Below are 144,179 nucleotides of genomic sequence, written 5' to 3'. Positions count from 1 at the left end.
TTTGATCTTAAGTTCATGGAATTTAATGAAAACCTGTAAAAATGAGATGGAATGAGCCTGCAAGTAGTGTTAAGCCACAATTTTTTCATTTTACTAGCAAAAATATAATTTTTTATATTATTCTTTGGCAAGGATCTCATGAGTTCCCTTGAATAACAAGATTTTATGGTGAATTTCAGTGAGATAGTGAATTTAATATTTTTAACTACCTGAACCTTGCGACACTAATCTTTTCCCAAAGGAAGAAAAAAACAAAACAAAAAAACAAACAAACAAACAAAAAAAACCACCTCACAAACCTCCTCATTTTCCTGTGAATCTTTTTTTTCCCCATTCAAATATTGGTTTCTGATCAGAAATGTTGCTTTCTGATAAAAACTGACGGAACATTTGAGAAAGAAGTCTGCCCTTGCAAGGTGTATTTTGATAAACAGAAATCACTGTCAACCAGATAGCAATAGGCACAGCCCTTGTTCCCATTAGTGCCTTAAAGATGGCTTCTGATGAGGAGAATGATTTTCCTGATTACCAGTTTGTCAGTAAAATGAAGCAACCCTTGTTCCATTGGAGTGACTGCAGAACCAAGTGGCTGTGCCTTGTGCGGTTGGGTATTTCATGCTTCCCCCAAAAGGGAGGGGGTCTGGTACTTCATCCTGATGACCAGCCCCAAGGCTGGAAGATATAGATCATAGAAGAACGGTGAGGAAGCTGTCCAAGTGTTACACTGAACCCATGTTGATCTTCTGAATGGGTGCTGTGTCCATTCACCAGACTTTGGTAGGCACAGATGCAGGACTCACAAAAAGGGAGGACAAATCAGCAAAGCATATCACCTGAGCAGCCATTTCTTGACAGGGGTGAAATAAAATAGTTGCCTGGGCCTTGAGTGGAGAAGAAAACCTCAAGCAGAGAAATACAGGAGTTGTAGCTGCTGGGTTGCTATTCTAGTTTGGCTTAGACCAAACTAGAATGCTAGAGGTGGATGTTAGTGGTTCATGCTGTGCTGTTGAATTAGGTTGTGGACTCACATCTCTCCTAATGGACAGGTATCCCCATACCATAAATTTAAATCTCATTTGGCCTCAAATGACACTCTTTCTGGTGTTCTTAGACTTAGCACTAACATTAGAAAATTGAGGAAATCTAACTGCATATTTAAAGAAAGACCACTAGTAGAGGTCCACCAGTTGCTTATGTGCAGTTTTGTGTATGCGATGTCACTCTCCAGATTCATCAGTTCAGAGTCATCCTTTCATGTAGAAAAGCAATCCATAATCTTGTTTAATTATTATAATGTCTGAAAAATTCATATATATCATAAATAATGAAACTGAAGCCCTGGCTGCTACAAAGGTAAAATACTGTTTTTCCTTTTTTTTTTTTTTTTGTTATTAGAAAAATTTGTTCTGTTATTTTGATGTATATCTAAATAAGCAATGAGTCCTAAGTGGCCCTTTTCAGAACAGGAATGTCCAATTGCCAGGATTTGTGACTTGTTCCTCTTCCTGTCCTATATGCACACCTGTTTCTTCAGCTGTAATGGCTCTTTCATGTCTGTAGCATTCACAGTAACAAACATGCAGAATTAATAACAGTTAAGGTCCATTAATTTCAAACTACAGTTACAATTTGCGGGCTACGCAGTACATATTTTAAAGTAGTTTAAGTAATTTCTTATAAAAGGGATGTGATGAATTATTACAGACTTACATGCTGGACAAACAGCAGCAGCTAGGTTTGTTATCTGTTATAAAGTTAATCAGTTTTATAAACAGGTATTTTTATCACAGAATCACAGAATTACAGAATGGTTGAGGTTGAAAGAGACCTCTAGAGATCTTCTAGTCCAACCCCCCTGCTCAAGTACAGACACCTCATAGCATTATGGTGATAAACAGCAGAAAATGTATGAAACCCTTTAACAAAACCAATGCAACCAAAAGAACTTTCTCTTAGTTGTTGTAGCCTAATGAATTCAGAATTGCTTAGATTTACTTTACATCACAATAAAAGATGTATGGAGAAAAATTTCCTTCCCATCCTCTCCTCCAAAGGAAAAAAACAAAAAAGAACAAACGAACCTTGTCTGCAAAGTCTACCCTATGTAAAGAAATGTGACAGCAAGATCTGGTCAACATGGTCCTGGCAGCACAACTCCACTTGAAGTTTCTTGACTACTTTGTCATGGTGGGAGAGTCCTAATGAAAATGGGACTGTCACAGGAGCTCTAAAACAGATGGTGATTGCTCTCTAAGGAACCTTGCCCATTATCAAGTGTGCCCTCATAGCTAAGACTTTGCAGTGCAGCTCTTGCCAACAGTTTAAACAATACCAAAACCCCAAAGTTTGAACGGAAAAATATTTTGAAGTGAAATATTTTAAAGCCAGCTAAAATTCCTTGTTGACTTTCATTCTGCCAAAAAATCTCTGAAATAACAACAACAACAACCAATAATAATAATAATAAAACACTTCCAGCTCTTGCAAAAGAAGTCAAATTTCATTGTTCAAATTTTTGTTCTTAGCTTGTAGGTTTTTGCAGTTTAATACATTTCCTTCTCTTTTTGATTATACTTAAGGCATCTCTAGACTCAGCCGTCAGCCTCAGAGGCTGACAGCATATGAAGGCAGAAAGTATCCTTTGATAAGAGAATGCAAATCTCAAACAAAACATTTGCAGAACCACTGATCACCATTTCTATACAATTGAAGAATGATATGGTATTTGTTACAGAATGACTCTAAGGTAAGGTTGACTCTTTATAAGAAATACAACAAATATAACATCGTATACACACCCTATTTATTTCTGCACCAGAGGCTAAATTTTATCTCATTCAAATTAGTGTCAGAACTTTCCCTTCTTTCCATGGAACCAAGTTTTGATCTTTTTGGTCTAAATACTGTTTTGTTAGTAGTGTAAGAGATGTAGCAAAAGTAGATGTTGCCAAAATCACTGACCATTTTTGAAACTGTTCTTATTTTTACCTCTAGTTCTTTGAGTTTGCTGTAATAATTATATCCACTTCATTAATATTTGCAATGCCATTGGATTAAAACATATCCATATATTTATATATACCCATTAGCTTGTTTGTTTGTTTGATAATTTTATATGCTTTCCTTCAACTTCTACCATGCCACCTACAGGGAAAAATAATTTAATTTAACAGAAGCTGTTTTCACTCTGAGCAAACCTTGATTTAAAGCTGTGGGGGTTGTAATTATGGTTAATTACAATGAGTTTGGGTTTTGGAAAAACCTTGTCAGTCAGGTTTGTATTTTGAAAATCCACATCAAATCATGGTGGGCCTGAAGACTGTTACACCATTGCTTTAGTCGCTGTTTTATTTCTGCCAGCAGAATGTGGCTGGAAGAATGAATCCAATACAAGATTAGGCATGTGACATTTCTCTGTGTTTAATAAAAATTGTGATTTCCAGACACTCAGCAGCAAATGACTTAGATGCACTTCCTTTTTGTTTTGGATTCCCTAGAAGCATGGAAAATAACAAAGCTAAAAATCCTTTCTTTCCTCTACATTACAGAAATCATAGCAGGTGCTATGGCAGAAAAAGCCAAAGATCTGGTTTGCCAGAGGAAGCCAAAATAAGGTAGGAGTTTTATGCCTTCCTTAGGGGGTATAATTGCAGTGTCAGATGAAGAAGAATTTAGGCATATTGAGAAAAATAACTTACACGGGTTATTTTCAATCCGATCCAATCTGCATTGTCAGCAGACAATTTGTTTTGTGTTGTGTATTCAAAACATGGTATTTATATGAGTATACATAGGTGTGTCTGAGCTTATCACTATGCTTTGTTGTTCAGGTCAGATGGGTTGAATCATTACAGTCAAAAACCTAAAGGTGTGATCACCCTCATCCAAATGTAGATCAACGAAAGTAGGTCATATTAATCACCTTAAAATGCTTATTTTTTCTTTCTGAACTATAAAGAAAGTCTATATTAACTATCTTGGGTATAGATATCTACACTGACGGTGCTCAAAGTCAGATGAGATGAAGCCCACCCAAAATATGTGCAGCTTAGAAATAATAGCTGATCCTGTATTGATGAATATGCATCAATATATAGTGTGTATATCAGTATATCAGTACAATACAGTGTGTCTGGTCTGTTGCAACTCAGTCTCAGGCTTTCCAGGCCACATGACTGAGAGATTCATCAGTACTGAAAAAAAAATCACCCTCTTTATGAAAAAAGCTTAAGATTTTGGGGATAAATTAATGTGTAATTGCATGCCTGAAAGTAAGCAATGTGTTTAATTTGGGCTTAAATGTTGGCATAGACCTACCCAAAAGAAAACAAGGGAAAAGAAACAGTGTCTATCTCCAGAATCTGCCTCCATTCTGCTCCTTCTTGGACATTGGGCCAAGTTTCTCAAAGGCTTTGCAGCCAGTAGAAGGAGATGGTGCTTATTAGAAATTAAATCTAAGAAGGTATATGAGACAGAACTGTCACAAAGCAAAACATTCCAAGAGGAGATTGTTTAATCTGGGAAGCTTTAGTTTTAAGTTTCCAGTGTAAGAGAACAATGTGGAAAGTAATATTGGATAGGGGGCAGAAGGGGTACCTGCTAAAAGTCACCTCTGTTAAAGATACGTTTCATCTGTTACCATGCCAATTATGTAAGAAGCTTGTTCTTTAGGTAAAGTTCCACTCCAGAGAACATGTACTTAGAAAAAGCCAAATACAGAGAGTATTAACAAAGGTTAGGTGTATGTTTTTTATTAGGAAGAGAAAAGGCCATCAGAAACTGTGTGTATGTGTGGAAAGGATTATCGGGATTTGTATTCTCTTAGACTTTGTGTTCTGCTAGTTCATTCCTTCTGACTTCAGATTTTTTTAACTTGATTTCCAGGCTAACCCTTTCATGTAATCTTCAGTTTTGTAATGTCTCATAATTGAAATTGGTCCTGTCTTCTTCCAGCTCCTTCCTCTTTCTAGCTTTATTTTCATAATTAAACTTGGGATTCCCCAGTAGTTAATTCTTTTTGACCAAGGTGTATAGCCACACTTTCTGCAGTGTTCTAAACTTGCTACTGCTGCTTTGACTATGTATTATATAAGAAAGTGGATCTTGGAAAAAAAGCTTGTTCTTGATTTCATCAATATTAAGTCTCAATTACACTGCACTTAATAAACTCAGAGTATAGCTAGTGTTTATCTTTTGAGAAGAGATTTCCATCTGTCACCATAAACGTACATCTCAAAGATGTCCTTGAGGTTGTGAATTCACTTTTAATTTGCTCCCAAAGTTATTGCATAATTATTTCAGTGTTTTCAGTAAGCTGGTCTCTCCAAGGAACTGATGGTGGAAGTTGCGTCCTAGCACTGCTGTAGTCGAGCTATAGCAATTTCTTCAGTCTCCTGTAGCTTTTCTGCAAAAACATATAGTCTATTCCCTCTTTGGTTCACTTCCAGTGTCTACTGCACTGTTAAGATCAGAAGTTGGCGGGTCTCTAGTCACTTCTGATGTAGATGTCTTTCTTGTGATTTGTTTATCACAAAGTACCAGCGCTGGCTCCTTTGAAGACTCCGTTAAAGCTGCACAGAGTTCCTCATCCACACTTTTGTGATGGGGTATCTCATAAGATGAAGAGAACATTCTCTAGGCATTTGGGGATTTCCCACTGTAACTCCCTCAGGTACTTTTCTGATCATCTGTTCTCTGAATCCTTTGCCAAAGGTGCTTTTTCTGTGTTTCTTCTTGACTCCATGCCGCTCACCCGTTTTGACTTCCTGCTATCCAGCATTGTGCTATTTCACTAGTGCTGCATTCAGCTCTCTCATTCTCCCCATTAACCTTCCTTTCCTTGGTCAATAGGTAGGGGAGAGGAAATACAAAATTATTTATATTGATATTTCTAAGTCTATCTTCTCCTCCTCTTATTTGGGGGCCTAACTGAAGCTTTACAAGTTAAAATCAGGGTTCTACAACCTAGCTGCGTTATTCATAGTTTGAAGTCAATTAAAAGGAACTGGATTTTAATTTCTTCAGTGGTGGAGGTGTTCAGAGGATCATAAATGCTGATATATTTCAAATTTAAAGGCATCAGGTTAAAGTGGAGCCAGTGTTGTGCTAAAATTTAAAGTCACCATATCGGTGCTTTCTATTTTCAGGGTAGAAACTTGACAAGTTTTCTGAAATATTTAGCTAAAATAGCTAGATTGCTACTGAATACTAGACAATTATTTACAAGGAATTAGTTTTCATTCTTCCTGTCTTCCTGTCTAATTGAGTTGTTTCTTTCTGTTTTTTTTTTTTTTTCAGAGAACTTAATTGCACTTTTTTTTTGTTTCAAAAACAAGCATATCAACTGTCATTATATCAGCATAATCATAAAAATGTCAAGCATCCAGTGCCTTTGTGATATGTCACAGCTCACTGGAGAACATATTTTTTTCATATGATTAACATTAGTCTCTGAAGCATGCCTTTAAATGGGCAACTCTTGAAAATGTAACAACTGATTGCTGCAAATTATTTCAGTTGGAATAGTTTGTCCCCAGAGTAGGATAGTGCTGGTCCTTAAAAGCAGTATATCCTAAAGAGTTATACAGATATAAAAGATTATTTAAAAAGAAGAGAGATTCTTGATCCTGCAGCAGGTATATTCTCTGCAGCTTTGTGTTGTGTCTAGCTTACCCCATTGATCTCCACAGGCAGGAACTTGGAAGCTGGGACTATAAATTTTGGTGCCTGTCATAATCCAGATTCTCCCATTTTTGTCATGAGTAGTAGAATATTCTTATATAGGTGGTCATGGACTAAGATTGTTTATTTAGAATGACTAGACAAGTTAAAAACTTTTGGGTACATATTAATAAAAAACTTTTTTTTTGTTCTTTTTATCTGTAGATAATTTCTGTCCAAAGGATCTGTCTGTGACAGAGCCACCTATTTCAATATGATGAAATACTATGGAGATGTAATACAAATTTTGAGGTGGAATCCCAGCTTCTCATCAGTGCAGCAATTTGCTACCCAACTTCCTGATTTGAATCCTGTCCAGAATTCTCTCACTTGAATCATGAAAACTGATCTTCACTAAGCTCACAAGTGTAATGATAAGAGAGATTGAACATATTCCTTGACTTAGTATTTTCTGTGTAAGAAAGGGCAATCAGTGCACGAAAGTGTAGACACAGACTGTGGAGGTCTGCACTGGCCATGGGGGAAGTAAGCAAGTGGGTGGCTGATCCTTTTGGCCTTTGAGTTCTGCCAAGGATTATCTTGGAGTATCACAGAAAAGCTCTTTCTCGCTTTCATTATTTAGATGTGCCTTTTGCACATTTACACTTGAGGAAATACAGTGGAGTATAAATAGGGCACACAGCTGGGAAATGTGCTGGAGAAGGGGTAGCTTTCTCCCTTTAAATGCTGTGTTTATAGAAAGTGGTAGACTTGCAAGGCCCTCCATTTGTGCCGAAGACAGACGCTTTGCAAATAGCCTTTATTTTCTGCTCCTCTAATGCATCCTTAGTTCTTTCCATTTCAGAAATAGAAATTAAATCTCCCTGCCTGTTGGTTCATTGGCCTGTCTTACTGAACAGATGAAACCGTGACAGCTGATACCAGTGTCGTGGTAATGTAGCATTGACGGATGTGCAATGGCTATGCAACAGTTTACTTCACCTAGGCTGTCAAAGTGTCTTCAGGTAGTAATGATCACTGATTGTCACTGCATGAGCACTGACAACTCTGAGTCTACATCCTGTGACTAGTCTTCTGACCCGTTCAGTCCCTGGGGGTTAAGTCTGACCTGCCTTTTCCTTCTGTTTTCTGCAGCTAACTGTTTGAGCCCTACAGCATGCACCTCTGCATGGGCAGAACAAGGGAGATAAGGAAGGCTGAAGCCTGAGAACTGAAAGTAAATGCATGAACTTGCTCCAGTGCAGCGAAGAGGACAGTGTTCTGCTTGTTCACTCTCCTTCAGCTCTCCTTATCCTCTTCTCTGCCCTATGACAGGTTTGATTTCCTCCCGTTATATTTTGAACACCTCCACCCTTTTCTAGTCCGCTGTGTATCACTTCATATTCCCTGAAGTGCTGATGGGATTATGTCAGAGATATCAAAGGAAATGACTTTGGCAGCAGTAAGCAGTGATAATAAAACAGTTGCAAGTCAGATTTTGTAATCCATCTGCTGTACATCCAGGCCCCAAGGATGGCTTCAGATATATATGTGAATATTTCAGAAAGCATTCCACATAGCTGTGCCATGGAAACATTCTCCTTCGAAATCCCAAGCATCAAACTGTTTTTAACTGCCTGTGTAATATGTATTTTTCTGATCATTAAGTTCTGCTCTGTGCTTTGAGACAACAGAGTCGTTTTCAACAAGTAAGAGCAGATCCTGCCCTTACCTCAGGCATGTGAAGAGCTAGCAGGTAGCAGTTTCCTTCCTAGCAGTAAGGCCAATGGAAATAAGCAGAATTCTGGTATTGAAAAACATACACAAAAAAAATCATTTCTTGCACATTAAAAAAACACACACACAAAAGCAGGCAGCTTTCTAAATTATTTGCAGGTGTCTTTATTCCATCTGTAAAGATAAAAATGATGGCAGATTTTTCGGTAGTCTGCCTTTAGAACGAGTTTTGAGTTCAGTTTCCAGGTAATGTGCATTTTCTGTTCAGCAAGTCATCTGACATATACCATGTCAGCCTCCTGCCCTGTGCCCACTGATGGCGATTTTAGATTTGACGCTGACATTGTGAAGAGAGGAGCACAGTGCTGCATCTGCAGTGTGTGCTCAGACCGGCTGCCCGCGCTGGGCTCGGGCCTCCTGTCCCCGGGGAACATGGTCCCCAGGCCACTTCCACAGGCAGTGGAGGGAAAAGGAGGGAAAAGAGGGATCTCAGGATGTGCAAACACTAATCTGCAGGACGTCAGCTGCTGCTCCATTCTGCTGGATGCGGCAGCTTCCGAGTTGCTCTTCCTTATTCCTCTTCCCTTGCCCTGGGATCACAAAGGATGCGTGTGTTGCATTGGCAAATAGTCAGATATTTTGGCTGAATTTGTAGCCTTACACATTACAACCTAGATATCCCCAGCCCACACCCTGATGTGTTAGCTAAAATGGAGGTTATCACACCTGTATCTGCAGATGACTCATACCGCTGCCGTCTGCCTTCCCCGTGGGAGACTGTTGGATTTGATCCTTTGCTTTGCACATGCTGTGCACCCTCAGACAGCGCGAATAACCTTGCATTCTGGCCTCATATGAAGTTAGACACTTTTGTATGTCAAGAATAAAGAGGAAATGTATAAACAGAATGGAAAGCATGGTAAGATGTCAAGGAAAGGAAAACAAAAGTCTATGATCTAATACATTACATCTCTTTGGAGGTGACTTCACCAAGATACAAACTGAAGGGAGAGACTTTTTTGCTATTACTTCTCAGAATCCAAAAAATAAAAAACTGTTTTGTTGAAGGCCAGTTCTTCCTGTCACCCATTTGTATCCAGATGATTTGTCCCAGTGCACAGGGGTGTATCCCTCAGTACTGACATCCATAGGCATTTCCCTTGTGTCTCTCTTAATTGGCATCACTTTGCAGCGGTTTTATTATGAAAATCTTATGAAAATCTTGTCTCATATTTTATTCTTGATGCCTAGTACCTCTGTGGGGAGTGACATTTTGCTTGGCCTGCAGCCCAGGATGCTGCCCCTTCTGAACTCGGAGAGAAAGCTACGTGTTGGAAGGACGTATGAAACCAGTACTGGGGGTAAGGTAGGTAATGAAGACTGTTGAGTAGAGAAGGACACATCAGAAATAACAATTTAACAAAGTAGGTGGAACAAGAAATCAGATCTGGGGAGGAAGGGTTTCAGGTGCAGTCCTAACTAGGAACAGCCATGTTATACTGGATCCTCAACTTCTTGCACTCGGGGCTGCTCCTTCCTCTCTGGCATCTTTCCAGGGCAGATGGTGCAGCTCAAGCTGTGTGGCCTGAGGCAGAGTGTTGCAGTAGCATGCTGCTAGCTGGCCTGGCAAAACTAGTGCGTTTTTTTTTTCTTTTTCCTTCTACCCACATAGTCTAAGGTCTAACTTGGGACTTGCTGACTGGTAAACATTTGGGCTGGAATAATGGCAATGAGCTGTATCTTTTGTTGTCTGTGGATGTCTGTCTGGCAGTGGGTCAGTGTTTCCAATGATTCTCAGAGCAGTAAGGATTACCTACCTGCCTGTAATAGCCTCCTTTTCTCCTTATTGCCCATCCCAGCCCAAACAGAGAATCTCTCAAAAAAAAAAAATGTTATTCTCTCTCTCTCTCTTTTTTTTTTGTTAAGTCATGCTTGTGCAAATCTGCATTCTGCGTGATCCACTGGAGCACCAGGGAGCCCATGCAGAACAGCAGTTTTCTAGTGGTGTTAGGATTTTCTTCTGCCCTAAGCAAGCTTAATCTCTTCTCAGAGAGTCTGGTACTCAAGAAATGTTTTGAAACACCGTCAGTAAATAGAACATCCTGAAGACCACTAGTAGTAGCTCTAATTTAATAGGTGATGGTTGAACAGTTCTAAAGCAGGGAAGAGATTTATGGAACCATTTTCCAAACACTGTCTTTTTTTTTGTATTTAAATTTTTCATAGTTCTGTTATATTTACATGTCACTCTGAGGCTTCTACATCTTTTCTAAAGATGTTTTTAGTTAGGTCTTAAGTTGGTTTTAGGTATGATTATGTCTACTAAATAGACAAAAAAGACATTTCTTCAGGATATTATTCTAATTTGGATTCCACCTCTTTTCTCTGGAATAATTTTAGGAGTGTTAAAATGATGTCACAGAATTTGAGCGATAGCAAAGCTGAGCCCCAAACAGAGAAATATGCAGTCTTTCTCAGGACATGTTGAGACTTCCCCCTGCAGCTGCGATGGGCTTTCAGCACATCTCCACCCTTTCACCAGAGGCAACCTCTTAGAGGAAACTCTGTCTTCAGACTTTAGTTATATATCATCTATTCTCAGCTAGTGTCAAAAGACCCAGGAGCTTTCTGCCTGTCTGCTGGGAACATTGATCCACTCACCACAACTAAGTACAAGACGTGAAGTCTTTCCTTCTCTTGTGCTCGCTCATTCTCCCTCTTAAAAAAAAAGCTGTCAGTATTTCAGAAACTGTGAGCAGCAGATCTTTGTGTACTTTAATCCATAAATAAACATTTCTTCTTTTGAACTTCATTAAAATTGGATGTGTTTTCACTGTAAAACACTCCAGCAACCCTATCATTTAGACATATATGGTGATGAATATAGCAATTAATTTTTGTCTGTAGGAATACTTGTGGTCTAGAAATACTGAATATATGCCAAAAAAAGTAAATAAGAGTCAAACAACAAGATATATTGCTTATAACAATGATTTTAAAGCAAGATGTTAAGATCTGTTCCTGCTGCTTAAACAGGCTGGGCCAAATGCATCTGTGTTGTTATGACCTGGCTTGCAGGGAAGTTGTAGAGGGTGTGTTTGGTCTGCCTTCTGCAAGATCATATCCGACTTGCTTTGGTAATACCTGTTGATGTATTACATTCAAATCTCCAGCTTTTCCTTTTGTGACTTTGACCCAAAGAAAGGAATTCCTGCTCTTAAATGCTCATCAGTCACTGCTGTATGCTTAAATTGATGAAAAGGCTCAGGCTAAGCCAGTGTTAGTGTAGCCAACTGTAACAGTACTGACAATATTCGTCAGCAGATGATTTTAATTAGAGCGGCATAATGAGATCAATAGATTAAGATTAAGCAAATGACTAAAACCAAAGAGTGATCCTGATGACAAACAAATGCTGATGAGAGTAAAGGTGAAGTTTTTTGCCACTGGTGTTTGACTAGAATGTGGGAAAGAAGAGACAATTGTAATCACATGAGAAATCACTTACTGTTGGTGCTCAGGAATGCTTTGTTGATCCCTCTGATGCCAGAAAGGCTTGCAAGTGCGTTACAAACTCCCTGTGTAGCCCTGCAGGTCGGGAATGCCACTCCCTCGGCACTGGGAGGGCTGTTCCTGCACTTGCCTGATGTGTTATTCCAGAAACTAGTGCTGGGAGGGTGGCGAAGGGTTAAATCGAAGAGGCAACAAGTAGGTGTGTAGGGCAGGTTCACTTGAGCCTGTTTAAGTTTGTGGCTGTAACCAAGAACCTGCAGAGGGAAAAATAGGTGGAGAAGGTGACAGAGAAATTTGCAGGTTTTTTTTTTTTAAAGGAAATAGGAATGGAGAGGCAAAAAGAAAAGAATCATCTGTTTTAAGCTGGCAGTTGTGTTTGAGAATGGAAATGCCTGGGTTAAATAACACACCACTGTATTTTTTCCTCTTTTTCTCTACACAGCTTCTTTGTCCTCATTTCTGATGAAGTATTCTGGCCCTTGTTTTATTTCCCCATGCCTCCCTCATGGTCTTCCTGAGACTTGCTGGGAGAGATCGGATTTCACACCCTGCAGTGTTAATTTGGAGAGGTGTGAAGGAACCTGAATCACACTGGAAGATGTGACTCACCTTAGAGGAGTTGCTGTTTTCTGGCTGAGTGAAGGTGGAAAGTTTCAGCTTTGCTAGTCCAGATATTTTAATGGACATTGCTACAGTGGAGGAACCCTTGCTTGCGCATCCTGCTCAGCAGTGAATGAGAGACTAACAAGTTACATAGCAGTATAAATGTTTAATGATTTGTGATAAAAAAAAATATATATGATAAGCAAAATGCTAAGTTAATTGACTATGGAGTCCTAAATTCAGCCAAAAGTAGTATTCCAGCCAAATATGGCTCAAATATCAGCTGTCATCTGATGAATATTTTAAAGAAGATTCTATTATACACCTAGGGGTTCATTCGCTTCAGTAATGAGGACAGTTACCTCTAGGGAAAGGAAGCTATATTATGCTTGCCACTTAACCAGGGGCTGGTTTGACAGGCATCAACTCAGAATATATGTGTATATATAGGGAATCGCAGCTGCTTGTCTCTATCTCACTGAGCAGGCAGTGTTGTGCTGTACAATACCTTGGATTTCTGTCTATGGATCTGTGCATGGCACTGAGTGGAATTCAGACTATTTTTATTCCTGAGCCTGATTGTTGAGGTGGAATCCATCACCTACTAAATATTAAATCAGCAGTTTTTTTTTAAAGAGCAACACAGTCTCTGCTGACTTGAACATCCTTATGTGGCCCAGAGGAAAAGAGAAACAAAGACAAGATGAGAAAACTATCATCCTTTGCATTCTTCTTAATATTAATGACTTCTCTAAAGTTTTCGAACTGCTGAAGACAAAAAGTGAGACAGAACTTTCACATGGGTAAGAAATGACCCAGGTGAAAAAGCATAAATTCTAAAAACAGCAGCGAAGCTTCTAGAGTTTAGTTCTTTGTTGGAAAGAATTGAGAAAATGCATCAACTAGTCTTTTAAAACCATTTTGTTTAATTGTTCTCAACCAAATATGGTTAGAAATTATTATGAATGTGTCTATTCAAAATTATTTGAAGAGTTCCACGCAAACATCTTTTATGATAGATTTTGACTGAGTACTGTTCTTGAAACATGATGCCTTTATCTGTTCAAATTGTATGGTATTGTCCATCTTTTAGGACTGAATGGAATAGTTAATTCTTTTTTTTTTTTTTTAATTAATGACTGTACCTCATGGCCAACAACACCCAAAGGCAGCAGTATGGGGAGTTTCTGAAAAAAAGCATTTCTAATATCCCTCTACGTTCCTATATGAGCACTCACCATGCACCACTGCATAAATAAAAGCTCATCTCTGTCACTCCCAAAGAATCTGCATAAAAATCACTTTTATGAAAAAGGGCAGTCAGTCTCACCTCGGTCCTTGGGTATATGAGGGAGCAGCTAATCGTGCGTACTATTTCCAGACACGTGAAGGACAGAGAGGTGACTGGAAGTAGTCAGCATGGATTTATGAAGGGGAAATCATGCATAACCAACCTGATGATAGCCTTCTGTGATGAGATGAGTGGCTTTGTGGATGAAGAGAGAGCAATGAATTTAGTAGGGCTTTTGACACTGTTTTCCAAAACACCCTTGTAGACAAGCTGATGAAATACAGGCTAGATAAGTAGTCAGTGAGGTGGATTGAAAGCAGGATGAACTGCCAGGCTCAGGATTGTGATTAATGACACGAAGTCTAGCTGGAGTCCAGTCACTAGTATAGTATGCCAGGGTTGATACTCGAGCTAATACTGTTTAATGTCTTCATTGATGTCCTGGATGATAGGACTGAGCGCACTCTCGTCTGTTTTGCAGATCATACAAAACTGAGGGAGGAGTAACCCCATGCACCAATACAGACTGGGGGTTGACCTGCTGGAGAGCAGCATTGCAGAATGGGTCCTGGAGGTCCTCTTCAACATCAGTTGAACATGAGCCAGCAAAGCACCTGTGTGACAAAGAAGGCCACCAATATCCTGGGCCACATTAGGTATCCCCTCTATTCAGCACCGTTGAGGCCACAACAGGAGTGCTGTGACAAATATTGGGCTCTTTAGTACAAGGAAGACATGGACCAGTCCAGCAAAGGGCCACAAAGATGATTGATGACTGGGCAGGGAAATTAAGGAAAATAATATGAGAAAGTAGATGGAGTAAGTAAGATTAGGATTTAAAAGACTTTAGTGTTCCCAGTATATATATATCTATATAGATATATATGTAATATATGTGATATAGTATGATATATATGTATAATATAATACTGATTCTTTAGGAGCTATAGGGCTTTCTCAACTGTATAACTCATCATATTCACTGGGTGTTTTAATCACTGAGGGTTTGCAGTTACTCTTTTGCACTTTGTGATTAAGGTTAAATAATCTTAAATAGACCAGAGAACTCATGGAAGGGTAAAACAGCGTAATCCTTGCTGCTCTGGCAGAGATCATGCAAAACAGAGTGTGGCTGATATGGTCAAGGGTCAATGGATTCAGAGGCATGTGGTGACAAAAGCAATAAACAGATGATGTAGAGGAAGGCAAAAACACTGCATGGTGCTGAGAGCAGAGTTGCAGTTCCTGTCTTAAACTGCTGGTAGCCCAGTGGTACTGCTGCCATTTCTAGCCTCAAGTGTGAACATATTCCAGTGCAAGGTAAAGAAGAGAATATGTATTATGTACAGTTTTTTGTGATCCTAACTGTTCATCTGTTACGTACATTATTGTTTATTTTGTGGATAAAAAAAATTAAATAAAATACTGCCTTTGTTTGAATGAATTTTTGGGTTTCTGTTTTTTTTTTTTTTTGTCTTGTGTGATGTGCTATTCTATTATATTAGGAATGTGAGACCTTCATAGAAGGATAAATGAAGCCTTGAGGAGTTTGGGAAAGCTGAGTGAGGTTATTTCCTTTCACTTTAAAGATAGCATTGATCAAAAATAGATGAACATTTCCGACGTATTAATGAACATCATTCAGCATAGAAACTATTAATTCCTTCCATAACATTCCTTAAATCCTATTCCATGATAAGCATCATTCCCTATATATGTGCTCTGTAATCACTTGAACAGACAGGTCTAGGGAGTACTACATTTTATGTGGGCTATTTCATGGGTGTATCTTGGAACAAATATCACAAGCAATGTCTATGTCTTGGAAATGTCTTGGGAATTCTTTTATTTGAGAAGCAGAGACAGCATTATGTAACTCAGAAGTCTGTTTCCATTGTAGTAATGGTGAATTAGGAGAATGGAAATTTGGAGTGGTAAGCAAATATTTGAACAAAACAAATAATGATATCCCTCAAATCTGTAAAGATTATGGTGCATATTAATTAGTACATTAAAAAATAAGGCTAAATGCCCAGAGAGTGAAAATTGATGGTAACATTGGAAATGCCAGCCCAGAGAGCTCATCTTTTAACTTTAAAAAAATTATACTGTCCTTTTCAAACATATTTCTTAGCCCTCGTGTGCATCTTAGGTTTGGTTCACTACAACGCAGTAAAGCAATAATTCCTATTTGTGAAAAAACAGCCAGAAACTGGATCTAGACCTAGAAATAATTAGTTATCTTTAGCTAAGGTTTAGCAACTTGACAGTTGCTTCCAGTGGCCAAAACGGAACTGTGAAACTTCTAGAAAGAATCACAGCCTCGAGCTGTTGATGGTGGCACCTTTGGGGGAGCTCGAGATTTTTGCTTTATGTGTATAGTTAGACATGCTGCCTTACACTGATGATTGGTTTGGGTATATTTACATATGCTGCAATGAGCAAGAATGAGTGACCGTTAATAATTGTATCTAATCTCTGAAAGATCCTCTGGAAGGAAAAAAGCAAGTGGTAGGAACATGCTGCTGCTGGTCATAATGAAGATTTCTTGACACAATAGGAAATCTGGGGAAGTGAGTCACTGGCATGACAGTCTGCACATGATAACATCAAAAGAAGGGTGGTTGAGCATAAACTCATCCGCTTTTCTCCTAAAGGGCTCGGCATGAACCTTGCACTGCTATGGGTCTTGCTTATGGACCGTATGACTAATATACTGTCTGCCTGAGATTTGTAGAAAGCTTATTTAATTGTCATGTGTACCTATTCCCCTTTTTGTTCTTAACTGCTTGCTCATTTTTCTTTCTGTTACAACAGATTTTACCCAGGAGCAGCTAGAATGACAGAATCCTATAAACAGTGTTCAGGATTGGAAGTAGAGCACTGCACGGTGAGTGGTGCCTGCCAGCATTTTACTTGGATTTTAAATGTGTGTAAAGTCCTCATCTTTGTTTTTAATTAATGCAGACACCGTTTTCATTCTGAAGTGTCACATACTGGAAATCAAAGGAGCGTTGTATAAATAATAAGCAAAAAAGGTTCTCTCGATTAGTAATGGAAAACATTTTCAAATAAGATCTACAGCATTACGATAGGGCTGGCACTTCCTCAAGGTGGAAGTCTCTCAAAATCATAACATAAATTATTGATTTGTCCAAGTCTTTTCTCCATAGGAGGTTTACAATCTCATTTTCATAGTTGTCTTAAGGAGGGCGGGGGAAGAGATTCTTATCTAGGTCACAATGAAAGCCTCTTATTTTTACATAATAATAATAATAAATACCCATTTTAGCTAAAATTAGCAACTATGCTATGAAATTATAGGGCTGACTACTCTGACATTTGTATACTGGCAGGAATAACTCCATTTAAGTAAGCAGATTTACAGCTGCACAAGTGCAGTTAGAGTCATGTTAGTATCAGAGCTTAGATGCAAAAGAAAGATAGTTGTGAACAGGAACATGTCTGGTCTTCTCTGAATATTCTCCAAATATTCTCTGAATACTTATGTTGATAATTTGCTTCAATAAAAGAAAACCCACAAAGAAAGCAGTAGAAATGATGAGCTTGTGATAAATTGAAAGAGAGTAAGATAAAAAACTGTCCCTTTTAAAAACCTTAGTTTTTAAACAGCAGTGTATGGGTCCAGCAGATTAAAAACAGGGAAATTAAATAAAAGGATAAGGAAGGTAGTGTGGGATATCGATGATAGCAAAGAGCTCTTGGAAAGCTTCCTATGAGTGACAACACTTCTCTGGACCCAGGAGGGGCCTGGCTGCTAAGGGACCAACATGAGGGAAAACCAGAACATGAGTAGTCAACTGGGAAGCACCCAAGGCAGGAGAAGGGGCCATAACTGTGTGCATGGCAGGAGGAGGCAGAAGACAACGAGCAGAGATGTGCTACCTAAGTGATGTTTGCGCGCAGAGATGTGCTAACCTAGGTGGTGTTTGCGCAGTGTGGTTCAACCTTCGAGTGTGAGGGAAAACAAAAGATTGCAGGTGTTTCCCATCTCTGGAAAAACACATTTGCATGATGGAGAGGGGTAAAATTTATTATCAAAACAAATTTAGAAAGGATCAGCTAAGGAAAAAAACCTAAACAAAACAGAACAAAGATTAGTGCTGTATGTAAAAGAAAAAGAAGGTATACATGCCTCCAAAGGACTCACAAATGGAAGCTAGTATTTGTTGATCAGAGTCCAAAGAAAAAGAAAATCACAATGACTAATGTGATTGGCATCTATCTACTGTGATAGTTAACAAAGGACGAGGTATGCTGCACCTCAGAAGGACCTTTTTAGGCAGGAAAATATAGTATATTATTACAGCAGACTTTCATCTGAGCAATGTGCTGGAAATATTGTAGTACAAGAGTACTATATCTTTGGATTTTTCAAAAAACTTTAATCATGAGTTCTTAATCTAAAAATGCTGAAGCATCTTCTAACCCTAAAAGATAATGAGGGATTCTGATTACTTAAGTTCATGTGATTGTGTCAGCTGCATTTATTGTATAAAGAAAGAATGACATTTTAATACTGTATTAAGTATATCTTAATTGAGTAAAAATATATATATTGACACATGCATATTGTACATATCCTTCATGTGTAAAAAGTGCCACTAATCAGCTAATAGAGAAAATAACTGTAAGAGATTTAGTAAAACCTTATAGATACTCCAAAGTCGTTTCTTTAGTTCAGTAAGAAGACTATGTTTCTTAAATGAAAAGGAAAGAAAGTATACAGCTTTAAATATGGCATATTATATGCTAAAGAAGAAGGTGATAGCAATGAATACAAATTAGATGTTCAAATATATAGAAGACAGATAATTGAAGCAGAAATTAGAAAAGGAAAAAAAGTGACTGGTGGAGTTAAAGACCACATGAAAATATTTTAATTTAATAATAAAAAGAATTCTAAAAAATATTTTTGGTCTGTTATTAGGTGAGATGGTATCAATGACAGAAAAGTGTCCAAAGAGAGAAAAAAGTATTTATTCCATACTGTGAAAACACAGATTAATGAATTAATATCATGTAGCAATATTTTTTTTTCCATTTCCTTTGCAATTTTGGAGATGATAAGGCAGGGTAGTTACTAAGTTTAGCTTTTATAAACTTATGACTCCACATACTTACATCTGAGGTTTTGGAAAGACCTAGCTAAGGAACTTTTTCAGTCATGTTTATAACTATGCCTTTCTCTGCTGGGAAAGTTTCAAAGGGTTGCAAGATTTAAAATATTTTAAAATGATATTTAAGTGCCATTTCTCTGTATTTGAAAATCGAGGTTACTAGGCCTGGCTTTGGTCCCAAGTGGCTTGTTAGAATGCATCGATTAACAAATAAACAGAGATAATTATATCATTCATGCAAACAGCATGGATAGGAGGCAAGGAAATCCTTTCAAACTCAATGAACGTTCATTCTTAACAAGATTATTTTGATTGATAATGTTTTGAAATGAATGTTACTGAATACCCTATGACATTTTGATTAAAAAACAGAAAGATGGACCATTATTACAGTTGCATAAGAGGTTTCAAGTTACAACTGTAAGTGAAAAACTATTATCTTCTGCAGAGATTAATTCATGCCCCATTCTACTTACTTTTTTTTAATGCATCCTGAAAGAAAAAAATTAAATGATCACTAATAAAGTTTGAAGATAGCTCAAAGACCGAGGAAATACCAAGGAAGAGAATACAAATGGATATCAAAAAGTTGGAGACAATTATATCTCAGAACAAAGAACAGGAGCCAAAGGCACTAGATCAGAGGCTGTCCCAGCAAATGTTACTGTAAAAACAAATAATCTGGCTGATTATAAACTACATATTAACTCCCAGGATAATTCTTTGGTAAACAGGACTAACGGGATCCTAATGTAAGCAGGGAAATAGACCCTATAGCCTGTATTTGCACAATCATTCCAGGATATTACGTCCAGTTGTGTCACAGTGCAGTGAGGATATGGTCAAATTGTTTTTGGGAAAAAGAAACAAACAAGAAAATCAAAATGCTTAAAGAATTGAAAAATTCACTTTCTCACTCAAGGGGAGAAATCTGGAGTTCTTGTCTCCATCCACAGCTCGGTGCTGGGACTGCTTCTGTGACAGTTATTCCATATCTGCTTTAGGAGAACTAGGGGAGCATCCAAGCAACAAAACATCTAAAAATCACCTTTAAGCCCCATTGTATTCCATTATGTGATGTAGCGCTCTAGGTCCATCACAACTCATGTGTCATGACAGACCCAAGCTGCATATAAAGGTTCACCAAGGACGTGGCTGGGAATGTCTTTCAGATTAGGCTCAAAAGACCGGTTTATAGCTCACTAATAAAAAAGCCTTCCTTTTGCTTGTAAAATAAGTTTAAAAAAATCAGTAAAATAAGCAGATCTGCTTCAGGTGTAGAGGAGATGCTTAGGATGAAAAAGGAGGAGCTGTTTATGTCAGATCACTTTTCTAACCATGACTACTCAATAGCCCCTCCCCAAATACTGTCTTTATATGAGGACATATAAATGTCCTCATATGTCCTTTATATGAGGACATATAAAGAGAGAAATGCTCTTACTCATGGCTGTGAGGGGTTCCAAGCTACCAGGCTGCAGTTTTGCCAGGGAACTTGCAACAGTCATGCAGCAAGCAGCTCAAACTGGGAATCCCCTTGGGCTGGTGGGTTTGTCTAGTGCGGAGCACTTTCCTTCCCACCCCAAGCAAGCCCCGGCATGGGCTATAGCACAGCTTTCATAGAATCATTATGGTTGGAAAAGACCTTCAAGATGATTAAGTCCAACCGTAAACCCTTCAACGCCATGTCCCTAAGTGCCTCATCTACGCTTTTCTTGAACACTGCCAAGTACGGTGACTCTTTCACAGCTTTAGCTCTGATCTTGTTTATGTTAGTGCAAATCACGAGTAACTCAGCTTCCATCCATGCATTTCAGGCAAATGAGATCAGACTCCAGCATGTGGTATTCAGCCACTCTAATCGTTTTAAATGAGCTGCAAATGGGTATTCATCCAACTAAGATCTGCATAGATCCTCTCCTTTTGTAGTTTTCCTATACATTGTTTCATGAGATGTTCTTGCATTCTCTACTACTAATGTGTAGATTTCGCTTAAAATAAAACAGCTTTCACTGAAGGTTTGAGATACTTTTATAAATTGCAGTTCACTAAGCTTTGCAACATTCCTGTAACAGTGAGCTTTGGTTAATCAGTATTAATGTAGAACTGCTGCTTCCCATCAAATATAGTTCCCGGACTAGAAGAAAAAAACCTAAATCAAAAAAAATTAAGATTAAATATGCAGTAATTAATTTTAAATGCCTTTAGAATACAGAGTAAGATGCCTTATCATGGTTACGAGAAACTTTTTGGGGAAAAGAAACACAAACAAGCAAATATATTTCCTTGATATGGAATGTACAGAAAAAAAATTCAGATAAGAAGCAGACTTTATGAGCAGATTGTAGTGTGATTCAAAATTCAAGCCTGTGTAGTTACAGTCCAGTTGTAGAGTTACTGCATTTTAAAATCCTCCCTGAGGGAATTTTCTAAGCTATTTAGGAATCTACCAGAAAACCATGGGGCTTAGCCTCCTAATGAGCATTGTGAATCTGTGTCTAAAGCACACAACAGCTCTGCTGCAAAGTGCACAGTGCTTCTGCATTTCCTATCTTATCGGTCACCTTTTCTACTGACAAGTAGTGCCTGTATGCCTGCCATCTGCTCTTGTGCTCAGGCTGTAGGGTGCTGTGAAGGGTTCATTTTTCTCAGAAATAGGTATGTCTTCCACAGACAATTCCCAGTTTGGGGCAGAGACTCTCTTGCCTGCAGTGTGTGAGTTCCTAGGCAGGGTGCAAGTGAATCTGTCTAGGCATCCTGGCCTAGGGAAACAAATGAGATCATTAGATGAGCACAAGACAATGTCCAAGTGCATTGAAATGTAAATAACTCTATTTTTATATATAAAAATTGAGCTTTCAGACCTTTTTTTTTTTTTTTTTTTCCCTCTCCTGAAGGGTAGCAAACACATGTATTGAATGTATTCAATACATTCTTTTCAATATATTTTTTTTCTTTTTTGCTGTGAACTGTTTTTATGATGCAAAGGTGTAGAGGGAAATATTTTCAGGAATCTCTAATTGCTAGTCGACATGCTCTACTAGCACCATCTCTGCTGTAGCAATAAGGAGACCCTGGGACCAAGCTCTTAATTATTGGTTCCTGCCAGCTCAGCTGGGGGTCTTGGACCTTGCTAAATGCCCTGCAGCTTGTGCTCATACTCTTATTTGCTTGAGCTCAACTGTGTAACTTCTTTCACTGCATGTTGATTCTTAATAAATTTTGCTAAATGTTAAGATTCAAGGTTGGCTCATCGCTAATATTAAGTCTTTCAGCATAGTCATTTGTGTTGTATTTAGCTTGATTTGCTCTGCTTACGGCTTTCTGAACAATTGGTTTGTGTGCCGCTGTTGCTAAACTCGAAGTAGCCCTGTGATGACCTTTCTCCAGCCCCGATTATTTATGTGTATCCTGCAGTTCACTGGGGAAGTGTGTGCTGCCTTCCAAACAAAGATTACTGTCTATTATAAATGACCTAAAAATAATACTCTGCCCATGTGTTGGAGGTAAGAGCATGATTTTTTTTTTCCTGGAGTTTATTAACATCCTGTTGTATTTGTTTCAAATTCTATAACATAGGCATTATTGGAGGTTTATTTTGCAAAAGTGGTTGTAACTATAACAACTGACAAACTGACTGCTGCAAACATTGGTCGATTACATTTATGGGTAATATAAAACAGTTTAAGTTATTGCTTTTATATATTGAGATCCTCACTGGAAATGGGAAATGCTTGAGCATTGGTAGTGATGTGCATATGTAGTGTAATGGTTTAAAAAAAAAAATACAGAGGTACAGGTAGTGAAAATGTCCAGTTGCCCAAATAACATAAAGTGTCCCAAACCTATTTGTTCTTACAAGTGTCCTAAACCCATTTCTTCATTTAAAGACAAGTGACTGTCAAATTACCAAACACACCTTTTTGCACCAATTCTTTGCTTTATTTCAAGCCAGACTTCCTAAAAGGGCTTATATAATTTTCTCATATATTATCTGTGTGTATGTGCACTTCTGCCTTAGCCTACTCCTGCCATACTGGTAGCCAATTTCAGCTGAGTTTAGCAATAGAATAGATAAGTAAAAAACAAACATTTTTTGATGGTTTTTGTGGAAGTAGGTGAGAAGAGAAAATGGACAGAATGTGGTAGTGTCTTAGCTCACCAATCTCACCTTTCACAGAACACAACAGAAATGAAAGAGAGTAAATGTCTCTATCATGCAGAAAAACAACTGATGCTAATGCCTACTCCAACATACAGCATCAGTCACACTCACTGAGACACCCGGGTTCACCTGGCAGCATTAGTTTGGGAGATCATGGAACTACTTCCTTATCTTTCACATAGTAGAGAGCCAATTCCACAGATACAGAGTTTGATGTAGAGTAATCAATCATCTATGTGTTCTTTCTCTTTTATTTAAAAATGAAAACAAAATGCTGAGATCAACCATAGTGATATTTAGGGGAAGGATGAAATAATAATGGGGGAAGAATGAAAAAACCTTGTGTGTCTGTGCCTGTCCTCCTGCAGCTTGCAGAGGGGAGAGTTTTTCTCATTCCTGTGCGAGCTGATGTGCTTCTCTGCTGCTTGGTGCTGACAGGCAGCAGCGGAGGGGCAGCAGGAGGTCATGCTCAGAGGAAGGATGACATGTTTGGAAATACAAATGCGTCTCACTGCTCTTACTCCTTCATGGATTGTTGTCTGCCCCTGGTAATTCTTGCAGTTTTCCAATTCACCGTCTCCTCCCACCCCTCAGATATTCAGAGTGCTGTTATGAAATTCCTGTTACCATATGGTATAAATTTGTATGCACCACACCCATTCTCATGAGTATCTGAACACCTGGTTTGATACAATATCCAAAAAGACAAGGCAAAACAATGCAGAAAGTGGCAGCATGAATGAAAGGAAAGAACGTGACGTGAAATCCCTAAAAATGGCACGTGAGTGTTCTCCCAGGCTGGCTGAGCTGAAGAGGGTGTGGATGTAATAGTAACAGCAGAGCAAAGTGAACTGAGATGTGAATCTAAAGCTGGTTACACAGGAAGGATGGAGGGAGGTGAGGGGGAGTTCAGAGGGCAGTCAGGCAATGTGAGGGAAAGAACAACTTCCAGCCGCAGAGAATTGCAGGGAGGAGACCAAAGAGAAGCAGTTCCCACAGACAGTAAACACTTATGCTATTATAGTAACTTCAATTAATAAATATTTATATTCTAAAGCTGTCCAAAGGATTTGTACCTTACTGGGCTGCACTTGAACTAAATGTGAGGACAATCTCATTCTAGATTGCCAGTGAAATTCAGTGAATTTATTGAACAACTCTTGTGATTGCAGAGCAGGCTCCAAGAATGCAGGTTGCTTCTGAGCAAACTGCTCCACTGGCCTTCTCTCCTCTTCCCTCTGGAGGATGCCAGGCTTTTCTGGTCTTTCCACAAACTTGAATGAGCAAAGTTCATTGCTGTTCAGACACTGTGGTGGATGGAGAGATGTGGAAGCACACTAGCTCTGCTGACTCTCCAGAGAGTGTTGCTGCGGCTGCCCCTGCTCTTGTGAGGACTGACATGACGCAGGAATCATGCTTCATCTCTATCATTTTGGGTTAGCTGTGCCCTTTTGCATGGGTTAGGTTTAAACAGATGTAGCAAGCTGTAGAATCATAGAATAATTTAAGTTGGGAGAGATCTTTGGAGGTCGTCTAGTCCAACTCAATGCAAACATAGCTTCAGATTTAAATCAGTTTGGTCAGGACTTTGTCCAGTCAGGGTTTGATAATCTCCCATGATGAAGATTCCACAGCCTTTCTATGCAACTTTTTCTGATGCTTAATCATGCTCAGTCTGAATTTTTCTCCTATTACGTCCAGTTACAGCTTGTCTTGCCACAGCCTGTAACTGTTGCCTCTTGTTGAGCACCTCTGAGAACAGTTTGTCTCTAATTTTGCTATGACTTCTCTTTATGTAGGAGGAGATTGCAATTAGGTTCCTCCATGCCCTTTCTCCAAGCTGAAGAACAGTATGAGCTCCAGCCCATGGCTAAATGGCTTTTATTTGGATTTTCTGTATGTTAAAAATATAACATATCTCTTCAGCTGTTAAGCCCCAAGCTGGACCCAGTACTCCAGAGAGCCCCAGAAGCACTGAGCAGGAGCAAACATTTGCCCTTTCTTGCCATCTGCGCTCCTCCTGGAGCTGCCCCGTATGCTGTTACCCTGCACCCCTGCAAGGCCATAATGTTCAGCTTCTTTCCCACGATCCCCAGTCCCTTCTACAGTGCGGTCTAACCAGTCAGTTCCCAGTCTGTGTTGCTGTTGTTGCTCTTGCATCCTCCCTGGCACACACTTGGCACTTGTCTTGGCTGAACTAATGAATTTCCTACTGGCCCATCCCTTTGGTTTGCTGAGGTCCCTCTACATGGCAAGGCTGCTCCTTTGTGCACCTGCTCTTCCCCACAGCCCAGTGGTGTTTGTAAGGCTGCTAAGGTTGCCCTCCATTCCTTTTTCTTAGCTTCTTGATGAAGATGCCTAACAGTATCAACCCTGTACTGACTCCTCAGAAGAACCACTCATCTAGTTCCCTTAGGCTTTGAACCATTGACTATTGCCTTTGAGGGGACAATCTAGGTAATTTTTTATCTAGAGTGTTGTCGGTCACCATACAACAACTCTAGCTAGAGTACATTGGTTAATCTTTTTGAAAAGCCTTACAGCCAGCTGAGAAAGAGAGAGGCCTGGAATGTCAAATATTTTAGCTAACATTTCCCTTCATCATAGTGGAAAATTCTTGTAGAGGTGACTAGGGATCAGGTTAATAAAATCTCACTGAAATTACTCTAATACCTTAAAAAAAAAGTTGCCTTAAGAAAAGTCTCTTAAGAAAAGACCGGTAGCAATAGTTTTTGCATGAGTATGTTTCTGTCCTTTAATCTGAAGAATACTTCAAAATAACCCGAGGGACAGTTTACATTTAACAAGAAATTTCCTAGTCTGTATTGGATGCAGTAACTTACTTATGCATATTTGTTTTTTCAGTGGAGGGAAATTAATAAAGGACAATGTCTGTTTTCATTCTTTTTGTCCCTTTGGCCCCTGAAATATCAAACTGCCCAAAGCTGTTGCTTCTCTGCAGCCTCTGGGGTGCAAAGGCCATCAAACAGTTCATACTCTGAAAGACTACAAAATTTGCTGAATTTAAAATTCAGCACAGTGTTTTCCCTATTGGACAAGAAGTTGAATGCAGTGGTCAATGTGTAATTTAGTTTTTTTCTACCTCTGCAAAATGAATGTTTCATAGCCACAGTAGAGGCTGTGGGCTTGGAGAGTCCTTGTGCAGTAAAGGAGAGGGAAGTACATCCTGGTTCTGTCTGTTATAAAATATACCTTAGCCTTCCATTTCCAGCATTTGTCTCTCTTATACATGCAAAATAAAGGAGATAAGAATGATTTTTATTTATGGAAATGTTATGTCCTTCATTTTTTTAGCGGCAGGAATGCATGGGGTGTCAGAAAGGCAGAGTATCTGGAGTCTCTTCAAATTTTCCCTGAGAAATTTTCCATTAGCAATAACTATGTTTTTAGCTGACCCTTTTTATGGATAAAGAAGTGAATTTCAGCAGACACATAACAGAGAAATTTTTAGCAGAAAAGTTCTGCAAAAGCTCAAGGCAAATCAACTTACCTAGCTAGCTAATGGCTTAAGAGAGGGCTGTTGGCATGCTGCACAGAAATGGTTAGCAGGGACAGCCTGGGTTATCAATCAGTGTCTGGCATCTTCAACCACAGATGATGTAATCTAATGGTCAAATCCTCTCACATAAATAGTTTTGCTAATCTCAAGAATTCTACTAACTTCAGGAAAAGGTAGGAGAATAAACATTCCATGTATTTGTAGTTAGCAGTGCAAACTAATGGGAAATTTTGTGTTGAACTAGGTTCTGTTTTCAAATGCTACTTTGCAAGCTGATTAAGCCAATAACATTCTGATCTCGTTATTGTTAATTAGCCCAAGGATGTGAAAACATTCTGCATATCTGGTCTCCCCTTCACCAGACATCTCCCAGTCACAGCAAGTTCATCCATCACCAAGCAATCAGGAGACTGTCAGGCTACAAAATTTGGTAGTTCTTAGCATACCATTTGAAACACAGAACACTATATAACTGCTGGAAAGGCAAATTAAAAGAGATGTATTCCACAGGATAATTAGGCCTTGTTTTGCACTAGATTTTCATTAACTTTTCCTTAATGATATGGGCTGTTTCTCTTCTGTTCACTTGGACAGCTTTCAGTGAGGCTTACGAATGAGGGCAATTGCTGTAAATGATATCTGGTGAACGTATATAAATACCTAGAGGACGAAAAAATACTGTTTATGTTGTTAATGTCAGAAAAATTTATCAAACAGAAGAGTATTTTAACTTGTAATGTTTTTGAATGTAGAGGATTTATTTAAATTAATTTCCATGGCCAATTTTGATAGTTTTAAAAAATAAACATTTTGTTTATGTGAAAGCTCAATAAAGGCTTCTGTCCATTTGAATATGGGTTAAAAATTCCTGTGCATGGGACCTCACTGAACTCTCTATTCTGTGACTTTTATGTTGTTGACTTTGCCTTTTTCTGGTAATGTCAGGTTTACTTGTCCAGGTTTAGCTGTCTGAGTGAGGCACTCATCATTATCCATTGATTGACTGAGGTCTTGTTACATGCACTGACTGTTTGCTCTCAATAAACAAAGACTTGGACTCAAGGTCTTTGAAACAATTTTGCTCTGCTAGTCCACTGTTATGTATAGAAGCCAACTGTCCCTCTTTAAATCTATGATAGTTTTGTGGTTACCTCTTTAATCTGACCTCATAGCAATAATGCATTAATGAACTCCATTTATTCTGAAATAGGAAAAAGTAATTCTGCTAATGCCAGAAGAGATGTAGCACTGAACAACACTGTAGCTCCATTCAAGGAGGGGCAGCTCATACTTGTTGGTATTAGTAAGGGGTGGCCGTCAGCTCACAGCTTTGACTGAGATTAGTATCAAATGTGAATATAAGACCTTTGCAGGTATATTCTTTCTCCTTTATTGACATTACTAATTAACATAAGCAGTTTTTAAAAAAGTTAATATGCTAATAAGTGTCAGAATGACAATTCAGTCTGATTTCCTGTCATTAAGAAAGTTCTATTACTTTAAATTGTTTTTTAGTCAGTCTTACTGCTTAATATCTTGAACACATGATAGATAACAGCTGAGTAAAACTTTAATTGTCTAATTCCATGGAAATATGTAAGCCAGTTGTGCAAATCTGATCATCATCTTGTTATGAGTGGGAAGGAGCATCTCTTGAATGTTACTGACATTTTGCGAAGTATTTGTGAACCCACAGTGCTGTAGAGACAAAAACTAACACAATTGTCTCTGCCTTCTCCTACATGCACTGACCACATATACAGTGCTCTGATGTGAGGAGGAAAATGCCTTAGAAAGGCAGCAGTCAGCGAAACTCCTCAAAATAAATTTCATGATGTCACTCTAAAGGGGGTCTTTTTGTGTCTTGTGCAAGTGTTGCTGACAAGTTTTATGGCATTTCTATAGTAAAAGCCAACCATATTAAAAAATATGTATCCCAGTGTATTTGAATAAGGGTCTCCACCCTTTCCCATTTACTACCTTTATTGGGATTGGATTGGGGTGGGAAGGGAGAAATGGTATTTTATTGACTCTATTTTTTTACCCTGTGTGGCCATAAGAAGAGTTTATTGTTTACCAGACTGTCAAGGTCAATTCACACCTGTAATGCTATGTACGTAAAAATATATATGAAAGTTCCCTAGTACTCCTTAATTCTTTTACTGCATAATGGTGAATAACTAAAGTTTATTCTACATTTACATGAGTTAAATCATTTATTCTGTTGAAATACTACACTACAAACATCATTTCATCATTTTTCATGTTCTGCATGTCATTAGTATTTACAGGAAAATCTGTGTCTTGAATAGTTTATTGAATACAATATGTTGGAGTCTGTTCCCACTTAAGTAAAGGTAGATCACATACAGTGAGACACTAGACAACATTTATCCAGAATCAGTGTAAATATGAGAGAAGAATCAAGTTCCATCTCCCCTGTGTGAAAGTAAGGACTGATACAGATAATTCTAGTTTAGCAGGAATTTTCAATCATGGCTTCCTGTAACTGGGCCACTATCTGAAACACATAAATCAGCCATTGTAGATAAAAGTGCACTGGAAAACTGGGGGCGTTCTGATAGGAATGGACTCCCTAACTCTTTGACTTTGAGAAATGAATAGTAGTTCTTACGTAATTCTTTCTCCTTTAAATCCTTCCCTGTCAGGGTTAAATCATATTTTGATCAGTATAAAAAGGTTGTGACTGATCAATAACACTCCAATCCTACTGCCCATAAATCTGGAGGCAGCATTTATTGTTCTGTTCCTGTCAGAAGTTTCCCAAGTTTTCTACATGAGTCTGTTTGTCTTTCTGCATTCTTATGCCCTGTCCATTCCCAGCAGATTTGACCTTCAGTAATTCTCAGCATCTGGTAAATAGGTAATTCAAGTTTATGTGAGTGGTATATGAGGCTCTCTCCCCTTCCATGCTTATTTATTAATATTTAAACAATGCATGCTATCTGCCTATGACCCTTGCTCCATCTTTTTTTTTCTTTATCAGAGACTCTACTCCTTTTGAATAATCATTCTGACTGAATAATCACTTTGCCTCTAGAGACAGGCCCTACTAATCTCATTTCCATTTAGTCTTTGCATCCTATGCAAAGGCACAGTCTCCTGCCTTCCAGATCTACATTAACCAATATAGCTAACATCTGCTGCATCTGGATTCATTTTCTCCCAAGTAGGATAAGCAAGTGCAATAAAGAGTTTTGGAAATCCTTTTTGGGGAGTGTGTGAACATTGCACACACATACACATGCATTGTTAACTATTTGCATGAGAAGGCAAGGTGGACAAAGGCCAACAGGCTTGAGAGAATTTTATCGTCCAGTCTTGCATTAGCCTTCAAACATTGCCCTTATGTTAGAAGTCCCAATGTGCCAGTCAATATGTTTTGACTATAATTTTCATCCAGAAGTATTAATCTATCTTCTAGATATTAGCCATCAGTTACGTTCAACATAAGATTCAATATTTTCATCTTAGTTCAGTATTCTGTGGAATGCTATCATAGAACGCAGGGAAATCTGATGTGTATGTGTAGCATTTCTTGTTACATAGAACAAAGTGCAGTGCAAATTCCTGTGGAAATTCCTGATGACAAAGGATAATACTAGCACATAAAATTGAGGACAGTTCATGTTTGGTCAAGGTTAAAATAGTCTTTTTCCTATGAAGTTGTTAAATTAGAGCTTAATGACACTGAAGGATTCAGGGCAAAATCATTCAGCAGTGGAATAGGATTTATTATGGCTAATGGGCCATAGGATTTATTATGGGGAATGCGCTAGGGCTAAAATCTCTTTTTATGATCACAATCTTCTTCAGGTTCACCTTCATTTGGGTGTTCTTTAGGTATGAGTTACTGAGAGAGGGAGAATTCAGATAAGCAGGAACTGCACAATAACTGGGAAGGAAATAGGTCAAATTATAGGAGGTTTTAGTGAATTGAAATAAAACCAATGTAGAACCTTGACATTTGTTTGAATACTTCCTAAATTTATGATTTCAGTTACAAACAGTGAAGTTAGTTAACAGATGTATCAGTCTTCATGAGACACTGTGAAAATGCTACCAGGCTTTAAGGGTTAATGAGTCTGAACAGGTGTGAGAGATTAGATGTAGTCGAGAAAAACATGTGGGTAGAAGAAAACACCAGCTTTTATTATACTCAGTCTTTCCTTGGGAGATAAGAGAAGAAATCACCTTTCCCGGGAGAGGAGTTTAAATTTTTTTTTTTTTTTTGGTATAATTTATTCTTCTTATAATTAGTAGTCCTTGGATGATTACATGAGAAGCAGGCTGGTTGCACCAGCTGATTAACTGAGTACCTTTGTATCAGACAACGAAGTTCAGCATCCTCTGCTCTTTACAATGTCATGGAAGGTTAAAAATCAGCCTTTTTGGCCTAGGGTAAATGCTAATTGGCATCATGTTTTTCCTGAAAGGTCTTGGCCCCAGTCACAACAAAAGTTTGTGCTTCTGTAATCTCTAGTTGTGGCTGTCTTTACTTGGTAAGTCATAGCATTCTCCAGGAAACATCCTTTCTGTCCTGTAAGGCTTTATTTACTTGGGAGATATTAAAACAGACTTTAAGTATTCTGCCAGGATTCTGCTATAAGAGGCCTATTTTCTCAGCCTGTGGAAAAAGTTACACACAGTAATCTTGAGCACTGAGAAACAGTTCTAACCTAATTAGGCATTATTAAGGTGCCCAGAATTGGGGTACTGGCATCATATGAATTCAGGGGTGTAAATATTTAACATGAAGAAAATGAGGTGGGGAGGAGGGGGGAAGAAGGGAAAGGGAAAAAACGGTCTGCTTTTTAGAATGTGGAAAAGAACAGTTCAAATGTAATCAAGAGGGTTTTGTGTGTGTGTGTGTGCTGTGTCTCTAGATCTTCTGGGAAAAGAGAAATACAAAAAAACCTTTTTTTTCAAATCAATAAGAATTTTGCTTACAATGACATGATTTGCAAGACTCAGTTAAATGGTCTCTCTTTGACCTCACAAAGTCCTTGCTATGTTCATACACAAAAAAGTTTGGCAACTGGTGCCAGACTGACCAGTCCAGGTGTAACTGAGCGCATAGTTTTGCAATTAAACACACAGAATTACAATCATATCTCTGAACCTTAGCTCCTTGATAGAAAATAAACACTTCCAGTTATGTGATCTCCCCTTTGCCAGGATAATACAAATCAAGAAGATCCATGATAAGGCCCTGCTTTTAATGAGGAAAAGATTGCATTTTTCCTCAAATCCCTCTGGTTCTTTAGCTATTTTGGTTCTTTTGAGGGAGGAGGGTAAGTTAAGTAAACTGAGCTTCAGAAGTATGAAAATTAAAAGGTCTCAAGGCTTTTTAAACCCTGACCCTCACAGAAGTCTTAGGAGAATAAGATGCTAAACTCCTCACGTAGATTGCCAGGGTGGGATAGGACTACTCAGTCTTCAGGCTCTCTTAGGTGCTGAGGACCTGCTAATACTGGGGATTTCAGAAAGAGTTACTAAGATTCATCTTCTTGCAGAATTTCCCTTGGAGAGGCCAGACTTGAACATCATGTCAAGACTGTGCACTTCTGTTAATGAGATATGATACTTTAATGGCAATTTTTCAAAATGCACTTCAAAATTTAATTTCTCCAGAATTTCTCTGAGGAAGTACTTATAAATATCCCAGACAGCTAAGGAACAGGAAAGATCACATAGAGACCTAATCTGTACCTAAGTATTCTTGTGAAAGATCCTCTCTTTTAACTTGGCCAAAGTACCCATGCTTAATGTGTTTTTTAGATATTTTGACTGCCAATTTCAAACTCGCAGAAGTGGCAGACTTTTTTTTTTTCAGCCTCTGTGACAGTAAGACAGTAAGATTGTCTTAAAAACCTAAGGACTTTAAATAAATTTATTGCCTCTGAGGGTGATTGTTTGCTCTTGGCAAACAGGAGTCCTAGTGCTTTTTCCATCGCCAGTCAGTGGGATAATAATAATCTTTCAGCTCCCCTTTGGCCTGCTGGGGAGAAGTTGAAGGACACTTGTTGCCTGTCCAAATGGTAGGGGAATGGCAGAGACATCCACACTGGGTGAGTGGAGCTGGGAGCTGCAGTGGAGGAAGATGCGAGGGGTAAGTGCCTGCTCAGCAAAAATCTGACCTAGCTCAGTACACCATGAAGTGAACTATGATGAATGAAAAACAGCAAAATGAACAAAATAATGTATGCTTCTTTGCCTATATATGTCCTTAGGGAGGCTGTTAATACTATAGTCACTGAGAATTTTTATCAGACCCTGTTAAGTAGAATATAATGGAAATATCTTTCTAAATCTGCATTATTGATAGGTAATGTTATGGGCTTACTATAGCTGTGGACTTTGAGAGAACTTCTGCCTGCTAATAATGTGATTGCAATTCCAATAAGGACATTAATGCTGAATTCTTAAATAATAGTTCTAGTACTGTGCATAGGGCCTGAGTTTCATGTGTAGAAGAATGTAGTTGTTGGATTTAAAAGAATGAATACTGAAATATGCTGTCTTGCTGGCAGTAACTTGCTTTAAGAGTTACTTTCAAGGAATAGTTTCTAGCTATAATCATTTGCCTCTGCGGTCCTTGTATGCATATATTTATATCTAGGAATACTCAAGATTACCTCTTCAGGCTTGACATGCAATTTTTAATAAAACATCAAGTCCACTGCATTTAGAATCTTGTTAGGGCAAAAAAAGATAAAATCCTTATCTGCTGAAGATGCTACAGCTACTCCTTAACGTAAATCACATATGTACCTAATATTACAAGGCAGACACATGTTTGGATATGTGCTTCCTGGTGAATTCTTTGTGACTTTTTGTTTGCTTGTTGGAGGTTCTGTGAACCTTCTTATGGATCAGCAGTGCTTTCCCTGCAGGTGCCTCCGAGTTGTACAATCTTTCCAGCTACTCCCTTTCAGTGGCTGTCAGCAGGCAGCTGACCAGAGAACCTTTATTTAGCAAATGTGAACAACTGGGGAACTTTTGTTTGCTTCAATTTACTGACAGCAATAACAATGTTTCTCTCCCACTGAATAGATGTAGCCTCAAGCTTCCTGACATTAATAAATGACTAGATCAACCTCTCTCACCCCCATATATTTTTAGCTACAAGTGTGAAGTTTAGAAAGTGACGCATGAGTAATACTTGCTGCAATTTGCTTCAAAAGTTGGAGAATAGAATGGGAGAGAACAAAACCTTCATCTGTTAAAATGTGTAAAAGCTAAGAGTTAAAATGCAGTGAAAGACTGATTCATTAGCCAAATATTATTGTATTACACTTTCCCTTCTGGAAGGAAAGCATTAGTGATCCAGCTGTTCATTTGTATTTAAGATGATTGTGAGATTAAACTGTAATGAAATATTAAAACTGAAAACAACAATAAGCAGAAAAACTTTCTTCAGTGAAAGAATGGAAATTGGGAGCAGAAGTCACTGAAGAGAGCTGTGATAGGGGAAAAGTGATCTTTTGTCTCCAAAACAGATGGAGGCAACTTTATTTCAGAAAGTAAAATAGCAAACTGTGATGCTCTGGGAGCAGGAGAGGATTCTGGCTGGTGCTGGGCTGAGCCTAACTCAGGCTGCTCTCTCTTTTTTTGAAAGACTTTGCCTTGATGAGTTTAGGAAATTTCTATTTCACCCTTTAGGCTCTAGGGGCTAAAGAGTTTAAATATCAAGACTGGGAAAAGAGTAAATTCATATTTGTAGAGTTTATTTACAGTGAATTTAGCATTTTGTTATTTGTTTGAAAAATACCAGTTTCTTACCATCTACTTAAGCTAAAATCTCAAGATTGCCTTGGTCATAGTTGTGCTTTTAAGCAGTGTTCCATGTGAGTGGAAGCAAAATTTTCTTTATGTGCTGATTTTCATTCTGCGATACTTTTTTTTTTCCATTTTTTTTTCATTATTTACAAATATAAGTATTGTTTTTTCTAGTGAATAAATTTATCACATCTTGATTATATATGTTTAAAAGCAGGTTTGCTAGCATTTTCCCTTCATATGAAGAGGGTTAATTATGAACTAGACTTTGGATCTCAAATACATCAGCAAGCTAAGTAGCTGGTGACTGGTGCAATCAGTTAACTGCAAGGAAATGAAACAGGACTTATTTACATTTAGAGTGATGCCTGAGTTCTTAATCACCTCAAAGCATTTAAAAATTAACTTTACTACCAACAGCTCAAGAGGCATAATGAACCCCAGGAGGGAGTTTTCTTCTCTTTCATTTTCATTGAAGCCGTCCATTCATTTACATCAGGCTACATTCACTTCAGTCTGTTTCCCTGCTAAAACCTCAAAAGTTTCCTTATTTCATTTTTTTAAATAACTTGTGGTTCATTTGGTATGCTTCATCATAAATTAGTATTACAATTGTGCAAGAGCTGTTAGTAACTGCTGAAGTACATGCAGCCGCAAATTCTGTCGGGAGAAATAGAAGCAAAAATCTTAGTATTTCTTTTGCTTCATTATATAAGCATATTATCTATGTAAAAAAGAAGACAATAAAATAGCTTTATCATCTTCATGCTTTTCTGAGCATTTGCACCTGTCTGAGCATGTTTTTATGATTTTACATACGCACACACTCACACTCCAGAGAAGGGTGAAAACATAATCAAATAACCATCTAACAGCCTGGCCAGTAATGACATTTGACAACTGGCAATTTAGAAGATGGAAGCAAAGATATTGAAACTAGTACAAATCCTCCAAGCTTTCCACCATTAACTTTGTTTCAGCTTGACTCTTATTTGCCCTATGTGCCCTAATAGAAGCAAGCATTTCATAATATACTTGGCCGACCCATTATTTCTATATATTTTTTCCATGGCTGCAAACATGAAGTACTAACACCTCCAAAAGTGGTCTGTTCCCCTGGGAAAGGTCTCAGCTATGAGGAAAAAAAAAATCTTTTCTTTGGAAGTTTCCCTCTAAGGTTTGAACTATTTTCCTGGGCTATTTACAGCTGAAGAGAAAGTGGTGTTTTGAGAGACAATAATAACGAAAAATAACTCAGCAATCCAGCAAAACTTAACAGGGATAAAGCTTAATGGTGCAAGCTTGTTTCTTTTTTTTTCCCCTTTCCTATCAGTGATTTAATAGACAAATTGAATTCAGGTATTTGTACATCTATTAAGATAAGCAAAAATAGTGATATAGATTATTTTTTCTGAGAGGCAATGTCAGCAGTTGAGAGCAGTTACAATAAATTAGTTATGATAGTTATATGCATTTATTTAATAGAGTTATGTTACTCATTCTCTTAACCTTTTTCTATTCTGCACTCCTATAGAGAAATGTTAAGTCATAAATGTAAGAAACTTATAAATAAATGCATTGTGGCTTTGTCACCTGTATTTTTATGATGAAATTAGTTTATGCAACTGTAAATCCCATTTCCTTAATTAGTGACGCTTCTCACAGAATAGCACAATCCACTCAAAATGTAATTATTGAAAGTCAGTTGTAGTTTGTGGGGCATTTGAACCATCACAGCTACTAATGCAACTCCTTCAAGCAGTGGAGTTAGTGCCAGAGGGAATGAGAAGATAGGGGCTCTTTCTAGAAATTTACCCTACAAAAATTTTGGTGCAAGCAAGCATATTTTAAGGTGTTTTCTCAGTATGACTTTATACAGGTTAGTTTCCCTGACTGGCTTTATTGTAGCCTTAGATACCTGAATCTCTTTAGGTTTAGTTTTAAATAACTCCTGGTGTATCAAGTGGTACATAACTATTTTCCTGTCCTTTTTCAGCTACACCTTGAGTAGTGTAATTTCACTGTTTCAAATAATTGTTATATTTTCATTTTGAAATTTGTATTTAAAAAAATACCAAAAAACACAATGTCAATTCAAAACATAACATACTTATTGACTAAACTTTTCTCTGTGAACTAATCCTGTCATTGGTATATAGATATTGTTTGACTCTGGCCAGCAATGGAGATTGTCTATGTGTCAATGACTGCAGTTAAAATGTTATTTGACATAATTTCTATTTATCTGTGGGCCCTGCTTTGAAAAGTTTGTTGTAATATAGTATTAAGCCTTTTAATGGAATCAGTTGGAAGTGTGATGAAACATTATGGGGTAGTATGAATTTTTCTCTTTCACTTTTTCTTTTTTCTTTTTTTTTTTGTTTTTGTTTTCTTAATTCTTCTTTACCTGTTTTCAAAATGTGGGACAGAATTTAAGGTAGTTTCCAGCTGGGAGAATCCATATGTCTCTTCCTCAATACAAAAGCAGCTAAAATTACCTTGGGAGGATATAGCAGGAGTTTGAGATGAAAAAATATGTAAAACATTCATGAGTAAGGAAACATCAGTCATTCACTTCCTATTTGTCCCCTAACCTTCCCCAAAATGATTTTAATGTGGAGGTGTTCAGATGCCATGTTTTTGTAGAAAATTAATGCTATATAATAAACAGTTGGGAACGAACTACCCAGTGCATTAGCAGAGTGGTTCCAGACTGGGTACTCCTCAGGCGGTCTGTCAGCAGAAGGGACTGTGGGCTAAAACTGTAATTCCTGAGTGTTGCCTGCTCCAGCAGATTGTGTCCTGCTTTACATTGTTTGTACTGAAGGAGCTAGAATAAGGCTGCCTGACAGCTGACTCCTTTGGGAATCCCTGCTAAAATGAAATGTTTATTTCATAAGGATATCCCAGGGAACAAAATTTTAAGTAAACATACATTTTAAATGAGTAAGCAATTGCCTACTGGGAAACTGTATAGAGCTTTATTTTTAGATGTATATACTCATCTTTCAGTGTGAGGAATTATACATGTACTCCACACATGCAGAAGAAAACTTGCTAGTTAATGCTTAATATCCCTCTAAACACAGCCTTGCAAGCTAAATTAGTAAGCATTATAAAAAATATTCTTTACATAAGGTCCAGTTTTCACTGAAGGCAGTGTCAAAGCTCTGTTGGGACTGGAGAGTATTTTATGGAAGTCTAAGTTTTGTAATGGATCTAATAGGATATTCCTAGCAAGTTCCCATTTTTAACTGGAGTTACCTACGGTTCCTTGAGGGAGTGATAAGGAAAAAATTAATTATTCAATGCTTTTTTTTTCTTCACTTTTATAGTTCAAGAGATATTTACATAAAGTTATTTATATAAAAATATATAAAATATATAGAAAAGTTCTTTGCTATAGGGTGAACAGAGTTACTTTTTTGTTTTATTGAAATTCAAGCTTGTTGCTATGATATTTTTCTGAACTGGTTGCATCAGTCTGAAAGAGTAATTCGTCAAATATACGTAAGGAAAAGAAAACAAAGTGGAGAGCGTCTTTAGATTTGGACCTTTCAGTATCAGTAAAATCCTTCATTTTCGGAAAACAATTTAGATTTTATCTGTGGTCAACAGAAAATAACCACATCCAAATTAGCAGCACTCAAGGACAAGCTAGAGGATCACTACCAAGATTTTAAGGTACACAGCATTGTACATACTGTAATCATAAGCATTTTTAAAAATTAGTAGCAGGTGAGTGTAGGACAGTTTTATTTTTCATTGGTAATTATACTTCCATACACACAAGTGAACTGTATCATTAAGAATGTGAAAGGCCTGCTTAAAGAAAGTATTTTTCATATGTATTAATTTCCCTTTGTCCTGGCCTTGTGCTACTCCCTGCCAGTGGGGAAACAGATTGAGAATTAGCTGTCAAGAGAGCTCTGATGGGGATGCCTTTAGGTTTATCCTATCCCAACCTAGGAAATTTTTCTACAAAGTGGTAGCAGGTCCTCCTGCAATTTGGTGATGGACTGAAGAGTAGAGATGAAACAGAGAAAATAATAGATGGTAAAGATAAAGATTTCATTGCACCTCAGTCTTGTAATTTTTTTCTTACTTTGCTTCTGTCAATATCAAAAACAGCATCAATATTCAGGGAATATTGCAACTTTCTTGTGTTTGTGATTGGAACACTTTCATGTACTAGAGTCATAATATCTTAGGAAGGTGTTGAGACTGTATTGCTTACAGGAAAATGTCAGTGTTTTAATCCTGACCACTAAACACAGCATAAAATTTATATTGAATTTGATATGAACAGTACCTTTCCAGTATACCAATCTATTTCATTTTTCCCCATACAGAAACTACCTAAGGCTAGTGATTTAAACAATAGAGAACCTATGCAGGTTGCCAGATGTTAGATCTCCTTCCTTTCCTTGCGATGTCTTTTATTTCTGAGCAACATGGCAGTAACATGGGACTATGGCAGCCTTTATAAAATTTGTTTTTCAGTGAACAAAAAAAGAGTATGAAATTTCTGATCAATGCTCCAAGGGGCTGTTTTTGCATTGATAGTGTATTATAAATGATAGACTACATGGTGATATTACAAAGGCCTGTCTGCACTGATACGCAAGGTGTCAAATGTAGCTTCAGTGGCTGGTAGTGTTTTGAATTAATTGTGCTGAAATTCTCAAGCTAAATATTTATGAGGAATAACTGACACTGGTGCCCTGCAATCAGGCCACATAACCAGAGTAAAGTTGGTTATTTCTCTGCTTCCAGCACTGCTGTTGGAGCAGGAAGTCTCAGCCCCTGGATCCAAGGATTTGTGTCTCTTCTCATTTTCTCTCTTGTTCACTCTCTGCAGATCAAACGCTCCCTGAAGGGGGGTAAAAGCAGGAGAAATGACACTCGCTAATTTGAATTTCAGAAAACACCTAAACCACATTCTGATCTTCAGGTAAGTGTCTGTGAGCCACTTGGCTTTGACACTTTGCTAAAACTTAATCACGTATCTTCCTTGTGATGAGCTGCCGAGCACAGACCAGAGAGATGCAGATGGGGTGTGCGTGGGTGCGGGTGCCTGGGGGGAGCAAAGACCTTGCTTGTTTGTACAGGAGACATGAAGTGAAAACAGCATCACTTTGGAAACTGTGAGATCAGCTTATGAAAAAGGAAGGAAGATTTAGAGACGACTGAAAACCTTAAACTACAGGTGTTCTGATGCCACTGCTCTGTGCGAGGCCTTGGGAAGGAAACGCCTGGGAGTGTGCAATGCACTAGGCTGGAGACATTATCTTTGTGTACTCTTTCTCCTCCTTCTCTTCCTCCCCCAAATCTGTTCTTGAAAAATATCCTCATCCAAGACAGACTAGCAAATTCCCTCTTTGCAAGACTCATTCTCTTATGCTGTTTGTTTTCCTTCTCCTTTATATTTGACAGTTACTGCTTATTTTAAATGTTAATACTAACTAAACAGACTCCCTCTGTAAAGTCGTGCATATCTACAGAGTAGCTCAAAATGGAATGTTGAGATTTAGGTGTTGCACCATAATTATCAGAGTGGAGGTGGCAAAATATCTCCTCTGCTTTCTCCTACATTTACAAACAAGCTGATCTTGGTCAGGATGGTACTGCTGCTTTTGGAGATATTTGAGCCGTTTAGTTTTATCAGTCCAAACACTTATGGGTGCTTTGTTGTGCATATTCTCAACCAAATATTGCACATGCTAAAAGGAGAATGCTGGGATAACAGCTTGTGTTGGGCCTGCTGCGGGATTGACTCACTGTCTGCTTCAGATATCAGACTAAGATACAAACAGGCGCTTCAAAATTTAGGAGCCTGAGTTCCTCATGTTGTTGTTAGAAAGGGGTCTTTCCTCTAACGAGTGACTTGCACCATCTGTCATGCTAGATGGTATGAATACCCACATTGTATTTGTCTGCAGACCAAATGTGTCTGACCACACAGTATTTCTATTAGTTTCTTGGTATATTTATTAATAGCAAGTCAGCAGACACATTTTATGCTCACATAAATGTGACTTAATACACCAAATGGAAAGAATTCCCAAGCTTTTTGACACAAGTCCTCTGTTGAACATGAGACAGATTTGCTGTTAGTCCAAGGCTTGTGGCTGGTGAAGGAGGGAAACAGACTACATATACAGGGTGGTGCAGAAACTGCAGATGACACTGCATGACACTGCTGTGCAGAGCAGAGGTGTGCGATTCCATAAATACACTTTCCATTGACGAATTAGGATACAGCAGTCTTTGAAAGAGAATGGTTTTGTAAAACACTTAACAGTCTTGAAATATGTAAAATACTGCTAGTGAGTATAGCAACCTCATCTAGTACGCTTGAAGTGAGAAGTGTCATTTGTTCTCCACATTCTCGGGGCACGAAGCAGCGAAATGTGCTTGAATGGAAGCAAAGAAGACTCAAGTGAGATATAAAAAAAACCTTTCTCCTGAAAGAGGTTGTATACAGATGCTATAAAGTTATTAATGAAAATCTTTCAAAAAAGAGAAATCTGCCAGATGTGTCACGTGGTACTGAACAGCCTCTGAGCATGTAACAAGTGTTAGGGAGATGGTGACATGAAGAGTTGAGGCAGTATCTGGAATGAATACCTGAACCACTCTTAAGGAGACGATTTGTTAATGTAGTTTTGGTTGAGTGTTTCAGCTGAGTGTTTCTAAGGGCAGCACCAAGTCTCTGGCTTCCCTGACACGCATCGTTGTTTTACGAGCTGGGAGGAGCGAGTTTTAGTTGTTGTCAGCAAAGCGATCCAGGAGCTGCTCTTACTGCCAATTATTCTTCAGGAAGGGCTTGTTTACTAGAACAGTTTTCTTCAGTTATTTCCCACCTCAGTGGGGGCGTGATCTTTTTAACATGTGTTGCGTTAACTATTTATAGCTCAGCAATGAAAAATACAGTAACTGCAGAACTGACAAGGTCATTCAGTGCAAGATATGATTTCTTATAAGAGCCAGACATAATAAAATTAACATATTGATATACATTTTGTGAATAAACACAGTTAATCATGGTGATTAATTAATATGATCTCTTAGACTGTTAATAAAGGGAAGAAATATTACATTGAAGATGTAGTAATGGGCTGGGGAAGGGTTAATGGACTGTGGACATACCACTTTGCCTCTCTATGCGAAGAGAAGGCCACAGAAATTACACCACCTTCATGAAAGTCATGAATAATATAGTCAAGTCAGGAAGGTCTGGAGATGAGGATATCATCTGCACTTTGTGATAGTACTTTTCTTAATAATACGTAGTGTGGCCTGGTGTTTCTAATGATGTTATAAAGCTAAATTAATATTTTTGAAGATATAATTTATTACTGTTCCTTATCTGTTACTTTGTATGTGGCATTCCTAAATGGGCACTGTCTTTTTCTCAGTGCAAAAACTGGGCCTTAAGAAGCTTGCGGGGTGAATGTTGGGTGTCACTAGAGAAAGAGTCTGGGCTTGTGAAACAAAAGCTGGAAATGGATAGTGTGGAGTTACTTGAAAAAGAGCTTTGAAATTATATAATGGATCTTTCTGATGTGTGTTGTGTTTTGTTTCCAAGTAAAGGAAGACACAGGCTGGTTATCAATCCCCCAACATCCACAGATCACAGCAGAGACCAAAAGGATAGGAGGAAAGGCGAGACCTTCTCCTTCCTCCTTCCCACTTAGCTAGGCTTTCTTCCTTCTCTTGGAAGCAGAAAGCCTATATTCCCTCTGGAATGGCAATGTCAATTTTGACAGGGCACCATGCAGGGAAAGGGGGAGGGAGCTCGAGCTCCTTGTTTACTGCCTGCCGTGCAAGAGCTAGCTGCAGCTTTGCCCTACTGGATCTCATTCTTTGTGACAAGCATTTATTTATGCAGGATGTTGCAACCCTGTTGTACAAACAGGGTGATTGAAATAGTTGGCAAGATAACTGGACCTCAAAACCCACTAGCCTTGCACCACTCTTGAAGGCGTCATCAAGACTACATCCCCTGACTGCCCAGGCTCCTATGTCTTGCAGCAGCCTCTGCGCTACTGTGAAAACATTCTGAGAGGTGAAATCATGTTCCAGGCTGCTTCTGCCCAAAGTGTTGCAGAAGTGCTCTGTGCCCACAGCGTACTCAGGGACCCTAAGACTTTAGCCCGGCAACTTTTGGCAGTTTGGGTCCCAGCACCAAGGAGGAGCCTCTGACCAGTTTATTCTCATACCCTGCAAAGGTGCAGGCCTGTGTGCCTAAATGGGGTCTGTGAGGAGGGCTGGTAGCCCTGGGATTTGCATCCAGCTGATTCCTTGGTTTCTCCCCCTCCTTTTCAGTCATGTATTATGAGACCCTGGAAAACCAGGTGAGGTGATGTGTGTTGACCGACATGATGGGCCTGGAGCATATGCATAATATGGAAAAAAGAAGATGAGAGTGAGTAATAGAAAGACTTGGTGCATGCAACAAAGCCTGCGGTCAAGGTTTTTGTCTGTGAGTGCTCCTAGGAGTTACAGCCTGGATATGTGGAGAGTGTCTTCCATGTAGAGGTACACAGAGTATTTGGGACACGCTCAGGAGCTTTCTGATCGAGCAGTGTAGACATGGCTAAGAAAAAACAATTACTATTCCATTTTTAACTCAGTAATGGAATAGGAAATTCAAGCCAAATGTACCTCTGACTGTCCATAACTTGCTTTCTGCTGCAAAATATAGCAGACCAAACTTTTCTGGGATGAACAGGCCACATGAAATCTGAATCCAAGTCTTAACTTTGTAGATTGAGCCAGGATCTCTCTAGAAGAAAAAAACAGCATTTATAATAAGAAATGGGTGCTCGGTTAAAGAGGTAATGCAGAGGTGTCAGACTGAAAGCTGAACAAGTTGGTGTGAAGTCAAGTCGGGTGCGTTTCAGCAGGAAAGTTCCTGTGTATGTCTCCAAGCTCAATCTTCAGGCATTTCATAAACCCATCTACCAGTGGGTTTCTTGAAGATTTGCTCTATACACCTTGCATATTGCAGGATGTTTCATTAGGATGATATTCATGAATGGATAAAATACAGACAAGCTATATGTAGAAACCCTGCAAGAAAAGGAAAAGGTATTCAGGAAAGCAAGGAAGACAAGGCAGCACGTGGCCAGTCTAACAGCAGCACAACAGACGCAGATACAGCTCAAAAGCTGCCAGCACAATTATTCCTGGAGCCTGTTGTCTTAGCTGCGTTGGCATGTGGTCCAGCAGCTGGGAACAGGGAACAATGACCTGAGCAGCAGCAGATTGTGGTTTTGTACTGCTTGCCACAAGCTTTCTCTTTCCTGTCAGAAAGTGCATGTGTTTGTTTTTAAAATAACTTTAAAACCTCTCTCTGATTCTGTTTTTCATGATACTGATTTTGGAGAAATTCTGTGAGAGAAGTAAAGAAACTTTCTAAAGTATTGTTTTCTATGAAGAGAAATGATGTGTCTGTAATAGCTTACTTTTGTGAGAGATGTACGTACATAGTTTTGTTCTAAGGCAAGTACAAGAATTCATGCTGGCAATGTAATCTTATAAACTCTATTTTTCTGGTATAAGTCCACAATATGAGTGAAGTTTCATGAATGACTCCTGTGTGAATTTTATGAATGCACAGCACCAGGGAAAGAAAATCTACTTTTAACAAGTTATATTTTGCCCAATTACTTGCATATGGAATGCTGATACATATAGCAAGATTTGCTCACAACCGTGGTACACAACTGTGTGATGTAGGTCAAGGGCAAGCTAGGCAAGGCACAGGATTTTTTTTTTTCTCTCATGTGAAGAAATAGAAAACTCTAAAGTATACAGTAACCTCAGAAGCCAATGTAATATGAACTACTCATGATGCATTCACATTTCATGGGTGTAGTTAATAATTAAACTTTCATCTCTCTGGAGCAACATATATTTTGGACAGAAAATGGAGATCTACTGGGAAAATCTGTGAAGAACGTATATACTTACAGTTTTTATTTCACTTCTGTGTTCATTAGGCATGCTGCTTAGTTGAAGAAGTTTTGAATCCTTGTTTCTAACAATCATTTTACTTTCAATTTTAATATTTGATTTATATATAATAGCCTTAATAGACATATACTTAAAGCATCATTGTCTGTGCAATAGGTTAAGGTGTAGAAAGTTACATATGGGTTGTCAATAATACTTCTGGTGCAAAATATGAGACCCACTAATTCAAAACTTTGTCCCAAGCAGGATCAATATAGCAAATCAATCCTTACTGATCTTTGGTGAACTCCTCCTAGAAGTTTTCGACAAGTAGGTCTGTTACTCATTGCTTAGTTGCCCTTACACAGAGGAAGATTTCTCTCACCTCTAACCTATTTCTCCCTTATTGCAAACTTTTATCTTTTCTAGAGTTTGGGAAAAATAATTTATTATATTCTTTCACAAAGGATTTTTCTAAAAATTTGAAAACTTATCAAATCTCTTCCTAGTCTTCTTCATTCTAGATAAAGCAAGTTCTTTCAAGGTCTGCTGTTAGTTCACCTTTATTTGGAAGGCCACTCTTATTTCAGTTCTCCAACTGTTCGATGTATTCCTTGTCGTGTGATAACTTGCACTTGTCACAGGACTCCTAGGTGAAGGATTACCATTTCTGAGTAAAGCAGAAAGAATGTTTTGTGTGTTCAGTATATAATGTTCTAATTTTCTCTGATCCAGCATGATTGCTGCTTATGCAATGGTATGACTTCGTTGCTTGGCTGTGATTCCTTTTAACTGCTAGATTCTTTCCTCTGCAATGCTTATCTTGCCAGTTGTTCTCCAGCTTGTGCTTGTGGGTAATTTGTCTTGCTCACATACATATGAATTTAATTCTATTTGTTGATTTCTCCAGTTCATGAAGATTATTCCAAATGTACATCTTATGTTCTGAAGGCTTTGAAGTCTTTCTAGTTTCATTTCATTTTCAAACAAAAAAAGCCGTCTTAGTCTGTCTTCCAGTTTGTTAATGACTACAGTAAATTCCATGTCTTGCAGACAGATTCTCTACAACCATGCTGGATTCATCTTTTTTATTGATAATTATTCTTCAAATGGGATTTCCCAAGCAACTATATACCCACCTCAAATCAGCTACTTTATGGGAAAGTCCTGTGAGATGATGTCATAAGACCAAATCCAAATACATGGCAAAATCGATCTTTCTCTGTACTTAAAGCTCATCTGCCACAGACAGAAATAAGTTTGTCCTGATAAGATTTGTTTATGAAAAAAAAAAGCTTTTTGGCTCTTATTTATGTCTTTATTATATTCAAGATTCTTACAAATGTATCTTTTCAATTTTTATTGCATTTTTTTTGATGATTGAAGTTAGGGTCCCTCCCTTTTTGACATTTGATATGTAAGTAAACGTATTTTTTTCTGCTAGTCTTTTGGAGTCTGTATTCCTCAAGTTGTTAAAAATAATTGGTGATATTCTCAGTGCTAAATTGCTTTAAACTTAGTCAATACAAACACTGCTATATTATCTGCGTAGATTCTAGCTTTATACTGTCCTTTCTCCAGGGTGATTTTCACCCCTATATCTATAATTTTAATGGGATTGGCTCTGACATCAAAACTGATATTTTGAGCAGAGGCAGGAGTGAAAAAATCATTCAAAGCTTTCAAGTTAGTGGTAGTACTGTACCCTTGATAGTCTAAGAATATAAGCAAGAATATATTGTGGGAAAAGGCAATGGTCATTATTAGGTCAAATGATTTAGCTGGAAAATAAACCTATACCCCTATATCTATACCCCTATATGTTTGTGCTATCTTTTTACACTGGCCTTTTTTTAAAATCATGAGGTTTTTAATGGTTCTTTACTGAGTACTGAGTCTTTGAGGCCAAATACTAACAGTCAGGCTAAACTGTTGTACCACAGCACTTCCTCCTTTTCTTTCCCTCTGAGATAACTAATGTGGCACAGGTGCTTGTATAAGGGTACAAAAGAGTTCCTCAAATGAAGCAAAGGCTATAGATTTCAAGAAGTGCTTTCAGTTAAAACAAAAATCGGAGAGGTGAGAATTGACCTTCTGAAAGAGGAAAAAGATGATCCTGATGATTGCTGTCTTAATACGTACCTTTGGTTCCCTGTAGAGTAATGCTAAAATACTAGAGATGCATTTTGCTTACTGTCTGAAATTGCTTATAGGTAACTTATTGATTTAGGGTTTTTCTCTGTCTAAAAGGAAAAGGACTAAAAACTGGCCTGAATAAGTTATTGGTGAACATGGAAAAAAACATGATACAGCAGTCGATTGTTTGAGAACTCTGTATCATAAAACTCTCCTCTCTGCACTAATTAAAACATGTTTGGCTAAAAACTCTCATGAGTATAGGGCTACTAAGGATATCAGAGCCAAATCAAGAGAACAGCATTTAGTTCCACGGTATGCTTTTGAGCAGCTGTCATGCTACATTGCTGAAGTGGCAGTTTTTCAGCTGTGTGTAAGAGATACAGAGACATATTTCAAAGATGTTATTTTCTTACACACTTGCTTTCCCAAGAGTAACTGGACACTTAAGTTCATTGGGTTAGTTTCAAAACTCCTTTAATTTCTATCAGGACTAATTGTGAGATATTTAGAATATTTCATGTATGTATACCGGTGGAGCCTTGAGAGTCCAAGAATTAGTCTGTAAAAGATATGACCCTACATATCTGTTCATATGAATATGGAATTTTAAATATGTGTATAAACATGGAAACTTTAGGTATGCTCTTAAAGGCAGTAAAATATTCAATACAAACTGCAAATATGAAGCCAAATAGAAATGTCCAATATTACCACTGTTTTTGAATTCTTGGAGACTTGCTACATATGATTTCTGTTCATTGTGTTAGTGCCTTCCTGCTACTCTTCCAGTCTGGTCACCTCTCTTTATTTTTATGGGGGGATGAGGCAATTGAAAGAGGCTTGTACTTTCACTGGCATTTCTATCAAAATTCATCTCAGATTCTCTTCTGCTCACTGATGAGCACTGGGGCCAAGGTTACACCTTATGCATATAAGAAACTTTATGAAGTGTAATATGCATTCTGTTCAACGTAGTGCACTGAGGACAGCATATTCTTTGGGCTCCAAGCAGAATCGGCATACACACAACTCAAAAAAAAAAAAAAAAAAAAAAAAAGTCCAGTAATCATGTTAACAAGTAATGCCTGGTGAGATTGGTTTTGAAGGGGTGCCACACTTTGCCCATAGCTTAAACTTATTCATCCTTGACTTCACACTTGATAAACAGGGTATAAAATATACATTAGGAACAAGAGCATATTTCAATCCACTGCAAATACAGATCACTAGAGGGAATAAATCATAACCCAGCTGACTATGTTTTCCTCCTCTTGCTTCCTCTCCAAGCTCAATTAAGACTCAACATGTTTTTTCTTCTCCCTATTTCCCTTTTATCTGTTCTCCTTCTTGTGTTTCCACGTCCTTCCCCCTATCCTTACCTTTATCTGATGAGGCTAGTGCTCTAGGATAATGAGGTAATTCCTGGTAGTGTTGGAAGTCCCAAACACCTGGTTTATATATAAATATATAAATATATATATATATTTTCCTCCCAGACTAGGTCAAATAAAACTTGATTACTCTTGAGTATTTCAGTGGCATCTGTTCGGGTTGAGTTAATTCTCTGGGATCTGATGCTGTTTCTGTGCACTGCAACTATTTATATGTCCATCTTTAGACACAGGGATTTTAGTTTGAAAAGCCAGATCTAGGTGAATGCGTAGGAAATGCTCTAGCTATATAACAAACAGAAGTGTTTCAGGTTTGTATTCCATCCCATCCAGCACTTTACAGATGTCTAACCTCCGGCTCTCTTACTTGGCGTGGATCCAGCTTTGATTTGTCAGTAATTCAGTCTTCATATGCAGTGAATACTCCCAGTTTAGTGAATTTTTAAATACAAACTGCTTTTCATGCCCTGCATAAATATAACATTAACCTTTCCCTAGCTTCAAACTGACCCCTCCACAGAAAATTTTGCATAAAATACTATTCCAGAAGACTAATTGTTTCAGTAGTCTAATCTAAATTAGGTGTCAAAGTAGTTTCATTTTTTAAAAAATTGTATGTAGCCATTACAATTGCACAATTGTTTCTTAAAACATTGAATTAATTTAGATTCAATAAAGTAATTACATCCAGCAAAGGGATTAACAATTTAACAGACCTCCAAAAAGACTAATTACATGGCCAGTAATTCAACCGACTGTGTGATGATTCAACTCAGATACCTATATCTTAAGCTTTTGTGGACTCACTTTTCTCCCTTGCTGCTTTAGTAGCAAGCTTGCATGTAAATACTTGTTTCCCTGCAATGGAGGCCTGTGCTGCTTTGGGCCAAAATTGATTCCTGAAGTTACATGACTGAAATGCCTCAGGTAAAAGAAAAAATCACTAAAAAGAAAAACATTCAGTAGACAGCTATGTCAAGTGTGCTGCCTGACAGTCAGTAATGCTCCCAGGATGGAAGAGGTTCTGCAAATAAGGTCAATAGAATTAACACTCAATTACCCCTCAAATATCAAAGAGAGTGCCAGACATAGTTCTCACAGCGTTTGGAGATGATCATAATTGCAAGTCACCTGCTACAGGAGCATATGTTGTTAGAGGCTTTCTCTTCCTTAAAATAGCTGCTCATCATCTTAAAATTAAGAGCTCGCTCAGTCATTTGTCACAGTGCTCAGCCATAGGCTGTGTAAAGTCCCTAGTCCTGCTTTTTGCTTCAATTCTTCCTGATGACATAAACTGTCATTGCTCCACTAGAGTTGGAGTCCTAAGGATTTACACCAGCTGACGATGTTCAGGTTTATGCATCAATCCATACACATGGAGACAACATAAAGCCTTTTGCATGTTCATTAATGCAAGGCTTACATTTATTTAATTATGTATTGAGGTATTTACTGCCATTCTCATTTCAGTAAAACATGTGTTTTAGGTTCTGTTGAGATCAAGGAAGTATTCAATTAGCATTAGGGGTCTTTGGTCTGGACTTTAGTCAAACCTTTATGAAATACACAATTTATTTCTAGCCTTTGTTAAAATATCTTCCAGGGGTATTTTCTCCTTATTTAACCCCCAACTCTGTTTTGTATCCCATACTTTTTCTCTGAAGAAAAAAAATGAACAAGAGTGAGCAGGACTGCAAAGTGTTTCTGAAGGAGATGTCACACAGTCATTCATCCATCCATTTACTAGCTCAGAGGTACAAAAACTGACTCATATGTTTCCTTTTTTTCAGTTTTCATTGTCCTCTCCCCACCCTCAGCCCTTGCTATCAGCCTCAGCAAGTAGCTGGTATTAAAGACCTCCTCCTGCGTTTTGACAGAAGAAGAAGAAAAAAATATATATTTTTAATGATTGTCCCAGTTTAGTCCCTAAGTCTCAATGGGATGTGCAATCTGAAATCTGACCTTTTCAAAGTGGATTTGAAGAACGAAATCACAGCAGAAAACCCTTTCTTCACATTTTTATTCATATGCTTTGTGACTTGCAATCCTACAGTATCCGAGAGTTCAATTAGGCAGCATGTAATTGACAGGTTCCCGAGTTAAATAGCTGGGATGGGATCATATACTTAAAATAGATTTAAAAGGAAACCTGTGGACAGACAATCAGGCAGACGATCTTTTCAGGCTCTTGGAAAGCCCCTATTTTCCTAAGCACTTACCCTGCAAATGATCTGGAAGTTTTGCACATAAAGTAGTTTAATATAATAGATTGCTTGAAGGCAGTTAATGTGCAAATGTGCCCCTTGATTTAATATCTAGGAGGCAGTTTTTGAAGTTTTTTTTTCAGAAGTATCAGTGTTGCTCATTATTAGTGTGACATCACTTCCCCTGACCTAGCAAGATATTTGTACTCTATATGTACTGATTTTCACCTTATTTAAGATCAAAGCTTCATTTCTTCTGTATTCAAGCCCAAGTTCATTTCCAGTGAGGAAAAATTTACCAACAAAGCAAAGGAAAAAGGCAAAAAAAATATCCTATCTTTCACTGTTGATAGCTTTGCAATTTGTCAGATTGAATTTTGTTGCCACTATACTGTGGTAGGACTGTCAATTCTGAAGATGCCATATGCCTGGAAAAAGCAGAAAAGGAAGACTTGCTTTTGAAAGAGTGCCACTGCATTAGTGTACCATTGTCCATTTTTATTCTTTCAAATACAAAAATTAGACTTTAAAGTTGAGAAGTGATTAATGATTTCTGAGTATCAGCCTTTGAGGTTAAGACATCTTATAGAGTCCCTATTATGAGAGTCTGATCATGGACTGTAAAATGGAAAAAAAAAAAAACCAAACCAACCTTTAGTTTTGGCTTCCTTCCCTTCCCTTCCCTTCCCTTCCCCCCCCCCCCTTTTTTTTTCAACAAACCTGGAAAGTATGATCACTCCTTCCTCTCTGTATAGAGCTCCAAACCAGTATTTGGAAGACCACGGTTTAAATCCTTAGTTCTGTGGATTTAAGTCCATGTTTCTTACCTTTGAAGTCAGTGCCCTATTAGCACTCTACTCCAAAGAGAAGATACTTTCTATGCCATCTTTTGAAGCTGTTCCACCTACAGAAACCTCCAGGATGCACTGAATCAGAGAAGGATTGGACGCTTCTCCTGGACAGTCATTTTTGGTCCTTACCTGTCACTTGGGAGGGAATCTACCACTAAGTTGGTAGAACTCACTAGAAATGTTCCCTCTACTCTTTCTTATTCAATAAACATATTTATATAATAATAATAATTTCCAATAGGCCTGCAGAAAAATATGTATACAGATTTTTGGTAGCCTGAGGACCAGCATGATCTTAGTGAGAAATGATTACATTTTCCTGATATTCTATAAATGCTTATTTACATGATATTTCAGCACCTTAGCTGGTGAAAATACCCAGCTGTCCAATTCCAGAACTTGCAGGAAGTGCAAAGAGAAAGACCTGGATGGGTAATTTTTAGTTTGCACTTCTGGTTAAAAATTTTTAGCTTGTTCTGATAGGAAGAAAAGATGACAGTACTGAAGAAAAGCAAGAAGCATTTGAGTGGTTTGCTTTTTATTAGGGGTGAGGTTTACACTATAGGTCTTAAAACATCTTTTTTATTAATGTGTTCCTTAGAGTGTGCTTCACTTACTGATGGCATTTTAAAGTTCACATAGTTCTAAAAAAAGAAGCCATCCAAAAATCCCCACTCCCAAGTAAGATTTTACTCATCTCAGTCTAAAATAAACATTTGAAATATGTTAAATGAATTTAACAGAAAAAAATGCTTGTCTCTCCTACCAATTATTCAGAATGTGCTAGTATCCATCTCATATCCCTGCATGGCAGAAATAGTGCAAACTTTGCATCCAGAGTTCCTATGTAATGGGAAGTTTTAATTATGAATCCCAATAAAAGAAGAGTTTATTTTGTTCTGTATCAGTGACCCTGATAAAGCTGCTTGATTTGTTTGTTCCAATTTGCTGGCGAGGGAGAAAAGGGAAAAGCTCTCCCAGGAAGGGTGGGAGGACAGATTCACTGAGAGTGAGAAGCAGGTTCACTGAGTGACTCGGGGCAAATCTCCATTGTGTTCAGATATATGTTTATAATCATCATCATTTCCGTTATCTCCTTGCAGTGAGTGAGTGGCTTTTAACCTCAGGAGTATGCCTAGCCCCTGAGAAATATTACTCCAAAAACTCAATTCACAGGCTAGGTGTGTTTCTTTCACACATGCTTGTCTCATTAGAGACCCTTGAAGTTCCCACCAGCCTGAATGGAACAGAAGTAGAAGAACAGGATATTTTTTGAGGAAAGATATCGTCCTCTGGCTATGGAGCTACACGCTTATACTGTCACACATGGCACTCGTAATTGTACAGAGGCTTCTCCAGATCCCTCTCGCAAATGATGCGAAGCAAAGTTTTGAGAGAAGAAAAGAACATTTAGCCAAAGGCTTTCCTTGTGGTGGGACTGGCCAGTGTTTTAGCAGAAGCAATTTAATCTCTGCTCAGTGGCCAAGGGGCTGCCTGATTAAAGCAGCCCTTGTTGTTCTCCTGTCACCGCTGACCTCATCTGGGCAGGATCACTGCTGCTTCAGAACAGCCATGTGGATCCTCTGGCTGGATTTAGTGACATTCAGCATAAATGAAGAGCAAGCAGGTAAGACTGCAGTGGAAAGTGATTGTCTTGATTCTTTTTTTTGAGAGAGGTAGTTCTGCCTGGCCATTGTACGTCCTGGAACCCGGAGCAGCCACTTGGGCTGTGGATCAAATGAAGAAATGACATTATCTTCTTGAAGTCTTAACCACTAAAAGGAATGTACATGGTAGGAGACTACAAGCCCAGCCTTGCATGTCTCTAGGAGTCAGGGGGAGGCTCTTCTAACTGCACAGGCCCTTTGAATTAATTTAACTTTTAGACTTCAAAAGGTAGACAAAATATATAAACAGACAAAATATATGAAGAAAGTAATAACTGAATTACAAGAATGCATCATGTTACAGTATTTCAATTGCATTCCTGCTATGTAGGGAGCCAGTCGCAAAATTCCCTGTGTTTTATAGCTCATTATATACATTTTGCTTTTCAAACTATTCTATGAATCAATTCATGTCCTAAAAACATCCTAGAAGTAATAAAAACAAAAAAGTGAGCTCATAAGGTGTGTTTTGTAGCACTGCACTGGGAAGTGAATTGTGTGGGATTGTTCTCCCTCAGGTGAAATTTCTGGGGAGGTGGGAATGACTCCTAGAGCAGGACTAAGTGGGACTTCCCTCACCTTGTATGTGATTTTTTTCTTGTCTCTCTCTATTGCACTACTCCCTTCCTTCTCTACCATCTCTTTGTTTGTTGTTTCTCTGGCTGTTTTCCAATGCCAGTGTAACTTGCTAACCTCTTGGTGGGCACTGGGACTTCCCACATCTGCCATCTCCCACATTTTGGCTACTGACTGCTGCGCGTTTCTACCTTGATCATTATGCGTCTACTCATAACAAACTTTTCCCCTAAATCATCAGGTGTATTTCATTAAAAAAAAATCTCTGCAATCTCTTGCTGGTCTTTAAAGCAGCCACTACCCCTTAATTCCTTCTTGTCCATTTAATATAAATATTTTTCATATAGGAATCTCTGCCTTGTAGCTCCTGTTATCTAAAAGGAAAAGCATTTGCAGCTTATTTTACACCTGAAAACCTGTTTTCTTCTCTCTCTTTAACTGTCTGTGACTGTCTTGGCTATCCCAATTAAATAACTGCATTCTTCAAGTTGATGCCTCATTTGGGGACATATTTTGTATAAAAAGGAGAAATCCCAATTCATTTCCACAGTCCAAAATGGTGTTCTCATCTTAAGCTTGGACTTTTTTAGAGACAGTAATGGGCACCAAAGTGGCTCGTGTTATCTTGTTACTATGGAAACAATGATGCAGTTTTGTTATGGGTGGAGATCTGTGACATTCAAAAGCACAATATGAAGTTGATATACTCCATAGTCTGCATTTTTATTCATCCTTTGTAGGATACAGTAGCATAGCATCGTAGTTGTGATAGTTATTGTGCTCATGTATATGGGCAGATAGTTTTTATGTGCTATCATATGAAAGAGGGAAATAATAAAAGAAAGGAAGGTTTGAGAGACCCAATAGGAAATAGGGATGGGAATAGATCAGACCTTTAGCTAATTGATTGTATACCTCTGGAAAATATTTTTGAGAGAACTTGTCTGTCTCAGTTCCCCATCTGTAACATGCCCTTCTTTTCATTCTCTGTTTTCTTTACTTAGCAGACAAACTTTTTAGTGCAAGAATATTTCCGACTGTGGTTTTAGTGTGCACAGATCTGTGTTGGGTTTCATTATACAACATTAATGAATGCAAATGAGACCGAAAAGACCTACTGTAATAGAGATGATTAAAAAGACCTCTGCTATTAGAGATGAAGTTTATTCTATAAAAGAGGCTTTTACATGACAAAAAGACATCCATTCTCAGGCAGCCTGAAGGGTCAATGGGATAAATATTTATGCTGTGTGGAAGTAGCCAAGAACAGAAGGCAATAACGGTCTGTGATTATAATCCCAACAAATAATCCCTTATCCTGAAAACCTTTAAGAAAATTTTGTGTTTGAAAGCTCGTCTGTTTTTTTTTTTTTCAACTAAAAAAAAAAAGGTCTAATAAAAGAATATCACTTTCCCCTGCATGCCTTGCCTTTCTGTAGCTGTAGACCATCCTAACTTTGGCACCACAAATCCTACACCTGCTTTTGTTTATAAATGTCAAAACCCTCTATCTTCCAGGTTTTCAAGTACAGATTTTCCAGATGGAAGATCCTATTGGAATGGTTTTAAATTATTCCTTTTATTGTATAAGATGATCACAAATATATTTAATCTTCCTCTTAGATTTTGTATTTTTAATATAGCTCCTAGCTACCACTAGGAGTAGTTGATGTACAGAAAGACCTATTCCAAAAAAGAGATATATGAAAAAGATTAATTCCTTAACGAGTGATTGTTTAATTTTTTTTTTGTGTGTGTCGTTATACTGAGGAACTCTAAGCATAGGTCAAACCCTCATGTTGCTAGAAGCCATAAAAACAGACTTAGAATCAGGGGACCATTTTTTTGGTCCTCATGATTCAAATTTAGGAACTATAATATCAAAGCAGGATGCAATAGCATCAAGAAAAATTTGAACATCAGCTCATTTGCCTTGCTACTGTTAGTTCACATTACATCAGTTTACATTACATCCATGCCAGATTTTTTTTTTATTCCAATAACGCAAAGACTTTGCCTCCAACTTCTGGCAGCAATTCTGAAATGACACTCTTTGAAATATTTCAGTTGCTTTCTGCTATGGCAACTATGAATGAACTGATGACTGATGATTAAAAGGATTGCCAGTTCCCTGTATAAAGGTGTTTTGTTACTTCAGTTCAGGGGCACCTGACTATCTGTGCTATTTTTTTTGGTGGCAGGGGAGAAGGGGCTTCTTGTTAGTTTTCATGGAGTTTCAGTAGGTCCTTGACTCTGCGCTGACTCTTTGTTTCTGGAACATAATCTAAGCTTTTTTTTTTTTTTTTTTTTTTTTTTAATCCATCTTCTAGTGAAACTTGCCTTTTAAAAATGGGCAAAACTTTCTAACAGTCAATGTAAAAAATGTGCAGCTGTGCTGTTTCATTTGAAGTGGTTGTCACAGTTTAATTTTTATGGCTACTTCTCTCAATGGCAGCCACCAAAAGCCTTAATGAAAGTCCAGCTCAACCTCTTCGGAAATGAAAATTTATAGTTTTCTGTTTTAATTTGCATGAATAAATCCTAACCACCAAAATGAGAGAAACTGAGGACAGCGTGGTGGTGGCTGGGAGAAGGTAAGATATGCAAAGGTGGTTCTGATAAAGAAATGTTCCGACGCTTGGGTAATGGGTTCAATTGTCATTGAATATCTGCTGCTTCTCTGCACAGCTACATATTTGCTTTCGTGCTGTGCTCAGAGGTAAGAGATAGCCAGTTCTAACTGTCCTATAGTAGCTTATCTGTTGCAAGGGTAGGAGTCAGCACATTGGAGATACAAAGTCTCCCCGATGAATTAGTTAGTGAATGTGCAACACTGGACTTATGCACCTGCTACAACTATCGTTTCTCAGTTATTGATCAGATAACTTAATTCTGCATAAATTATAGGTAGAATTATATCTTCTTCAAAGCCTACAAGAAAAATTGGTTCACATAAGGTGGTTCTGATGCTCCCACATGGGTTTAAATTCTTTACTGCCTTGTTCTGGCCCCAGTTACTTCAGAGAATGTTCATCTTTTCTAATTTCAGCCACTCTAAACTTAGACACCTAGTATAAACCATCTCAACGTGATTGCAGTTGTTCTAGACATGTAGGTTTGGATGATGTGTGCTGTTTTTGGGCTGCCTTAAGTTCAGACTCTGTGTTTTTAGATGGCAAAAACTAGATGTGACGAACAGTTATATGCCATACTGTTTTGTATGGCATTTACAGGTATCTGAAATCACAGAATGGTTGAGGTTGGAAGGGCCTCTAGAGATCATCTAGTCCAATCCCCCTGCTCAAGCAGGGAGGCCTGGAGCACGTGGCGCAGGGTCGCATCTGCATTTTGAAGATTTCCCAAGAAGGAGACTGCACCACCCCTCTGGGCAGCCTGTTCCAGTGCTCTGTCATGAAGGAAATCATATTCCTAAGCAACAGCTCAGATCGGCAATGCAGTGCTGAGTAGTGCTGGCTCTCCCTTTCCAAAAGGCTGTGGAACTTGAGAGGAGGAGATCTCAGCGCAGATGAACACCTTGATTTTTAGAAAACCACTAGAGTTTGAGAAATTTCCTAAACTTTACTAATAACTTTGCCAGAGGAAGCCTAGCTTTTGACAGCACTGCTGTGCTAATTTTCCTGTGCTGAGCACTCACCTCATTTTTCTTCCAGGTAATAGATGTAATGCCTTTAGAGCTTTTATAAATCCATAGCACTTCATTATGAGACCAAGACTTTGGTGATTAATATGTTGGAGCAATGAGGTGCTGCCTGAAAAAGAGCTTCTGAGGAACAAAACAGCCTGGCTGAACTGACTCCACTGTGGAAGTTTTATTTTGTCTTTATGCAGGCTGTATACATATAGCTATTCTGGCATAAAATTAACAGAAATACAATGGTAGACCTCAAAGATATCCCAAACTTTTTAAAAGTAACAGACTACTCAGATATACAGATAACAGATATAAGACATCTCTTTATAATGCCCAGAAAATTTGCAGACCTGAGTCTTTATTGACATGTTTTCTTACCCTCTGAAATTTTAGTATGTTGAGCTGGGAGAGGTAATGCTCTTGTATAATGGTGCTTTTATTGTCTACCCAAAGATCATTGCTTTTTTCTCCCGGTTATTATCTTTAAGATTTTCTTACATTAACTTTTAAAATTCTGAGGCATTTGTTTTCACAAGATTATAACTGAAAGCACTGAGATCAGTGATTATGCAGATTCGTGTAGTCCAGTGAAGTAGAGAGAAAATGAAAAACTTTGGCAATTCCTGGACATTGTCTGACTTGTGCAAACTGATTGTGGTGAGCTCCTCTTTTGAAGATTGGAAACTGTGAAACAAGCAGAATTTTGGCTAATAAAGAGAATACTAGTATTTCTGTGTTATGTCAATATACAGTTTGTTTCTTTGTTTCTTCGGGATACAGGAACTATCAAGTATATCACAATGTCAGTCTGGTAGCAGCAACAAATTAAAGCAAGGAAAATCTATTAAATCTATTAAATAAAGAAGGAATTTATATAGTATTTCAATTGAGCTGTAAAACAAATTTTACTGACTTTACACAAGAGCAGTCTTTGAAGGGCAGACTTTCTTCTCCTCCCTCCCTGTGCCAACCTCTCGAAGCAGTCATTAAATATTAATTTCACCAGTTATTCTGTCTCCTGTTTTACTGTTTTGCCTTTTTCCAGTGAGAATCTCTAGTTTTAGGAGTAAACTTCAGGTTTTTTTTTTTTTTTTTTTTTTTTTTTGTGTGTGTGTGTGTGTGTATGGTGCTTCTACCGAATAGTAATAGATGCAAAGCATGCTGAGTGGCAGACTACAATTTATGCTGGACCACAGGTTCCTAGGCTTTCAATTATGCTTTGCTATAATCATGTCCTGCAGTCTTTTTCATGCTGTAGCTTCATTTGTGTGCCATGTGCCATCAGTGTGGCACAGAAACTGTGACTCAAAAGACCTCTGTTACTACCAAGGAAAATGATAAACACAGAATAAATATAGAAACGTGTTGCAGAGATCATTTAAAATACAGATTTTCATGTGAGTCTGCATATCTTAATTTCAGCTGGATCTGGAAATAGAAACACCAAGGTGGGGTGAGAAAAATCTGGTGTATATTTGAAACAAATGGAAATTAAAAAAAAAAAACTCTTGTGATGTTCTCAATCAGTATTTTATACTGAAGATATTTGCATATATAACTGAATATTTAAATCTTTTCCTCAACAAAACCTTTCTGATGGTTTCTTAATTAATATTTGATGGGTCACCTATCAAACCAGACTCCAGTCTATGTATTACCTTGCATACACATGTATTATCTCTGTCAGGTAGTTATTACAACTTTCTTTTTTTTTTTACATTATAAAAGACAAACTCTCAGTATTCAATATATCATTCCTCAGGAAATTTATTGTAAGAAACAGTTTCTGTTCTGAGACAATCACAGACTGATCTCTAGAAGGAGACTGGGCAGAGGTAGCTTTATGTCTTTTTTTTAATGCTTATAGAAAAAAAGAGCAATGGAAAAGAGTAATGTCTGTTAGACATCTTATAAGGAAGTCCAGATTTCTATAATTAAAGTTGGCTTCATCTACTAACGTCAGCTTTTAGGGTGCAATCTCAATCATGTAGGCTCTTTTTACTCTGCAGATGATGTTTTCTGTGCACATGGTGGTAGCTTGCAGTTGTTTGACAAATCAAACCAGGTGTGCAACTTCTCTGTGGTGAAGACTTACATGAGATAACCCCAATCCCAAAGCTCTGGAATGGTTTTATGTTTCTAAGGAAAATTGAAAGTATCTTTCTTTTCGGACGCTGGTGGAGTTCAGACAACTTGTGTTTCAGCACATGTAAGAGTGAACGTGAGGAGGGAAAGTGAAGGTGTAATGCTTTTGCTGCTACCTCTTTTTTCCAAGAGAAGGTGGTTGAGAAATGCCACAAATTCTTTCAAGTAACATCTCAAAATAGCACAGTGAAGGCGTGAAGATTTCAAATATGCTTGATAACAGAGACACTCCTAAGCTTTAGAGTAAATACTGGCTGTTTCCTAGCTCTTCCACAATGTGGGTTGCATCTTAATACAGATCCTGTTCCCTTCCATTCATGGACACCGAGACTCCTTTCCTCTCAGAGATCAAATAGCATCCATATGGCAAGCTCAGCAGTTCTTGGCATGGAAAAGCAGTGAGTAATAAATAAGTAATAAATTAATATTTAATTAAAGCTTCTTTTAATGAATGTTAGCACCTGAAAGGAGCTGGAGAGACAGAGCTATGTGACCAGTTAGCTCCCTGCAGAACAGCAGTGACCACTTTGTAAAGGCTTATGCAGAAAGCAAAAGCTTACATTGTAAAGCAGAAAGACCTATGGTATCTCCTAAGTCAGCTACATAGTTGGTGCAAGATTAAAACTGCTTAGAATGTAATTACATAGCCTAAAATCCTTGCATGAGAGTACATACTGCAGGTCTATGATTCACTGACCAAAGGAGTAACTCAAAAATGACTATTTCACTTCAATCTTCTTTACTACTAGTGTGTAACCTTTGTTAAATACAGGTCAAAAGATTGTTATATGAATGACTGTCTGTTGGGACTTGCATTTTCTGCAGGGAGATTTTTTTTGTGACAGTCTGTCTATAATGCTCCATTAGAGGTAAGGGTGCTTGCAAGCTTCTCATTTTCTTGTGACAATTCTGTGTTTTCTGAAGAGTATGTTACCTAGTTTTGCTCAAGATCTTCAGGGGACACAAACAAGATGTCGATTTTTGGTAGTGGTTCAGATACTATAAGTGGTTCAATTAGTTTAGAGTCTGCCCTTTAGCCAGCTTGACTTGCTGTTTGCAAAGAAAGTGGGCTTAGTGCACTCAGAATGGCCATGATTTTGTATAGGTTTATATCTGAACAGCTGAAAGAACTATCACCTTTTCACATTCAACCCAGCTAAGCCCATGTATTAATATTCCTTGCATTTTCTTGCCCATTTCCTCTGAGAGCAGATTAAAATTAAAATTCTGCCAAGGTTAGGTAGCAGAAAGGATTAGTGAACTACATCTTCACCTTGAGAGAGAGAGGTGACATGCAAATGATTGGACTGGACACATCCTCATTCTGGCAACCTTTTTTTATGGAAAAAAAAATCTCTATGCAATTGACTGTGCTGTATAGATATGCAGGACCAAAACAGCAAGAAGGCTGAAGGTCAGAGCTGAAGTACAGTATATTGAGAGGGTTATACAGAGTTTGCCTCTTTAACACCAGCTCTTAGCATTTCATTTTCCAGATCAGTTCTTTACTGACAAATTTCAAAAATTATCCTACACCTGTCAAATATTCTTTCAACAGCTCTAGATTAGAGGCCCCCGAAACTGACCAACAAAATAAAAAACCCTGTCTTGTCACTGCTTTGTAATTTTAAGGCAAAATGTAGTGACTCATTTTTGAGAAAAAACTTAAATGGGATTTTCTCTTAGATGAGCAGAGGTCTGTTTGAGTAATAAAAGAAGAGCACTGTACTATTCAATTTCATGCCTGTGTCAGGTTTAGGAATTGAACATTTGGCCTAACTGGTAAGAATGAAGATAACTATTGTAAGTACAGAAAGGGAACCAGTAAAATTAATTGAAGGAATGTCCTTGCCTGCATAATCCACCTTGCGAATCTTTTACAGAAATGGTAGAAAATGAGCTTTCAGAACTTGACCTTGCTTTTGTTATCCTATTTTTAATATATGGAAAAAATGGGACACAGATGCACATTATATACACACACAGCCTGTAGAATGTATATAAATATATAGAAATGATGCACAGATCAACCCCCAGATCAACATCATCTTTAAATTTCCACTGTAGTGATTGTTATTAGCAGGAAAACCATACCAATGGTAGAGACTGTGCTTCTGAAAAATGTAAATGTCAATTTTTGGTCTTTAAAAATTATTAAGCCTCATAAAAGATAGCATTTTCCAGTGTTTGCTTGGTTGGAAAGATGCAGAAGAGTGAGCATTACTCCTGAGAGCTGCCATTGGTTAGCTGGAGGGAAAATGGATATCAATTATACATAATCTAAGAAGCCTCTGCATAATAATCAGGCCCAGTAGGGGCTTTGGGGCAGCTTCGTTATTCTCTTGTAAACACAAGAGCCCAGATAGACATGTCAGTCAGGAGTAGCGGCTGCAATTCTTCCTTTTTAACACCTTCACATTCTATTGCTTCAATATGCAAACAAGGCTGTTTAGCTGAGGGTTGAGGCTGTGCTAATGAGCTCCCTGCACTAACCCTGAAGTAAAAAGGTTCTGTTTCACAGCTGCTCAGAGACTAGCTCCTCTGGGCATGCTCAGGTATTGGAAAATAATTCCTTTTAAACAGAGAAACGCCAATCAGGATTTCTTGCATACTTTTTTTTTTTTCTTTTTTTCTCAGCGTGCTAATGCAGTTACCTCATAACTTGTGAACTTTTTTTGGTGGTGGAAAAAAAAAGTGTTTTGCCTTTGAATCATATGTTTTTATGTCACCAGAAAGAAAAGAGGACTTGAAAAATTCAGCAGATGTAAAAAACACACCCTCTTTAATTCCTAGAGGACCATAACTCAAGGCTAATTTTCACATTTCCTTCTTAAAGGTGGACAGTACTTTCATCCCTCCCCTCCATGCATCTCTCCTGATAGCATCATTTCCATTCCTTTTTAGCCAGTCAGTGTCATAAGTGACACAGGAGGCGCCTGAAACAATACTGCTGACTGCACTCCTGCTCGACACCCGCGAGGCCAACTTCTGTTGGTTTAGGACCTCGTCTCTGTCCTAAAGCTAGGTTTCAGGGCATTGCTGAACTTAATCAAGTGGGTAATTGCCTTGGCAAAGACACACAGACCCCATGATAATCCTTTATGTACGAGCCGACATTTACAACTCATGATATGAAACATGATGATTTCTCCAATATCCAATTATTCTTATGAATAAAGCAGTCTTCTGCCTGGAACAGTCAGAAATCCCCGCTGGGTTAATTTAGTGTCTGATAGAAATCATTTGGGTTTTCTGTTTAATACAGGGCGGTGTATGATTTCTCATACAACTCTATGCAATGCTCCCTGTCTTCATTCATTCATTCATTCTTTCCCAGGACTGTGCCTTCTAGCAACATGACACAGGAGAGCAGACCTATAGGCAGAGCCACATAAATGTCTGTCAAATGCAAGTTACAACTATCTCAAACCGTAACACATTCCTATGAAGAGAGACAGCACGTTTTTAACTATTTAGTAGTCAAATATTGTGATCTTCTCTTTTTCACTTTGTTATCTGTTGGATTTCTAATGGCTGTCTCCATGCGTGACAATCCATATTACTGAGTCAGTGGGAAAGTCTTAGCTTTGTAATATTTCAGCACTTAAATTATTTATTATGTTAGCTTTATGGCATATTAAATCCCTGCTTAGACAGGTAGAGCTAACTCCCCTCTGCCTTGCTGAAGCTCATTAAATAGCCATCATGACTGGACAGACTTAATTGTGTTACATCCAAATAATTCTGTCATTTGGATTCAAATCCAAGGCAAACAGCCTAACAAGAATCTCAGTCATTTGACTGCAACTGGCAAATGACTAAAGTACCCTGTAAGCAGTTTACTTACAGCATGTTGGTGAAAATTTACAAGTAAAATTAAAGAACTAATTTAAGAAGTGACTTTGCTTGTTTTAGGTTGTTTTAAAATTATATCATCCCATTTTAGTATTAGTATGTCCAACCTGCAGAAGGGATTTATTCACCTTACTAAATATATATTGTTGCTTGGTGCTGCATTTATCTGTAGTTTGGAACTTAAATTTTCCGACTTTGAGAATAAGTGACTAAAAAAAAATTCTGCTTTCCATTTCTGCTTTCCATTCAGGTCAGCTTTCCATGTCAGTTTACAATTACTCACTTCACTTTGCATGGTCCAAATGATGAGATTTCAAGCACAGTGAAAGTATTCTATTGTCTTATAGCTCTCAGTAAAGAAGGATTTTATTTATTTATTGGGACTCAGTGAACCCTCTCTTCTAAATAGTTCTTATGTCATTTTAGACAGGTGTCTCGGCACTAATGGTTTTGCAAAAAGTATTTAGAAATATAGGTTCTTTTGATAAATCTCATTAAGCACTTCTGTTTATATCTGATGAAGCTCAGGCACGTATGTATTTATCCTCGCCTGAACTGACCAGTGAAGTGGATAACTCTGAAATGAGGTTTTTGCTTTCTTGTCTGGAGTATGCTTGAAACAGTTGCTCCTGTTTAGTTCTACACTGGTGGGAGACACATGCTGCCCTGCTTTCCACTCTGCCTGAGATCTCAATGAGTCTACTACTGGCTTTGCTAATAATGCATGCTTCAAAATTACTTATTTATGAATTTTGTTTTCTTTCCATTGAAAGGAAAGGGCTTTGGTTCCTGGTTAATTTAATTAAATGTTTTCAGAGTGTAAAAGTTTTCAAATTAAACACTCATTCCATAAAATCATCCCAGATACTGTCTTAGCTCCAGGTTATTAATTCTATTTTCTAATGCATTAATACATACGAAGGAACTTTGTTCTTTGTCTCTGTCTACCAAAGTGCCTGAAGTGAACTTTTTTTCCCTCAACTCCTGCTAAATTACTAATTAGTTCAATGTACCTCAGAGATGAGAGCCTTTGAGATTGGAAAAACTTGTGTTTTCAACAAAAGTTTATTAAGACAGTAGTCAGTGCTCTTGATGACAGATTTAAGGAGAATATGATATTCCTTGTTTTATGAATAATATCAAAGAGTGAAGCTGCTGATTAAAACAGGTACGGTGGAATCATAACTGTGCCATACTCTACTACAGTAACATTTTAAATATAAAGGAACTCCCCCTGGCAGAAAAGCATTGTTTTTCTTCTTAGGGGAACATGCTACTGATATGTGCTGTTCAAAGCCATCTTGAAAGTATTAAGTTTGGTCTGGACATGTTCTAGCTGTTGGTACCAAGCCTATGACAGGTGAAGTTGCAATGTAAAGGTACCCTCCTATTGCCTTGGCTCCTTCCCTTCACAGAAACAAGAAATGGAAAAGCCAGTACGGTTGCATAGAGGAGTAACTTGGCACTGCTTGGCTTTCGTCTGTGTATCCCAGGGTAGATCTGCTAGGGAAATAAAACACAAAATTCACAGTGCATGTATTAAAAGCAGAAGAACTACTTACACATGCATTTGAAAAGAGGAAGGTGAAGGTGAAGAGTTAGAAGTGTGTCTTCCAACCTCTTTCAGGCTCCCGCATCAGATAGATAGGCTTTGGAGATGGAGATGATTTCCCCAGTATTTGCATATATAAACTGTAGTGACCTTAAGAGAGGGTCATAATATAAAATGCCAGATAACATAGAGTCCATTGCATGTTCAGATGTGGAAAAAAAAGGAAGAGAGGCAACAAGGGATAACATATTCCTTTAAAAATTTGAGTACTGAATTTTACTAACACGGTAAAGAGAGTGCCAAAAAACCAAAAGACATGACCTAAACAGCCAGACAAACTATCTTATGAGCATCAGTGTGCTTAAGTTATTTTAAAATACTTGCTTTTGTTTGGACTGATGAAAATATTGATGATAAAACTTCACAATAGAATTTCAACTTGTACCTATAAGTGGGAATATAAAATAGCTATTGCAAAAAAACAATAAAGAAGCAAGTTATTAACTTTTTTGAGATATTATGAAATGTTGATGTAAAAGTTTTTTCTGCACTATACTTTTATTAGTGAAGAGTAATTCCTAAAAAAATCAAAGAAAAATATAAATAAATTTGGAATGAAAGCCAATACGTTCAATGATGACTACTAAATATTTACATATGTCTACATCAGAAGCACCAGAAACATGTAGAAACAGGAAAGAATGGGTATTGATACTGTTCTCATGTCACATAGACGGAGATCTGACCAAGATATTAAGCAATTTGTTTAATGTTATTTGATAAAACAGCATCTGTACTAAAGAAAGGCTGGAAGTCATGGAGGAAGTTCTAGCTATGTTGAAAAACTGTGATCTGTTCATGATTTCAGTTTTTACACTGCTTCTTAGGCTGTGCTTTTAGATGCTCTATCTTACCCTTTAAGCCTTCCTCATTTATCTTAGCTTTGTCAATTATTTCCTTAGTAAATGAGGGGAACAGGAAAGCAGAGATGCTAAGAAAACTCTACATGGTGAACCCAGACTTCATTTCAGACACTGGAGCCTTGTCTCTTGCATGCAGTTGCCTTTGTTCCCCCAGGAAGGAAACGGTAGTTGTATTAGCTGGTGTTTTGAGCAAATTGTGAACCAGAGTTTTCACACGCAGAACAATAATGTATATTTTCTGTCTGCCATATTCACTTCAGCAAGTCCTCTTATAAAAATGTTGCTTTTGGGCAATAAAGGAGTCATCCCTTTAGTATTGTCAAATGATATCTTTTGTAAGTCATTTATTTAAGTAAGAAAACCGAAGGTCTTTTTTTTTTACTGGGCCTTTCATACTGGCCCTTTTGAAAATGGGAACATGTGGAGTTACACAAGTTCCCTCAGCTTTTATTATTCTAAGATTATTTTAATATATCTAATCTGCCTCCAGCACTGGTCTTAGCCACCATGAGACCTTATGTTAACATCTTCCAGAGCCTCCAGGGGAGGCTCTTGAGAAATTGATTCGTTTTTACAATAACTTACTTCCCCCTCCTCATTTTGCCTGCTTTCAAGCCATTGACAGGTTACATCACAAAGTAGGATTGTGCTGTAGCCCTCCTGGGGATTAATGCTGGAAAAGAAATGAAAATAAACAGAAGATGGTGGTTTCTCAGGCTATTTCACAATTTTGATCTGTACTGGGGCTTTTTTTTTTTTCTTCTTTTTTTTTTTATTAACTTTTCAGTGGTGTGACTGCATGCAGCCAGGCAGAAAGACTAGTTTCAAGGGGAGCAGTGAGAAGTGGCAGGAGAGGAAGGTCACGGCCATGGCTTCCTGAGTCCCTTCAAAATGCAGGCCACCCTCCCAGGCTCTCATTCCCGCTCTCATCCTAAAATCCCAGGGTCTGAATTCAGAGGCTTCTACCAAGAAATTCATTGCTTCTTTGTGGTTCTCCTGCCATAGAATCAATTTTTACTGATGCTGTAAAATCAAAATTACCTCCAGACAAATAAGGTCATATAATATCAGTCATCTCTAAACTGTTGTCCAACTTGGCAAATGCTGTATGAGGTCTAGGAATGAGCCAAGACATAATCCAAAGGTGCAGTACATCTTCAAAGACAAATATATCTCCAAATGTCCTCTTGTCCAATACCATGAGCTACTCAGGACTGCAAATGCTGTGATTAATTGTATTGTGGAAAAAAAAAAAAAAGACGGGAGAGGCTTAATCTTAATTTTATCTATTTATTTCAATAGATCAACATCTTCATTTTAACTCTCACTTCTTTATTTTAAAATTATACTCTTTAGAGACCTGTCTTTCTGCAGATGGGGATTTGAATATTAGGTGAGGGAGGAGACTGATTTAATTCTGAGTATAAGGAGGAAATGTGTGGAAAACTAATAGCCTGTGGAACAGAAATCAAACCCACATCTGTACTCCCCATGGTGACAGACTGCAGTGAGGGATTGGAAGAATATCCTCCAGACCACCTGAGAAGAATTGGACATGAGGCTGTGTGTGATAATAGCTTTTTATCTTTTTTTTTTTCTTTCCCAAGACCTGCCTGGCTCACCAGAATGATGCTTACTTGGGCAAGGCGTCAGCCTGCTTGCCTAAAGAAAATATATAGCATGAGATTTGCTGGGAATGTTTCCTTTCCTTAGCCTCCATATACAGAATTTCTAGAAAGAAGGATGCAGTTGCATGATTTGGGGGTGAGGAGTTGTAAAGTAAGCAAAAATCATGCAGGAGTCAAAATTCTTCCTGCCCTAGACTGTCCTTGTGATTGGATGTATCCCTGTGCATCTGGTAGCTTGTTTAATCTCTGAGGCTATGCCTGTTGGGAATTTTAGAGTGACACAGCCTGAGTTCAAGGCTGGCCTGTCATTCTCAATGTGGTTACGTTGCTAGCACAGCTGACGATGTTCTGATCCATGAACCAGTGTTACCCAGTAGTGCTTGGGCCCATTGAGGGCCTGGACTGGTCTGGGGATGATTCCCAGTGCCCAGTGGGCTGGAGCTGGACTGTGCTGGACTCATGTATGGACATGAGCTGGGCTGTGCCCTCCCACAGGGCACAGAGTTGTCCTTGGCTGTTTCATAGTGTAAATGTCAGATTTTAATTTGGATAGCAGTTGCCTTCCTGTCTCTCAGAGGTAGCGTGAAGGTCTTTGATTGGCTGTGGTGTAGCCCTCTGCCAGCGCTGGTTGTGAGCTCCCGTACCATGAAGTGGGGCTCTTGGTGTAGACTCATGTTTGGAAAGCATGACTGACACCTAAAACCTGGAGATATATCAAGTTTGTTCAGCTAGAGAAGTAAGGACTTCAGCAGGTAAGTCCTGCTCTGGCTTGTCAGTCCTTGGCCATAAATGCTGAGGTGACTCTGAGGGCTTCTTGACTCAGCAGGTTGAGGGATCATTAATTGGTTTAGGGCTAGCCCTAATTGCCAGATTGTCTAAACTCTGATTACCTTGAATAATTCCAGCCATATCCTTTATCCAAACGGAAATGTCTCTAAAATAAGGGGTGAGTTTAGGGAATCTGATTCTATTTGAGATTATAACAAAATCAGATAACTGAAGCAGAAATGAGAGACCAGCCTGCTTGTGGCTGAGTGGATTTGAAAATTAAAATCTGTTTGTGATTTTTTTCATTTCTGTATTGATAAGATATGCATAATTAGAAATTTTGGAAGCATTACTTTTGTAACATTGCAGAAGGGATTTAGCTGCTTACAGAGCTTTTGTTTATAGAGTATCAGTCACTTCATAAATCCTTTTCACAGGTTTATTTAACCCTCGCACCTGCAGCTCACTTCTGCAGCCTTACAGCAAAACTTTGTTTCCTTAAAATAAGTGAACAATCCCAGGAAGGTAAAGGTAACCTTGTTTTTACTGTTATTTTTGTTAGGGCCAGAATATGCCTGGCAGGACCCTTTCCTTCCCTTTCCACTTTTTTTTTGTACATCCTCTACAGAGGTCAAGTGCAATCACAGACCATAGTGAAAAGGTTTAGTGCGCTAGAAAGACTTAGCAGGAGACACTGGAGTGGTGACTGGGCTACTGAATCCAGAAGGGAAGAGACCTGTGTTTGGCAAATAGCGGGGATGAACTCAGTATTTTTTCCTGCAAAATGAATGACATGGCCTCTGTGGGGTTGAGCTCTGTCAACCACTTCCCATGGAAGAGGCTTCATTATTTGCAACGTTCTTAAATCACTGCTGAAAGAGACCAAGGCGACGAATTATGCTGCAGCACAGCAACAAGAACATTTACCTGAGCTCCAGGGAATTCTATCACCCTGTAGCGGGGACCTTCTCTGCTGAGGGCTCTTCGGTAGAAAAGTCTGGCCTCAAAGCCCATAAGCAGAGGCGGTAATTTGTATAGTATGGCAGATGCTGCAGTGAGTGCTCCAGTGGAGATTATCTTGCAACGGATTTGTGAGCCTAGTCCCCCGTTTCCTTGGTCTTTCCTGACAAATGCATTGAGGTGTTTCATTTTGCCTCCTAGGGAACACTTTGTACAAACAGGAAAAGATGCTTTCTATTTTTTTGGTCTTATTGCAGAAATATTTTAACTTAGTTCAGCCATTTTTTTTCTTCTGTTTTGATGTTGTTTCCATGTGGATTGGAGTGGGAAAGGGAAAGAATGGGTTCAGTAGTCAAATGTAGGATTTAACTGTGTACACAGCCTTACTCTCAGCTCACATAAGGCCTTTTGAAATACTATCCTTTGTCCTTACTAAAGGGGAAAGCTGTTTCTTCATGTTAGTTAACAAAAGGTTAAGTAAAGCATATTACAATCTGAATTATACAAGGCTGTTGCAACTTGCTTAAGTGTTAGCAGGTCAAAGACAACACTATATCCTTGATAATGTCTTATTTTCACCTGCTAACAAATGTTAATACATCTGTCTTGCTCAGTGCATTTTTGTGTGTGAATGTGATGTATTTAAGGACTAGAAAAAAAATGACGCATATAAGATGGTCCTTCAGAATTCAGCAAGTGTCATTTAAGTGAACAGCAATAAATCAGAGAATACCAGAATACATTACACATCCTCAGAAAGGACACAATGTTATGTAAATAAATACATTATGTACAATATTTCTGTAAGACTTCTATTTTTTAGACATTCTAGTACACCAATTCAAAGTCAAACTGCCCTATAAATTAGCAATTGGTTGATCTCATCAAAGTGTTCGTAAAGAGTAGGGTTTTCTTTTTCCAGGGGAATGTGAAAAGGACAGTCCTAACAGGTTTTTTTTTGAAATTTTATTGGTAAATATTGAATGTGAATTCTATTGTCTTAAGTAATTTTCATTATTTATACAGAAGAGGATAGGCAGTAGGCATTAAATTTATTCAGTTCTTGTGAGCTTGTATATACCCATTACCCCTTGGTTTTATGTTATTATTAACACTGGCAATGGTCTCTGACCCAACGATGCTATGTGCTGTACAAACGGTACAAAAGAAAATACTTCACCATGCAATTTGCAACATGCAACTTTTAAATAAGAGCAGACACAACAGGTAGGTGCTTCACAGCCAGAGGAAGCGCAAGGAAACAACAAGGCAATGCAGAGCCGCATGTGGGCCAGTGATCTCGGTGCAACAGCTGCCTCACCAGCCAGGGGCTTGAAACATGAAAATGCTTGTTTGTGAATTTAAGATGTGGATAACATTTTGATAGTCCATTGGAGCTGGTAGGAGATGGCTCATAAAGCAAAGGTGCGGAGTTCATGGCTTATTAGGTAAGAAGTGGGAGTGCTGGAGGTATGCAAAGAAAGGAGCAAGCAACTGAGAATATGTTTCCAAGACTGGGTACATGTGAAAAAAAATGTTATAATGTTATAATAAAAGTTTTATATAAAATACATATATATAAAAAGTTATAAAAAGCAGTCATAATGAGATGAAATTAATGAGTGTTCTAGCAGATCCCAATATTGTGACTTTGCTCTAAGGTGTTTTTTTCGGTCAAATTCCTCACCTTTCAGTGCCCTTTCCTCAAGAGGGCCCTTCTTCACAATGTAAAAGACAGCAAGAGTCCTCGGAAAGAGGGCAAAAGATTTCTAGCCACTATAGAAGACAGTCACTGCCCACTGCCAGAACATACAGTAAAACGTAGGAAAGAAAGGGAAAATTGAAAGATCACAACTGAAATATAGGCTGAGCATACTCTTGCTGAGATAGCCTTCAGTGTTTTTTTCTTTTTTGCCCCTTTTATACTATAGATTGAAAAGCTCTCCAGCATGTTACTGACAGTTAAAATATATTACTGTGTTGTTTGCAAATTCTTATGTGGATAGATTTGTAAGTAAAAAATGTCTACGTTTGTTAAAGCATGTGCTATTCTCCACTTAACTAAGGAGATGAAAAAACCCAACTGTGCTATGATGTTTTATTAAAATATCAAAAAAACAAGTCATCGGCACAAGCCAATTAAACAATACCTCTTGTCTCCAGATTAACCTACACACAGATTTATATTTACATTAATATATTAACTGGCAAAGAAATCAGCCCTTACTCAATGTAATTAGACATGATACTCCAAGAATATTTCCCAGCTAATGTTGTTAGAAGCACTTTTTTTTTAAAAAAAAAAAACACTCCCACTCTCAGGCATTTTAGAAATCTTCAACACATCAACATGTTGGCACAATGTGTACACAGAATTTCAGGGTTCACAAAGCAGCAAATATAAAAGGCAGACTACTTACTGAAACTGACACATGGAATATGGGGGGTGACCAATTTAAGCACTCCTGTTTCCCTTAATTTCACTGATATTTAAGCTGTAGTACTCACAATAGCGCTTTCTTGAATATTGTGCATTGTCTAATAGTTATTAGTGCCAGGGTCTGTTTCATTTATTTTTTTAAATTGCCTCTAGCTACATAGGCATTGCATATTGTGCTATAAGAACAGTCCTGTGGATGGCATTTACAATGCAATCTAATCTATTAATGACTTTGAATATAACTTTAAAGTTCACTCTGTTTTGAGCAGGGATTGGACCAGATGACCTTTAGAAGTCCCTACCAACTTATTTCTTCAATTATCTCATACTTTCATGCAAATAATTTTAAAATCAGCAGTGTCTGGCCATCAGCACTCTAAGTGAACCACTAGAATGCCAGGAAGTCACCAAGATTTTTAGTGTATCTCTCTATTTTCTGAGTTAAATATCACAGGTTCTACCCCCCCCCAAAAAAAGGACTTTCATAGTCTTCCAAAGTAGTGGCTTATTCTTGCAGCATGTCAGTAAAAAAGAAGGCATGTCTTTAGTTTAGTTACATTTATATAATAGAATAATATTAATGTAATAGTGTTGTGACTGTAGCATGATTATATGAGAACAAGCATGTAAATAGAGGAACTTTTGTGAGCAGGGGTAAGCTGTCTGGTGAGAGCATTCTCCACTGCATATTTTGGTGCCTAATAGTTGAAGCCAACTATTCGCATTGGTTTGAACACATGTGGTTGGGCCTTATGTGAACGGTCTGGTGCTACTGCACCACATTTTTTGTGAACTATTTGCTGTATTTTTCTACTTACATACCTCAGTCATAGCATTCATTATAGCTTTCAGTTGCAATTCTCCCTAGCCATAGTTGGCCAGGGCCTTAAGGCGTTCCTGGGGTGTTGAAAGGTGCCCCAGAATGCCACTGAGAAATTGGCCTATATAGTCAATAGCTGAAATGCATCAGGTAGTTCATATATTAATTTCATAGACTGTCCACAAGCATAAATGAAGAAAATGAGCAGTAGAAAATGCTGGCAAAACTACACTCGATGTGATGCACTACATAACTTGCACTGGCAAGACTATTAGGGTACCACCAGGAACCTGACAATCAAAGCCAAGGATAAGTGAGCACAGAGTGGAAATTAGTAACTGAGGGTTGATGGGATCAGCAATATGAACAGGAGAGGATGCTTTAACACCCTTGCTGATGGGAAGCAAAAGGATTACCAAGATGAATACAAACCTTACTGGAGTAACTAGAGTGAGTGCCTAGAAAGAGAGCACTGTCAAAGGGAACCTAAAGGATAGATCTGAAAAACGTGGTATGAGAGGGTGGAGTCTCCTGTGACAGAAAACAGATAGAAATATGACTTATTTTCTAACTATGTTGTGTTTAACCTTGTAAAAGACTTTGGTTCTTTCCAACTCCTATTTCACAGTTTTCAGGAGGAAATAAAGAACTATGCTCTGTTTTCTAAAATCATACTTACTACAGTGCTAATATATACTGTATTGTTGCACATGGTGTCATAAGTCTTTACAGTCTTAGCTTTTACTCATCAATCTTACATTGTTGTATTATTAGAGGAGACCAGGGTATTAATGTTTGGAGAGGGAGATTCATCCAGGTCCTGGTAAGACTTAGGGCAGGTTTAAATAAAGAGGAGTAAAATAGTTCCATGACTGAGATTACAGATTTTTTGAGTAGTATCCTGAGTACCGATCTTGGTGAAAGTGGTACTATGTTTTCAGTATTTTGTATCTGCGACTGTTGCCATTGGTAAATGTTTAGAGGGCATCATAGATGGATTAGTTCTGTAACTTCCACCTCGGCCCCAAATCCAACAGCCTGACGTAACGGTGGGACTACAGGAATGTAGTTTTCTCCCTTTGCTCAAAAATCTTCAAGTTACATTGTTGACTTGGTGCAGGAAGGATTTATAAAAATTGATTTGCTTTGCATCCAGAATGAATGTGTAGTTCATTCTGGAGACTCAGGCAACTTAAGAAACGTTCCTCACAGTATGAAGATCAGATTTAAAAAAATGTTTTTAATTAATCACTTTTTATAAAGCATGCTATGTAAAGAAAAAAAAGAAAAAAAAAAGAGTGACAAAGCTAGATCATATAACTCTTGTTAAATTCTTATGTTAGATTTGGCATTTACATTTCATTTACTGTAGCTCTGTGTTGTTACAATTGTCATCTCTTAAGACAAATATTTACAGCCAATATCAGAGTGTAGGCTTGTTGATGGCTTGCATCATCTGTTGAATTTAAAATTCTGTAGCACAAATATGGAGCACAGTAAAATATATTATCTGGTATCTAGTCCTAAATCATTCCTGGTGAAATTCTTTGAAATTTACACCAGCTATTTATGTCAAGAACTATACATCTTAAGAAGTATCTTATGTTCCAGCATATTTATGCATTTGAAAAGATGCATTAAAAACATCTCTCTCAGTGATGCAAAGAACTTTCATTTTGATTTTCATATCTTTATTTTATACTATAGTATATTTTTTAAAGTATAAAATAAGAAGTACATTAAAATCATTTAAAAATCTTGCAATGTTAGTACAATGTTATATTACTGAAACAGTATGTTTTAGGTAGATTAACTCATTTCTGAAGCAAATCCAGTTTACAATAGCAGCATTTTCTGAGGACATAGATGTTCTCAGAAATCTTTTAGAAAAGTTAGCCTGATAGTTGCGTGCTTATTTAGCAGCTACTATTTGTGAAACTTTTTCTATTTTAAATGTAATTAAATAGATCGGTGAACATGCATGGTGAGGCCCAGTAGGAATGAAACACTTAAAATAAAGGATGTAACTCAAAGTTTTAAAAAAAATCTTTCACCAAAAAAGAGTATTTTTCAAATTTTGCAACATAGCATCACTTTTATTCACAAACCGATTCTCTTCCAGGAGAGCTATACCTTGATTCCTACTAGAAGTAAATTAATAAAGTGCAACCGTTCTGTGCAATTGTATCACTGTGAGCCAACAATGAATCTGGTCCACATCTTCCATTAAAAATAATGGAAGGAAGATGTGTCCAAATGACCTAGAATACTTTGAATCTATAATTTCTTGAATTGTGTCAAAGCAATGCTTTTAATAGCATATATCTTCTTACATGTGATATGTGTGTGGGAGTATCAAATGTGCAGAATGACCTATATGTAAACTGCAATTAATTATTCCCATATGAACTCAGTCTATTTCTAGTCTATTTGTTAGTGTGTTATAAAAGATTGTTTTCAGCAAAGAGTTGGTATCCTCTTGAAAACTGGATTTCAATGTGGCAGTGAGAAGAAATGCCATAGAAATATGGTTAATCAACTTGAGCCAAAAGTCACAGCTCAAATGAGACTAAGATTCTACACTGTGATAAAAACATGAAAAAAAAATCCCTCTGGTGCTAACCAACAGTGTGAAACGCAGACATGAATTTAAAAAATCTTTCCTTTTACTATTTACCATTTACCTATGAATAAAGTGATCCAACTTTCCATTAACATTATACAAGGCTAAACCTACAATGTGTTGAGTCAATGACTGTCTAATGGATAGGGTTGCCAGATCTGGTCTGTTATTGCTGGGCATTTCTGGGGAATTTTATATTTTTTAAAGGGAAAGTAGAAGTCAGTTTGAAATATTTCTATTCATATTAGCTTTCACAAAGTAAGTCTAAAAGTTACATTTTTCCTCTTCCAAATTTTATTTAAGTGATAAGCAATTTAAAAGTGTTGCTCACCTGAATGTTAGAGTAACATGCAGACTGAAGTGATTCTTTATCACATGGTGATTCAGCATCGCCAAATAGATGCTGAATGAGATAAGATTGTTTTTATACGTATTGCTGCAGTTATTACTGGCATATAAAACTGAAAATAAGGGAAATCAGATATTGTATAAGAGTCATTGCTTTCACATTTTCAGAATTTTTTTTCATAAATGTGGTCTGAACTCTTGCACATGTCTTTCCTTCTCTCTTAGTTGTCAGACTTCTGGCACAGTGAATCATGGATTATATCCATACGGATATTCCTGTTGTCTCTGAAGAAAGCACTTTTTCAATTGTTTTGATGGCTTTTAGACTAAGTTTATTCCCTTTGCTCTTGTTATGACCATAAGATTTATTGTTCTTCCCTGGATGTTAAACTCCTTTCTGGGGGAGATAGATGGCAATTTTAAAAGACTGATTCTCTGGAGAGAATAATCTGCTAAACTAAGTATCTTCACATTCAGCCTCTATCATCCTCACATTTTAAGATACTCATAGCTTTAAAACTCCCTTAATTCAACCAGAAGTGAGAAAGAAAGTCAAGGTTTTCCCTTTGTGGAACAATTTCCGGACTGCTGCTTTTTATGGAAGCCATAGCCCTCTCTTTGTAGAACTCATGAATTGAGATCCAGGAGAAACTTAAGTTTATATTCTGAAATAGCTCTGCTTAGATGGCAAGAATATTTCAGTGCATGCCTACTGTTGAAAACATATGCATTTTCCACCAAAAAACCCACCCTGCTTTATTTCATATTCATGCTGCAGACAGTATGTCACAGTATTCACTGGATCTATGTATACATTATGAAGGACATTCTCTGTGAATAGTTTTACATTTGTAAAATGTGCATGTTAGGGTACTCCCATCTGAACCCAAGTGGCATTTGGTTCAGTGGCAGTGGTAGATTAATGTGGATTTTGTAGCTACTTGCATGGAGCCTGACAGAAGGAGCACTAGCACCAGAAGGGAAGGGTTTGGAGGCAACATTAGGAGATCAGCCTGTCAGCATATGATAAGTATATAGCCGATCTGCACTTTAATCTGTTAATGAAAAAGTCCTGCATGTTTAGAAGTGGGGTATTCCCAACAGCTAATTTAGCCTTGGGATTTTTGATTCCTAAGCTGTCCCTGTACTTGGCAGAGAGAGAGGCTCCAGCAGCGGATATTTCAAAGCACTAACAGAAGACATTGCAGAAGGAGGTTAGCCCCTGAGGCCAAAGATGGCCTTTGTGAATGCCCTCTGCTCTGGCTTTCATATTTTTACTCAAGCCTGAGGTATATGAAACTGCATTCATCTGCTTTGGAAACTATTCATCTGCTTTGGAAACTGAGTAGACCCATTGCACAAGATGGAAATGTGTACCAATTGACATGTTTGTTTCTGAGAGGTGCTGTATTATAGCAAAAGGCTCAGAGCCTGTCGTGTATCTCATAATTAAAGAACCCAAAGAAGAGCAAATAAAAAGCCAGTCTGCAAGGATGTCATAGTATTTGAATGCTGTTATTTTATTAAATTAAAAACATAGAAAAGTGTTAGCTCTTTCTATTTCTGAGAAGGCATTTTTAATTCAAAGGAAGACAATTTTGCGGACTAAATAAGTCAGCTGTCATCTTGGTAACTATGCAGATTTATTTCTGGTTTGAATGTAGTTTTAGCTGAGAAAACCTGAGAAGCTAAAGTTTTTTCTCTGGCATTGATATGTCTGAATCTGTCAGGAATGGCTTGACACTTATCACTTCCCCAAATATCCAGGCAATTTGGAGCTTTCTCATTTGCAATTTACACATGGTATCTATCTATCTATAATCTAGCTATTATATTCCAGTGCTTTAAGGGGAATATCCAGGGACTCTACATTCTTTCTCTGAAGGTCTGCATACAATGGCTGTTTACCTCTGCCAGACATGGAGGAGATGGCTTCCTTGTAAAAGAAGAAATCCTATGTTTTGGTGCCCATTCTCAATGCTATGAGTTACTTCGCCTTTTCCTTTGCAGCTACAGAAGACAGCCCTTTCTGAGACCACTGCAAGTCAGCTATGGGAAACAAGTGGGCAACAGATTTTGAGCCAGGTGGACTTGCTCCATCATGGCTGCCAAGGCCTGAAGAAGGAGGAGCAGGAGCTAATAGAGGTACCTCCAAGCAGGGCAGTCTGGGGACATCTCCAGTGAAGCCACAAAATACACATGTTCCTAAAAAGAAATTAAAGGTAAGGGGAGAGGTAAAAGGTCAAGTTCAAGTTCCTTCATGCACCAAAGGATTTCAAAACTTGATTACAATAATGTTATTTACAGCATATCCTCTATGGATGAGCAAGGGCCTCTTAACTCTTATCAAGTTAATTTGATTAATGATTTTTTTTTTTGTGGAGTAAAGTTTTTAATTTCAAGCACAAATGACCTATGCTGACCTATGTTGAATTACATGTGCTCTTTTCCATCCACTTGTATTGTCACCAGGGAGCTTTCTGGCTGCACATACTTTTTCGCATCTGTCAGCTAAATTAGATATTCATATATAAAATGTAGCACTCAGGAGCATTCTTTGGATTTGTGACCCTTTGTTGGGGTGACTTGGATCTGCAGAGCAACAAAAACTCTCACTTCCTGAGTTTTTCCTCAGTTACAGAGTACATATGAAATTTCAAGTGAAATTTCCAGTCCTGTTTTATTAATAAAATGGAGGGACAGAGTATTTCACCTATTACTTTCAAGCCAGAGAGATTTTAACCAGCTATTTTTGTGCATGATAGCCTTGCAAATGCTCTTCATATTTATTTAGCCCGATGTTAACAATTCTAAAGATCAGAATATCTCTCTAAGCACAAATAGAATATAAAATCTAAATTCTCTAAAATGGACTGTGAAACACAGGTGATTTTTTCCATTTATTTTACACCATTTTTAATTCTGTGTTTATACTACAATAAAATGACCTATGAAAAGGAAGAAAGACTATCTATAATTAGATCTATGATATATATGTGTAAAGGAGGTGTGCTATATGCATATTCTGGCTATCCCAGTATATAAAATAAATAGGACATCAAAGCTTTACTGTATTTCAGGACACAGTTGTGTAGCACATTTTTAAACCATTTTAACCTTCACTCACTGTAAAGACATGCATTTCATAATGTTACATCAAAACTCAAGGGAGCTGTGAGTACACAGCAAAGGGATCATGTAATCCCTAGATATAACAAGTATATTCTGTATTTTAGGGAACTGAAAGCTTATGCTAAGAAATCTGCACACATTTTACCTCTTGGAAGATCTCTTCTAAGGTCTCCATTTGAAGGCATATGCAATACTTTACCAACGAGAAAAATGAAAATAATGATAAAAATATTAGAACAAATATATTTGTGATATAACTCGGTTTAGAGTTGCATTATGCAGTCTAAAATGTTCTAGAACTGCCAGTATCTCTCAGCGTGTCTTATAAACAAGTATTAAAGCATTTGCAATTTTAGGGGAGTGTCTTTAAGGGGTGCAGACACAGACTAGTTTAGACAGAGCTAACCTAGTGTTTTTTCCTCTAGGGAATGAGGAAGAAAACTTAAAGGTATTTTACAAATAAATAAGTACATGTTCTACTTTTTTCCTTTAAAGGTATTTTAAATTCAAAAGCTCTAAAAATAGGTAAGCGCTCTCTGCTCAGACTTGCAATGGAGGAGAAAAATAAAACAAAAAGAAAGTGTCCTTTTCTTCTTCTCTCACTTCCTGAATAGAACTCAGTGAAAATGATTGATATGAAAATTTTCATTTAATTCAATATTTTTCATGAAATTTAAATGTATTTTTATTCCTGACCAAACTGAACATGCAATCCAGCAAACACCACTAACATAACACAAGTGCTAGGTGATACCCTGACAACAATGAAGTCAATGGGATAATTGTCCAAATTTCCTTCACGAGTTCAAACTGTTCTAATGCTAGGTCAGTCTTGTCTCCTAGAAGTCCTTTCAAGTTGACATATTCCATGACTGGTGAGTCTGCTTTGAATTTTCATAAAGCTACTTATGACCGTGAAAAATATATGTTCCTTTTGATTTGATTTAAAAATAGGTGTTCAAACAAATAAAGAATGTAACCGATGCCAACTTCAAATTTGGCTTTTTTCACTGTCCTAACAGAAAGAAATAAAATAGTTCAGGCTGAAATTAAATGGTTGTGTATTAAATATATGACTATATGAATACATGAATATTACTTGGAAGTTTAGGTGACTTGCCAAAGGTCACACATAGAAATCTGTTGGAGAGAGAGAAAATTAACTTAACTCCTGAATTGTCAGCTACTTCATTGGTCTTTGGACTACTTTGTCTTGATTTCAGGTTCAAAGATTATTTAATGCAAAGATCATACATCCAGGATGATTTTAGCTCAGTTTTACCACTAGGTCAGTGTTATCTCTATGGAATTCCCTAGTAGTTTCAAGCATGGATTAAATAACACAAACATTAATAAATTAAACTGAATAGAAATTCTTCATATATGCTGTGTCAGTGATTTCTGGGAATGCAAAACACCTTTAATAGAGTTACAGAAGGCAGGACTATGGCCCATTAACTCCTGGAATTTCCTGACCTGAGTGGTTGATTGAGCAACCTAAATGCTACATTTGATTCTAGATTTTGCATTTGATCATGTATACATTAATTTTCACATATTTTAATGCACTCTGTGTGACATATCACTTCTGAAATATTCAGAAAGGATAATTTTTCAGGAGAGGGTAGTTCACAGAGCATGCCCAGTCTGCCAATGTACATTCAACACAGGAACTTTCAGCAATACCGTATGTGAACGGGTTTGCCTCTGGCATTAAATATACACATGAAGCATGTCTAGTTTTCTACCATATAAAAGGCAAAAAAGGTCTTGGCCAATCACAAATTTTAAACTTTTGTTCTGATACCTTTGGACCTACATGGGTGATGTCCCAGGTGAGTGCAGAGTCAGACTGAAGTTACCAGGACACATGTAATCCACTGATGCATGAGTGTTAAATATTCCCCTGTAAGCAGACTGTACAATGTGTCTGAGTCTGTTATTGCCTTTCCTTATAACTTTGCCAGTTCCTCTATAGATGAATACCTGCAGTTCTAGCGGTCTTAGTGTGAATTTAACATCATAGAATCATAGAATGCTTAAGGTTGGAAAGGACCTCTAGAGGTCATCCAGTCCAACCCCCCTGCACACGCAGGGTCACCTAGAGCACGTGGCACAGGACTGCGTCCAAGCGGGCTTTGAAGATCTCCAGAGAAGGAGACTCCACAACCTCTCTGGGCAGCCTGTTCCAGTGCTCTGTCACCCTCACTGTTAAGAAAATTTTCCTTAAGTTCCTGTGGAACTTTTGGTGTTTCAGTTTGTGGCCATTTCCTCTAGTTCTGTCGGTGGCCACCACTGAAAAGAGGCCGACCTCATCCTCCTCACTGCATCCCTTGAGGTACTTATAGACACTGATTAGATCCCCTCTCAGCCTTCTCTTCTCCAGGCTGAACAGGCCCAGAATCGTACATGTTGTGAATGCCTGAGCACATACGATTGTGTTGGGATGAGATAAGACCTTTGAAATCAGATTTTGGTGGTAGAATTAGGCAAAAACAACCCTTAGATAATTCACAGCTCAGAAGAAGAACACTTAAATATCTCTGATACATCCTCTGCCAAGGGGTGTGCACCTTTAGTGTCCAAGCAGAAGTCATAACTCATCTTTCCATGCTGTTACAAGTTCCATCCTCTTGTACTGTCACTGATTAATTTTGTGAGAAGCAGGAATTAATGTTAATTTTGGAGTCCTGGGGCCTCAAGTCTTCCTTTAGACACACTTGGGTTATATTTATTCACCTAGTGAAATGCATTCGCATGCCCTATTTTTTAGTGACCACTTGGGGATGTATCGATTTTTTTTTTTACTGCAGTAGGTTTATCAGCTTGACTCTGCTGAGAAGAACTATTTAAAAGCTTTATTTATGTCTGCTGTATTAGATTTTTACTTTATTTTTGTCTGTGCACTGAGAAGGACTAAATATAGAAGCATATGATTCACTATAAGACATGAAGCCCAGATTTACCAGGCCTTCTATTCAGTGACCATCACAGCTCTTTCAGAGAAGGTGCTCCCTTTCCCTCCCTGCTCTTCTGCAGCTGAAAAGTGCTTTTTACACAGTAGAATATGGTATGCTGGTGAACTGTTTAATTCACGTGCACAAGAACTTTTTTAATTTGTGTGAGATAAAAAAAGACAAAGGACACAATCCTTCTGGCATGCAGATGAAGAAAAACATACCATTGCTCTGGCATGAAAAAGCTATTTAGGAAGAATCTACTTGCTGGACATGTATGATTTTACCAGTTACATACCCCAAACCAAATCAACAGCAGTACCTAGTTGGTCAGCATCCACTTAGGGTGGAACAGAAAGGAAAAAGGGCTTTTGAAGAGTGCTACGGTTATGGCCTGTAAGATAAGGCATTTCTTAGCAGCTTTAAGGGACATAGCTCAAGGACCAGTAGCCCTTGGGCCATGTCTGCCTGGAGAGCTCTGTTTGGGCTAATTAACTGAATATTGCTTTATTTCTTAGCGCTTCCATTTTCTGGGCTTTTGCAGCCCATACTGAGCTCTGCACAGTGAGGCCATGCTGCTAGGGCTACCAAACTAGCTAGCTTGAAGATGACCACATGACCTGGAGCACAGGCATCCCTGCATAGCATGAAGCTCTTATCTCCTGTCCCTCACTTAGGACTGGAAAAACCATACTCCTTACTTTGTATGAGGAGTGATGCAGAGCTGGCCTGCTCCAGAGTGTGCTCCAGTTGCAGTGGAATAACTGTTGTGTGACATAAGTTTTTGTTTTTCTGCTTTTTTTTTTTGGTACCATGGAGCTAATCTCCATGCTGTTAAAGAATAACATAACAGCTCAGACGACATGTTGCAAATAAATATATTTCACTTGAGAAAGATGTTTCAAGGATTTTTATATGCCACTCGAATGGTGATTTGTTCACTGATTTTTAGTTCAAAAGGAGGAATTTTCTGGCTTCCTCAGGTGCATGTCTCTAAGAAACTTGCCTAGTATGTGCTCCAGCAGGCTTGGGAAGTGTGGAGGAAAGAAACCTTTAGGGAAGAATTTAGAACTGTTACTCTGCCACTACCTGTCTCTGATTTCTGTAGATGCTGGACTAATTAGATGGTTAGGAGAGGGTATTTCACTGCAGTGTATGCCACAAAACTGCTTTTAATAAGAAAAGAAAAATGTCCTGACATTTTCTTCCAAAGAAAAAATTGTTCAAGGAAGAACTGCACTCTATCCAGGGAAAATTACTTAGGGAGGGATGCAGCAAAAATGTGTTTTGCTCACAGCAAAATTTGTAAACCTGCAATGTATGAAAATAGCATATTTCTGCTCTGTTTGAAATTGGCAAAAACCCAGATTTTCCCTTCTCACTTTATTTTAATGTTTTTGCAGTTGTATAAAATACTGTTATATTTATCTTGGGAGAGATACACCCCGGCATGAAGTTTCATTAAAATATGTAAGATTATAGAATAAAGTACATGATAGACCTTATTTTTCTTGCAGTAATTTATTTCACTGAGCTAAACTAATTACATTTCTTTACCCCAGCCTCAGAAAGTGGAGATTAAAGCAGAAGGTTTTTACATGGCTGGAATGTGATGTCATGAGAGACTTTTTGACTTCATTAATTACTTTGAAAGTGCTAAAAAAATAGTGCTAAAAGGATGCAGACTTTCCTGAGAAGTTTATCCAAACAATGGCAAAATATGTAGTTACATGTAACTTTGCCTGAGGTTCTTTTTTCAGGGAAGAAAGTTCTCAAATGAAATTAATCAGGAAGCAGCTATATCTTAGAAATCAAAGTTAGATTTCTTGATTCAAGGACTATGGAATTAATGCAATTAATTTTTCCTTGCCACTGTTATATAAAAAATGAGAATGTGGATTGGAAGTGTTTCATAGAAAAAAGGGGATGGAATGTAGGAATAGTTAAATTTCTGTCTAATGTTCTGAAAATATTATAAATAATTAACATTCTAGTATTTGTTTGGTAATGGCTAGGATTAAAATAAATCAAAGTATCAAATACACATATTGTAGCTCTTTTGAATTTGCTGCATATTTGTGTCTCAGCCACCTGGATTTCACTGAAGAATAAGTGTGGTTGAGTGGAATATTTTCCAAGCTTCAGTCTCTGAAGTGATTTTAATGAACTGTGCAGTGCCACATGTTTGAGTGATTAGACAATCAGATTACTGCACATTTCAAATCCAAGATACATGAAATGTAAAGCCCTATAAAATTACTCTGAATGTTAACATTGAGCTAAACTCATAGGCATCCCATAGTATAGCTCTTGGTGCACTGTACAAATTCCCAGATTCTAATTAGTTACCTAGGTTCCCCATATTCATGCCCATGCCTATGCAAGAGAGGATGTGTGATTTGGTGTGAAACCTACAGAAGCTGTGATGTTGCCTAAACTAGCTGCTAAAACCATCTAGGAGAGGCACGTGCATGCACATAGCAGCTATAGTTCAGCTAGTGTCTAGCTCAGGGGGGACAATCTAAGGCGTGAGCACCACTGGTGCGATGGAAAGGGGCATGAGCGGCACATGATCCCGGAGCCCAGGAGCTCGAAGCAGTTTAGATTGTGCCTGCAAAAGCTGCTCTTTCTTCACAGCTCTCAAACACACTAAAATCAGGAATAATTCAGTTTCTTCTTTCCATCCTTTCTCCTTTTGCACAGATCTAAGGTTGGACTGGAAAAGAATTTGTGCTATGTCTTTAACTCAGATATTATGGATGAAAGTTTAGGTGGTCAAGATTTTTATTTTAGTCAGGTGGAGAGGATAAAGCTATACGCCAAGAACTCTTTTCTTAATTCTATAGACAAAATTTATCTGTCAGTTCTGGTTTTGCAGCAATTGATATGAATCAGTTTGGACAGCTCTTCAGGCAGCTTCCATTTTGAGTGTTTGCATGATTTTTTGAAAACTGTTTTTCTGTAATTTTTGAACACCAGGTGACAAACTGCCCAACAGTTCTAACCAGGTGCCTGGGCATAATGATCAATGACAAATGGATTATACTTGCCAGTGAAATCTGTACCCAGGAAATTTTTAATTGTAGAAATAACTTCTAACTAAAAACAGTTTTGTTACAAAGTGTTGTTTGGCTTCCAAGTGGATCCATAAGTTTCCTGATCCTACCTCCATTTAGGATTGTAGCTCTAACCTGCACCCCACACTGTGGTGAACACAAGCATTTAAGGCAGGCCAGTCCCTTCTCTTCTCTTGCTCATCCATACCTAAGTTTCGGCTTCGTCTTTCTTCTGTGGTGAAAAATGTTGAAGCAGAATAAAATAAAATTCATAAGTAGCTACATGCCTACTGTACAAAGCTGAGAGCTGATTGGCATCATCCAAGACTGAGGATCTGGGTCAAAGATGGTAGCTGAATAAAACACAGGCCTTAGGTGCAACCTACTTCTACTCTGAGCTTAATGTTGCACAGACTTGCATAGTTTTCGACATGCCTACGGACTGAAAGCACTGATGTGCTGAATTGTCTGCTTTGCTGTCAACTTAGTAAATAACTGCCTGATTGCTTTTGTGTACATTTACACTTCATAAATTCAACAGTTATTCATTTCAGTAGATCTCTCAGGCTAATATATGTCCTCTTAGATATGAGATGTAGAACACGTGGTATGTGTGCATGGGGAGGTCTGTCTCTTCTGAAATCTAAAGCCAATCATCACAGCTGCCCCTATTTCTGCCAAAAAGTTTAACTTGGTTTTAGTTGCCAAAACTAATCATGTGCTCTTTAAATCAATACTTTCAGCTGCTTCATATCTCTGTTGACTTTTTAAAGAAGAAGACAAATTCTGCATACAAACATTCTTTCCAAAATGAGGATATATACTAGGCTGAAAATATTAGTTGATACGAGAATAATTTTAATGGAACTCACTGTTAGGGTCCTAAATATTTATTTCTTTTTCTCTGCTGACTGCAGAGTCCTTTGTGTCTTGTGCACAGGGTGCATGAATTCAGTTTTTAAGAGTGGAATGCTATTGCATGAAAGTGAAGAGTTCACTAGTTTTAGCGCTGTGTTGTTTGGTCTAGAAATGAAAGATCTAGGGAGGACTGCAGGTAGTGCCTCTGCTCAGTTGTTGGAATAAATAAATCCCCCTTATTTGTTATACTGAAGTCTTCTTTCTCCTGCAAGAGATGCCAAAGGGAACCTCTTTGTTTGGCAGATACCTTACTGTCAGTGCCCAAAGGTTTTATCAGTGAAAAGAGAGAGTTTACAGTACTTTGCAGACTAGTCATGCAACTGAATTAAACAGACCAGCCACGTTCAAACCAAAGACGTTTTCAGCCTCCAGCTGTTTTCTAATACAAAACAGTTGTGCAGGTTCAAGATTTCTTGAATTGTATGGCTGGGGTCATTTTGTAGTGCGAAAGGGGTATAAGTAGCAACTGTTAGTTTATGAACATTATTTGTAGCTGAAAGAACTGACATGCCAGGTTTGTGATTTCCTAATTAGACAGAATTTGAAAAAAGGTTATGTTTAATTTGCAATTGACATAGAAATTGCAGAGTATGTATTTCAGAATGATGTAAGAAAACCTTCCAAATTCCCTTCAGAGCTTAGTGCTTGTAAATCCAATGGTAATTTTGAGAGTGCGATACATCACAGAAGTTCATAGGGCATGCAGAGTCACAGCTTTGCTTTTGCTTAGGTAACCCTTCAGGCGGAGGTGTGAGTGCTGATGCTGCTGTCCTGCTCACTGTGGACCAACCACCGAGGATCCAAAGGAGAGATGGAGACTGATCATGTGTAAGTAACACAGACATTGCCTGTAGAAAAAATGGGTCATGAGTAATAAAAGGAATAGACTGAAGCTGGATGTGTGACAACAATTTTCAAGTATTTTAAAGAAATATATATATATTAATATGTATTAATATATAATATATTTAATAATAATATACAATATAATTAATATATAATATAAACTAAGATAGTTACAGGGGAGCTTTCAAAATAAGAACTGGGAAAAGCTGATAGAATATATAAGCACACAGTTCAACAAGATTTTTAATCTAATGTAAAGTGATTAAAACTCTCAGCTCTGGAAGAAAAAGATGTAATGGAAATGGACAAAACCCAACTTAGAAGCAAAAGAAAAGGCCAGAAGAGGCTCATGGAAGTGTAGTTTTGATGTTTATTGGAAAGCATGAAACTAAATAAATAATCTAGCTATCAACAAATGATGCAGAATTCTCATGCATTAAAATATCCTATCCAGAAGTGAGAAAAGTATACTTTGGAGCTCTTATATTAATTATCTGACACAAAATTTGAGAGTGATTATAAGAAGATATAAAAAAAATGATTTAGTCTTGTGCAGTCTTGGGGATCTAGTACAGATTAGTATTCTAAAGAGCAAAATTGTAACACTACTGTAATGTACTAAAATTCAATAAATTATTAGTAGTGAAAAGTTCAGAACATCACTATCATATAAATTCCAACAAGAAAACTACTGAAATTTAGGGCAGCTTCTATAAAGAGATAGCCAAAAGTATAAATAGGCTGCTTACATAAAAGGCAATTTTACATACTTAGGATAAACGTATTTCATCCAAAAATGATTTGGAAAGAAAAAAGAACTGCACAGAATCATGCAATAGCTATGGTCATAACAAACCTCTGCAAATCGTCTGGTCCAATACCCCTACTCAAGCAGAATCATCTAGCCCAGATCGCCCAGTCTCCAAGGATGGAGACTGTTGAACCTCTCTTGGCAACCTGTTCTAGCCTTCAACCACCCTCACAGGAAGAGTTTTTTTCTTGTGTTCAGACAAAACTTCCTGTGTTTCAGTTTGTGCCCATTGTCTCTCATCCTATCACTGGGCACCACTGAGAAGAGTCTGGCCCCCTCCTCTTTTCTTGCTTTCCTCAGATGTTTATACACATGCATAAGATTCCCTAGAGGGAGACAAAAGGGGACTTTTGTCCAGGCTAAACAATTCCACCTATCTCAGCCTCTTCTCATGTGAGAGATGATCCCTTAATCATCTTTGTGACCCTAACAACCCTGTTCAGTTCAATAACAGAAAGCAAACAAACAAAAAACAGAAAAAAAAGAGTCAGCACAGCTTTTGAAGGGAAAAGTGTCTCCTCCCAAAATCCATTAGAGTTTGTTGAAGCACTAAAGTGTCATGTGGATAGAGCTGTCCTGCTGTACTTTGGTGTCCAAAAGGCTTTATCAGGAGTAAGTGACCTCACTAAAGGTGAGGCAATAGACTTGTAATGGGATGAAGAGTATCAAAAAAGTTAAGAACTATATATATATATATATGTATATATAGAATATATATATATATATATTTCAGAATGGAATGGGATTACTCCTGAAATATCATAGGACTTGTTCTGGAATTTATACTATTCAGGATATTCTTAAATAATGTGGAAAAAGGGGTGAAGTGATAGGTGAAAAAGACTGGTGATGGTACAGAATTGTTCAGAGTCACACAAAAAATAATCAAATGCAGACTAAAGACTGATATGATGATACTGAATGGCTGGGCAGACAAAATTCAAATACAAAGTAATACACATGGGGAATATATAATGTAATCGTATATACAGAATGGTGGGCTTCAAATTAGGATCAGGAAGTCCCTAAACTGCTGAATGCCAGAAGTTGGGAGGTTTATGAGGAAGTATCATTGTATGTATACCCTGTATTTTATACATTCTCCCTAAACATCTGCGACTGGCCCCAGTCAGAGACAGGAAACTGATGTGGATGCAGCTGTTCTTATGTTCTGGGAATGCAACAGACAGAAAGGATTTATTATTATTATTATTATTATTATTATCATTATTATCATTATTTAACAGTTGAGATGGCAGCTAAAACTGAATGCCATTTTATAAGACAAGGCAAAGCACTACTTTATTCAAGGTCTTTCTCTGCTGAATTTCAAAGGTCTGCTGTGAATAATTCCATTGCAAAGGTATCTCAGGAAAAAGTCATAATCTTTCATAATTGCAAAGCAATCTAAATAATTGGGTTGCTTCTCATATCTAATGCTGCTGATCATGCCTTAAAATAGTACTTGTAATAGCTAAGTTGGATTGATTTTTTTCTCCGAAGGAAGGCAAACCTGTATTGACTGATGGATGAAACATAATCTGTTTTAAGAGCTGGATCAGTTATTACTCTCGTCTTAGTACAAAGAGGGAAGAAACAGGGAACTGCTGCTCTGCTCTGTGAAGAGGGAAGGGCTAATTGCTATTAATGCCTAGGAAATTCAGGGAAAGAAAGAGTGGATCAGGGGTGCTGTGGATCTAATCTTTTGTGATCTGCACAGCAGAAAAACTAGAGCGAATGGATCACTTTTGCAATGTTTGTACACGAGGTTCATGGTAGGCCAGATTCATCCTGCTAGTTTTCAAACACTTAACAATGCGTCTAAATCAGAGATCTGGTCCTTGCAAAACACGGAAAACAAGCCAAAGCTCACATGACGTCAGAACTGGTTCCAGCTTTTTCCTTGCTTAGATATAGCATTTAAGTGTCAAAAACTGTGTGGGACAAATTCATACCTATGTGTGCTTAAAGCACAAAACGGATTGATCATCTTGGAGTAGAAGATCTAAGGTCTGAATACAAGTACTCCAAGATGATCAATCCGTTTTGTGCTTTAAGCATATATTCCACATGCAAATTGGAGAGAACTTTTGTATTGATTCCAACATCTGCTATTCTGATGAATTTCAGTGTAATTTTGATATGCCTCTTACCACTTTTTGGAGTGATATGTAAGTGGAATAACTTGCATCAGCTTCATGTATTTTCTGATATCCTGATAAATGAAGAACTAGCCTGGTGTCTTAACTGTGGAATTCAGGCCTCTGAATTTTTGGAAAGCCACTGCAGTGACAAGGGGTAAGACTACCCAGAAACCTTCCCAGGCTCTACCTCAGTAAAATTTGGACTTGACTTATCAAAAACTTCTTGCTCTTAAGAGCATGCTAAAAGGTTTCTTGGCATATTTAGACTCTTCAGAATAGACTGCTTTATATGCCAGGAGATAGGTTGGTGAATAGGCTGGGTAATGCATAGCCTGTCTTTGAGTTTTCCAGTCACTTCCATTTACTGAGCTCCATTTAGTTAGGTAGAATGAAAAGTTCTAATAGCTTGTTGTGAAGTGCATCATACTCTGAATGGTGGTTGTATCTCCATTTCAGGGAGAGGACTAATTTGGATATGTGTTCATCTTCTCTAAATCTAGTAAAAATATGTGACAGAAAAGATTTTTTTTTCTCTATCTATGCAGTTAAATCCAAAAAGGTTGAGATATTAATTTCTTCAATTACATGCAGGATATATTTTTAGAAGCTTACTGTTTTGCAAGGAAACTGAATTACCAGAGTATGTTAATTGTAGTCATGGTATATATTTCTTCTTTGGTGGGTCTTGCTTTTAGGGATGTCAGATAAAAAGATTAGCAGAAAACATACCATAGCAATGCAGATCTTTCAGTTGCCTGAAGAGTAAGCCTTCTGCTGTCTTGACAGCTGTGTAAGACAGTCCAACCAGGGGCAAAGAATCCTAAATTGCACCCTAATTTGATTGAAAGAGTACCAATGTTACCTCTAGCTAAACAGAAATGAATCAGCATGTTGATTACTTGAATGAATAAGCACCTTTTACAGGAAGATTGTTAACATAAGACTCAAAATGCCATTCCCACTACTGTCCTTTATGAACCCAAACCACTCATTCTCACTGGAGTGGTGTCTTCTCTGGGTCTACGTGGATTGTGCAGGAGCTGGATGTGCTTATGAGGGAGTTATGAAACCTACATACCATCCTCTTACATTGTGAAATCCTTTATACTGGATATTATACAGGATACATGAAATCTGCACAGTGTGAACAGCAAATACATAGGCAAAAAAAGCTCTTTGCACTGTCTCTCATCAACAGATAAACACTGAGCAGGGAACAAGACATTGGCTAGCTGTCTATGCCTATGTTTAGTGCTAAATCTCTTTGCTTAACTGCCATTTTAAAAGTTCTTTTTTGGGTGACATTAGTCTGTTTTCTACTTACTTGGATTGTGTTTGAATCAACTGTCACAAGAAAACGGAGTTAAGCTGCATAAATGAATATGTGCATGGAGGGAAGGGATTCTTTATATGCTGTAAGAAAATCATAAATTTTAAAAGAATCTTTGGAGGTATCTTGACTGCTCTGGTGGCACATGCTTGGCATATGAAATGCTGGACACTTATGCCAGTGCATTTTCCTAATTACAATCTCCTTATCATAAACAATTACTGTTAAATGCAGTGCATGGTGGAGAAGGGGAGGAGGAAGAAATCCAGGTAGGATTGTTTGGAGCTGCATGAGTCTGTGTTTGCCTCAGGCTTAGTTAGCTGTCAAGAAAACCCCTGGAGCACCCACAATTCACAGGCTTTATGGCTGATCATAAGCAATAAAGGCAACAAGCCCAAGCTGGGAAAGATGGGCAAACACGTGTTGTCTCTTGACCACTGCCAGATAAAACTGTGCACTGCTGAGTAATCATAAAGATACTGAGGGTCAAAAACCTACACTGGCTTTAGGAATCCGTAAGCGGTGCATGCAATTTGATCAAAGTGAGGTGGTCACTTTGTGAGGCTGATGTCTCTCTTCTGTAGTCAATAAAGATTTTTGTGTGTGTGTGTCCTTTGGGCTCATGCATTTCTTTGCATGGGAGCAGAGGATGCTCCTTGAAAGACAGAGAAGGTAGCAAAGGTCAGACTCCTTCTTGATGAACGTTGACTAACTGCTGCAGGTTGGCAATGCTGTCAGCAACATCTGCAGAAGGGAGAGTCACAGGGACTGTGATGCATAGAACAGAAAGTTTCATGCTCACCAGTGTAGGGATTGTCACACCCCAGGCAAATCCGTCTCTGTTTTTTAAAATATCTTTGGAACACAGCTTTAACAGTGGTGTACTTGGTCAGTTTATTAAAGCAAAATTGATTCTGCTGTCCTTTGCTGTCTATAATATCCTATATTCTGGAGAATCTTGAAAAAAGACCTAGGAGTAATCACAGAACAAGGTTATGGTTACCATTATGAAATGTAGTACCATTATGAATATAGTGTGAAATACTGTAAGGGATCTTCATATGATCATTACTTGAGGTTTTAAGACTCGTAATGAAGTTAATGTGGCATAACAAACTTATCCATTTGCTGACATTAATTCAGTCTAAATAGTCTGTACAGTCCAATATATCTGAGATGATTTGGCTTAGCATAACATGCTGGGACCTATGGTAAATGTCTTTATTCTTAGGTTTTAAGAATATGCATGGGGACAGTCACCATAGACCAAGCAATAAGCAGTAACATGATCAGTAGATAGGGCTTCCATGTTAGAATCACAATATAAATATGTTCCTCAACACCATTTTCATTGATTGTCATACACTCTGGATACTTCACGCCTGCAGCCGTAAGCTATGGTCTATGGTCTTATGTAAGCTATGGAACCACAGTGATCTTACAACTTTTTGAGGAAGTGCAAAGGATAGATAGAACTGCTGGCCCATGCAGATAACCGATGCCTTCTAATGCCAACAGAAGGGTAGAGTTAATGCTTGGGACATGCCTGGCAGTCTTTGGAAGCAGGATTTGAAATAGCTTTTTCTGCTTATGCTAAAGCTGCTGGACCCCTTAGGAGAGTAAAGAAGTTGGATTTGTTGGCAGGTAATCATGATATCTCCACTTTTGATAAATGAGTTTTTTCTATGCTTATGAGACTAAAATACATTTTGAAATTCTCCCTTTACATAGCTCACACTTCTGGGCTTGATGTTAGTCTGATTTTAGTGGATTGACTTTTGAGTTATTTTGAGCAAGAACAAGATTCTGACACCAACTTAAATACTGCAAACCCAAGTCTCTGCTAACCTGACTGGCTGAGCTTATCTTCATATTGCATTCATCACACTGCAGGACATATGTTTACTTAGCATTTCTGTCTCTTGCAACCCAGAGTGGGTCAGCACGCAGCCAACTCAAAGTGTCCATCCTCAGAAGGACTGGCACTATTAACAATGTTGTCCCTGTGGAAAACTGCTGAAACCAAGTTCTTTAGAAAAGAATCATGCAAAAGTATGAATTTTGATAGGCTTCATTCTGACTACTTTTTACATAAAAGCAAAAAGACCAAAAGTGGAATCGAGAGGAAAAGCAAGAAAAGACTAGTAAAATATGGAGACAATCCTAGTCATCTCTGTCATTTAACACTAAGCAGTTGTGATTCTGCGTTATTTAACTGAATAGCAACTGGAATTTTTTTTTTTTTAAAAAGTGCTACATATTTTGATTGTAAGTAGATAGGGACTATAGACATATATGTGGTTTTCAATATTCATAATCCACCATGAAGGTAATGCAGCATTTGTCTGTTTTAAGTCAAATCTTTCTTCTGTTTGAAGAAAATAGACAATCTTTTTAGAGAATTTTCAAAGGGAGGAGATTTCTTGTTCAGCGTTTGTGATGAGTTATAATAAACAATCAGGATGTGGTCCAGTTCTTCTAGCTGGACCTGGGATGGAACTCTGATGCTTGGGAAAGACATCACTTCTTTAACTCACACATGATGCCTTTAGTCCTACTGTCAAAAGCATTTACCATGGAGCTCAAATCTGTTGTATAAGCTGGGTACTCCTTCTTTAATTTTTCTCATTATAAAGAAATAATTTAAACTTAGGAGAATATTGAGAAGAAATGAAAGCAAAGCCTCTGAAATCTTGAGTGTCATTCTCCTCAGGAGCTTGCTTCTATTTTATACCAAGTAGGGGACTCTCTAGCCTCTTGCTCAGATAATTTGATTTAAATGACAATAAAATGTAAACTATCTAGATATTTTGTCTTCAGAACCAGGAACATGTTTCTCCAGGGTCTTTTGCTCTGCATGATACCTCCTACCTCTCTTTATAGTCTGACTCTGTGTTGCTGTCTTACTCATATACTGGGATGGAGTTAATGGTAACACAAGGGTGAGGAATAATTTTCTAGCAGTTTGAAGACTTGGTAGTTCTCAGAGGAGCAAACAGCCTTAACCTGGGTCCACGTTAAATCATTCAGAGTGAGAGGGTCTGAGACAGTCTGATCTTTTAATTCAAAATTGTACAAAATAAGCCACTGCGTATTCTGTGTTTCTGCAGAATGGACAATTTTTACTACAATCTTATAATTAAAAATAAATCCATAACTTTATCTATTTATATTTTTTTTGAAGAGGCAGAATTAAGTTAATTAAAATACAATTAGTTTTTCTTGGATTTCTTTTGAAAGTCAATCTTTTTTAAAAAAATGTCCTAGTAAAAATGAACTTTGAAAACTAATGACTATCTAAAAATGAACTTTAAAAATGTAGCAGCTCTGTGATTATCTTCTCTTTTAGATTTAAATATGCTGGGGATTTCTTCATTTGAAGACACCAGAGCACCACAAGAAGATTTAAACTTCTTGAAATGCAAAACCCATTTTCTAGTTGGAATTTTTTCCTAATTGAAGACTCTTGAAAATATATGTCTTACAATAGTTCTGGAGCAGTAAAACCATCTGGGATTGCTTGGGATGAATAACTGTTTCAGAAGTTAGCCAAGTTCAAGGGTATTCTTATCTGCTCTAATGCTTCAACCACAATTTCACATAATTCTGTTGGTACATAAAGTTGACATCTCAAAACATATTTCTGACCACTGTAAGGCAGCTTTTCAAGCTCACACATGAAACCACCTCAAGTGTAATATGCTGAAGTAGTTTTCAGATGGTTTAATTTTAGTGTACATGGAATGTAGCTTTTCCACCATTGTGGGATTTACCTTGTTATTAGTTTTTTTCTGGTAGAACCTGTTCAGTCCTCTTTTCTCAGGCAGGAGTCCTAGTGGAAGTAAAACTGAACATTTACTTAAGTAAGGAGTGCTAAACTAGGCAAATATCGAGTGAAAGAATTACTGCAACATACGCAGGAGAGTCACAAATTAACAATTGCAAAATATGGCATTTTACAGTGCAAGGAGTCTGTCTTTCTCCTGTAAAGCATGACAGTGTAACCCCGGCAGGGAGGTTATATTTTCTAGATACTATTTTGCAACTACTAGAAGAGTATCATAGAATCATAGAATCATAGAATGCTTAAGGTTGGAAGGGACCTCTAGAGATCATCTAGTCCAACCCCCCTGCACACGCAAGGTCACCTAGAGCATATGGCACAGGACTGCGTCCAAGGGGGTTTGAAGATCTCCACAGAAGGAGACTCCACAGCCTCTGTGGGCAGCCTGTCACTGTGCTCTGTCACCCTCACTGTTAAAAATTTTTCCTTAAGTTCCTGTGGAACTTTTGGTGTTTCAGTTTGTGGCCATTACCTCTAGTTCTGTCGGTGGCCACCACTGAAAAGAGACCAGCACCATCCTCCTCACTGCCTCCCTTGAGGTACTTGTAGACACTGATTAGATCCCCTCTCAGCCTTCTCTTCTCCAGGCTGAACAGGCCCAGCTCCCTCAGCCTCTCCTCATAGGGCAGATGTTCCAGGCCCCTGATCATCCTTGTGGCCCTGCACTGGACTCTCTCCAGCAGCTCCACATCCCTCTTGTACTGTGGAGCCCAGAACTGGACACAATACTCCAGATGTGGCCTCACCGGGGCTGAGTAGAGGGGAAGGATCACCTCCCTCGACCTGCTGGAGACGCTCTTCTTATTGAACCCCAGGATCCCATTGGCCTCACAATACCTGCTAGAATAGTAGGTAGAATATAGAGAAAGCTGATGGAAGAAAACTTGGCAGTCCAGCACCAGTATGCTGTGAGGCACAGATAGGTTTTCTTTTCCATAAATGAACCTTCTTTTTTGGAGCTGGCAGAAACAACATTAGAAAATTTTCCGAGCTCAGTAGCAGCACTTCTGTGTACAGCTGTGGCTTGCATCTGTCAAAGCTTGTCTCAAAGCGGTGGAGGCAGCTCAAAAGTTCCATCAACAGTGCAAGATGTAAATACTTGGCTACTAGTATCCTATACCTCATAGCTTTTGGCCGACTTTTCTGATGGAGGTAGCATATAGGGCACTGAATGCCCTATGTCAACATATTCAGTACATTATTATTATTATTTTTATTACTATGGGCGTCAGTCAGTCAAAATCCTTCCTGATTTATCCTCTTACTATATTGTTTTGCTGCATTGATATACCACAAAGAGAACCCTGATCTGTGATTTCAATGCTGGGTATTTCAACTTCATTCTAATTACAAGAGGTCTTTTGTTTCAGGCAGCTGGGTTGCTGTGTTTCTCCTTCCTTTGGATACTCAACCTATGATGTGAGAAATCCAAACACTTGTACACAGCTTTAATGGAGTGTAGCCTACAAGTTTGTTCTTCGTGTTATAACTTCCTGAAGTTAAGTAATAAATTACTTTGTTAGGCACTCAAAAAATGGTGCAAGGAGGCTGTTAATGTTATTCCATTAATGCTAGCCAAAATGTCTCCACCTGAAGCTGTATATAGAAATGAAAATCAAAGGCTCAGTGAAATATAACAGACATCACTGAACGATAGATTTACAGTGACGGTCTTGGATAGCTTTCTCTGAGATTTAAAGCCAATGAATGTATTTTATCTGATTGTAACTTTTCCAGGGAAATAAAAACTATGCATACACTGTATGCTCCTTCAAACTTTACAGTATCAACTGTTTTGGCATAGTTACTAAAACAAATGAGTTATTTTTCTCCTACCTGATGAATACCATAGTAATTTCTGTGACCAGAACATTAGGCATTTTGATTATCTGCTATCGGCTAACAGTTATTTCCTGCTACTGAAAGATGCTTGCCAAAAAGGGTTTTACAAACTGCATACAGAACTCCTTGTTTTGGAGTCTCATTGTATTACTCAAAGACTCCAGGAACTGAAAAGAAGGAAATTTTCTAAGTAAGTCCTTGGTGAAGGATCAGCATAATTATGATAAAAGAATATTTAAAACAAAGATAGAAGATTTGAATCTATTGGCAGCTGTGGCCACTCTTTTTTATTCTTAGTTCTTGTTCTTATCTGAAATTTACAAACTGGCAAATTTATCATGTTTTACCTGAATTTCATTTCAACAAATCTCTATGTCTCAACAAAAAATTAGCATCACACACGGTGTACAATATTTCCTGGTAATCTTATTAGGTAACATATAAAATACTTTCATGGTTTTATAATAGGCTATCCTGGTGCTGAAATGAAGAATGTTTTATTTTCATTTTTACTGGACAGAGATTTTTTTTAATTGCTTTCTTTTTATAGTGAAGAATAAAGACCCTTCCAATCTCTAGTCCCCAACTGTAGAAAAAAGACAGCTGAAATCTGTAAGAGGCAAGTATTGCATTTGTCTCTCGTATGTATGCATCTACATATGCCATGCATCTACATATCCCATGCATCTACATATGCTCTTATCCATCACCATTACTGGTAGCAGTAGTTAATTTAGACATTTAAGATTTTAGTTATTTTCATTTGAAGAAACATTTCTCCACTAAGAATGAAACCTCTGGAAGTCTGGAAGATAGTATTTGGTCTTGGGTCATATCAATCACATGCAGACACAGGTGTGCTATTGCTGAATGATGTTAATTTTAGGAAGGATTAATAAGTGGGAATGAGGTTTGGCACTTTTGTGGGTCATTTCTATTTACAAGTTTCAAGTCTAAATTCTGTCCTGTTTTCAGACTTCACAAAATAAAACTATTGCTGCATTGCTTATGTACTCTATTATAATACGGTCTTACATAAATGACTTGAAAGTCAAAGAAACTTCATTTTTTGTTTGTTTTTATTTCAGATCTTCTTATTGAGATCATATCAAGGTGGAATTAAGACCCTGAGCTATAAAGGGCAATACGGACTGCCCTTGTGTATAAATGATACAATACACAAAAGAAGTCCAAATGCATAATGCTTCCCAGCATCTGGCCTCTCTGCTGTGGGATGATGGGAATGTCCCAGATGCTCTCCCTGATAGCAGGACCTGTGGGCTGGGAAGCTGCCGGGACAGTGATAAAGACACAGAGACCTGAGCAGTCCCTGATGCTTTGAGTTCAGTTCCTGATGGGGCCTTTTGCTTTGCTTTTTTGGGGGGAAATGACTCGATTCTTTGTGACAATAAGCAATGGGTGAGAGAATGGGGAAAAGAGAGAGGACTTGGAGAGGAGGAAGCTGTAGGAATGCAGTTTCTCTTGTAGCTCACGGCAGTTAGATAGTGAAAAAGGACTCATTAGCTATAAACTGCAAAACTTAGCAAGAATTGTAAGAAGTTCTCTGATATCAGAATCAATCAGCAAACCATGAATCTGATTATATGATAAACTTATTTTTTGTAGGTCTTGTTCTTCTGTACCTAGACTCAGCTGTATTTCTTAACACAGGGAAGGTTTGGTAAGTCAGGACAAAGGGAGGAAACTGAGATAAATATAGATGCAAAAGACAAATCTTATTATTTAATCAGGCTGCTGAACACAGCCGAGATTTAGGAATTTTCTCATTTGCAGAAAATCAAATATAAGATGTTCTAGGTTGCCATCACTTCCATAGAGCTTTCTACATACCTTCCAGCCCCAAGTCTTAAGAGATCATAAGCTGTCCGCTGAATGATCTTTTCAATGAAATTATCTAATTGTTTCAGCATAACAAACTAATTTGAACATTTCAAGCAATATTTTCAACATTATTAAGTAGGTGATTTTCATACTTATGTTTCTGAACATCTTGTGATCATGTCTTCATTTTTCCTGCTAATTTTTCTTTGCATAAAGACTAGAAACAGCCAAAATCGAAGAATAAATCATAGAATCATAGAATGCTTAAGGCTGGAAGGGACCTTTAGAGATCATCTAGTCCAACCCCACTGCACATGCCGGGTCACCTAGAGCACGTGGCACAGGAATAAATGAGCTCATCTCTTTTTATAACCACATGAATGTGGGAACCAGGACTTTAATTAAAAAGCTGATCATAAGGGAGCTTGCCATTCAGTATACTTGGCTAGATGTTCTGGGCCAGATGAAGTACCTGTAGAAGGGCTTGCTGCCAGCAGTGATCAGCATGGTTTTCTTGACAATCGTGGGAATGGTTAAATATCTACCCTTTGCGCCATGAAATTCAGACTGGAAAATAAGGCCAAAGTGCCTGAGTATGTACATACACACACGCACACGAAATTATAGTTCATCAGCAGAATCAACTGTAGAGATTCGTACAGGTCATTCCAATATCAGCAGGAGTGTTTTCATTGGGGAAGGAAAATGCTTGTGGCAAAGCAGTGTTCTGCCAGCAGGAGTAGTGCTTTGAGTGGTGGCTGGACTGCTTTTGTTTCTATCTGTTTTTTTCCCAGTGATGCTGTAATAACTCAAATATACTGATCTTTTTTCAGAGCATCTTTGAAAAACAGAAAGTCTGGGACAGGTTTGCTTTTAGTATCTGAATCAGAGCTAGCAGTCTTGAACTGCTAACCCCTTAGAATGACACAGACATGAAAGGGATGTATGTATCCTTTCACCATGCTGAGATATCAGGATAATTATCCAACATACAGTTCCCTCTTAGAGCTTTTCAGTGCATTTTGAATGAAGAGACTGAGGACAGCTGATTTTAATCTGAGAATCCACTTTAAAGGGGCTCAGGAGATTCAGTGCTAATAGAGCTAAGTGATACAAAAGTATTCATTACTCCTCAAATGGGAAGATGAAAATGAGAATCCTTAGATAATACAGGGAGGAAATAGATACCTGCTGATCTTCCCCCAGACTGAATGGAGAGTATGGAAAGAAGCTGATGCCATCTATGACTGTCCTTTATCAGCTTTTTTCATTCATTCCAGTGGACCAGAACCCAGGGAATTTTTAAGCACTAGAAAAATCTGGTATGGGAACTTCTTGGAAGCTTCTTGTTCTAGTGGGAGCTTCTTGCTTAAGCAATTAATTTAATAGCGTGAATGATAGTGGAGAAGTCTGTAAAGATTATGTAACAGGCTAGTAATGATAGATACTTAGACATGACTTACATGTGTGTGATTGTTTTTGACTTTCCATAACCATATGTTTTTCTCACAATTCCAGCCTTAGTGTTTGAGGGTTCATGGTTTCACCTGCCTTAATATTGCACCCCAGATGCAATAGTGTGGGACGGGCAATATATCCCTTACTAATTAACTAATATAAATGGCAATAATAATAGAAATAATAATAATAATAATAATAATAAATTTACCAAGGAGAATAACCCAGCATAGTTCAGAAGTGTTTATCAAGTTCTATATAAAACTTATGACATAAACGTTAATGCTGCATAAGTAGTGGAAAAGAAATTTGGAAAAAAAAATTCTTCAGCTACTTTCTTCAGGAAAGTTTGACCTTAAAAATCCTGCTTTTGTGGAGTAAGAAAATTACATCTGCTGCCTTATAATAAACGTGGTAGAGTATTGGATACACCACTGTTGTTTATTAGTACTATTCTCTCTTCAAGAACAGAAATATCTCTTCCAATTAACTTTTATCAGAATACCTATTGAGAAGCATAGTCATTGGCAGCAACAGCATTTACACATATAGTAGAACAGCACAACTGGATCACATTGTTTAAAACATGTCCTTGTCAGAAATCAGCCCAGTTGTACTTTAAAGGACAGGTAGATGTCAAGTAGTTCACATTCTCTTTTCCATCCTCAGAAAAGAAAAGAATATTTGCATACCAGAAAGCATGCAGCAATCATTTTAATATTCAAAGTATTTTTTTCTACCTATTTTTCTTCCTTTTAGGTCTTAGATTTAAAGGGCAGTAGGGCTATTTAATCTGACTTCATGTACAGTGCAGAACAGTAGCATATATCAAATAGGCATCATGTTGTAAAGATAAATACCACAGGGTTTGATGGCAGAAAAGCTCTATTCTGTCACCTATTTCATTCTGAATCTTAGTCCAAAATGCTTCTTTTCTCTTCTTCTTTAGTTTATGGAACAATTTGTTTGTATATGTCCTAGATGTTCTTTTTTTTTTCACATCCAAACTATGCTAGAAGGCAGCTGAATTTTTTTCAGGCAAAGGATTTGCATAGAAGGAACAACATACCAATAAGTATGCTTTCTGTAGGAGAAGGAAACAGAGCTGGAAGAGGCAGAAAAAGGTATTTCCAGATGGTAATGATCTGGTTGACCTGGAGATGAGAGCTGTGAGATAAGGGAAATAAGGCAGCTTTACTTTATGTTGTACTAGTGAATATAAAAATGCATTTAACTTGGAAGCAGGATAGATCCATAGAACTTCTGACATGTCTAATGGAATGTCCTTGTCTTTTCCTCAATTCTCAAGAACAGAAAAGATAATTCTCAAACTCTAAAAGTAACTGTTTAGTTAGATGAAAGAGACATAATTTTTGTATCTGTTATGACTTCTTAAAAACCACCTTCCAAACAGTCCCTGAACTGTCTCCTCCCTCCCTCCTATGAATCCTTTGCTATGCTCATCCCTCCTATGAATGAGCAGCACCTGCGAACTCGTATTCTGCTGTCCTGCATACTCAGATTCATATATCCATGTATTTTGCTCTGGGAAATACACAGTATGTATGAGATCTGTGCTCCTTTATTCAGCCAGGAGTACAACAGTTCAAGCTAATATACGAAGATAATAAAATGTGAGCAAGACCTCTAGCTACCTAAAAATGACAGAATGAGAGAATGTTTATGAGAACAGAAGGAAGCAAAGGAGTAAACCTTTTTCAGGAGAAGTCAAATAAGAAAAAAACTTATGCTCAAATCCAAAATCATTTTTCAGGAAGGTCAAAGGGAAATCAGATGTTCCTTTGCATTTCTCAGACCATTTTAGTAGAGGGAATATGGAATTGCTCTTGTCTGCTACCTAATTTCTTATATAGTAGTTGTGGCTTTTTGGCTTGGCAGGTCTGAAATCTGTCAGCATGAGAACTTATAAAGAGAGTTTTATTCCTTTTTTTTTCTATTCTTTTTTCCAGAATTGCATTTCTGGAGCTGGATTCCCCAATGAATGAGTGAGTGTCTTTGTATCCCGTCCTCCTGTGATGTAGGGAGCAAATTGCTTCTTTGAATGTTCTTTGTTGACTGTAGCATGGAGACGTTTGAGAGTCGACTGTTCCCTAGTGTTTACAGAAGCAGTCACTTCCCCACTGCATGCTGTCCAGAAATTACCACGCTAGTCAATTTAGGATAAATTTGCAAAGTGGTGCACAGGGAGTCACACAGTTAAATCCCATTGATGTTAATGGGAGTCGTGCAGCTAAATCCCTGCATGTTGCTTTGTAATTTACCTCTTTATGTTTCTCAAACCTGCTGGCTCATGACTAATCTGTGTCTCTGATAGAAAAACTCTTATGTGTTTTGGTAGCATATGGATTGGACACAGTCTGTTATTTTCACTGTATCTTTATATAAAAAGTAAAATATAAAGCACAAATTTTCTCTCTGGTAATTGATTTCCTCATATATTTGTCTTTATTGTATTCTCATAGATTATAGGGTTATAGTTAAAGCTAGCATCATTCACCTCAGTCCTCAAAAACCCAGCTTCCCTCAAAAAGGAAATATATTTGCAGTTTTCAATGCTAAATTAATCACATGGGAAAAAAAAAGAAGTGGGAAAAAAGGGAAAAAAAGAAAAGAGAGCTTTACTTTTTGTGAAAATGTAATGCATTAAAAATTTGCTTAGTCACTTCTGATAATGTTTCATCATGTTCTTTGGCCTCAAGAATGGCTTCGAATTGGTGCTTGAGTCACAAACGGTTAAACAGTGTTTCTAAAAAAGTACTTAAAAGTACATGGTGAGGTGGCAGAATACAGGCTTTGCCACTGTGCCCTTTTATGTCTCACTTGGCTGTTGTGGTGAGGAGTGTTGTTGGACATGTTTATGCTACAGTGTAGTGTGGTGCAAAGTTCCTCCAGCCAGCTGTGAGCAGGCCGAAACGTCCACAGTGTGTAGCTGTGTTGGCACAGCACCGCACCCATCCTAATTAGCTGTGGCTCCAACGAAGTTAATTGCTTCAGTTGCAGCATCCTGCTGATGTGGCAACACAGCTTCTGGCTCCAGAGCTGGCTCAGGTAGCACTCTCTGAAGAGTCTTTACACCACCCTTCATTGTTTGGTGTGGACTAAAGCATCAAAAGTTCCACAGGAACTTAAGGAAAAATTTCCTAACAGTGAGGGTGACAGAGCACTGGAACAGGCTGCCCAGAGAGGTTGTGGAATCTCCTTCTCTGGAGATCTTCAAAACCCCCTTGGACGCAGTCCTGTGCCACGTGCTCTAGGTGACCCTGCGTGTGCAGGGGGTTTGAACGAGATGACCTCTAGAGGTCCCTTCCAACCTTAAGCATTCTATGATTCTATGTACCCATAGAAAAGCTCCTAAGATAATGAGTAACTTTATCTTTGGTTTAAGGTTTGGATTGTTCCTGGTAGATGAGACTTAGAACTGCACCACAAATTCTGGGAAGAAAATATTGCCTCATTTATACTGCTGATTCATCCACTGAATGGAAAATTAGTTATGAAATCATATAATTCAAGACTATGTCATCAGACACCTATGCAGGATAGGTAATTGCACTTAAATAGGCAACTTGAAATCGAAATTCCGTAACTGGCTTGTTAGTCACTGGATATACACGCTGATAAACCTACCGCCATTAATAGGCCTACAAAGGGATTTATTATCATTTGAACCAGGCATCATGTGGAAAAAAGATGTACCTTAGCAGGAGGTTTCTGTGTGATTATTACCAATGAAAACATTTTTGCTTTTGGTTTGGCTGCAAAATCACGGTGAGCTGCAACATTTAATCCTTCTGTCTTCTATCACTCCATTGCTGCTTAATTGCCAACAACCTTTCCGAAGAGTTGTACATTGCCAGGGTGTCCGTATGGGTACAATAAAGAAGAGAGTCAGGAATCTAGGGTCAGCTACTGCCCTGTGAAGACTCACAGCAGCATCTCACGCTGGAATAGCAGCTGCAGGAGCAGGCTGCTTTTACCTGGAGCCCCATACTGTAGCACAGAACACAGAATCAAGCAGGTATTTTTAACGTACTTTCTTTTATGGTTTCTTTCTTCTAAAAAACAACAACAAAAAAAGGCATTTTTGAGTGTATGACTACTGCAGTTTTAGAGAGACTAATGCTGCCACATATTCATAGGGATAGCAGGTCTGCGTGGCATTTGCATCCCTCCTCCTCTTACAAACTTCCAGACACTGCTTCAAAGTACAGAGGCATAAACATTTGTCAAGGAAACAGTTGTATGAGCCTTTGACTTGGGAAAAATATTTTTTCTCTTAGCTTCATTCAAGGAAATTGCTACAAGCTCTAGCTGAGAGGTCTTTTATTTTTCCTCCCTCCTCTCTTGCTCTTCCCCCAGTCCCCTCCCGTTGAAATGCATATGAATGAATTCTGCTAGCATGGAAAATGCTGGCTGGTGTGTTAAAGTTCAGGAAAGTTATTAGCCATGAAAAGCTTTCTTATACAGAGAAAGTGAGGTCATTTAAGCCCAAATTAGTGCCAACTCTTTTTCAGAAACTTTTGCAATCAAATAAAACAGAATGTGTACTAGAGGGAAGGTTATTAAATAAGCAGTCGTAGAAGCTGGGGCAGTGTCCTTGGGAGTTTGTACCTACATGCAACCTATACAGTTCCTGGTCTAATACTTTAGACGTGCATTTTGTTTAAGGATTCATCTCTATTTTTTCATTTTTTTGTGGCCTGAATGATGGTGAATGGTGATTTTTCCTGATTGGATTAAGAAATTCTCTCTATATTTTGTTATTGAAAATAACACGATAACTGTTATTTTTTGCCAGATAATTTTTGGCCTTTTTTTTTTTTTTTTTTAAATTCCTCTACTAGTTCCATGCAATTGTTTGAACAAACTGCTTGTACAGTGGTTTACTGATGCCAGTTTGGTAAAAAGAGTTCACCAAGTGTGGACACATTTTGTAATGGATAGGAAGAATAGCTGTGTTGCCTATGGGGCTACTGCTTTTCTCCTCCGCTGTTGGCAATAGCTACTGGAGGTGACTCCAGTTTAGGTGGAGGGATGACACGAGGGTTAAAAGGTTGGGGAAAGCTGGGGGATGGAAGGGCCATCACCTGGAGAAGAGACAGAAGGTAACCTGTATGCATCTATTTTTGGACATGGCTTATTCATAAAGTAGCTGGGAATATGAAAGGGGAAAGAAAGGGAAACAAAGAGGATGAGAGCTGTGGAAAGCTGGAAAAACAGGACTAATGCTAATGCCCATTCTAGATGCATCTGCCTGTCTGGATGTAGATGTGTCTTTCTGAGTTAGTTATCCTGAACTGCCTTAATACTCACTAGAAGCAAACACAGTCTTGATTCCTTTTTAGGATAACCCGATTTCTTTTTTGTCTCCATTAATTAAAGGAACTATAGGCTACTCACCTCAGAGATGGATGTTCAATAATTTGACTTGATTTGGTTTATTCTTAATATATTTCAAGCTTCAAAGTATTCAGGATATTTAGAAAATAACATATATATTTAAATTTTAGCAGTATGAAAAACCTCTTATTTCTCTGTAATACACCCAGACTCTCACTTGCTCATATTGCTCTCACTTTGGCCCACTGAATATAAAAATTTTTGAAAAGTAATATAATTTTAAACCAATCAGGAGTGTTAGCAGGAGAAACAAAACCTTAGGAAGGGTTAGAATTTGCTGTACATAATAAACTCATATAGAATAGATTTTCTTTCACATTTTGAAATATGCAAGTTAGATTCTCCTGCAAATGTACAAAGTAAAAAGAACAGGGGAATCATCTTTATTTGTATTAGAAACTTGGTCTTCTTGGCATTTTCTGGCTTCAGAAAGGTTGCTGTCATATGGACTCTCTCATAGAGGCTTGATTTTTCTTTAGACAATGTGATATGCTGAGATATGGAAGAGTGTGACATATATGGTGTCCCCCAAATTCATGGATGGGATGGGCAGAGGTGGTTGGTGTATGTCTACTCCATATTATGCATTGTCAAACTGGCTTCTGTGTATTATATCCTCCATTTGGATCTTAGGTTTGCATCCTGGACTCTGGATATGTTAACCTCTGCAGGCATCAAATCTAATCGTACCAAGTGTTTCTGACTGACAGCCAAGCAGCAGTGATAAACTGAAAGGGACAAAATGAAATGAAAACTGCTGACTGGCTGTTTTTCTAAGTGTTGCACCAGCTTGTTATAACAGCAAAACCTGATTTAAGAAAAATAAACAGTAGGAGCTTTGCGAATGTCTGATTCAGTGTTGTGAATAGAAAGCCAATGTTCTGATCTGCTGCAGCCATGGCAAAAAAAAAAAAAAAAATCTGCTTGAAGAATGAAAGGACAACAGGGATGTAGTATGCATGACTGTAGGAAAGAGAATGTAGAGAGCTGCAGGGGCAAATTGAGGGCAAGACTCCTATAGTTTTACACTACATATGTTTGTATATTGCAGTGAAATCTAAACTTTATACCAGGCGTGCTACAAACTCAGACTGAGGATCCTAGCCACAAAGAACTTCTGCAGGAAAGGCAACAGAGACCCCAGCCAGTCTGGATCTTACACAAAATTGCACAGGAGTGGAATTACAACACAGGCCCCCTCCTGTCCATTTCAGGGCTTTGGACCATTCTACTGTCGCTTTTTTAGCCTTTCTGCTGTTACTTCTCCTGGCAAAATAGTTTTCTTAAATCACCATTTCTTTGCCCATCCAAGAAGATTTCTTTAACTAAAAAGATCCAACAGATCAAAATATACTAGTTCAGAGGATAAGTTAAAAAAGATGTGCAAGCTGATGTAAGTAAATGCTAATAAATATCACTGGAAGTGCAGACAACTAATCAGGGAAGTTTAAGGTATGGATGAGAACCTGTGGATTAAAAAGAGTTAAAAGAAGTAAAGAATTCCTTAAAAGTTTCAGGAACAAACAGCAGTTCAACAATGGTATCAGTTTGACACAAGACAAAAGTAGTAATCACAACATAGCAAAGGAAGTGTTCAACAAATATTTTTTGATCTGTTCCTGGAGAAAAGCAGGATGATGTATTTCTGTGATAAAGAATTAAGGAAATACTTTCTATTGAGCCAGAAGATAGGGAGAATCATAAATATAAACCATGGAAGTTAAATATTTTTCTAAAATCAACAGAACTGGCACCCTTGAGTGCCAAAGGAGTCAGATTGACGAGGTTCTCTGTCTCTGAACAATTTTTTTTCATGTATTCACAGATCTTGGAATACTAGGGAACTTGAGGAATCCCCCAGAAACTGATAAAACATGCAGGTATTTAGAGTTGATGGATAATGACAGAAAAGTCACTGATCTTTGGCAGAACTGGAAAAGGGCTGTTGTGGAAAATAGTATGTGTATTATTAAAATGTGATAACAAAATTAATGCAATTAACAAGATTTTATGTCAAGTAGGGCATTGCAAAATCTATTTCATCAGATTGAAGGGATATCTGATGAAAGTAAACGTCTTACCTAATGTAAGCATCTCACTTGCATGTATGTTCTAACAAAGTGCTTAGCTGAGCCTGTGAGCACACACACACATACACACACATATATATGTATATATATAATTTAACTGCATAATAGAGAAAAGAGATAGAATGCTTTGAAAATCATTAGCAATTTCCATCCATCAAAACACTTGCAACTACATTCTTCTCTCCACTTTTATAATAATTATGTGTTTAATATAAACTAGTCATCTAGGTTTCTTCTACAGAGAGACATAATTACGTTCAGTAAGCAGTTAATCCCATCCTAAAAATACTAGCTAATGTAGGATATCTCAAATGTTCTGAACCGCTCTCCTTCCTTGCCTAGGGAGCCTAGACAACTATTTTCGTCTAGATACCAAGCTTCAGAGAAACCCAGCTCCTAATTTAGTCAGGTTCTCCCTCCCTTCAAAGGCACTATCTCTGCATTGACTCTGAAGGCATGTTAGAAGCAGTGATTACTAGGCACAGATTAGGATCTTACATATTAAATAGATTGGACACACTTTATGTTGACCGATATTTCAGGAGTCCTTCAAGACTTTCAGATCTATTTTAAGTCTGGAAGCTTTGAGAAACTGTACAAATATATATTAGATGATAGATACTCTTACCCATCCCTTTAGCAAAATAACAAGGTGCATAGCATCCTAAAATATTCACTGCACCCTACTATATTTTTTGAGTCATGGATTTAAAATAAGAATTATTTATAGGTTTATCCAGCTGCAAAAGAAGGTGAAAGTGATATAGAAAGTACACAGAAGTACGGAAACTGTCAAGAAAAAAAGAATGAAGAGCATAAGATAGTACTCTGCAAATGAAATAAAAAAGTGATTTGCTGATAGATCTCCAAGTGTTATTCATGGGAATTCATCATCCTGAGGTGTATTTCTTGGCCAGATATTATTTAATATTTCTGTCAGTGATGTGAAAGGAAGTATAAAATAAATGCTGGTAAGATGTATGTATAACAAAGACTAGTAGAAGGTTATTAATAGGATAAATAAGTGATACAGATCAATGTGGATTATTTGGCAAAGAAACACTGAAACAGTTGCTTTAAATACTGCCAAATGGGAAGCCACACATCTGGGAAAAGAAACACAGGTCAATTTTATATTATATCAGACAGTGCTCTGGAATGTAAGAAAATCCTTCCAGACTATGGTAGGAACTGTCTGAACATGAGTTTTTACCATGATGCTATGAGGAAAAAATTATCCTTGGATGAGATCTGGGAAAGCTAGGCAGGAGAAGGGAATGGTATTCTGCAAAAACAACGTGTAGCATCACTGTTGTAATACTGAATCCTGCTCATATACCTATGCTTAGAAAGAAGATCAACAAACCTGAATTAAAAGTGCTACAAGAATGATCATCTGTCTGAAGGACTGGATCTGTGAACTGTTTTGCCTACCCAGGAGAGGCGGCAAATGATTTCATCACATTCAACCAATATCTTCACGAGGGAGGAGAAATCTAACAGTACACTTCAGTATAGAAGAAAAATGGCCTAATCTAATCCCATTGGTGGGGAAAGGGATAAAGGTAGGAAATTTTCATTATATTTAAAGATGGATGAAACAGCTAGGAATGAACTGCAATTTTTAACAGTGAGAATAAGTAAACACTGGGCCAAAATTAAGTGAGTTGTGACAGATTATATCTCAATGGAAGTGTTTTAAAATTAAGAGTAGCGTCTTTCTATTAAAGGTTTTAAGTCACCCAGGCATTGTGGAATTGGTGCAGGAATCATCGAGATCTGTTCCCTTGGTATGCAAACATGAGATTCCATAATTACAGCAGTTCCTTCAAATCTGAGACTATTTATAAACATTTTGTAAAGGTTAATATGTATCAAGTCACCTCTCCCCTTTACTACTCTTCTCTATTTAAGATAATAGCTCCTTAGGCAGATTTAGACAGTTGTAGAAGAAGGTGTGAGTGGCATAGTAAATAGACACAGAAGCTGCTAGACAGAAAAGAAAAAAAATGCAAAAATGACAAAAAATATTTTTGCTCCTAGATAGTAAATTAATGAGAAGTGCACAGACTTAGTCTTCTGAGACTAAGAAGAAATATCTTCTTTCAGGCTAGTCCCAAAAGGAAAGCAATATGACTCAAAATATGATTAAATAAACTCTAATTCCTAAGAAGACAGAAAAAGTAATAACAAATGCTCTAGCAGAAATAGCTGTGTGTGATGACACAGACCGTTGAATCACTGATGGTAAATGAAATGCTTATAGCTTGGCAGGATTTGTCTCTTCAGCCTATAGAGACTTGTAGGATGACTCTTCAGCAGAGAATCTGTTTTGTCTCTTCTTGGTTTTTCTGCCAGTGAGCTCTGCAGTGAGAAAGAAATATTTATCCTTACACTAGGCAAGGAAGAATTTCTCTGGCCGTTTGCAGTAATATCTTCGGTGCAAGAGGGTGTTCAGACTGTCTGTGCTGCCTTCTGGTTGGTTCTCCTTGCATCCTCCACAACTCTGAGGTTAAGTGCTCATAAATTCTGTAGTTATCCACTTTTTCAAAAGATGAACTACCCGATGGTCAAATTGTACAAAGTTCCTATCAAAGATAATGGGCTATGCACTTAATTTGCTTGAGGTATAAATTAAAACTGCAGTTGGATTTAATCTGTTTCTCTCTCTCATAAACTCCATTCATTACCACCACCCGGTCTCATGTGTGCTCTGTGCCACAAATTGAGGAATGGTGCTTCTGATGTGTATTTCCCTTTGCAGAGCCACTGATTTCAGATTGGGAATGGTCCTGGCATGTCGGGTATTCTCTGAAGCTTTTAAATAATAAAAACTTGGCAATTATTGTCAGAAGGATGTACTGTGCTACTTTATGGATTGACTAGAACAGCAGCTGAAATAGATCTGGCTATATTGGTCCTTGATATTCCCTAGACTCTATGCTCTTTGAAGTGAGGAGTGTTTGAAAGTTTCTACATTATCTTACCCAAATGGATGCTGGTCTGGGGCTGCGGGTCCTCAGTACCACTGTGCTCCCAGTCATTCATTTCATTACTCCTAATCTGTAGTGTGCCCTGGGAGAAAAACAAGCTAATTGCCAAAATGTAAACCCAAAATGTAAACCCAAAACATTTTGAAAATGAAATAAAATATGATAATAACATTGGACAGGTTTTCTTTTTAATATAGAAAAGGAACTTTCCCCTTTTCCTAAATATGAGGGTTTTTTTTTTTTCATTTTCTTATACATCTCTATTTTGGGGTTTCTGTCAAGACTAAAAGCAGGAAGTGCAAGTATATTTACAAGAAAGCCTTTCTTGTGATTTTCTGTTCAAGCGTGCAGCCACAACAACAGGAGTCAGCTCAGCTCACCGTAACAGTTTGGAGAGCTGGTACTAAGCCTCTGCATTTTATGAAGGATATGCAGTGCCAGAAAGAAGTAGTGACAGGAGGAAAAAGTATGCAGGGTTCAAGGTGTAACTGTAATTCAAAGCTGACTAAGAAATAAGAAGGGAGTGAGTCTTTACTCTCTGTCTACCCTTTCTTTTGCTCAGGCAAAACACTTTTAGTCTTAACTAGCCCTGCAGAAGTATACAGAGGTGAACTCGGGATGGAGCTTGTTCAATGGCCTTATTGCTTATTAGGCAATAAAATCTTGAAGTCTTATAGTATGATGCAAAGAAACTGTCAAGAAGCATGGGTCTCCCCTGCCATGCTTGGACACAGCCAACCTTTAGAGTCTCAAGCAAGCTCCGTTCTCAGCTGGTGGTAAGAGCCCCTATGTGGAGCAGGACTCCTCTGTAGAACAGGCAAAGGGCCGAGTAGATTAATGGTATAAAAGCAGAGTCAAGTGCCGCCTCTGTGTTAAAGAGCAGGAGAATGAAATGGAAACAAGCCTCAGGCACTGGTCTACTGCAGAGCTGAAAAGCTCTGACCAGCTTTGTGTTGTTCAAATGGTCTTGTGAGCATAAGGAGGTTGGGGACCTGCTCATTGCTGCTGCTAGGGTTGCGTGAGAGGTACGTACACCACAAAAAGGGGGAATTTTGCCTTTACGCTATATCAGTGCACAAGGCTTACACTTGGCTCCCATTCACCTTAATTCTGCAAGCAATGTTTGAAAAATGAGGCTCTGTTAGGTAGGTTTCGGTCTGTGGTGTGATGAGGAAGGGGGATGAGAGAAGTGGAGGGCAAGCAAAGTCACAGAGGAAAAGTCAGCTGCAGAGACGCTTCATTTTTAATGCTAAAATGTATTGTAATCCAAAGCATTCAGACATAGTAAAGAATCTGATCTCTGAGGAGTAAAAAAGAAAAACAGACAAATGGGCTATTCAGTCATATCTAAGTGGAAACATATTTTCCTGACCCATAGTTTTTGTGCTCTTCAATCTTCCTTAGTGACTTCCCCCTCACAGTACCAGCCCATTACCTATGAAAATAAGCTCTTTATTTCTTATAGATTCTAAAAGAGTTGAAAGACATGTCTGTGAAAGTAAACCTGTGTGGAGACAATAAGGAAACAACAGAAACAACCACTATTCTAGGCTTTAAATCAAACATTTATCAATATTTTGTAAAGAATAATGTATATCTAAATGTCTGCTCTGTTCCCTTTGAATCTATTGCTCCATGACCAGTACAGACCTTTGATGAAATAAGGCCCTCAACTTTATCAAAGGGAAATTGAAGACAAAAGAGAACTGATCAATTAATATCTTCAGTATTGAATATTTAAGATAGGACAATTGCTAATATTGCAAATTGTGTATTGAATACAGAAAGGTAAAGAAGCAGATCCACAGATTCATTTGGTTGACAGTCTGGGCATATACAAGTGGAAGGACCAGATGATTTTTATTTGGTAGAAAATATTATTCAGTGTCCTCATTCACACTTCAATAGCCAAAATGAGAAACTGGATAATTAACATCTGTTTTCATTACTCTTATCTTACAATATTGTCTTCCTCCACTTTGAAACAATTATAACTTTTCAAGTTTAATATACCCAAAACAGTATTTTTTAAAAGTCTTGTTTTAGTTTTTACCCTTCCATGTAAATATAACTGCATTCTCTTTTCTCCTTGCTTTATTTGGCCAAATGCTTGGTAAGCATAATTTGATATAATACCATTGGAGACAATGCTGATTTACACTGGCTGAGACTTTCCTTCAGCTTGGCTGGTTTATTTCCATGTTCCATTTATGTGATTATTACAGAGATTATAGCTCTCACTGAACTTTTCAGTGTCAGAATTTGGATTTACTGAAAAACAGAACTTTTTAGAAATGCTTCTGGCTTCTTTTCTTCCAGTTTAAGCAACAGTCTCATAAATATCCCATTAACAAGAATTTGTTGCAAGGCTTTTCATTGTTTTCTCTTTACTTTCCAGCAAGATGAGTGTTTCTGAATTTTCTGGGCACATGCATTACTGTGACATGCTAAATCTGGTTTTATCAGTTTGGTTGTACATAAGCTATTCTAAATGTAGCTTGAGGTATACAGGTATATCATTATTGCTGTAATTATTATTATTACTGTTACTGTAATTCTTTTTATTGTTGGTATTATCAGCATTTGGGAACTACTGATTGTCAGCTCTCTGTTGAGAATAGCTTAGCAGTTTAGCCAGGAAGAACATGAGTTTTGGTTTAATTTGGGTTTGTAGAGCTAGTGGAGACGAAAATAATACAGAATTCCAGCTGTTGTTTGGAGCACAAGCACAATTTGTCCAGCCATGAGACAGAGATTTCAGTAAGAGGACACATTTCTTTGTTAGTTGAGCGAAACACAGAGACTTTCACAACACCTACGTGTACGTTCTTGTTCCAGAAACTCCAATGAGCCAGAAATATTTGTTGCAATATGAAATGTTCCCTGAGATAATGATAGCTTTGCAGAAAACTGGAAATATATATTGCAGCAGGAACTACTCTCATACTCTCTTTACTCTTTAAAATCTTACATTTATAGACATGTACAGTTCAGATTATTTAATAAGGAATTTGAAAATAAATATGATTCCAAGCATGCTGATTCTGGGTCTTACACAGTTCTTTGATGGTCTGTTGGTTTATTGTTTGAAAAGAAAATGAAAGAGAGGGAAAAAAGAATTGAGGTGCAAAAGGCTGATAAATGATAAAGCAAACTTTTGAGTATGTCCTGGTGAAGTGGTGATGTGGGGAGCCTTGTCCCTCCTTCTGTAAATGCCGCTTCACAGGGTGTCCAGTGCAGAGGTACCACAGAGCTATGCAGATCCTGCTCCTCATTCAGCCCTGAGGTTCTTCTTCCTCACCTTATAAATTCTTTGGAGCAACCCACTCGATCTCTCACTACCTGTAGGCCTAACAATTGCTCACTTTTGGGGGGGTGGTTATTAGAAGGGCTAAATCATTTTTACTTTGCAATCCTAAACTATAAAGCACCTTGCAAACATGTAACTATTAACTACACCTATTTGTTATGCAAGACAGGGCTGGGAATTGTTCCAGAAGCAAATCAATTGCACTCCATGGTTTTGATTTTGTGATATGCAGCTATTGGTTTCAGAGATACCCTGGGGCTTTCTAAATGGCCTTGATCAAATATTTACATCAACTCCATTAATATTTGGCCTTATAATTAATTGAAAAATTATTTCCCCATGTTGCAAACTATTCTTGTCCCAAGCAATTTAGGTACTTGGCTGGAAAGAATGATTAAAAAAAAACAATTATCAACAAAAATTATTTACATTGTCTTCTCCATATCACTGGCCAAGGTTACAGCACTCAGCAATTTTAAAAATGTTATCTCAATTGTGCTGTGTGCTTCAGATCCAGATTAGTGTTTAAGCAGTGAATCAAAACCCGTTCAAAGATCCTTCAGTTGTTTGCATGCTAATTCTTTTTGAAGTAACTCAGGGATGAGAGACCCAAAATAGGCTGGTAAATGTCAGCTAGACCAGGATTTCTCAGCTTGTGGACAGATGTGACTGTTACCCTCCTCCAAGCAGAGATGATACTTTGAGATCCAAATGACAAAACTTTCAAGACAGAAACACAGGAAGAAGATGGAAATGCCAAAGATATAGCAAGATGCTTAGTGCTTGGCTTAAAGAAATTGAGCTTGAAATAAGCATCAGCTGCATGCTCAGGAGCACTAATTTTGACCATGTGTCCAAGGAACTTTCTTCCAACAGAATGAATCAAATCTGTACTTAGGGTAAATCTAATCTTTCTTATTTACTTTCCACTTTTCCCTCATTATGAGACAGCTTGTTCAGCCATGTAGTGCTACACAATTATGTGCTTTCTTTTTTAGCTAGCCCAGCTGTATTTAGGCTGTTTGCCCCAGTGCATTACTATGTCATTTGTATGTGCATTGCTGAAGAGCTTCAGGAATGCTATCAGGCCTGTTTGAAAGCCTGTTCAGTCTGTCCATGCATGGAAACAGCAATTCTGAAGTAACAGCACACGTGAGAGGCTGTGCTATTAGCGGTCTATGTAGCATAAATAATTCTTATAAAGTTCAGTACTGGCCACAAGACAGGAGCCTGGACTTAAAGAGCATTTCCTTTACCAACAGTGGTGTGTGAGATCCTGCTTAGCATTATGTTATAGAAACAAATCTTGTGAACTTAGACTGAATTCTACCTCTAACTCAGCTCCTGACATTGAATCAACTCTCAAGAGCAGAATAGTTGGCACTGAAAAAAAAATGACAGCCTCTCCTGGTCATCTTTAATAGCTCTAGGAGCTTGTTGCTGGCTAGTAAATCAGTGGCTAGAGAAAGTTCCTAATTATTTAATCAGAATTCAAAATGAAAGATAAGAGCTCCAAGAAGACGGCCTTTAAAATTTCTTAATCAGCTGTAGTTATCCACATCAGTGCTGCTGTTAACTTTACAAGCTGTGATATGCATATCAGCAATGATGAAGATAATGAGGTCAGTTCATTTCCACCAAAATGACAAGAAAATCATTGATTCAGCTGAATTAACAGTTAACTATCAGCTGAACTAACTGTTAACTATAAGACTTAGAGCATGTGAGAAAGACTCCGTGAAAGCCATAGTTCTGATTTTTTTTTGTTAAGGCAGCAACTTTGGTCATTTGCAGAACAGCTTTATGCAGCTTGTGTTGTATATTTGTATGATTTTTGCCAGTTGTTCAGTATTTGGTGCCATTATTTGCAAAATCACTCCAGAAAAACCATATCTTTATGGTGCATCAAAAGCATTGCCTTCAAAACAAATATGAAAAAAACAAACACGGTTTAAGTAAAGACAAAAAAATGAATAATATCATTTGCCAACTGCTCACCTTTTTCATAATTTTTCTTTCTTTGTGAAAGACATTGGCCTTCTTGAAGTATGAGGTGATCACTGACAACATGACTTTCATGGTAGTTAGAGCTTTTAGTTAAGTAATTAAGTACTTCTATGTATTGGATTACAGCTTATATTAGTAGATATATGATGGCATTTCAAAATTCCTATCACTGACTTCCTAAAAGGACAGTTCTTTAAGCACTTCAAAAATATTCTTCTGAGGCAGAATGACAGCTTCAAATTCAGCATACTAAAATCTTTCCTAAGCACAGTAAGCACCTAAATAAACAATACTACTTGTTCAGATCCATGTCATGCTCTCTATTACTTCTTTATCAGGTATCACAGATGACTTAACGTAGAGTTCTATATTCTTCAAGTGTAACTGAAAAGAAATGCAATAATAGAGAAGAACAGAGAGAAAAAGCTACTGAGCAGTTAAAGTCTCCTTTCTTTCTAGTCATGATAGTAACAGTCTACCTTGCTGACTAGATTCCTCTACTTTGTTTTAGGAGAAGAAGATGAATTATCTTGGGTCCCACAAAAATTAATAGCCAACCTCTAACTGTCAAATTTCTGTGACGTGGGTCACCAGGGCAAAGGAGAACCAAACGTGACTCTCAGGGTGAGGTTCAGAACTTCCTCCTGCTGTTGTTTCTCTCGAGGCAATGCAGTTAAAGTGGACTCGGCACAGGTCAAGGTCTAACTGAAATATTGTTATCTGTTTTCCTTTTTTGTATATAAAAGATCTAACAAACCAAAACAAAAGGAAAACGGCTATCACAGAGAATCTGTCTTATCTGCATGGCAATGGAATTTGTTTCTTCAAAAGTGAAATAACCTGATCAAAAGACAACATATCAAGAGTGAGAAATTACTTCATATAGATCACTGAACTGTACACAGATACACTGAATTATGAGGACGTGAAGGAAAAAAAAATCTGCAATTATGGTAGGCAGAACAGAGGCTGTCAAAAAAAAAACAACAAAATAAGTGAAATATTGTTTCTTTAAGATTCAAGAACAGGTCTTATAGCATTTTAATGTCTGTGATTAATGAAGCAGAAAGCAGATGTTCTATCAGCTAATTAGAGATAATGTCTTCAACATTCAGAGTAAGGAATAGTTTATTATTTCACAAAAGCTTCATGCCCTTCTGGCCCTGCTTAGGAACGTGGTGGGATATGAAATTAAGATGAATGATAGCCTAAACTGAGTTCACCCTTCCTCACAAGACCTTATTAGTAAAATAGGAATACAAAACATGGACTCACAAGACTAGTAATATGTGCAGCACCTACTGTTATATGCATTGTTTTTGAATAATTGATTAGGAACATGTAGAACAGATCTCATTATCAAGGTCTATTGATTTTTTTCTACTCACAGCCTGTTGCTAAATCATTTTCCAATTATGTAATAATGTTGCAGGTATAGAGGACAGATCTGGATGGAAATCTGAGTAATTCAATGAGCACAGCAGTTTTTCTAAGTAAGTGGAGTAGGACAGGGAGGTAATGCAGAACCTGCACAGTATGGTTGATCTGTAAGACCAGGATTTTAAAGAGAGTACCAGTGAAATGTTTATGGCTTCAGGTGGAGTGCTGAGATATATTTTTAGATCTTTGTACTTGGAAGGTGCAACACACAGAACATCTCACGGAGAATTTGTAAAAGGAGACAAACTTTTATGTTTGTGACAAGAGATTTGGTATTATTTCTTGAATTCTTGAAGCTGTAGGAAAATCTTAGGCTTAAGAATCAAGCATAACAATAAAAGGAACAGTTTAGTTTTCAGTTTACGGACGCAGTTGTTGACAATAACTGTGCAAATTAAAAAAAAAAAAAAAGTCCAGAGATTCAGTAATAAATATTTCTGTTAACTTTTTGCAACAATTTTAATCCCTGAAGTCTAAACATCATGAGAAAATGACAGACTTTTGCTGCCTAAATCTCACTGTTTTTTTTCACGTTTGTGAAAACAAGCATTACACAGCAAGAGAAACAATTAATTTAATCTCAACTTTATCCTCTAGAAGATGACAGCTTATTATCTGGGCTCCTCTATAGTCAGTGGAAAATAATTCCAGTGATCTGATTTGGATAACTTTCCTCAGATAGGGCATTCTTAATCCAGAAATGCTAATATTGGTATCAAGGGAACCTTATCAAGTAGCTTTTTAAACTAAATGGTTTCTCTACACCTAGAAAAGATGCAATGAGGAGGCATACCCTCCTCTGCTGGTGATGAACTCCTTTTAATCTCATATACCTTTTATTGCATGGTAGAAAGATTATGGATGTTAAAGAGCAAACTATCCATAGTTGTAGATTGCAATAAACGTGAGCAAACATTGAAAACAAAAACACACGTGAAAAACTTTCTTCATAATAACTTCTACGAGTGCATACAAATAGAGCAATTAATGCAGTCCTCAGACTTTTTATCAATGTAAATGTCTATTTGTGTATCTGCAGGTGCAGTAGACTGCAGGCATATTTTCTGCAGGTGTCATAGACTGTGGATCATGTAACAAACTTTTAAAGATATATATTAGCTTTATTCCTTAACTCAAATAATTATTGCTCAAAGAATTGTTATTACTTGGTTAATTTCAGGTCCACACTTATTTATATTGATTAACAACTGATTTTTTGTTTGGATAATATTTTTTTATATCTCCTTTCACTAAAATGATGAAACTTTAGCTAGATAAAGCTATTTGAAATTGAATAAAGCACTCTGGAAGTTTTCCCTCCTCTCTCTCTCCTGAGAAGTCTTTTCAATCTGTTTAAAAATATAACTTAACTATAAAATGAAAAATCATTTCAAATACTGAAGCTGAAACATTTCATTTTCAAAATTCTGAAACAAAGTGCAAAGGAAACTCGAGGAATAGGACTCTAGTCTTCTAACTGTCAGATCTTTTTGCTAGATAGCAGCTAGACCATTTTCATGATGGCTGCTATAGTAGCCCAGCCATTTCTGATAAATAGGTATTTCCTATTCATTACCATCTAAATGCTTCAAGACTACTTGAACAGCAAATTTTAGATCTGGCAAGATTCCTGGCTGCCTTAAGGTCCCACAGATTTTTCTTCTTCAGTACTGCTGCTTGAAACCAATAAATGAAGGCTAGGCAAATTCTTCTCACACCACCCACTGTCTCCTCACCATTCACAAGCTCTTCAAACCATATTTTAAGCTCATTCATAGAAGAATTTTGGCTTTATACTGTGAAGAACAAATAGGCCTGTAGCCCTTGGCCCCTGACAAAAACTTGTAAAACACATGCATCAGTACCTAATAGCAACAATATCTACCGCTTGGGAAAACACTCATAACTCAGAGATCATATTTCTCCACTTAAAACAATGATGTGGTGTGTAAGCGACTCACCATTAAAAATAACTTCATAGAAGAGACAGGGAAAACAAAACAAAAACAAAGCAGAAAAATATAATCTACCATCACAAATCTGGTATAATTTGGCATAATTCTGAGTTATTATAACTGCAAACTAACACAGTCTTCTGTGCTTATAATGGGACTGATTTTGACATAAAGCCACCCCTGTGACTATAAAATAGATTTTGCAAAGTGTGCAACATATCATGAACAGAGTATGCTGTAGTATGAATAGGATCTAGCAGTAGTATACCTTGGTGATTAAAATAAGGATGTGGTAGCCACTGAGAATGAAAATCTTTGCTTGATTATTTGCCCTCATAGTTATACTTGCATATATACTGTTTAAACTAAGATGTGATTTAGAGAATTACAATTTTTTTTTTGACAAAAACTAATGTTATTTTTTCTCTTGAATCAAAATCATCACAAGAAAATGCTTTGCTTTTTCATGTTTTTGGTCAAATAATTCCATGGGTTTCATGTCTTGTACTATCTAGAAACCATTTTAAATGCAATGGTCTTTTGGATTCTGGCCTGAAGTAAGAGGTATGAAAGACTGGTTTCTTTTAACATCACTTTTCTTTTACTCTGTCTCTGCTGATAACACCTGTTCTCCAAATCTAATTTTTTTTGGTTTGCTCCATGCAAGACATCACTATTTTTTTTTTTCGTATGGGAATATGTTTCTCATGTGGAAATAATAGGTTAAGTAATAGGATTCTTTATTGATGGTATTGTGGAAACACCTAGAAACCTCATTTAGAACTAGTACTCTGTGATGCTTAGTGTTATACAAAAAACAGAGCGAAAGATAGACCATTCGCTTAAGTTTACAGTTTCAGTGGCAAGAGGTCTCCCCAATCTATATACTACTTCTCAGTGAAAATAACCTTTCTATATAACTGTGAATATTATGATCATGCTATCGCAGGCAGCAGCAGATTTTGCTGTGTGTTCATCATTTGGCTGCTCCACACTGCTATTGCTCCAGACCCCTTTATTTCAGTGCTACCATATCCTCTGCCTGCCAAGTAGCCTGATTTCACCTCTGACTGGGTTTGCTGTTTGCAGTCGGGCCCCAGACAGATGATAGGAGGACTGAGAAAGAGCAAATAAAAATATAGATTCATGAAGGACTGCTTAGTCATTGCAGTGCAAAGTTGAACAGGCTGAAACAGATCTTAAAATGAGCTGAAGAGTTTTAGGTAGGAGAGATCTGAACGGAGAGGCTATGAGAAAACAGGAAAAGTCCATTTCTCCAAAGATAAAAAAAAACCCAGAACTTCCGTTAAGTTTTTGTGGACTGGTCACATTAGAAACTTTGCAATGATGAATGAGTTTAGCTTGGGAAAGTAGTGAAAATTCATACTTATGCATTTATATTGCTCTCTGAAGAGGTCCTAATGCCTCTCTACCTTTTGGTTGTTTTAGTATTTTGGTTGGTTGGTTTTCTGCTTATTTTATGACTGGTTGATATCAATGAAGAGTGTCATACATTGAAAGGGGACATTCTGGGTCTTTTGGGGATGTCTCTGCTGACATATTTGACTTAGAGGACAAAAGAGGACTTAGAGGACAGAAATCTCTTGCTGGACACATTTTGTACCTTTCATTTCTCATTGTTATCTATTCGCATTTTCTTACAGGTCTGTGAAGCAATCATGTGGGTCTAAATGCAGCAGTCACAAAGTTAAATATGCTTACGAGCATGTTTAGCGTGGTTAATCCTTTATGAGCATGTCTGTGATATTGCACTCCACTGGTTAAACAAACATTTCCTGAAAAGTTTAGGAATTCTGCTACATTGTCTCTTGTCTTCAAACACTTTCAGCAAGAGCACTACTGAATATTAGTGCTGGGGCTGTTTGCTGACCCTTGGGAAATATGTAGACGAACACACATAAGGTGTTTTGGCTAAAATCTTCAATTCTTAGGACTAGACCTCCAAAATTAATTGACACTTTTAAAGGAAATTTACAGACATTTTAAGAGAGGATCTAAATAAATCCTCTTTCATGTATTTGTCATGTATGAAAAAGTCATGGAATTCCCTATGATGACTGCCTATATCCTTTTCCCCTCCTTTCTGTCTTGCCTGCTGAGACCACCTATTTCACAAGGTCTGAGAATCCTATATATTTTCTCCATTACCGTAGGAGTCCCTAAATGAAAAAAAGCCTGCTTAATCCATAATGATGTCAGGTCTGTTTATTGATCTCATAAATTGCACTTTACTTGACCTGTCAAAAAGGCAGAATTCTCAGCATGTGCTTTCCTGCTCTTCTAAGAACCTCGGGCAGATTGCACCCCCCAGCCTCTCCCCATCTGCTGGCAGCTGTTGTAAACACTGATCTAAATTCATTAACCTTTCTCCAAACAATCTATTTGAGTTCATCCTTGAGAAAGCACAGAAGGAACAACACACACTCACTACTGATTTTTCTTCCCTGTCTTTCAGAGCATGCCAGCGCCCAAGCTGCATACCTAGTCTTGTTCTAAAAGAAGGCAAATTAAAACTGAAATCAATAAGAAATGAAATTACCCTATAGACTAGGATTTCCTAATTAGAAATGCTCTGATTCTTAGTCAGTGTTAACACCTGTCTAATACCAAGCAAAAATCTACACACTTATCTGAGCAATCAGTGGTGCACATATATATATATGTATGTATATATAAGAAACAATCAGGAAGCCACTGCAAAATAAAAAATATTTCCAGTGACTTACTGTTTATGGATTACTTCTACCAGAACAATACCCCGATATGTGATATTATTGTCACCATGAGAATGTAATGAATGCATCTCCAGAGTGACTCTTCTACAGATGAGAAAAGTTGTAGACAACTGCATGACTCCGATAATGCTGTTTCTATATAGTCTTATTGGGTTGTACCCAGAGCACAAATTTCTTGCATTCTGAAGGTGCGCTGCTGTGTATCTTTTAAATGTACCTATTAAGAAAATGCATTTCTTTTAAAGACATGTCTTTTAGCAGTATGGTTTCTGATATGACAATGTGAAAAACAGAGTGTACAAAAAAGGGACCATTCAAAAGGTCCAAGGCAGACCTGGAATGTAAATGTCTAATTCCCTTCACCAATAAACAGAGCTAAATTGCAGCTCGTATTTACCTTATTGGGAGTTTGACCCATAGGTGCCTTGTGAGTCACCAGCAATCTGGTGGAAAATCTGGGTTTGCTGTCAGTCTCAGGGAGACTGCAAAATTTGGTATTGAACTGTGGATCTAAGGAGGAGTGACTGTGTTTTCATAGGGCACACAGTGAGAAAAGCTGTCTAGCTTAAAGGAAACATACAGCTCTTAGGTGGTTACAGTTATGTGTGTGAATCCCCACCAGAATGTACTGAGAGGGCTGATAACACAAATTTTGAAGAAGCAGTTTTGCAAAAATTTTGTGTGAATTCTGTCCTTCCTTGAACTACCTTTAGTTAGGTATTTCTAAATATTGCCTCAAATCAAAACAAACAAAAAACTTGTTACTGAAAATTTGTCAAAATTGTGTTCAAGCAGGTGGCTGTGCTACATGTGGCCGGAGGTGAGATGCATGTTCTGCTAGGTGTGATGGTCAGCAATTTGTAGGGATATAGGTCCGTCCTGAATGACTGTGGTGCTTTGCAGTCACAAGAATTTTAACCAAGTCTGTTGCCATGACTGTGTTGTGAATGGGGAATCAAAACAGAATGCAATAAATATGCTGTGGAAAAATTATTAACAAAATATTTTTAATGAGTTGGACTTGGTATTTCTGCCGAGAAAATTAGGGACAGAGAGAAAAGTGAAGAAAAGTGGTGATTTTCTTCCATAACAAAGGCATAGCTGTATACTATGAAAGCAAAAATGACAAAATATAGGAGACAATCGCAAATGCTGTGTATTTTTAATCTGATAGTTCAGGAGATGACATGTGGTGCGATCTTTCCTTGCCATGCTTATCTCTGAAGGAGAAATCTGCCCTAAAGCAGCCTTGTGGTGTCCATATACCAAAAGTACTTTGGATCAGATACACTGTATCTGTCACTGTAATGACATAGCTACCTCCCTCAGTGTAATGGTTAAACTCATTTTCAAAACAGGATCTGAAATTTAAATCTCATTGAATGAAAAGATTGCTTGATATTAGATGTCTCAATTCTCTACTGAAGACCAAAAAAATAATCTGAAAAAAAAAAAGAAAATGTATTCTCAATATTTTCTAGTTTGTCTTTTTGTTCCTGAATTGAAACTGCAGGATAATGTATTTCTCTGACATTGCATAAAAATACAGAAATTTCATTGCTCAATCTCTGGATGGGAGTTGCAAGAATTTCTGTCTAAGGAGAAAGAATAGAAGGTGGTTCTTTCTGTGAATTTTCAAACTAGGTATTTGAGGTTTCCCCCTGTCATCTTCTAATTTGTAAATCTGTAACCTGCAGAAGCATTGCTGAGACTTGTCAGATGTTGCTAAAACCTGTGCACTATACCATATGCAGGAGCAATGAGGTTCTTCTTTCTTTACTGGTTTCTTTACAGTAAGTCCTGTGCCATAAGGACTGAGGAATTTAATGTGCTAGCAGACCTCACATTAAAAATGATGTCTTGGAGAGGGGGTTTAAACACAGTTCATGACACGTTCAAGTCTTTCCAAGTCAATAAAGGTGGACAGCTCTTGTGTAATGCTGGAAACAACCTGGTAGGGGCAAATTCTGCTGAATTACCTGTAGGCAGAATGGGCTAATTTCAGTATAACTGAAACAGAATCGAGTCATTAGTTGGCTCTGAAGATTAATTAAAAAGAAAGGACAAGGCTAGACATTACTCTGTCTGAATAGCCAATTCTGTTATTTTTATTGAAAAAAATATGCAGGTCTTACAAAACAAAACAACAGCAACAACAACAAACAGAAAACAAAAACCTATCTTACATTTCAAGTCTTAGACTTGACGTTTGCCTGGACCATTAAAATTTTAGCAGACTGATGAGCAGATGCACTGGAAAATAGCACACAATAAAATTGCAGCTTATGTATTTTTTCCACAGTCTTAGGAATGTTTTTATTAATATATTCAAATTAGTGTGGAAACATTCTCTGTCTCTGGATCTGAGAAGGTACTTTAGGACACACTTCTTAAAGGCCGTGAAAATTTAAAGGCATGCTATTTGGGCAAGTGCTATTATATATTTCCATGTCTAGAAAGTGTTTGTGAATTAAAGCATTGCGCTACAGTAGAAGATAGGTGGTAGAATGGTTTTGAATTATGTGAACACTATAGAAAAATGATTACAATGAGAGCTGGATCAGACCTAAGGCTCTTTCTTGTCTTTTTTTTTGCCCCAGCCAGATGTACCCCCATCTTTAATGTCACCTTCAGATGTCCCTTGGACCAGCGTGCAATTTTGCAGGCTGGTAATGGCAGGATGTGAGTGGGGATAAAGGAAACATGGTTTATTCCATGTCCTATTCCTGGCTGGTGCACGCTGCCTTTATCTCCAGGAGACTTTTCAGGACAATCAAATCTGTAATTTTGTAGACATGGATTCAATTATTCTCGAGCCAGAGGACAGCTGTGCTAGAACACTAAAGCCAAGTGAAAAAAGTGGCATTTCACAAAAGAACCTGTATTTTTTAAAAGTTATAAGAAGCAGTATGGTTGCTGGAGAACACAGGTAGAGGTTCCTAAAAAACAGTATCAGGCAGCATCAGTTGGTGGGTTGCTAAATAAGAGTGATCTCTTGGAAAACAATTTCAAGGAGTAATTTAAATCACCTAAGATTAGCAATTGAGTTATAGGAATTTACAGAAACTGTGCCTTAACATTCCCTAATTTCCAATAAATTACTATATAAAGGCTGAGTGGTCAGCTGCTATAAAACAACATTACTCAAGTAAAAACAATGTATTACATTTCAATGTTAAATAAATAAACCCACTTTTCTTCCTTGGCTCATCTGTAAACTTTGGTGAAAGGTACATGATTGATAGGAATGTAATGATAATCCAGCTCCTCCATTTAATGAGGGAGTGAGCACATCCAGCTAAAACAGTGTGTGTTTCTGTCACCCAGGGAATGGGCTGGAATGACTGCCAGAAGTTATTGAGCTGGAGAGAATTTTAAATGAATGAATTGGGCATGAGTCACGTCTTTCCACAGAGCAACTGTGGGCGCTGGCTGCCGATGTACTTTGCAAATCAACAAGGGCCCCTTTTGTGGGAGCCAAGGGGAGAATTTCGTAACTGACTCAGATTTTGAATTCTGTGATACGCCTGGGATAATAATACCATACAAAGCAAAGATTGTTTAAAGAAAATCAGCTTCAGTTTGTAAATAACTCAAATACCAGCAAACTTGGGTGGTGAAGGGTGGTAGGGTGTTAATTGGTCTGGAAGCAGTATAAATACTTTCTGCATTTATCTCACTTACAAATGTTCACTGGTGATATGTTATCAGTAATTTATGATGTGCCATGACAAACGCTTACATTTCTGACAAAAATAGCAATTAGTTAGAGGAATGAGGATTCTCCATGAATGTTTTCAGCAGGATGGAGGCAGGGTGGGAGTGGAAAGTAGATTTCTTTCCTCCCGTGTGTGAACTGCTAGTAAAAATCCTTCAAATTTGGCAATTTTATATTGTTTTGCCTGACTTTAGTCCAGACTAAGTTGTTCTAAAGACCTTACAAATGGTCACATTAAATTATTAGAATGAATTATCTGCTTATCTACTGCACCTGATAGCATGCAACAGCAGTGACAGAATCTCACAAAATTGTTCATGAACTTTCTTAATATTTTACTCAGAAATTATTGCTTTTTGATTTTTTTTCTTTCTTCACCTGCACAGAATTTGTTACCACAGGATCTATGCCAAAGGAGCAGTAAAATGTGCATCAAAATTGTCAGACTCAGTCACCTGAAACAGCCTCCTTTCAGGGGAGTGTCCAGTTGCCCCAAAACTTCGTCCCAAGGCCCACCAAACCCAGGATTCTTATCAGGTGCAAGGAAATGAACAGAGGTCTAATTTGTCACAGTTAAGGATTGCCCTGCAGATAAGTGCTGCATTATGTCTTCATTTTCATCTCCAGGGATAGTGAATCACTCACTAGAAATGGGAAAAGTCAAATCCAGGCAATGCTTTTTGAAGATAGTGACTGCTATGAACCCAGAAGATCTCTGTGGCCTTGATGGCTCCATGGCTGGAACCAAAATACTGTAAGACTTATCATAATATCTAAGACTCTCTGATGCGTTTCTATCTTCTTGCAAGCCGCATATCTCTATTGCATGAGTAGGGTAATTTCAGTGTCATCTTCCTAAGAGTTTTACTTGTGTTGCTCAGTCAAGTACAGTAGTGTTTGTTTTGAAAATTTAGATTTAATTAATTCTTGGTGATTTAGGGGATCTCAAAAACTAGAGTTTTCTCAACTGAGAGAGAACTTGAAAAAAGTATAAAATTATGCTTGCATTTACAGACTGTGAAGGCATACTATTGGTCAAGATTCAATTCATTTTTTTTTTCTTTCCTTTTTTTTTTTTTTTTGTAAGAGATCTAAATACTATAATGAAACTTGCATTCATAAATTTTGTAAATAGCCAAATTCAAAAATTATTGAATCAAAGTGAAAGGGTGTCCTCAAGCTCAGAAGTTTCTAGTAAATCCTGGAACTGTCAGATGTTGGTTATGCTCGTTCTCTTCCTTCCGGAACAACTTGTTTGAGAACTCACCTTTTTGAAGCATCACCTGACACCTCTGTGTCAGCTGTGGGCTGAATCTTGGATCTAAGCAGCAAGAGAAATCCGCCAGCAGTCTCCAAGCACAGAGGCCTGTCTGCCCATCTAGGGAAGAATGCCATGATAAGAGTTACTGAAATCAGTAAAGGGAAAATATCTTATCAGACACTGTGTTAACACGGTGTCTATGATGACCAGTGAGTCTAATAAGGAACTGCACAGACTCTGATGTCAGAAAAGTGATGATCACTTGAAACATCAGGGAATGCTCTAGGGAAAGTATTCTCCAAGCTCAGGTCCCAGGTGTGAGTGCAGGGGAACTTTTGGGTATATGAACTTTTGGGCATAGCAGGTATACATTATAAATAGCGGGTGTTTACCTACTATCTAGCGCAGACAGGCAAACAACCTGGGGTGTTACAATGCTGGACACAATCATAAAATGCCAAACAAGGGCTCCTGTTTCATTTGGAAGGGTTGGAGCAACTGACTGATCTGTTGGACACTTTTGAATATTATCTGAAGTTACTCTGTGAGGTGACTGAAGTCCCAGGTCGGTCATAGAGGGGCACACATTGGAGAGACATGGGAATAAATCTCCTACAGAATTCCTTAGAAGGTGCAAGACTGAATCGCACAGGCCCTAACAAAAGAACCTTGGTGACTATCTAGGAACTCTGAAGATCATAAGGGACCAGCTTGCTTAACAGTAAGAAGCAAGCAGCTCTTATATTCCAAATGAATACGAATGATAACAATAGGATGAACTGTCAAGGCGGTTAGTGTACTATCCACGCATAACTGAAGTCAATGGAAAAGCACACTGGAGCCTGAGGTATATTACAGAATAACATTCTGATTTTAGACAGACATTCTTTTCTAATAGGAATATGCTTTAGCCCTGCTACTGAAGCCTCTTATGAAATCCATAAAAAAAGCAGTTGTATGAGCTGGTGTGCCCACGATTACATGACTAGCATTAAGCCTATCATCAGGATTACATATAAAAATGCCTGAAAATCAGACCAAGAATTATAACTGAAATGAAAAAATACTTTTTCTTTTCCTAAACTTTCTAATTCCCACAACTGAAGCTGCTTCTTCAGCTCTTAGTGGATGACTGGCTTGTTTCAAGAGTGAAGAAGATATTGCAAGAATGCTGTGTGACTACAGTGTGAATCGCTGGCCTTGCTGCTTCTGGAGCAATGATTGACTCTGAGGATTCTGCTTTTTGTGCAGATGCTGTTATCTCCCAGCACATATTCTCAAACACTGAGCTGTTACGCCAGTGACACTGAATAAGCAAGATCCAGAGATAATAACAGATAGAAGAAGAATCTTCGACCTGAGGAAATGCAATTGACATTAAAAAGAAAATCAAAAACCAAAAAACTAAATTACTCTTTTTTTTTTTCAGTTAAACTCAACAGGAAAAGAAATTTATTTCTCTGGAAAACAATCCCTCCCAGATCTCTCTTGGCAAGATTTTGTGTGCAGGAACATAGCATGTTCTATAGAAGGTGGCAGATGCTTTTAAACCACTTTGACAAGAACAGTAAATGTAGGTTTCCAAACATGCCTGGATGTGAAAGCTCTGAGCCACAGAAAAACTTACCCCATTCAAAAACCCAGGCTATCTGCTAGAAGAACTGTCGGGAATGATAAAAATGATGATAAATTTACTTTTACTGCTCCTCTCTGTTGCAATAAATTTGTCCTGTATCTTTACACAAAAACGCATACAGACTCTCTCTATAAACCCCTGGGGAAAAATTTGTGCACAAAAGTAACATTCTCTTTCTCTTCACTTCTGTTTGTGGTGTCTTTTTATAATTTGTGGAAAGTGTCCAACAGGTTGGAAAATGCACTGAAAATCTAATCCAGGCATGTCAATACAACACTGCTTTTAGTTTAAACAAAAACCAAGCAAGTTTTCCCATTTCCGAAGTTGTCTTGTCTCCAAAAACACTTCTGTGATTCAAAGGGTATATTTTTATCCTGTTTTAACTCCTTCTGTACCACGTAACTAGCAAGGCTATTTTTATATGGCACCGCGTGTGTATTTAGGCAAAAAAATGTATTTCTCTAACAGCAGGCGAAGATTTGGTCAGAATTGTAAGAATTTCTAACATAAGTTTGGCCAAAGTTTTTTGCTAGTATAAAATCAACTTAGGACAGTAGTACTCATTTCTAGTAGTGCAAAATTTGATCCATAGCACATAAAACATGCACCATGTCAAGTGGTAAAGGAAAGCAGTTGGAGAACTGTTACAGGGAATATGTGGTGCTTTTGAAATTGGTTTGTAAACTTTTCCAGGAATTATTGCTTTTGATGGAGAGGGGTGGTATATTTGCATCAGAACTTCAGTGCCATTCCTTTCTCTCTGAGAATTTGCCAATAACTTGACAAAATTTGACATCATTCTTTAAATGGAGGTGAGTTTCCCTTGAGTTCAGTTAATATCATAACTGGCTTCAGTCTTGAATTTCAGACCACATTAAGAGTTTTGGAAAGCTTAGGTTCCATATTTGGTTTCAGTCAGTGGAAGTTAGAATATGTCACCCACAAAAAAACTTGATTTGGATTAGGAAAAATATCTGCGGTGCATAGCATGTTTTCTTTTTGCAAACCCATGTTCATGTACATGTATAATATAGAGTATTTTCAGTTTTGGTGGTCTAGCATGAATGTATATGATAGCAATATATGAAAAGAATTAACTAAGTCATCAAGGATGGATTTAACGCTGGAGGTGAGAGGGTTGTACACAGCCTGCTGGTAACAGTTCAGCTGAAGCAAGGGAAGGGCGGGGGGGTTGATCTGTGTTTTGTGTGTTGTTACAATAAGTCCTCTGTAAGTATTGTCTCAGTCAAAAGGTCATCGAGTTAATGAGCACTGAGAATGAACTGACCTACTGTATCTAGAGGTGATCCTCCAAGGTCAGGGTTACAAAGCAGTGTGGGAAAGCCTACTGTGCCTTCTTGATGGTAGGTAAATAGAGAGCTTCCTCCTCTAGGTTGTTACTTCTGGCTTCCTCCAAAAAACTACAGTGAAAAGATGAGTAAAAGTATCTTTATAAAACAGCCGTGCTCCTGGCACTACCACAGGCACAAGGTCAGGCAGCCAAGTCATTAGAGAAGATTATCTTGTTTGTGATATTCTTCTATCCAGCAAGAACTGCTGCTAGTTTGCATGCATGCTTTCCTACGATAGGAAAAACTCCAAAGATATACGTTAAATGGAAAATGTGAATTAGCAAAATATTTGTAATTAGATGGTTTTGGTATTCCTGCCAAAATAAATCAGAGAAGGGAAGAAACAAAGAGTCTTGAGAGCATTGTCTCTCATAACAAAGAAAGATGTGACCATATAAGCATACGGTTTGAAAAAGAAACAGTGCGACATCTGGGAAAGTTGTTAGTACCCCAAAACTTCAGCCATACTGACAATTAGGCAATTAGTGCAGCAAGAGTTGCTGCACTGTGTATTAACCCCTGAAATCTGCCCACAGAATCACAGGGGCAGACACAGGCTATCTATTCGTTTTCCTTTTTCTTCATTCCCCCTTCCTGAAGCATTGCCCTGACCTGAAGTAGACAAAACACTTGGCTGTTCTTTCACTTATGTATATTTGTATATTTTAGGCACTATTAGGTCGTCATACCTAAATGTAGGAGATGAAAGCTCAAGTTCCTGATCCAGTGACTATGAGGATGCAAATGACTTAAGTGGTTTGGGCAAGATCTGAGCCTGGATAAGTGACATGAACCATCACTTGTCTTAACCAGTGATCTAGTAAGATTTTCTCTTTTTCACCCAGGAAAGTCCATGTTTTCAATATTCTGTGCTGCTGCAGAAACCGTTTTGTTCTGTTCTGCTGAATCACCATTTTCTGAAAAAGCAGTTTCCTTGCTAAATACCCAATCACAAGTACTACCATTACCACAAATTACTTTTTCTAGGGTCCAATACAGTGCCTGTGAAAGCCAGTGGAAACACATCTGATTTTAATGAGTGTTGGTTAGGTGGCTACTGTACAGTAGCTATTAGGATGCTTCTTCTGAAACTAATTTTACAGCAGTTTGCCCCCAGAAGTCACTAAAAGGAAGAAAACTTGTCACTTTCATAGAATCATTGCTAACAAATTCAAGATTTATGATCTCATAAAATCAATCCCAGGCCTGGATCTCTATACTGACTGTAAGATGTGGGAAGCAGAAAGCTTCCCATTCTGCCTTTTTATTAGTGTACAATTGTTTCTATCCTTCCTTCTTCCATCTCCATCTGGTCTAAGCCTGTACACCAAGGATTTCCAGCATTTTTTCTCTAGGTACTGTCATTTTGACACTTATCTCTGTGCCAGGTTGCTTAATTTGAGTTGACTGAGTATGCCTATGGTATTACAGTGATATTATTTGGAACGCTTTCCTAAGATACCTCCCCTTTGTTTTTCTTTTGTTCTCAAAGGACTGTTTTTGATTATAATATTTTCCTCTGTCTCTTTATTTCTTCGCTTTGACCTCTTTGATTTTTCGCTCTCCTTTTACCCCTGTCTGACTAGTATAATCTAAAATGTGTTAACTCTGTTAACTAATGTTCTAATCCACCAGGTAAAACTGCTGGAGCAAGGGAGCACAGGTGAGATACACGGAGTGGAATAGCAAAGGCAAGAAACAAATGAAATACATAGGAGTGGTTGAGAGAAATAGAGATCAGTGCACAGGGCTGAAAATGAGTGGGGAACAGAGGGATCTGAAGAGGAGAACGAGGAGAAAAAAAAGGGCTTCAAACCAAAAAACAATTAAAAGAGAGGAAAAGAGAAAAAACCTGAAAGGTGGAAAGGTAGAAAACTGTCATCTTTACAATGCTTCATGGAGGTTTAAGAGCAAAGATCCATGACAGCAACTTTTGAGGATTCAGGGCTTAACAGAGAGCCAACATGGAACTGAATTCAAACAAATCCAGAACGCGCTCCTTGGATTTTTATTGTTTTATTTTATTTTAGCAGTCACGAAGTCTACACATTGCACTGGTTGAATCCCTGAAATTTCCTTCCTTCCTTCCTTCCTTCCTTCCTTCCTTCCTTCCTTCCTTCCTTCCTTCCTTCCTTCCTTCCTTCCTTCCTTCCTTCCTTCCTTCCTTCCTTCCTTCCTTCCTTCCTTCCTTCCTTCCTTCCTTCCTTCCTTCCTTCCTTCCTTCCTTCCTTCCTTCCTTCCTTCCTTCCTTCCTTCCTTCCTTCCTTCCTTCCTTCCCTCCCTTCCCTCCCTCCCTTCCCTCCCTCCCTTCCTTCCTTCCTTCCTTCCTTCCTTCCTTCCTTCCTTCCTTCCTTCCTTCCTTCCTTCCTTCCTTCCTTCCTTCCTTCCTTCCTTCCTTCCTTCCTTCCTTCCTTCCTTCCCTCCTTCCTTCCCTCCTTCTTCCCTCCTTCCTTCCTTCCTTCCTTCCTTCCTTCCTTCTTCCTTCCTTCCTTCCTTCCTTCCTTCCTTCCTTCCTTCCTTCCTTCCTTCCTTCCTTCCTTCCTTCCTTCCTTCCTTCCTTCCTTCCTTCCTTCCTTCCTTCCTTCCTTCCTTCCTTCCTTCCTTCCTTCCTTCCTCCCTTCCTTCCTTCCCTTCCTTCCTTTTCCTTTTTTTCTAACAAGAAGCAACTTTTTCTCTTGCATAAAACTATGGCTCATTTTGTATAACCCAGGAAGGAGCCCTAAGGCAGAAATCTTACTCTTTCATTTGTAGAATCTGTAAAGTTCAACATGCAAGCAAGATGCCCTAGTTTGTTATGAGGAGATCTTGGATACAGCCTTAAGATCTTTGCTCTGTCTCTCATCTGACCTTATAGAAAACAAATTTGAAGCAGTCCCTGCTGCTCTTCCCCTGACTTGGAAGGGGTACCAGACAGAGGCACAGTAATACCCTTCAGCTGCTGGTGCGGCTGGTCAGTACGCTGGCTTGCATCCGAGGGTAGTCTTGTCTTTAACCCATGTAGCACATCCACCTTTATTACCCTTCACTTTCAGTCTTACATCCAGACAAAGTCCCGCTTCAGTTTTCAGCTGGAAGATGTAGGCTGCAGTAGCCCGTGACCTAAACTCAGCCTCATTGTTCATTCTTATCCCCCCAAAAACACATAGACTTGGAGCTGGTCTTGTCCTAAGGCAAGTTCTCACTGTCTGCTGTGATGAGAAAAAGAGGTCAAGATTAGGAGAGAAAAATAGTCACTACTGACAACAGTCAACCATAGCTCACATAAACAGTCTAGCAATAGGTGATTTAAAATGGAAAGATATCTTGTTTACCAGTCCCTCAAGTTGTCCATTTCTCCATGATAAACTCTCCTTCCACTGAAAAGATGGTGAGATTTCTTAGGGAAATATGAGTTGTGAATTGTCTCTGAATCCTGAGGCAAACAAAAAAAGTGGACAGTAAGAGAGGAAAAAGGAGAAGGAGGAGAATGGGAAGGGGTGAAGGAGAAGAAGAGTATTTTTTTTAGATAGCTGCCAGCTGAATGATAAAAAGCAGAGGAGAGAAGGAGTTCCCATCTATGGTAATATTTCTGGAAGGCAAATATCAATATCTATATAACTATATCTGTATCTATATAGACACTGAAAAAAAATGACAAATTCCCTGCCACTTATGTAATGCAATCTCTTATACTGCCTTATAAAGAAAAGAATAAGTAGGACTTACCACTATGGCTATTGGGGCAGTAGCACCGTTCTGTTGCATTCAGAATGATTGTACAGACCTGGGAGAATTTATGCAATCTCTTCGATAATTTCGGAGCATTGTATACTGCTAGGCTGTCTGCTAGCACTACGCAATTCCATCTTCTGCAAACACAGATCTCTCCTGCATAATCCTGAAAGTGAGGTTGCAATATGTGTCTATGCAAAATGCAATGAGGGAATCAGAGAGCAAGCTGCAACTGTTTAATGCAAGATCACTGTTTAATACAAGGGGTGTTAAATCCTAGCAGTTGTCTCATGTCTGTCAGTGGGGGTTTCCACAGCCAGCTGCAGTGCCTCCTGCTCTGCACTCAGTTCATTCCTTCAGGGGATGACATAGGCACTCTGCAAAACAAATAGCAATTTGTTAGAGCCCGATGACAAATTCACACGTTGGCTGAGAGTGCACATGCGAGAGGCAGAAAAAGCAGCTTCCAGCTGGAAAATCTCACCACACCTTCTAAAGCTTCCTTATATCTCATCTCATAGGGTTGTTGCCCAAGTCTCTGTATTGGTTCAGTGCCCAGTGAGGCAGACAGTGAAATGCCGTCATCATCTGGGTGAAGAGCTTGATTGCACGGATGGTGTCTGTCTAGTACCCTCACAACACAAAAACTGCTTTGTGTAGACTCTGTTGACTGATATAAGTACAATAAATCCCACAAACAGAGCTAATTTTAATAACAAGTTTCTTGGAGGCAAAAAGAAACTCTTCTTTCCTTCAGTGCATTTGAAGTGTGACCTATTAAACCCTTCCAGGTGGTGTATAGCTTGGTGAATCTGTGTTTTCTCTTTTTGGGAGCAAAGTCAGATTATTCTCACTGTGATGAGCTTTTACTGCTTTCCCAGATCAGATCTGGAAAGTGTCTGCTTCTGTAGTGGTAGAAGTGTGTCCCAAAGGGACAAGCAATAGTCTTTAGAATTGAACTTCTGCCAAACATTTTCATTCGTTAACAGAGCTGGTCTGGAAACAGTCACCCCACCCATACTCTTTTTCAGTGAAGTTCAAACACGCCATAAAATCCCACGTATTTTTCTGAAAATTCAACATTTTATGGGAAAATACGTTATGACAATCTTCTAAAAAATTTTAAGTCAGTATATCCAGGAAATAGCATCTCTTGGTATCAGTAGTTCCCAAAGATCTTCACAAAGAATTCTTATTTTCAATAGTATCTCCCCTCTATGGCAAAAATGTGCTTCTAGTCACTGCAGAGAGATAGTAAGACATTTTGTGTTCCAGCAACATGGACAAAACAATTTGTGGTACCTTCTCATGTGATTTCCATCATCTTTTTAAAGAATCTGGATAAGCTGGTGTACTTGATAGGACTGAGGAGGAATTTCTTGTAGAAGTGATTTTTGGAAAGAAAATTCCTTTTCTTACCCTGAAATTGGCATTTGTAGATGAGAGGGGAAAAAAAAGGAATCCTTTAACTGGTCATATGAACAATCCTTACTATTTCACTTCCTATACCTTTGTTATCTAGAGCTTTACTTTTTTTCTTTTCTCTACTTCTTCTTTTTTTTTATTATTTTATTTTAGCAGGATGGAAGATTCTTCTCTGTTTCATTCCTGCACATGACAAGGAAGGAGGTAAAAAATTTCCCTCCAGGAAATTCCTTTCTGTGAAAATATTTCCACTTTTTCTTTCTTATGTAAATTGTTTTTTTTCTCTCCAAAATATAAAATTTTGTATGCGAGATATGTCCCTTTTGAGGGACCCTTTAATTGTGGTAAAATAAGGAAAAATAATGATTAATATGAATATATAAAGGGCATCTCTGCTGATACAATAGTTATTGAGACTGCCAAGATTTCCAGACCGGATCATGCAAACTGTTTCATACGTGAATGCTGGTTGAAAGCATGTGATAGATGTTTAAGCCTGGCAGCTGAAGGGAGTAAGCTTGCTAATTCTCTGATAAGTGCATGGTTCCTTTCTGGATGATTGCCATTGATTTATGAACTTGTATATGATTTGGAGCCCTTCTAATTAAGAAGCTGCTTTTCTTTCTCATTCCTCCTTGACAGTAGAGGTCAATTGACCTGACACATACTCTTTCATTTGAATGGCTGGTTCCACAAACGATTGTGATGGGGAGTTTCCAGGAGAGGATCTGAATTTAGTCCTCCAACAGGTCTGAGAGTGCACCTCTTCAGGCAATCTCTTATTTTTAAGAACCTTTCTTCAGAAAAGGTATGCACATAAGTTTGGAAGGATAATATGTTAAATGATATGTTGGTCCCTGACTGATATAAAATATATAGTGCATGCTATTTTTTTAGGGAAATTGTAAATCTCACTTTTTTTTTTTTCCTTTTAACCTAGTTAGCTCTATTACAGAGGTAATTCAAACCCACTAAATATCTTGCAGGTAGAAATGTGCTTTTGAGAAAACGGTGTTTCTTACATAAAATTTTGACCGTTGTGACTAGTTGAAGAGCAACGTCCTACCACAAATCATGCTTTTATCCTAGACAATTTCATTTAGAAAAAGGAGGAAAAAGAACTTTTTGAATGGAGTTTGGTTGCTTTTTCAAATAACCTTCTGACTTTTCTGAGTCCTTTTGGTGACAGCTCTACTGGCTTTGTGCGGGAAATACACGAAGTCACAAGTCCCCTTAAAAAAAGGAGAAAAAAAAAATAGAAGCACTTAAATAGAATAGACAGAGCTGTGAAAGTCAGTATCAGCATATTATACAGTTTTTCTTCTGCACAGGAAAAGACGTCAGTAAGGTCCCTATTAGTAGTCAGTAGTCTTACAGCCTGGTTTTGAAGCTATAAGCATGGTAAATCTCTGAAGGTTTATTATATTTGAGGTACAAATCTGTTAAATATGTATCCACATTGCACTAAAATACTTTAGCAGCTCTCTGAGTGAGTGATATTCATTTAAGCAGGCTCTCATGTTATATGAAATATGTTTGGGTTTGATATGCTGAAAACAGATTAATTTAGCAGTATTCTTTCATCCGTTGTACTGGATGCTCTGGAGACTAACTTCCTCATGTATTCCTTTAACAGGTCTCCTTTACATTGGATTTTGTATGATGGAAAGAAAATGTGTTGCTTTAAGAGGCCTACTTGATTTCTTTAGCAGCTATTCAATCTGCTGGTCTCCAACCTCTAGTATTAAATTTTATGTCTTTCATAGAACAGAATAGAAATGGGTTAGAAAGGGGAGGGTCAACCTTGATCTCTTAATTAGAAGAGACTTATTTTTCATTTTCTGTGAATCAACTTCACCCAGAGATGATTAAAATTTGGAATTTATGGTTCAGAGGAAGCTGGAAATTTCATCTGAGGTCTATTTGGAGGACACATAATTAAAAAAAAAGAAAAAGGCTCTTATGAAGGAAGCACTTTCCACAGAAGTGACAGAAACACTGCTTGAGGTTGCCTCTTTAAGCAGCATAAGATTCTGGCAGTCGTTGAATGAAATCTTGCCCATTTCTTTTCTGCTCTAGACAGTGCTAGAAATTGGTCAGGTTTGGAGAATCATCAGGCAATATGAAAGTTCTATCCTGAGTTTGAAAGGTCTGCTTTAACACTGTAACCCTTGAGGCCCAGAGAACCTCGCCAGAGCCCCAGAAAGACTCAATCTTTCCAGATGAAAAGTGTCTGACTGAATTTCATGCAGTGAGAGATGCTTCTGTGACACATTTTGAGTCAGTGACTCATCAGTTCCCTAAGAAATTCAATTTGTATGGAAAATTCCTGTCGTCCTTGTTCAATATCTAAAAAAATCATTTGGGACTTGTGAGAGATGAGAGGAAGGAAGGAAGAAAGAAGGGAGAAACTTATAAAATGTTCTTCTCTGCATCCCCCTGTTGGGGATAGAGTATGATTATTCTTATTTTTTTGTTTATTTTCTAAAATAGTGATATAAAGTCTCATTAAACAAGAGTTTTAGCCTTTCTAAATATTTCAGGGAGGGAGGAAGATAAGGAGAGAGGAAAGTAAGGATCTAAATTTGGGGCTGTTTATCCAAGTAAGGGAGGGATTAACCTTCCAGACACCCATTGCTGAGTGGAAAGCATGCAAGTGACAGTTCTGTTCTCTGTCTTTGCCTCCTTGCTGTTTCTGTTTGAATAACTTAGTTGCTGTTGGGCATTAGTTGGATGAAACTTGCAGTCCGAATGAACATATTTTTGAAGAACGTGAGGTGAATAAGAAATTAAGTTATGAGGCTAAAAGGATTTGGGGTGTTCCTGCAGTGATGGTTTGTTGTCGAATGAGAAGAACTTTTTTTTTCCTGTGGTATCTATTCTATTTCAACACTATAAGGATTGAGATGCTAATAGCTAGACTTGTCATCATTATTTATATTTCTGGGTGAAGAAACGGTCTACCAAAGAACATTCAGATATGAGTGGAGTGGGTTGGATCAAACGGTCTAATGATAAGATGCAGTAGGTTGGTTAGACTCAACGAAAGGGGTTGTACGGATATCTCTGCTTTGGCAAAAATGCAAAACTCTGTGAGAGGAGGATGATTCTTATTTAGGTTGCACTTTGTATGTAACTTTTCAGTAGAGGGACTTGCAGCTTTCTTTTCTGAGTTGTGCTTTTAAAGATCCAGAAGTACAATTCCTGAGAGGGAAGGAGTCCACCACGTACAACTTCTGTAAAAGCCAGGCATTTTTAAAACATGATGGAAAAAGATTTCAGGCAGAACATGAGAAAACAACATGGAATCCATGATGTGTGCTCAAGAAGGTCAAAAACTACAAGTGAATCTGACGCAAGCAAGGTTTGTTTGTGAAGAAAAGCAAGGCATGCACTGAGGATGGAAGAAGGAAAGTAAGGAAGCAAAATAAATTCTAAATGAAGATTGAAGATAGAAAATATGGGTACTCTACTGGGACCCTTTTGTAGACTTATTTGGGATGACACACAACCACTTGCTTCAGTGAATGCAGAAATTGCAGTGCTTTTACATGAGCAAAGTGAGGTAAAACACCTTAGACTTCATAAGAAGATAATGAACATATTGTAACATCTAATAATGAATGAGAGTGGCATAAATAAAAAGTTCACATGATATATTATAAAAGGAGATAGTCTTATAAAAGTAGGTAAGAAGCTTATAATTTGTTTCTGAAAGCTAATGGAAAAGTAGCAGTTGAATAGAAAAATAAAGTATTGGAACGGAGAAAGAAGGGCACACTTTTTCAAATGAAGGAGAAAACACATAAGCAAATGAATCAATAAACATATTGAGTGTAATGGAAGAGAAAGGGGCTGTGAGATGGAAGAGAAAGGGGCTGTGAGTTTAAGATATAAATGAAAGTATATTTATATGTCATATATCATGGCAAATACAGCATTCCTTCTGCCTTGCTGTGTAGAGTTCCAAACCCAAATAGGGAAGGAATAAGTTGTCAGTAAATACAACCCTAGAAGGACCCAAAGACTCAGCAGAAACTCTTTGGAAACCTGAATCATCTCACCTTATACACTAACTCATTAAGATCTTGATACAGGTTTTTCAGGAGCTGGTGTAATGTTTGTTCTCAACCTTAATGGGGAAATAAAGGGAAACTTTTCTTACAAAAACAGGTGAAGCTAATTGTATGGTAGGTTGTTCTTCAGTTGAAAAAACCATCCTTTCACAAAGAAAATAGCTTTTTCAGTTTATGTACTTTTAGTTGTTTTCATTTTTCCTAATGGGAAAAATTCTCATTTGTGGGGAATGGTCCTCTACATAGTAACTATATAGTTATATATATGTGTGTGTATATATATATACATAAATATATATGCAATAACTCAGATGTTGCTCCAATTTGAAACCACAGACAGTGTTCCCATTGATTTCAGTGGCTGCATGATTTGACCCAGCAAACCCGACATCAGTGCCTGAAGGCTGAGTCACATCAAGGATCTTACAGCCCCATTTGAGCAAGTAACAAACCTACAGAGGAAATTATTTCTGAGTAAGTAGCCAGCATGTGGGAGATCCAGCTATCTTGGCCCTGATTTGGTCTTCCTGACACTCATTATAGTCATCTTTTGGTTAATGATTTGACTTGTGTGGTGAGGTTTGTAAGTAATTCCCCATACTCATCTGGGCTGTGGCAGAAATGAGGAGTCCTTTCTGACCTTGTGAGGTGGCAAGGAGCTGAGGCTGAGGCAAAGGGAGCTGCTGTATCACCTGTGTTTGTCAGGAGTCATTTTCACTGTTACCAGTAAATGTTACCATATGATTGTACTGTACAGCTAAATGTGGAAGAAGGTCACAGATCTCCATGATATGCTCTTCCTCCAAGTAATGTGTGAGCTTCTGCTGAACTCCTAGGTGGTCTTGGATCTTAGCTAAGCAGTTGTTTAATCATTCAGAGAATTTTAGCTTGACTAATGGGGAATTACCTCCTATTTTTAGCTGTATGCTGAAACACTATCTACATTAAAGTAAATAAAAGAGAGGCTACTCACAAGAAAGTTTGCAGAATTGGCTTGTAATTACACTTTCTATGCAAAAAGGTTACCCATAAATTTTTCACTGACTTCTGCTGAACCCATTCTCTAAACTCCTGTTAGATGGGAAGAGTGAGCATGGTGGAAAAAGCTGCAGTACCTGTCTAAATTAAGGCTATGGATAGGAAGTTTTATTTGGACTGACTAATCCAAGCATCCGAATATTATTGCAAATTTCCTGTGAATTATCCTCATGGATCTTAATTGTATATTCATCTTACTCACATGGAATAATTTATTCCTCTTTCATTATTTTGTTAAAAGAGCATCAGATTGACAATTACTGTGGCAATTTGTTTCCTGGAGAGCTTTTCTGCGTGTTGTACTCAGGTGTATCAGTTTGCGTATATCAGACGAGGGGCTCTGGTCAGGTGTGAGGACTTGATCTTGTTCAGGAGCAACATCTGGGATTTTTTTTTTCCCTTTTTCTCTAACACCCTGACACTCGCAATATCACCAAACAGCAACTTTCCATGCAAGCAGTCTAAAGGAATTTCCAACAAATATGGGGGACAATACAGCTTTGCCATCTCCAGAAGTGATCTGCTCTCTGTTTAGTGCATACACACACACAATAAGAAGAATTCTGGCTATATTTGACAGGTTAGACTACATTCCCAAGTGCTTGACACTATGGTATATTGAGGCAAATAATGGCCTGGGTGTTGCTGAGGGTACCTAAAGGTTGCGAATGCAGCAGTGAGTCACTGGTGAGGGAGGCAGTCTGCTCAGCAAAGAGGAAAATGCTTTTTAATTCACAGTCTAATAAAGTAAAGGCAGGTGAGGTGAGTGTGCCATGCAGCCGAGGAGGTTGGCAGGCAAGAAGTGTCTTGCACACGTCATGGGTCATTGAGCAGCTGCTGGGGAGAGATAATATTTCATGGGGACTTTTGGAAGTGCTTTGGCTAGTGGCTGGCCCTTACGGCTGCCCCTGCTTCTCCCTTCCTCTTCAGTGCTGACCTAAGGTATGCTTACATAAGCTGCTGCTCCAGTCTGGGAGTGGAAGGAAGCCGAAATCCTAAAAAAAAAAGCTGCAATGCAGATGATTTACATTCTCAGGATTGCGCGGAGGCAAGACAGGGCACAGGTATTTATTTTTGCCCTTGGCCCCTTGCTTGCCTGTTCTCTAGCTGCGTGCAGCTTCTTGCTGAAGTGACATGCAGGCTGCACTCATCGAGTGCTCCGCACTATCCCATACACTTGTGCGATGCTTCCCTGCACATTGCTCTTGTTCAGGAAGAGCTCTTGTTCTGGTTCAAAATTACAGCCGGCAGCTGTTATTTGACTGCAGATTTTCCCCTTGCATAATATGAGGTTTGGGACAACTCATTACTTTGCCTTAAATTTGATTTTGAGTGATTGTGTGATTTTTCTTCCAGCGATGAAATTAAATGGACAAATGCCTTAAAAATGGCACTATTTTAAACCCGAACAATGACAAAAAGGGACAGAAATTTTTATACTACTCATTCTATAAAAAAATTATGCTATTTCTATCTTTTGTCTCATTTCAGATGAGCATAAAAGCTTGAAATGTTGGAACTGCTTAGCAATGGTGCGCTCCCTCACATCACTCATTATTCCCTGCTGAGGAGAAGCAGCACTAGCACACCAGAGGCTCCTTATTTTAAAGAACCTTTTGTAACAGAGTTTGAATTGTAATTAGAGCTTGAAATCTATGAAGAATGAAAATGCCAGTTATCCAAGTATCTTGAAGGAAGAGAGCCAGGACCATACAGTTTCAGAGAAGAAACCCATTCACCATCATTAGATTTAATAAAAAGTTCAAAAGTATTCCATAATGCAGTATTTCTCGAGTAACATTCCTTATAATGAAGGATAATAAATTAAAAGCAATGTAAAATGCCTGTCTAGTTAACTTAAGAAAATAAGAGAATAATTGAAATACTCATTGCCTATTCAAAACTCTTGACTTATTTTAATTCTTGGCGTCCTATAGGGAAGTCTGCAAACCTTGAATTTCAGCTTGAAAATGTGACACTGTTATTTTTATTTGCATTACTTAGATGGAAAGATAGGTGTGTATCATGATTTAGAGAACTTTTTCCTTCCCAAGCAACACATGTCTTTCCTCGGGAGTATGTGGTCTCAGGCTATGACCTTGCAAACACTCACACTCGTGTTTAGTTTAACTACTCTGAAGAGTCCTATTGATTTCAATGGGACCACACACAGTAGGAAAGTTGAGTTGGGTAAAAAATATTTGCAGATTCAGATCAAGGAATCTAGACTATCTGGGTAGACCCAATAAAGCCAAATAGCACACTGTCGTTAGGTGCCTAAATTACATATTACCATAAGTTAGGGAAAAGTTGACATTCATTCTGTAGTGTATTTCATGTTTTCAAAAATTTGGGGCCAAACTGTCCCAACTTTATCATTTTATTAGAGAAAAGTAACCTCAGTGCTGGTATTTTACATACTATTTTTAAGAAATGAAGTTTAAGAATTTAAAAATGAAAACATTTTGTTTAAGACAAGATTATTACAACAATATTGACAACTTTCTCCATTTTCACCAAATCTTTTATTTACAGCAGAGTTGCATATTCCTCCAAATTTCCTATGGAAGATACTCAAACTAGCTGTATGTACTGCACTGAATAAACATAATCAACTTAAAGGAAAAATGTGTATCAGAGACTGGAGAAGAACTGCAGGCAAAATTTTCAATGAACGTGATAGCTGTGGAGTGAAGTGTGATCAAGAGATGCCTGAAGGCTAAATTTTAGATATTGGCAAAGAAAAAGTAACAATTAGCTGCTGTAAACAGAAATCAGAATTTCGGTCATGTTGAGCCACCTGAAACATCCACAGAGTCCAGTGCTCTTGGGGCTGAAAGCCCTCAGACTCTCACAATTATAGCACTTGCAGGCCTCATGCTCACTGGGATGCACTTTCCCAATATTGTGCTGCACAGTAAAGATATGTTCAGAATAACCCATTTCTTGGTTGAAAAAGGACCAGGATACTTGAAGGTGCATTTTGCAAAGAAACTTTGAACACTGGTGACTGAAACATAGATCCTTGTCACAAGCCTCTTTCTTCTTAGATCCAGAGATCAAAATGTCCTCTTGACTGTGAGTCACTAGTAAAATACCCTTTGGTTTTACTTTGCTATATAGATGCATTTAAGTCCTTGCAGTAGTAATTTGGTCCACATAGCTCATCTTTTTTTTTGCCTGCTTGTTCTCAGTCCACCTCTAACTTCCTACATGTTTTCTATTATCTGCCAGCTGAAGGAGAATGTCCTGTTTAGAAAGCTTTGTCCTGGAAAGCTAGATGCATCCAACTTCTATTTCGACTTCTCAAGAAGAAATGCTCTAACTGCTTAGCAAGTTTGGAAGTTTTTTTTTTTTTTTTTTTTTTTTTTTTTTCCCTTCATCTCCTTTCTCTCTTTCTCCACTTAAATTCTTGCTTTCTCTTTCTGCCCTAAATTGTTAACTATTTAATTAACAGGAAGTGAAAGATCTAAGGAATTGAAGAACATTGTCCCCATATACTCAACAGCAGATGCCTAGAGAAGTTTGGGCTCAGATTCAAGCAGGAAAAGGAGGGTATGACTGTGGAACTTTGAAATAAATTTCCTAACCAGAACACTATATGGGAGGATTTTTTATTCTACCTTTCTTTTCTTTCCTTCCTTTTTTTTTTTTTTTTTTTTTTTTTTTTTTTTTTTATGAAGGTGTAGGTCCTTAGATCTGGAAAGTTCATGCGTGTGATTCTCAAATAGAGTTTGGGACTTTTCTCACGTTGTGAGTTAGAGCACAACCCCACCAATGTCCTCTGACTCAGCCTTGTGGGGCATTTCTCTCCTAAATGGCTGCTGATTTGCTGGGGAGCTGTTTTTGTTATGCACTGGTTCATGACAGGTACAAAGGAAGCTAAATACTATTTGGGGTCTGTAAATGTCAAGTAGAAGTCCGAACTTGCAAAGCTGTGTATAACTTGTAGTATTGACATACTTTCAACCCAAAACTGTTACTACAGCTAGATAAATGCAGCAGGTGGTAGGTAAACAAACCAGACTAACTGTAAATTACTGTAAATTAGCAGGCTAGCTAGAACTTTGCTCTATCCAGCATCAAATTCCTACCCAGGATTCCTGTTGCATCTGTCCTACCTGGGACAGGGGCCTTGGTGCAGCCACCAGCTGGGAGAGAGGTAGGAACTCTGATCCTCACAGCAGACATTCTCTAAAGCAATTCACAGAGCTTGTCCTGAGAGCCCAAATCCCATTCCAAATCAGTATTGTTGCCTCCTAAATCTCTCAGAAGCTTTTGAAAATATTTCTGTCACAAGTTGTATCGTGTGAGATTCTGTAAGAATTTAACTACTGCGATGTTAACATCTGCTGTGCAATAAAAGCTAGAGCAGATGTGAGAATGGGGAGGGTAAGGAATAAGGTAGTTTTTAAATGGTTTAAAAGCAGATGAAGAAGTCTGCAGCTTTATGAACCCAGTGTTTCTATTCTATCAAAAATGCTGACCCATCTTGCCAGGTAGATGAGTTTTATCGACCTTCAGTGGTAATCGTCTCCTTGGACATGGACTGTCCAGTATTTACTTTCTCAACATTTTTATTATTTTTTCCCCTTAAGGAAAAATATCTGTTATTAATAGCAGAAGGCTCACGTTTCTGGAAAAATAATTCACAGTAGCTATTTTTTTCTGTTGAAAAAAATATTCCTTAAATAGGAGATGATCTTTTTTTTTTTTCCCCACAATTGTTCCTTTAATAAACTATTTGTGCAAAGAGTATTTTTTATCCTTCTCAGTTGTGAGGCTTGTTCCTTATCTAGAGCAGGATGACAAGGTTCTTCTACTGTTTGGAAAGGCACTGCAGCTGGTTCTCCAGAACAGAGCCATGCATTC

The sequence above is a fragment of the Tinamus guttatus genome, unplaced genomic scaffold, assembly GCF_059628265.1.
Source record: "Tinamus guttatus ecotype Peru unplaced genomic scaffold, ASM5962826v1 Tinamus_guttatus_pri_ptg000530l, whole genome shotgun sequence".
Classification (NCBI taxonomy): domain Eukaryota; kingdom Metazoa; phylum Chordata; class Aves; order Tinamiformes; family Tinamidae; genus Tinamus; species Tinamus guttatus.
This window is presented reverse-complemented; position numbering follows the sequence as displayed.